The 144,179-nt window shown below is 44.7% G+C and overlaps 5 protein-coding genes and 1 pseudogene across 9 annotated transcripts in view; all 6 read right to left on the reverse strand.

The window, feature by feature from the left end:
* Nucleotides 1-952: 952 nt before the first annotated feature.
* On the reverse strand, nucleotides 953-56,458 carry zswim8 (zinc finger, SWIM-type containing 8). The gene is made up of 27 exons (XM_083650820.1): nucleotides 56,151-56,458; nucleotides 54,402-54,652; nucleotides 46,808-46,961; nucleotides 45,514-45,608; nucleotides 40,174-40,346; nucleotides 34,018-34,125; nucleotides 29,110-29,191; nucleotides 27,462-27,582; nucleotides 25,711-25,912; nucleotides 25,075-25,250; nucleotides 23,066-24,455; nucleotides 22,284-22,415; nucleotides 21,804-21,983; nucleotides 20,846-21,029; nucleotides 19,098-19,205; nucleotides 18,827-18,951; nucleotides 17,252-17,579; nucleotides 14,482-14,631; nucleotides 14,009-14,231; nucleotides 12,986-13,275; nucleotides 12,248-12,471; nucleotides 8,539-9,033; nucleotides 7,119-7,296; nucleotides 6,389-6,562; nucleotides 5,144-5,263; nucleotides 2,560-2,738; nucleotides 953-1,282 (listed from the first exon to the last, which is right to left on the reverse strand). Exons 2-27 carry the CDS (start codon nucleotides 54,577-54,579, stop codon nucleotides 1,079-1,081), a joined length of 5,973 nt encoding a protein of 1,990 aa, XP_083506946.1. The 5' UTR covers nucleotides 54,580-54,652; nucleotides 56,151-56,458; the 3' UTR covers nucleotides 953-1,078.
* Nucleotides 48,853-49,677, reverse strand: LOC310789507 (ubiquitin-conjugating enzyme E2 R1 pseudogene; annotated as a pseudogene). Its single transcript has 2 exons — nucleotides 49,181-49,677; nucleotides 48,853-48,860 (listed from the first exon to the last, which is right to left on the reverse strand). The product of its transcript is annotated as a ubiquitin-conjugating enzyme E2 R1 pseudogene (transcript).
* A 4,105-nt stretch (nucleotides 56,459-60,563) lies between the features above and the next one.
* On the reverse strand, nucleotides 60,564-85,396 carry LOC310788751 (neurotrypsin). 3 transcript variants are annotated; one of them, XM_083650314.1, is made up of 14 exons: nucleotides 85,179-85,396; nucleotides 82,900-82,939; nucleotides 77,762-77,942; nucleotides 77,115-77,253; nucleotides 74,148-74,326; nucleotides 72,875-73,022; nucleotides 70,596-70,774; nucleotides 69,753-69,894; nucleotides 67,037-67,251; nucleotides 66,357-66,498; nucleotides 65,883-66,161; nucleotides 64,953-65,075; nucleotides 63,258-63,538; nucleotides 60,564-62,311 (listed from the first exon to the last, which is right to left on the reverse strand). In XM_083650314.1, exons 3-14 carry the CDS (start codon nucleotides 77,892-77,894, stop codon nucleotides 61,992-61,994), a joined length of 2,280 nt encoding a protein of 759 aa, XP_083506440.1. In that variant the 5' UTR covers nucleotides 77,895-77,942; nucleotides 82,900-82,939; nucleotides 85,179-85,396; the 3' UTR covers nucleotides 60,564-61,991. The 3 variants fall into 3 exon arrangements, with proteins under 3 accessions (XP_083506440.1, XP_083506439.1, XP_083506438.1); XM_083650313.1 differs by having other exon boundaries at nucleotides 77,115-77,267; XM_083650312.1 differs by having other exon boundaries at nucleotides 77,762-78,004.
* A 3,742-nt stretch (nucleotides 85,397-89,138) lies between these two features.
* chchd1 (coiled-coil-helix-coiled-coil-helix domain containing 1) lies at nucleotides 89,139-96,731 on the reverse strand. The gene is made up of 3 exons (XM_083650915.1): nucleotides 96,431-96,731; nucleotides 91,618-91,736; nucleotides 89,139-89,761 (listed from the first exon to the last, which is right to left on the reverse strand). The coding sequence occupies exons 1-3, from the start codon at nucleotides 96,570-96,572 to the stop codon at nucleotides 89,651-89,653; spliced, it is 372 nt and encodes a 123-aa protein (XP_083507041.1). The 5' UTR covers nucleotides 96,573-96,731; the 3' UTR covers nucleotides 89,139-89,650.
* A 17,093-nt stretch (nucleotides 96,732-113,824) lies between these two features.
* degs1 (delta(4)-desaturase, sphingolipid 1) lies at nucleotides 113,825-119,149 on the reverse strand. The gene is made up of 3 exons (XM_083650859.1): nucleotides 118,957-119,149; nucleotides 115,606-116,348; nucleotides 113,825-113,993 (listed from the first exon to the last, which is right to left on the reverse strand). The coding sequence occupies exons 1-3, from the start codon at nucleotides 119,036-119,038 to the stop codon at nucleotides 113,847-113,849; spliced, it is 972 nt and encodes a 323-aa protein (XP_083506985.1). The 5' UTR covers nucleotides 119,039-119,149; the 3' UTR covers nucleotides 113,825-113,846.
* A 22,422-nt stretch (nucleotides 119,150-141,571) lies between these two features.
* gtpbp2a (GTP binding protein 2a) overlaps nucleotides 141,572-144,179 on the reverse strand; it is a 17,708-nt gene continuing 15,100 nt past the window's right edge. Inside the window, exons 11-13 of one of the 2 annotated variants that reach the window (XR_014553310.1) lie at nucleotides 144,078-144,179; nucleotides 143,049-143,940; nucleotides 141,572-142,922 (exon numbers count right to left, since the gene is read on the reverse strand). The exon at nucleotides 144,078-144,179 is cut by the window's right edge and continues 63 nt beyond it. Coding sequence is in view for 1 of the 2 variants with exons in the window: in XM_083650396.1 (XP_083506522.1) it covers nucleotides 143,758-143,940; nucleotides 144,078-144,179 (285 nt within the window). In the remaining variant the exon portion in view is untranslated. Of the gene's footprint in view, nucleotides 143,941-144,077 lie in introns of both variants that reach the window. The other variant, XM_083650396.1, reaches the window with a different exon arrangement.

Genomic DNA, 144,179 nt, shown 5'->3' on the forward strand with positions numbered 1-144,179 from the left:
TACAGCCAATTAGGCATTTTTACAAGTCAGTGATTTTGGAACTAGTCCAGCTGACAAGTGGCCTGGATACAAAAGAACAATATAAATGTGATATTTGGAAAGTCGGTGACAGTAATGCCTTGGCCAGCCCCGGCTTGGCCCCGCAGTGGAAAGCCGGCCTCTGGGTTTGGTCCAGCCTGATCCGCTGTGTTCCCCCTCTGGCCTTGTGCCTCAGTCGGGCTGAAATGGAAAAAAGGAACCAACGCAACACTCAACAGCTTTAATAACCTCTGATTCTCTTCCCATTCTTCCTTGCTGCATACATGTCATATTCTATACAAAATATATATATAAAAAAGAAAAACACTGACAAATCCTCACCCGTACTTGGGATTTGATTTTTTCCCCTCCATATTTTTTTTCTAATTTTTTCTTTTCTTTTAAACACTGCTAAAATTCTGATCCGTAGTGACAAGTTTTTGGTGAGCAAGGCCTCAAAGCCCCTACCACCGCGGACAGGAATGTTGCAGTATTAAACTGACTCACTCATTGATATCGTTAAAATCAAAGAGCCAACTAAACAAAACTACAAAACACCTGAAATAAAATGACGAGCGTTAGAGAGACACCCCCCTCACAATGTCTTCAGGGGAAATGGAAGAGACGAGTGGATGGAGGAAGGAAGGAATACACTTTAATTACACAGGCTTACACCAACATGAACGATGATCAAATGAGGGAATAAGGGGAAGTGACAGTCAGTCAAGGAGCAGAGAGTGGAGGAAGCTGATCTGCTTTCTCCTCCGCGCTCTGGGTGGACAAACACACCGATGACATTTAAAAAGTAAGTCTTTGGGGAATCGGGGAGTACGGGGGCTGATTGTGCTGCCTGTGTGCTGTGTTTGGTTAGTCCACATTCAGAACTAGGAAGGACCGGGGTAGGCGATGATGTCCTATAAGCCTGACAGAACCAGACTAAGTTGGAACGTGACTGGCTGGTGACTGAGCAGGCTAACAGCTCCACTATAGCAGTTAGCGGGGAGCTCGGTTGCGACTCGGTACTCCGCGGCCCGTCTCCGTGCCCGCTCCCCGGGGCCGGTCAGGGGGAGAAGGTGGCCATCTCCAGAGAGATGCGCTGCCACAGCTCCTTGGTCTGTTTGCCTCGCTTGAGGTTTTGCAAGACGTCGTTGAACTGCATCAAGCCCACCGGCGTCAGACAGAATGCGCCGCGGGCGCTGCGGATGATGTTGACAAAGTCATCGTAGTCGGCGGGCGTCAGGTGGATCAGACGGTGGTGGATGTACTGCAGAGAGTGAGAAAGACGCAGAGGAGAGGGGACATATGGGTCAACAGGTGGCCTAGGAGGACATGGACAGAGAGTTGGTGATTAAAGCCCTTGCCAAACGAGTTCCCACAATGCTGATTAAGCCAGCGGCACATAACTCTCTTTGTATTTCTCAGTATAGCCTACCAGAGCTTTCCCTTTCTGTGGCGATCAGTGGTGTAGTGGTGCCTGGAGAAGTGGCTATACTCTTCATTTAGTGGTGTAGTGGTGCCTGGAGAAGTGGCTATACTCTTCATTTAGTGGTGTAGTGGTGCCTGGAGAAGTGGCTATACATCAGTGGTGTCATGGTGCCTGGAGAAGTGGCTATACTCTTCATTTAGTGGTGTAGTGGTGCCTGGAGAAGTGGCTATACTCTTCATTTAGTGGTGTAGTGGTGCCTGGAGAAGTGGCTATACTCTTCATTTAGTGGTGTAGTGGTGCCTGGAGAAGTGGCTATACATCAGTGGTGTCATGGTGCCTGGAGAAGTGGCTATACTCTTCATTTAGTGGTGTAGTGGTGCCTGGAGAAGTGGCTATACTCTTCATTTAGTGGTGTAGTGGTGCCTGGAGAAGTGGCTATACTCTTCATTTAGTGGTGTCGTGGTGCCTGGAGAAGTGGCTATACATCAGTGGTGTCATGGTGCCTGGAGAAGTGGCTATACTCTTCATTTAGTGGTGTAGTGGTGCCTGGAGAAGTGGCTATACTCTTCATTTAGTGGTGTCGTGGTGCCTGGAGAAGTGGCTATACATCAGTGGTGTCATGGTGCCTGGAGAAGTGGCTATACATCAGTGGTGTAGTGGTGCCTGGAGAAGTGGCTATACATCAGTGGTGTAGTGGTGCCTGGAGAAGTGGCTATAGATCAGTAGTGTCAATATATACAGTACAGTATATATAAATATATATCAAATAGTCTGTCATTCTGTCATTGTGTTACTATGGATGGAATTATAGTGAACATAAATGATACCCCTTTTGCTGGGGACCCCCTGCAATCCCCTCAAGGACCCCTCGGGGTCCCCGGACCCCACTTTGAGAACCACTGCTTTAGGCAATGTTTGGGGTACCTCAATAACATGGCTAATCGTTTTCAATATGGAAAATGGTCCTACCCCTAAGCCACTTCCCCTACCCACCCTTCAAAGGGTGGGTAGGGGCAGCTTCCTGTCCATAGCTGCTGAACCCTGACATATATAATGTATATAATGTATATATTATGTAGCTGACATACAGTACCTGGGTTTGACTGAGGGCTTACCTGTAAGTAGGCCTGCTGGCAGCGCTGCACCAGTTGGTGGAAAGCAGGTGTCCGGAGGTGGGCGTGGATGTGGGCGGGGTTTAGCCTCTGCAGGGCGTCCATGATGATCTCCTGCAGGACAAATGGACTGAGGACGCCCTTCGCTGCTCCTACACAGAACTGATAGACAAAGTTCACTCCTGGGAGAGGAGAGGAGAGGAGAGGAGAGGAGAGGAGAGGAGAGGAGAGGAGAGGAGAGGAGAGGAGAGGAGAGGAGATTGTATTTTGATGTTAAAGTTTGTTTGTTTTTTGGCTGATTTAGATTTGACTTTAGGTTGTAGGCAACTTTGGCTCTCACTAGCCTATTAATGAAAATAATAAACAAAATTAATTAACAATATTGCCTATTGACACCTCTGATGGAAAATACTAATATTGCAAATATGAGGCAATCTGAGACAAAAGCCAACATGGTACTAATCTAGTAAACACATACGATGCAGCCAACGTCCAATGAATGTACCCAACACACACACACACACACACACACACTCTTATCATTTCAGCAGTCAAAAAATCTCTGGGAATTAATTAATTAATTAATGTTTTCCACCCCGAGAGGCTAATTACCATAATACTGTAGTCTCCTGGCCAATCTGTGAGGCTTGGCATCCCTATCTGGACTGGATTATATTTTTGGCAGTGTGAAAGCGAACCGCAACAGCCAGAAAATGAAAAATGTATCATTCTCACATTAGGTGCGAACCCAGGAAGCGGACTATCAGGTGTGAAAGCGCCCTTAAAGACGAGCTGAACCCAAAGGAACCCAAGTAGCACGAGGGTCGGAGACGATTCAGAGTCTGAAAACAAATCTTGTCTGAGATGAGAGGCGGGCCATAATAGCGTGTCGATGATTTGATTTGACAATTCTGGGGACTGGATTTGTCGTTGGCCAATCCTGGCGTGTCCGCCCCCAAATCGAGTGGGATTCAGCGGGTTGTGGCAATGTACAGCAGATGCGTTACGGCTGCGTTGCGGATCCGGCAAAACTACCGGAGCGACTCTCGCCCATGTTAATTGATGGCCGATACATGCGGTATGGAAAAATTACGCATCTGTTCTCTATTTTTGTCGGATCTCGCATACGTCTGACAGATGACCTGAGTGTGGGTCTGTTCACAGTACGTCTGACAGATGACAGAGTGTGGGTCTGTTCATACGTCTGACAGATGACATGAGTGTGGGTCTGTTCACAGTACGTCTGACAGATGACAGAGTGTGGGTCTGTTCATACATCTGACAGATGACAGAGTGTGGGTCTGTTCACAGTACGTCTGACAGATGACTGAGTGTGGGTCTGTTCATACGTCTGACAGATGACATGAGTGTGGGTCTGTTCATACGTCTGACAGATGACAGAGTGTGGGTCTGTCCATACGTCTGACAGATGACAGAGTGTGGGTCTGTTCATACGTCTGACAGATGACATGAGTGTGGGTCTGTTCATACGTCTGACAGATGACAAAGTGTGGGTCTGTTCACAGTACGTCTGACAGATGACAAAGTGTGGGTCTGTTCACAGTACGTCTGACAGATGACAGAGTGTGGGTCTGTTCATACGTCTGACAGATGACAGAGTGTGGGTCTGTTCATACGTCTGACAGATGACAGAGTGTGGGTCTGTTCATACGTCTGACAGATGACATGAGTGTGGGTCTGTTCACAGTACGTCTGACAGATGACAGAGTGTGGGTCTGTTCACAGTACGTCTGACAGATGACTGAGTGTGGGTCTGTTCACAGTACGTCTGACAGATGACAGAGTGTGGGTCTGTTCATACGTCTGACAGATGACAGAGTGTGGGTCTGTTCATACGTCTGACAGATGACATGAGTGTGGGTCTGTCCATATGTCTGACAGATGACATGAGTGTGGGTCTGTTCGCAGCCGTACCGCATCTGTTCCGGAGGCGGTGTCCCTTAATCTGTGATGTGATGCAGTAGGGTATTGTATGTTTGAATTTGGTTCTAAAAATTATCTATAAACCAGACCAATCGATAAATCCCAATCAATCATATCCTCCACCCATCCGTTAATGCAGGGGTGGGCAATTATTTTTCCTGGGGGCCAAATGAGAAACCCAGATAGTTGCCGGGGGCCATTATTAAAAAAAATTGGTCACGCCGTAACCTCAAATTTTATCACTAGATTAAATTATAGAAAACATACTGTGCACTTATTCTTCAGCATTTTATTATATTGAAAATCACTCCAAACAGCCAATTTAGGGTGATCTAATTAGATTTGTTTTAGCTTCATAAGTTAAATGGTGTGGTTTGTCTTAGACCTCCCAGGCCAGGCAGAAGCATCAGGAAGGCCGGTTCTGGCCCTCGGGGCTGTGTTAACGTGTCCATTCATTTCTCCTCCAGACATCCGTTCATGTGTCTCTTCATTTGTCCCTCGGCTCACCTAGCCCTGCGGCCAGTCCTAGAAGCCACTTGACATCCTCAGTGTAGGGCGGGCTACGGGAGACTCACCTAGCCGTGCGGCCAGTCCTAGAAGCCACTTGACATCCTCAGTGTAGGGCGGGCTACGGGAGACTCACCTAGCCGTGAGGCCAGTCCTAGAAGCCACTTGACGTCCTCAGTGTAGGGCGGGCTACGGGAGAAGTTGTTGGGGTGGTCGTTGTGGGCCCTCCTTCCCAGCATCTCCAACGCCAGCATGCCTTCACACACGGGAGAGATGAGATGGTTACTGAAAACCAGGGTTCATACGCTTAACTCCTTTCTAATTCCAGGACTTTTTATGAATATACAGTAGCTGTGTGAACAATAACCTACTCATTAACATTAGATTTAATTGTATTGTCCTACCTTCACCTTCTCAATTCTCAATCATTCACTCCGTTTCCTTGGCAGTCTATTTTTTACAGCCATATCCATCTAAGGGACATTTCTTTTTCTTAGCTTTCTCAATTTCATTCAAGACAATTTTCCTCATCTCGGAAACATGCTGCTTACAAAAGAGCACCTAGCTAACTGCACGCACTAAACACACGCTACATGTAAAAATCATGTGAAATACAATGAACGCTCACAGCACAAATAAAGTGATTACAATACAATACAATTGGACGGACAATTTCTTTATTAGTCACAGACACACAGCAGCAATGCAGAGGCGCTGTGAAATGTGTCTTCCGCGTTTTACCCATCCTGGCTCGTCCTCCTCCATGCTCAGGCCAGGAGTGGTGGGCAGCTGCAATGGAGTGCCATCTTCTGCATGTTTTCGGTGGGGAGCACGGGGAGAACATGCAAACTCCACGCAGAAAGGCCCTTTCTCACAAGAGAACCCACCTGGGCACCGAAGGCATAGGGAGACATACCCCCAGTGTCAACAGCACCACAGGCGGGAATCGAACCCTATGACTGTGCCACAGTGACGTAGAGATTGAGGTAGCCTAGAAACTAGAACTTTTCACATTCTTAGAATTGATACCTGATTTATGGAAATTGAAGGGAATTCACATACACCTTGAATGTTTCTTTAGATTCATTACATCATTGAATTGTGGTGTGATTACTGTTTATTGCAGATTATTACTTTCTTTTTTGTTGTTTGCTTTTTGCCACTAATTCAAAGCCCCAGTGTAAAAGGAGCACACTGAATTTAGCCATTTTGTGATGATGTCATTCATGCACAAATGACTTCACTGGTGCACAACTCAAAACTACTCTCAATAACTGTCAAACTCAATGAATGTCTGCAAAACTGATTACAATTTTCAGATAGGTGTGAGATCATGTGCAAAATAAGTGTCCCTTTAAACAAATCAGAAACAGATCCTCACCAACTCTGTAGGCAGAATGCAGGTAGTGCAGGCCCTGTTGGCTGATTGGCTGGCTGTGTTGCTCATCCTCAGCTGGGAAAGGAGTGCTGACCAATGAGACGGGCTGGGAGGAGAGGGTGGGCAGAGAGGCTGCCTGTATGGCCTGGATGGTGGAGCCTGTATGAATACCACCCACTCCAAACACAGATGTACCACTCAGTAAGCATTTACGAGTAGTTAGCAGTTATTAGTCTAACATTTACCAATACTGGCTGACATGCCTCTCCCTCCTAAAAGTGGAAGAATACATTTTGAATTCAGAAATTTAGGAGCGTGCCACATGAGATGCACAAGCTCTAATCTACTGATCCTAACTCAATGAAGTCTAGGGTCAGGGGTCACTCACTATCTTGCTACACTGGCAGTCAGTTTTGTCCGTTTTGGACTGTATGCTTGTGGTGTTCTGTATTTTTGGATTTAGCAAATAAATTCATTCATTTATTCATACATCACTATGTTGCTATGCTGGCGCAGGGACAACTAGCATTATGGATCACAATCTTGCGACTTAAAACGGACTCTCCTGAATCACTATCTTGCAACCATTTCATATTTCCGGTGCCTGATCAGCCAAAAGCATGTGTTTTAAGTTTTAACCATTAGAGGGCAGTCTCTACATTCTCTCAATTGAAGGATGTTTTGGGGTTTCTCTTTCAAACTAAATTGCTTGCAGAGTGCCTGTTGTCCTGACCTGCTACAGTGGTGCCGAGGGGCAGGCCGGTCTCTGGGTGGTAGGGGTGGACGGCTATCTGAGTCATGGACGGCACAGGGACACCAGGGAACGCCACAGCAGTGGCTGTCATGGGCGGATGAGGGACGGTGGCCACCGAGAATGGGTACTGGGCACCGATAAAGGCCGGGTGCATTCCCTGAGAACACACGAACACACAGACAGACAGCCAGACACACACACACACAGACAGACAGACAGACAGACGGAGAGACAGAGAGACAAAATTAGTATGAGTGACCTGCATTATCATACCCCAACCAAGCAAAGCAAAAGAGTGTTAAGAGTGTTTGTGTTGATAGCATCATTTATTCCAAAATGGCGAAAGCGGTAGATATAAAGATTAAGTTCAGATTTGCCTATAATATCTATAGGATGCTGCTATAAAAAGTGTGCCCAACTGTGTGGGCGTCTCCGCCAGCAATCAAGCCACTGTCAATCAATGTTCCCCTGACATTTACTCCTCAACCTTTTGACAGGCACACAGGCTAGACTGAATTTTTGATTTTCTGAAGTCAAAACATGTCAGGTTATGCATACTGATATATGTTATGTCATGCATACTGCTATGCATGGCAGCTATTCAGGTAGTTCGCCTCGTTTTCGGCACCTTCAAAGTCCTTGAAAGTGTAGTTTCAATGTCGTCGTCACAGACAGTCCCCTCACACATGCCAAATTATTTCACCTTTGCAAATAATGATCAATGCCAGTTGTTTTAAACATTTAGAAGTAATTAATTGGGAGAAAGAGAAAACCCATTTGCTAAATGACACTGAGTTCCAGAATTGGAATTGGACCATTGGAACTGGAATTGGCTCTGAGAGAAATATGTTACTGTTGTCTCCGATATATCCACCATCTTCCTCCAGGAATCAAACGCGGAGAATGAATACAGTCTGAGAGGGTGAAACAAAGTAAGCAAGTTTTCATAATACAGTAATCCCGGAATTTTCAAAACCGGATAAGGAAGTGCTCCAAGAAACTGTCATGAAAGAACAGCGTTGGATCAGTGTTGTGTTAGCGCAGCGGCGTGGATGTCTTCTGTATCAGTCCAGCAGCTAACATGAAGGCCCACGCACTTCTTCTCCAGCTTTCTATTCCACTGGCTGGAACTGAAAGTGAGGAAGATCCAAAACTGACCCAATTTCTGTGTGCAGAAAAACACTTTTGACTGACGCACCTCTCCAACCCCATTCTCACCTGTAGCTTTTGACTGACGCACCTCTCCAACCCCATTCTCACCTGTAGCTTTTGACTGACGCACCTCCCCTCCCATTTTCACCTGTAGCTAGGCATCACTCCTCTTCCATCTTGAAGTTTTCATCATTACATAAAAAGGGGAATAAAACATTATTGAAACTCATAAGAAAAGCATTGGCACCTGTGGGTAGGCAGCGCCGGACACAGGGAAGACCACGGGTCGAGGGACATGCTGCAGAGGATGTCCCAGGTACTGGGGGGCGCAGACTGTGGGTAAGTGGGCCTGGATGGTGGTGTAGGGGTGCAGGCCCTGGCCGTGAATGGGAGCCATGGCCTGCCCGGGCAGGGCATGGGCCTGGTAGATGGTGGAGCCCACAGAGATGACGGGCACGACGGCCGCTGCTGTAACCGAGGCTGTAACCGTGGCGACCCCGGGAGACTCCATGTTGATGTTGGCCACGCTCTCCAGGACGCCACAGCCGGGCTCCGGCGGCCTCCTGCCCGTAGCCCCGCAGCGGCCAGAGGGCTCGCGCTGCTGGCCCGAGGACCCGCCCATTGACTGCTCATACAGCCAGTACCACTGGTGAGCCACCTCAAACAGCACCTCAGGGTACACGCCCCCACCCTTAGCTGCTTCCTCCACCGCCATGCAGGCCTTCTCCAGCATCACATTGTCCTGGAGACGGTGTCACACATGAGAGGGCAGACAGGGGGCGAGACAGAGAGAGAGAGAGAGAGAGGGGGGGGGGGAGAGAGAGAGAGAGAGAGGGGGGATAGAGAGAGAGAGGAGATAGAGATAGAGAGAGAGAAAGGAGATAGAGATAGAGATAGAGAGGGGGGGGTAGAGATAGAGAGAGAGAGGGGGGGAGAGAGAGAGAGAGAGGGGGGATAGAGAGAGAGAGGAGATAGAGATAGAGAGAGAGAAAGGAGATAGAGATAGAGATAGAGAGGGGGGGGTAGAGATAGAGAGAGAGAGGGGGGGAGATAGAGAGAGAGAGAGGGGGGATAGAGAGAGAGGAGATAGAGATAGAGAGAGATAGAGATAGAGAGAGAGAGGGGGGGGAGATAGAGATAGAGAGAGAGAGAGGGGGGGGGATAGAGATAGAGAGAGAGGAGAGAGAGAAAGAGAGAGAGAGGGAATGGATTGTGTGAGAAGAGAAGACAACAGAGAGGAAATTCACTCAATATAATGAATCCTCATTTGTTCTTATACCAGCAGTGTACCTGCAGGTTTCATACCAGCAGTGTATCTATATATATATATATCTATTAGGGATGGGCATCGAATTTCGAATTTTCGAATAATCGTTGTTATTATCAAGGTCGACTTTTATTATTGAAATTCGAAATTCGAAAAAAAAAAAAAAAAATTTTTTTTTTTTTTTTTTGAGTGAAATGTTGCATTGTCTCCCCTGATTCTAAGTATAGTCAAATCGCTTGGTTTGAGCAAGTAAAACAATTTTTATAAACATTTTAAGCAAGGTTTATGGAAAAATGAATGGCGGATGAAATCCCATGAAGAGGGAGAGGGGGTGACTTTGGCACCCCTTTGGCACTCAGACCTGAGCCTACTAAATATTTAATGAACCACTCATGATTGTCAAAACTGTTTTTTATTTTCGAAAATGTCAATGTCATGTAACATGTTCTTTACTTCAGTGGTGCAATGCTTGTTTGAGCTAAAAATCCACAACAGAAGCTTTTTATATTAATTAATAAAGCCGTAGACTTAGAATCAGGGGAGACAATGCAACATTTCACTCACAAAAAAAAAAAAAAAAAAAAAAAAATTGCATTTTTTTTTTTTCGAATTTCGAATTAAATTCGAATTTGGCCAGCGAATTTCGAATAGTGTTTTTGCTAGAAATGCCCATCCCTAATATCTATATCTCTATCTATCTATCTATCTATCTATCTATCTATCTATCTATCTATCTATCTATCTATATATATATATATATATTGATTGATTGATTGATGACTTTATTACAGACTCAAGTGTTCCATAAAAATACATAAATACAGTACAGATACAAGGACACAACATATATTAAAAAGATACATAAAGGCATCGTCTCCAGTGTTTCCATAGACCAGAGGAATACCTTGTATCACTCTGTTTAGTGTCAGTGAGTGCAATTATCAACTTGTTTTTTGACTCTAGGAGTCGACACATAAATTTATACATAAAATTCCTTAACACAGCATGGAAGGTGGGTACATTACTGATCACAAACATAGTACTTGCACTTGTCCATCTTGGGAGCTTAAGCAGAATCCTGAACGCATCATTATATGCAACCTGAGGTTTTTTCAGTTTTGTGGTGCTATAATTACACCAGAGGTGAGCTGTGTACAGTGGAGTACAGTACGCTCTGAACAAGCAGATTTTTACATTGTCTGTACACATAAAACTTTCGGGCCAACATGTTGGCCTGTGCATAGAGCTTTCGACACTGGCGCTGCACATCATCATCATCACATAACTCATCTGAAATGATGTGACCCAGGTACCGTACTTTCTTCACCACATCAAGAGTGCGATCAGACAAAAGAAAGGGAGGAAACTTTTGCTTCTGATCCTCCTTGGTTTTTGCAATCAGAATAACACTCTTTTTAGGATTGAACAAGATATCATATTGAGCTCCATAGTTAGAGCAAACTTTAAGCAGTTCCTGTAGACCAGCACTACATGGAGATATGGTGACCAGATCATCCGCGTAAATCAGGTGATTGATAAGGTATATATATATACCAGCAGTGTATCTGCAGGTTTAAGAAAGCCAAAGACCATTCCTAATCCTGGAACAAAATTTAAGGCCAATTTTACAAACACAACAAATAGAGAGGCAAAGTGAAACGTCACTTCCTGCTTTCTCGCTGTACCAGCGCTGGGAAAAATATGAATGGCAGTGAACGGAGAATAACATAACTTTTTTGATCCCGTTTGAATTGTGCCACGGGATGCCAACGCAAATTTTGTCAATTTAAAACATAACTTTGCATGTAAAGAAAGTCGCAGTTTGTCGTCAAACTGAAACGTAGGGGTTAGTTTCGTATAAAAACTACATAGCTCGTGGAAGCTCATGGCATATCGCCAGTCTTTCTCTCTATAAACAAACAAGATCAGATCAGGGCAGACAGGAAGTCCGAAACCGGACATTCGTCAAATAAAACACATTTCAAAGTAAAAGCCCATCTTGATGAAAGGGTGCAAGGAGTCGTGTATGCAGCCATTGGGACACACATGCTCCCATAGGCCAGTGCAAGCACTGGCCTAAAAAGTCTATTTGTGAGTGAACATAGTTCTAACTAAGACTATAAATGACAAATACAAGAGAGAAAGACACCAGGAAATGAATGTTTAAGGACATGATTTCCAACAAGTAATTGGAATCTTTTGTACACTCAAGATTTTTTCATAAACTGTAAAGCTATTGTATTTAACTATCAATTTTTGCATTGTTCAAATTTCACAAGAATAACGGTAGCATCTTGATACATAAGCTAATCATTTTTCTGTAAGGTTTTAAATTTCATTAAAAAAAGGCCTACAGCACAGGAAAATGTCTGAAATGGTACTGTACACATGCCCCACGAGATCTCGCTTCATAAATGCCCAACCCTCTTGAAAATATGACACAAGCAGTAGGTGAAGGATGTCAAATTTCAGAAATCACGTACATGCACACAATACGGACGGATCAGTGTGCAGCTTCAAGGTCATAAAGAATCTGTCAATGCCAATGTCTTTAGAGTTGAAACCTAACATCTAAAAGTAACGCTGCATCATATGGTGAAAAAGTATTGACTTCTTATGCCTGTATTTAAAAGATTTGAACACCTTAAATCTAGGTCATTTGAGAAACCAATTGTGAAAGCACTCCTACCTGTTCCTTGCACTGCACCAGGGCTCTCTGGATCTCGTTGGGGTTGAGTGCGTGAGCATGGGGCAGGCAGCTCAGGGCCAGCTCCGCTGCCGCACGAACCATGTTGGGGTCCCTCGCCCGCGATGCCCGGTCCGCCAGGGACGCCACCTCCGGAGGGGTGAGGTGACCGTCCCAACACTCCACCAGGATGTTGAGGGCAGCGCTGCCAATCTCCATGGCCTGGCCTGGAGGACAAAAGACACGTGGGCAGGCGGGGGCAGAAAGGAGGAGAAACAAAGATGGAGATGGTGGAGGTTAAAGTGAGCAATGAGCATGGTGTGTTAATCCAGAGATGTGGTCAGGACTACACACAGAAAGCACAGATTCATGGGAGATCAAACAGAAAACAGGAAGCTCTAACAGAGATTAATAGGAGTATTGGACCCCCAAAACCCTGAAACCAGGGTTCAGATCTCTTGAATTATTTGGTGACTTGAGAACAGACAGTGGGATATAATCAGCTGGGCATATTCACTGAGCTTTTCAGTGTAATGCTTCCCTAATTATGTACTTGGGAATGTTGTATGTGCTTTTTGAAACTCCAGTTTTCTTCCAGAGTTCTTTGTATTTCTCTCCCCTCCCATACCAGGCTATAGGGGATTTGGTTGGACATAATTCAGTCAGGAGTTCTATCTCTCAACCACCTCTCTCGCCATTTCTCTTCTCCTCCATCTTTCTCTCTCTCTCACGTTCACTCACCAGTGATCCAGGACACATGGGAGGAGTAGGTCCTGGACAGCCAGTTGGGTGAGACAAAGTTGTGGAGGCCCAGAGCATACAGGCCGATCTCGAAGGCACAGAGGTGCAGGTTGCGGTGGGGGCCCTGGTGGCCCCCGCTGGCTGAAGGCTGGGTGAAGATGGAGGTTGAAGAGTTCCCTCCGGCCTTGATCAGCACCGTCTTGGCCAGCTCAAAGTAGAAATGGGCTGCCGCTTCTGATGGCTGGTTGGGCACGTGGGGCGCGTGACACTCAGGACGACGCCCTTTGTACCTGGATCAAAGGGAATTTACAACGTGTTGATTATGATCAACTGGTACCAAGGTTATTATAGTTAAAAACTATAAAAACTAAAACTAAACCTAAAGTAAACCTAAAACTATACTGAAATGATATTGTGTACGTACAAAACTACTACAATAAAATATACAGAAAATGTCTTTAGTTTTAGTCTTTGTTAATTCGGTCAAATTTGTCAACACAAGCATTTATTGAGACTGGGATGTCTACGTGAAACAAAGTGTTACGTTTGTATGTATAATAGCTATTCTGAACTTCTTAAATCTTGCCCGACAAATATACCCCCATATTATTATAATAATAAAAAACTAAAACTAATACTCAAACTAATAAAAACTAAACTAAAACTAAACATGTTTAAACAATAAAAACTCAACTGAAACGAGCAAACCCATCCTGGAAACCAACTGAAACTAAACTGGATTGAAAACAAAAATGACTGTAAAAACAAAAAGTAAATAAAAACAAATGAAAAATACAAAACTAGAATAACTCCGCTCCCTACCCAGTGGCAGTGTGAGTATTCCAACTAGTGCCCCTTCAGTCACAAGCCCACTTCTGCAACCTTTAGGCTCAGTATGATTTTTGTTGGTCATCTCAATAACCAAAGAAAATACCTTCTCCCAGTTCTCATCACAATAATCTAATCAAGAGGAAGTGCGTTAACTCATCCCAACGAGCCGACCATGAGGACGTGTGCTTTCACCTGCTGGTGTCGGTGCTCTTGGCCCTGGCCCCGCCTCCGGCCCTTCGAGAGCCGCTGGACGAGGAGGAGCCCAGCGAATCAGAAGAGGAGCTGCTGATGCTGTCACTGTCCTGGCCCCGCCCCCAGGACGCTGCTGCCCAGCCGCCGCGGACGGGCCGCCGGCTGAGGGTGGGGGAGCTGTCCGAGGTCGTCTCTGGAGCGCTGCTGTCAATACTCGCCATGCCTGTCCAAACAAAACACTCACAGATTGTACAAGTTTGATGTGTGTTCTCCTAAGTTGTTTGGACTACAGTTTGTGATGTTCCAATACTCAACATTATAGTAGCAGTTAAATAAACAGGGGTTAATAATGTTCTTATTTGAAGGCGCTAAAACAGTACAAGACCGACGTTTTTAGGAGGAGCATCCATATTGCATTTTGTATTTGTCTTGCCCTTATACTTATCTGAATTTGATCTAGATCAGGTGTTTACCAGTGTGTTTTTTCTTCTGGCGGACAGGTGAGCCCCAGCAGCGCCCGCTGTACGCGCCCCGCCCCCCCAATGCCAGTCGGCTGGGCACCGTAGCCTCGGCCTTGAAGGGAGCTGCTTCCTTCTGCTGGTCACATGGTAAAGGCTGCCCATCTGACACCACAAAGGAAGAGAGAGGGCAAGTTTAGATCAGGACAATCACAGAGGCAATGGCTATCTGTTTAGATGCATCATGGCCTGCTAGTACAGGGTATTCTGTTTAGATGTCTCATGGCCTGCTAGTACAGGGTGTCACAGGGTATGGTACAGGGTGTCACAGGGTATGGTACAGGGTGTCACAGGGTATGGTACAGGGCGTCACAGGGTATGGTACAGGGCGTCACAGGGTATGGTACAGGGCGTCACAGGGTATGGTACAGGGCGTCACAGGGTATGGTACAGGGCGTCACAGGGTATGGTACAGGGTACCATGTGGGTGTGCAGGTTTCAGGAAGCCACATTTAAGAGCCTTTGAAAATTGTAGGTAAAATTGGATTTAAGACCAATTCTAAAACCAAAATAAAGAAACAAAGCTGGCAAAACCAGCCTATTTCTCACTGAACAATTATGAAGGGACATTAATCAGACTGTGTTAAGTAAAGCAGACAGCATGCATATTGTACTGTAGTACTACTGTGTTAAGTAAAGCAGACAGCATGCATAGTGTACTGTAGTACTACTGTGTTAAGTAAAGCAGACAGCATGCATATTGTACTGTAGTACTACTGTGTTAAGTAAAGCAGACCGCATGCATAGTGTACTGTAGTACTACTGTGTTAAGTAAAGCAGACAGCATGCATAGTGTACTGTAAGTCAAGTCAAGTCAAGTCAAGTCAAATTTTATTTATATAGCACCTTTCATACACAAAGGCAATTCAAGGTGCTTTACAAAAAAATAATCGAAAAAACAAGCAGCAAAGCAATGCACATATAAAAAACACATAAAAAACACAGCCGACAGTTTTAGTTAAAATATATACTCAAATTAACAAACATGAAACATTATTTCTGTTTTAAATAAGTTACAAGGCACTCTTCAGTATTATTATTACATGTACAGTCCATTTGTTGGAAATGTACAGGAAAAATCTTTTTAAAATTACAGGCCGAGAGAGGCAGTAGTTTAGTAGCAGTTAAAAGCAAGAGTAAACATAAAGGTCTTTAGCTTGGATTTAAAAATAGGCAGAGTAGGGGCAGATCTAATGTGTTCAGGGAGTTTGTTCCAGTTATGAGAGGCATAGTGGGAGAACGCGGCTTCACCATGTTTAGATTTGGTCCTTGGGACAATTAGTAGACCAGTGCCTGAAGATCTCAGGGATCTGGATGGTTCATAGTGTAGAAGCATTTCAGAGATGTAGTGTGGGCCTGACCCGTTGAGAGATTTGTAAACTATTAGCAGAATTTTAAAGTCTATTCTAAGATTTACTGGCAGCCAATGCAGGGATTTGAGAACTGGTGTAATGTGTTCAGCTTTCTTGGTTCTTGTTAGAACTCTAGCAGCCGCATTCTGAATGAGCTGAAGTTGTTTAACAGCTTTTTTGGGAAGACCATTGAAAAGACTGTTGCAGTAGTCTAGCCTGCTAGAAATGAAAGCATGAATTAGTTTTTCAAGATCTTGTTTGGACATATAGCCTCTAATCCTTGCTATATTTTTTAGATGATAGAAGGCAGATTTTCTTATAAGCTTGATGTGGGAGTTGAAATTTAGATCAGAGTCAATAATAATGCCAAGATTTTTTACCTGGTCCTTTGGCTTCAGAGATAGGGATTCGAGGTGAGCAGTAACTTTGAGCCTATCTTCTTTTTTGCCGAAGACAATTATCTCTGTTTTGTCTTTATTAAGTTGGAGAAAATTCTGGCACATCCAATCATTAATTTGCGCAAGGCACTGACACAGTGACTCTATGGGGGCATAGTCATCCGATGAGAGGGCTATGTAGAGTTGGGTGTCATCTGCATAGCTATGATAAGCTATTTTGTTTTTTTGCATACTGTAGTACTACTGTGTTAAGTAAAGCAGACAGCATGCATAGTGTACTGTAGTACTACTGTGTTAAGTAAAGCAGACAGCATGCATATTGTACTGTCGTACTACTGTGTTAAGTAAAGCAGACAGCATGCATATTGTACTGTAGTACTACTGTGTTAAGTAAAGCAGACAGCATGCATATTGTACTGTAGTACTACTGTGTTAAGTAAAGCAGACAGCATGCATATTGTACTGTAGTACTACTGTGTTACAGTAAGTAAAGCAGACAGCATGCATATTGTACTGTAGTACTACTGTGTTACAGTAAGTAAAGCAGACAGCATGCATATTGTACTGTAGTACTACTGTGTTAAGTAAAGCAGACAGCATGCATATTGTACTGTAGTAATACTGTGTTACAGTAAGTAAAGCAGACAGCATGCATATTGTACTGTAGTACTACTGTGTTAAGTAAAGCAGACAGCATGCATATTGTACTGTAGTACTACTGTGTTACAGTAAGTAAAGCAGACAGCATGCATATTGTACTGTAGTACTAACCCTGTTCAGAATCATTCTGGACATGCAGTGCAAAGAAACATTCATTGAATGGTGCAAAAACACAAGCTGTCTAAATAACTATTTCTTTGATTTAAGACGTTTTCATATTTTTTTTAAGACTATTTCAAGACTTTCTTTTTAAGGCCCTGTGGATACCCTCTTGTATGGTGAGACATGCTGCTGTGAGAGGAGGGAGTTCCTCACCCTGCTCTCTAGGCTCAGTAGCGCCCTCCCCTGCTGTAGTGTTGTTCTGCACCGGGTTTAGCCCGGCCTGCTGTGCTGCCCCTCCACCGGCAAGTGCCACTGCAGAAGATGAGCTGGAGGACGACGAGGCTACAGCACTTGCGGAGGAAGAAGGGGGCGGGTGTTTGGAGACGCCCCCGGTGGCCCCGCCCACCCCGCCGTGGTTGGAGGTCGTGGTGTGTTTGGATGGGCTGCGCTGGCTGCCGGCCGCTGGCTTACTAGAGTAGAAGGAGCTGAGAGTCTGAGGCTTGTGCGTCTGACTCTCCCTGTCCAACAACTTATCCAAGATCTAGGGATGGGAGGAGGGAGAGAAAGAGAGAGACAGGGACAGATCAAGACAAAGGGGGGCAGAAGACAACCAACTACAGGTAAGAAGTTACAGGTAAGATTCCTGGGTCAAGCACACTCACAAGAGATTCTGTGGATCCATATTTCATTCTGTAACTTGCTCACAGCAAGCATTTGTTTGGATCAGGGGCAGCAGAAAATTTGAAAATCTTTGAATTTCCTGTTTGCCGTTTTTCTAAGGCAAGCGAAGTCCCATACCTGAAACACAACTTCCAGCTTTGTGGAGAATTCATTGAGACATAATGATATTAACCAATATGGCGGTATTAAGGTATTATTATGGTATACCGGGGTATTTCAAACTCCCAATGGTATGATTTTCAATACCGTCAAAACCGTTTTCTATCTTTTTTGTTCAGCCAAAATAGTTGCAAGTTTCCTTGCCTGTGCTGGGCTTCGTGTAAATAATTTTTATTCATTTATTTTTATTTGCTACTTTTTTTAACCTTATTAATAAGCAAACATATACGTGTCATATACGTGTTACAAGCAACACTATATTGTTTCAGACCACTTTAACTGAACATGTTACAGGCTTGCCCATAATGGTGTTGATTTAATTGTCATTCTCTATTGAGGACATTTTGTGAACAACATTGTGCATGTAAATAAAGATTTCTGAAAAATAGAAGTTGCTTTTTGTTTATTGATGGACATGAATGTATAGAAACAACTTAGACAACGGAAGACTTATTTGGAGGTAGAAAAGAAACAACACAATTGGCCGGTTACTCGTGCAGCCCGCAAGCAGAAACAGGTGGCAATGTCTGTTTGATTGTTTTGTACGGCTTTCTGAAAAATAATTAAAAGTTTTAGATGGCCGGTGTTCCCCTTCAAGACTACATCTCCCACAAACCTTTCTTCCTGCCCTCCCTCCCTTCCTGGTGTCTTTGCCTAGATAAATGCATTACAAGTGCATTTTGTGATCAGACTTTAACTCTTTCCACCATCTACCATTGTCGGAAACCATGAAAGTTTGAACTCTGTTTGCACTGGAAGAAGAGCACCCTCTTCTCCTATTGTGCCATAAATATATCTTTGTGCTGTCAACCAATCCAGTGCGTTTCCCTCCGAATCCAACCCAGTGGGATACAATGTAAAATGTAGAGGCTGCCACTACTAACGAATATGGTTATGATTTATTGATGTTAAAATGATACAGATAGCACCTTTAATAAGGCCAGTTACCTTCTTGAGCTTGCTCTGGTCGTCCTTATATGTGATCATTAGAGCCAGAGCTAGGTCGCCCTTCTCCCTCCTGGTTCCTTCACATAGCAGAGGATGCTCTGCCTCGCTGACCGTTGTCTTCATACCTACAGACAACATAGAGGGATGTGGATGGAGAGAAACAGGTAGAAAAAGATACGGGGAAAGGTGAGGAAAAGCAGCATCTTCACCACTAATTGACACACATGACTGTTGACAGTCTAAGGTAGAGAAAGAGCATTCATGTTGCTACCGAGCGCGGCGACAGCAGCTTCAAAGCCCAGCTCCTCATCGCCCGGCATCTCATTGTTGCGGTTGCGGCTCGGTGGACGGGAACCCGTTGGAGACACAACTGCACAAACAGTATGGAGACAAGTGGGAGGGAGAAATGTCAATACCTATAGGTATGATATGATATATGATATGATATTATATAGGTATGTTATGATATATTATAATATGATATAGGTATGATATTATAGGTACCTCGAGGTGCCATTCACATGTTCTTAGTTTAGGGATTAAGAGGCAGAGAAATGTAAGAGCATGCACACTGATGCACGCTGCAGTAATTGCTCACTTTTCCCGTTGCCTGACTGTTGTCTCACTGTTGCCTGACTGTTGTCTCACTGTTGCCTGACTGTTGTCTCACTGTTCCCTGACTGTTGTCTCACCAAGAGAAAGCTTCTTCAAATGCAACCGCCCATTGACGGATGACTGTGAACTATATGCTTATCAGAAACTGAAATAATAAAATAGTTTAATGTTTTATGTATATTTCGGCACAATAAAGGTTTGTGGGGTTGGTCAATTTTTACATTTTAAAAACTTAAAACTGAAATTAATTTCAATAACCTTAACCCTGACAATAGTTGAATGTAATTTAGAAACAGTAACCACCATGTTAGTCGTGGATGTGATTGAATTTTTCAACCATCTGATATTGAGGCAGTGAGATAAGTGAGTGAGGCAATCATTCCCCTAGTGACTAGGGCCTAGTCAATGCATTATTAACTGTTCTTTCAGTCTGTCTGTATAATCCTTGTGATAATCCTGGTCGTCGGGACGTGGAACCCTACTGATTTTCATTCTATTTTACACCTGGGATGCAAGATGAACACGATCAATTGCCTCATATGACAGAAAAGCAGCGCGGACCAGGACTGAAAATGTGAAGACACTGTTGGCCAGAGGAAATGTAGACTCAACAAAGTAGCAGTCTGTTTGTTGTATGTAAAATATCAAGGCGGGTCAAAGATCAGCCAAAATGTCTCAGATTAATTTGTATCCTCACCTCTCTGTTGTATGGCTCAATCCTACAACAACAGACACCTACTGACCGATAGTCCGTAAATCAACAGGAGAATACCACAAAAAGGCACTCAACATGCCTTTGGCATCCCGGTGGCTCAGTGGTCTAAGAATGAAAGGCACCAGGTGCACCTACCCATTGATTCCACAGGAAACATTTTGCACCTACTGTCCAGACAAGGCAACAGGCAACTGGGATTAGTGCTGGTGGAGCACTTTCAGAGCCTGCAGCGGGCTGGGATTGAAAACCAGAGTGGAGTGTCTGGTATCATATGAAACTAGATGACCTAAAGCATCCATTGATACCAACCATGTCATGCTTGCGCTTGTCAAGAAGGCTAAATGACACTCGAACTTTAGGCCAATTTTAGTCAGGGCAAAACCATTTTCAAAGGGGTCCCTTCTCACCTCAAGATATCTGAATGAAAATGGGTTCTACTGTATGGGTACCCGCAAGTCAGCGTCTCTCTCTCTCTCTCTCTCTCTCTCTCTCTCTCTCTGTTAAAAGTGGTGACATTTTGCTGCACTGTTCAATGTAAAATGTTGAAGTGAATTTTATTTTAAATGTGTATGTAATGTAATGTTATGTATGTACAGTATGTATGGGGGGAGGGAACCACTGGACTGGGTTATGTCGTCACCTTTCAACACTTACAAAAGCAACTCCAACCATCACATGTAGGTGCTTACCTGGTGCACACAACACGTCAAAGATGAAGCTGGCCAACATGAGAGGCAGGACCGGTCGGTAATCACAGAAGTTGCCATCTCGGAGCTGCTCGGCTCGCTCTCTGATGGCCGTCATCTCCACCAGGCCCAAAGGAATCTTCTTCAGCAGAGCCACCACCTCCGACTCCTGGTAGGCCAGCTTCACCTGATGGACCAACACACGGACTCAGTATGTACAGTACACATCAATATAGCTCACATAGCACTCTATATACTCACAGAAATACAGTATATACTGTATGTTATGGTCAATGTTGAAAAACGGTAAATCTGTACATTTCCCAGGAAATCTAAAGAGTTAGGGATATATATACTATCACTAACACTAACACTGACACTGAGGGCCAGTATATACTACCTGTAGGTTTGACCTATTTTCCAGTCTGCTGGCAAATGTACAGATTTACCGGTCTGTTGGGAAATGTATAGATTTCCCGGGAAATGTACAGATTTACCCATTTTCAACATTTGCCATAACATATTCATAAAACACATAAAAGAGTTAAAGTTAGTGGAGAAAGACACGCACAAAAACTGATGTGAAGATCAAACATGCAGTAATTAGTTAGAGCTTAACATTGGCTTTTGTGTTGGCCTGTGACTTCTGTTATCTCTTATTATCTTAACTACCCAACTTTTATTGTTGTTTATTCAACTTTTTCTGTGTGTGCATTAGTCTCTAAATAATGTTTTTTAGCAAAGAAAAGTTTTGTCAATCGCTTGTAAAGCACTTTGAATTGCATTTGAGTAGTTTGAAAGATGCTATAAATAATGATTGATTGATTGATTGATTGATGACAGGCTTTGTGTGTGTGTGTGTGTGTGTGTGTGTGCATGTGTGTGTGTGTGTGTGTGTGTGTGTGTGTGTGTGTGTGCGTGTGTGTGTGTGTGTTTGTGCGTGTGCGTGCGCGAGTGTAACCTCGAGGGCCTTGGTGGATGCCGGTGGTCTCTGGAGTTCCAGGGAGAACATGCCAGTGCTGAAGGCCAGGTTATGGAGCTCCAGTCGTTCAGTGAGGACGGTGAGGAGGAAGGCAGCCTTAGACAGCGTGTTGGTGGCTACCTGGGTCTGACGGCTGGTCGACACCTTGCTCTTCTTACCCTGAACACAACAACACAGAAACAATCAGAACAGGAAACAAAACTTTAGACTGTCACCTGCAAAATGCCTTTCTCATCGGTCAAGAAAGGAAGATTTGATTTCATGCAGGTTGCTGAGACGATCCAACAGAAGGAGAAGAAAGAGGAATGTGTTCACAGCTGCTGTGGCCTCCTCCTACACTATCTACTGTACCTGCTGTGACCTCCTCCTACACCATCTACTGTACCTTGGTCTGCTGTGACCTCCTCCTACACCATCTACTGTACCTGCTGTGACCTCCTCCTACACTATCTACTGTACCTTGGTCTGTGGCTGCTCCACTTTGAGGTCCGGGGGGTTGGCCATCAGGTCCCCAGCCAACTCCACCGCCAGCCGGCACGCCTCATTGCCATAGCCATGCGCGTGAAGGGCCTCTGCACATGCAAACAGCACCTACACACACGCACACGCACGCACACGCACACGCACGCACACGGACACATGCATGCACACACACACACACGCACACACACACACACACGGACGCACGCACACAGTTTGTTTCAGTCCAATCTCAGAGCATAAACACTGTCATTTTAACAGACGAGACACAGCACGCTGCACTAGTGGACCTAAGATGAACAAGACCAGAAGATAGTCTATCCACCTTATTTCTAGCTGCCATGATGCCTGATGGGTGCTTCTTCCGCTTCCGGTGTAATAGACTGTTTTACAGTCTATGGTTTTGACGTGACAAAAAAAACGTCTATGAGGATTTTACAGCAGAGCCATTCTGCTCTACAGCCGTGTCATTCGGGTGCTGGGATAACGTAATGCATTGTGGGTAGTCGGCTACTGTGGCTAATGCTAGCGGCTAGCTAGCTATGTTACATGGCAGTAAAACGCCACTGAATGACCAAATTGATTTAACTTTTAATCATTTCGAGTAACACACATTTCAAGTTTCCATACGGACCCCCAGCGTTGGTTAGTTGTTTATAACGTGACTATATTTATAACTTTTATAACGTACTCCAGTTTCCGGTTTGTAATTCGGGTCACAGCAAAGCACCAAAGCACTTTTAAAAAGCTCCCTTCCTTACCTCCATGCGTCCCTCCTGCTCCAGAGGTTTGATCCCTGCAAAAATGTCTGGTTCCTCCTCATGGTGGTTGTCGGCCGGCTGTCTGTCTGCACCATCCTCTGAGGCAGCACTAAGGTAGTAGGCCTGGTAGTCATCCTCCCCGAGAGCCTCTACTCCTGCAGCCCCAGCTGCTGCTTCTGGGCCTTGCTTAGCTTGACCAGCCAAAGCAGCTGCCTCACTTCCTGTTGCTGCCTCTCCCACAGCTGCCTCACCTCCTGGTGCTGCCTCTCCCACACCCTGTGGTGGCTTGCCGGAGGTCAGAGGGGCGGCTACTCCAGTAGAAGCTTTAGAGGTGGAGGGCCGACCATTTTCAGCAAGACCTACCTCCTCATCTCCATTCTGTTCCATCTCCGCCTCCAGCTCTGCGTCCTTCTCTGCGGCACTGGGCATGTCCATAACAACCAGTACCGTCTCTTTGGAAGGGAAGCAAGGTGGCGGAGGTTCAGGAGCAGGGATGGCAGCTGAGGTGTGGGTGACCCTCTTCATCTCAAACATCTTTGAGGTGCTCCCTCCGCCACCACTGTACTTGCGCGAGTCTCGGAGCAGTGGGCTCGGGGAGGGCAGCATCTCTGGCGGCGGGGGCAGGAAGTCAAACGTGTTGCTGGCCTCGGCGCCCAGCGCCAGACTGGAGCCGTCGTCCAGGCTGAGCTCAGCCAGATCTGGCTCCAGGGAGCTGTCCTCGCTGCTGGTTCGCCGCTTTGCGCTGGCATGCTTACCACTTCCCAAGCCACCTCCACCTCCCCCTGAAGCACCTATGGATGTGCCCTTACCTCCTCCCTGTGTCAGTTTAGTCTTCCCTCCTGAAGAGGGGCAGGACCCTTTGTACATGCACTTCCCTCCCCCATCCTCCAAGGACAGAGAGACACTCCCTCCCAGACGAACCAGAACCCCCCCACCTCCGCCCGCTGTCAGACCCAGAACCCCCCCACCTCCGCCCGCCGTCAGACCCTTCCTCTTGCTCACAATGGTCTCCTTGGGTCGCACGGCCACCTCCTGCTGCGGTGAGTGACCACTCACTCTTCCTTTATAATCCATACCTCCGCCACTTTCAGCTCTCCCCAGCCCTACTCCCCCTGGTTCAGGAGGCTCACCGCCTCCTCCCAAAGCGGCTTTGGCTCCCCTCTGCTGCTGTACTGCCCTGGCCCAGCAGAAGGTGGCGCTCTTCTTATCAGCACTGCAGTAGGTGATACCAGGCAGCGGGTAGGCCACCTCCCAGTTGAAGTAGCAGGACTCCACGGCAGGCTTGAACCCCTGGAAGAGCTTGTCCAAGGACTTACGGTGCTGACCACGCTTGACTATCTCAATAACCTTAAGGTGCCATTGCTTCAGCTGGGCTGCCAGTTCCAGACGCCTGAGAGACACACAGAACACGTCTCACTTTGAATGCTTGAGTCATTATTTCATAATTATGATCTTAAAGAGGAACTAAACACCAAACCCAAATCTGTATTAAGCCTGACATCTAATGGTCAAAATCATACCACTGACATGACCATCTGTTATTGGTAGATCTTTGGTGCCAGCTGATGTCACCACTTATTGTACTCTATAGAAGGTGCTTTTTACCTTTAGAGGTCAGGATTTATACAGATTTGAGTTTGGTTTTAAATTACTCTTTAAAGACATAAGAGCAGTGAGTATAAGATCAACAATTAAGTTAATTTGTATATGATTCTATTCTGATCATAAAATATCTAGTCTACACCCTTTTTTCCAAGTTACCAGAAAAGACACTCTCCCTCCATTATCCTGATCTCTATATCAGGCTGAATAACGCAATGGCCATTTAACTGAATACAGGCTACTGAAATACATTCTGATTCTATATATATCTACAGATATATATTCTATATATCTACAAGAAGAGTGACCAATATGTAAAATTCCCTGACATATTCTGACTTCCCCAGAAAATGGACCAAATCTCCCTGACAATTGAGGAGTTCCATGAGCAGTGTGCAGCCAGGTACCTTTGAGGACTCATGGTGGGATCCAGCACTGCCAGTCTCCACAGCACCACCATCTCATCACACATGCTGGCACAGGCGTGAGCCGCCACTTCTGATTGGCCGTTGCTCCTCCCGGTGTGGCCACTGGCGCTGCTGTGGGACGCTGATGTCCGAACGCTGTACCACCAGCCGATGATCTGAACAAACACAACCAACAATCACCAAGTTAGACCACTGAAGTGAGTGAGTGAGTGAGTGAGTGAGTGAGTGTGTGTGTGTGTGTGTGTGTGTGTGTGTGTGTGTGTGTGTGTGTGTGTGTGTGTGTGTGTGTGTGTGTGTGTGTGTGTGTGCGTGCGTGCGTGCGTGCGTGCGTGCGTGCATCTTGCCCAACTGTAAACTCTGTTCCAGCAAATACAAAGATGGTAAAAGGTGAAATTCCAGTAAATAAAAAGTAAACATGTGGTTTAGGTGGGTTTACCCTAAACACCATCCCCGCTGAAATGCTGTCTCACTGACAATTTTGACAATTTTCCGATTGTAAATAAATACCCATATCTACTTTCAATATTCAGTTGGTCATATCCTCCTTTAGATCTTTGTAACAGCTTGAATTCATTTCCAGCAGCTTAAAGTGCTGCGATATTGGTGGTGACGTACCTGTTCGTAGGTGAGGCACTGCTCCGTGAGGATCTCTAGCAGTGGGGCAGCGTTGCTGTCTCGTCTCTTGAACATCTCCCTGACGATGGACAGAAGGTTCCAGATGCCCTCCGGCTCCCGACCCCTCAGTGGCCGCAGCAGACATGCCCATTCGGCGGCAGCCGGCGGCTCCGTGGATGACAGGTACATTGAATTAACATCACTACGGGTGGAAAACAAACACACGTACACACTTCTGCTGTTAGTGGCTATATGCACTGATCACTGGTACTGCCTACAATATACACTTAAGAACATACACGACACCAGTGAGATCTCAGGGTTGGCAGGTTTTCATTTCAAATAAACACTACAGCTGCCAATTTCACTGATTAAGGTAACCTTAGTATGCCATCTTAATAAGCCATGCATTGACACACATGGCTTTTCCCATCTGCCAGCGCCTTTTTTTGTATTAAAGCAACGGGAAGCTCCCGAAAAAGCATTTCTTTCTGGCAGAACGGAGCTCTTTCAAAAGTTTAAACATTTTAAAGTTTTTCAGAAAAGCGCCAGGTGACATGAAACGCTTTTTTCTCAGCCAAGCAATGACGGCTCACCATTTCCCATAACAAGAAGACAGATGGAGAAAGTAAAGGCTCATTTATGCTCCATTTTCATCCGAAAATAAATATGTACGTTTCACAATTACGCACGAATTGAAAGCAGAGTATAGACAGTAGGCTCCGTCCGTGTCCGTTTTAACATTTAAAGTGCCGGTGGAGAAATTGGTTGTTGTACAAGTGAATTTCCGATAACATGACACTGTTCAGGAAGGCAGTATGGGATTATACTGGACATGTATGGGGAATATCTGCTAAGCCATTGCTTGTTGCTCAACACTGTCTTGTCTGCTAGACGTGCTACCCAGCTGGATAGTAAGGTAGCCGGCTACACAGCTAACATCAGATCTACCCAGCTGGATAGTAAGGTAGCCAGCTACACAGCTAACATCAGATCTATCCAGCTGGATAGTAGGGTAGCCAGCTACACAGCTAACATCAGATCTACCCAGCTGGATAGTAAGGTAGCCAGCTACACAGCTAACATCAGATCTACCCAGCTGGATAGTAAGGTAGCCAGCTACACAGCTAACATCAGATCTACCCAGCTGGATAGTAAGGTAGCCAGCTACACAGCTAACATCAGATCTATCCAGCTGGATAGTAGGGTAGCCAGCTACACAGCTAACATCAGATCTACCCAGCTGGATAGTAAGGTAGCCAGCTACACAGCTAACATCAGATCTACCCAGCTGGATAGTAAGGTAGCCAGCTACACAGCTAACATCAGATCTACCCAGCTGGATAGTAAGGTAGCCAGCTACACAGCTAACATCAGATCTACCCAGCTGGATAGTAAGGTAGCCAGCTACACAGCTAACATCAGATCTACCCAGCTGGATAGTAGGGTAGCCAGCTACACAGCTAATGAAATGATACAAAATAAAATGCTCATAAACAACTTAAATGTGGGGGAAACTGGCTTTTGTCAGTCCCTGTCTATGCCAATACTCAATGCCCCCATGTGCAGTTTCAGACTGATTGGCCAACTTGTTTGGGAGATAAATGGATTGGTACGGACGCAGGACAGACCTTCCCTCATTCTATAGGAGGACCACTGAACTCATTCTATAGGAGGACCACTGAACTAATTCTATAGGAGGACCACTGAACTAGAACTCTTTCCACTCCATTTAGTGGCTTGTACGTTACCTGAAGACGACAGGTGAGGGCCCACAAAACTTATGCAGGGTCTTTTTTATGTTGTCGCTGAGGGTAGACTCATCCAGGTACCAGGTACTCTGGTCAGAAGCTGAGGGACCTGCTGTGGGGTCTACACACACACACACACACAGACGTTTACATTTTAGTATTTTAGTATTGTTCCAATGGACATTTTATATGACTATTAGAAGTCAGTATACCATCAAAATTAGGGATGGGGATTTTTTTTTATTCCCCTGACCGACAAACGAGCCTCGTTAACCCATCATTAACCGTTAACTGATGAGTTTCGAGTTTCAACATACTACCGGACGGACACCTTGTTACCTCCTACACATAGGAAGCTAAGACGGTGCCATTTTGTTTCGTTAGCAAAAGTCGGTAAACAGCCTTACCGCTATCACAAGATCTCTTGCACGATCTTTTGAGGCGCTGTGCCGTATTACTACATTGAGTGATTTTCCACCCAATTGGGCTGTTTTGGCTTGCATTGTGCAGGCGGAAATGGGCTTGAGCGGGTTTTGAGAGTCATTTGTTTCATTTTGGGGCTGGAAACATCCGCTGTAACTGGCAACACTCTGTACTTCTGTCAACACTTCCTCAGCAACCGCTTCGTCAAACAGAGGAGGCAAAGAGGGATTTTCTTTTTAATCAATTAACTGATAGTATTAATCCGTCAAGATGATTAATGTCGATTAACGGTTAACTGTTGACATCCCTAATCAAAATGATTTAAAAGCTGTTATTTTAAGGTAAAAAGCTACAATTTGGGGCTTTAAATTGAGAGAGAGAGAGAGAGAGAGAGAGAGAGAGCGAGCGAGAAAGGCAGGCATCTGCTATCTTCCTGAGCAGTCTGACCCTACTGAGGTACATAGAGTGTGACCGCCACCTCCAGGCCATGGGGCAGCAATACATGTTTACAAGTCTCCACTGTTTTTGCTGCACTAATGGTTTAAGCTTCGGTGTCATTGTTGATTTGGTCCAAGTTGTGGATCTAGTTTACGTTGCCTAATCAAACTGGTTTCCCCATCATTTTCATTAGCAGGAGTGGCTAACAGAAGTTGCTACATAAATGAAGGGTTAACACTCCTCTGTGTTCATGACATCAATACACCACATTCTGATGAAGATTTATTTTAAGGAATATTTAGGAATTTAAAGCACTCGCCACTTTACAGATTAATTAGTCATTTATTACTCTCCACGTAGCCTAGGTAAACCCAGCCCCCACGTGACCTGCTCTCTCAGTTCCCAGTCACTAGTCACCTTGTAACTGTAAGCAGGGTAAGCAGGGTGAGCCTGAGAGCAGGTCACTGGGGGCTGGGTTTACCCAGGCTACTCTCCACGTGGCTCTGAGCCGCTGTACTTACTAGCCTACACGAACTATACTGTTACCACCTGCCTGTGGTGACAGTCCCCTTTGGATTCAAGGACAGGTGCTACAATTACCACTGTCAACATTCCACGGCTTGCAGTGCAAAAAGACATGCAGTGGAGTGAACAGGTCTCTGCAACGACAAACAACGTTTTCCTGCGTCGCCTCAAGAGCCAATATCCCGAAACAACCAGCCTGTATGATTGAGTATTGAACCACGCTGTTATTAGACTGTACTATAACATGATGTTGTGAGAGTACCTGGAGCTCCACACACGGTGTTGATGGCAGTGGACTGAGAGGACAGCAGCTCGTCCAGCAGCCGCTGAGCTGTAGGCAGGATCTGGAAAAACACAGGAATCATCATGTTTCCAAGTCGCGCACCAAAGCAAGCAGAGCAACCAGATGCCACAAGTCTATTTCTGTATGACTGGAAACCAGTTGACTATTGCAGCACACATTGCACATTAGGGCTGCCCTCGACCAAAGATTATCCTGGTCGACCAGAAATCGACCACAGCTCCGACCAATCGATTGGTCGAAAGGGGGTCTAAAAAAGAAAAGGAAAAAAATATATATATTTTGCAGTGTACTTTTTTTCTTATTTTGTGCAGTGTACTGACTACTAGGGGTGGGAATCACCAGATGCCCACGATACGATACTAAAACGATACTTGAGTCACGATACAATAGTATTGCGATATTGCGATGTCGCCAATATTGCGATATATTGAATATTGCGATATATTGAATATTGCGACATTTCGATATATTGCGATTTCTTACTTTTTCAACTGCAAATGATGTCCCCAAAGGAAAACTTTGTCAACAATTTTCCAGTCTGTACATGTGACTTCAACCATTTTATTGCAGCAACATTGTGTTTGTTACAGTCTACTTACAGTCCACCTTAACTGGATGTGTGTGTGGACTACTGTACTTAGGTAGTTTTTGAACAATGCAACTTCACTTCACTTGCACAAAACATCTTGTGCAGCCCATTCAGTAACTGGGGAATTTGTAAATGACAAAACTGTTACTGTTAAAACAAAATGAAAATATGCTACCGTTTATTTACTGCTGGCCTTGGAACTAGTTTATAGTTTTTTTTTTTTTTTTTTTATTACTAAATTATTAACTCATTGAATGCCATGGACGTCCTTCGACGTCCAATTAAATAGTGACGTAGAATGCCACGGACGTCCTTCGACGTCCAATGCGTTTTTTGACGGTGGGACGTCGATCAAAGCCTTCCGCAGCTCCTGTACAACTATAGTAGCTATTGGAGGTGTATAACCTATTTTACGGACTCATTAGGTGGCGACAGTGCTTGCTCGGTGCAGTCCAGATTAGAGACAGGTCCGAGAAACAGCCTAAAAGCCGTGGATCAAAGACAACCCGATGCATGCTCCCAGAGCCATTTGCTCTGTCGCGGGAGCTGACATTGGCTCCGAACAGGAGTCAATCCGCGCTCACAACTGAGCCCCTCTGTCCCTGTCTGTCTGTCTGTCTGTCTGTATAGTTTCTCCAACCGATTAGCAGCCAGGAAAGCAGCCCCTGACGCCAAACCATTCAGCAATCCGGGTTGGCTCTTCCCTGCTGTGGCGCTGAGAGCCGACAGCAGCACACAAACGCAGCACTCCGAAAATATAATGGTTGCGTGAGGCTGTGTGCAGTGTGGGGAGGAGTTTACGGGGGGAGGGGGGGAGGGGGGTGGTGCACGCAGGGCATCACACAACAACTACGTCACTACATCAGAAAATATTATCTTCAGACTCAGTGAATGTGCTTGAAATGCTGCATTTCACAAAAGGCGGATTATCTCAGCTAATAATTTGAAAAGCCTGAAAACGCTGAAAACAACCTATCTTCTCCGGCTCATAACTAAAGAACGGAAAATGGTATCAATAAACTTTTTTTTGCTGATGATACAATAGAGCCAGCTCGTTCTTGTGCGTGTTCGGTGTTTACATAGTAATATCACACAATATTCTGTGGGCCTCGAGAAATCACTGAAAACGCTCTGAAAACTCTGGCACTGGGAGCATCCGTTCTCCAAAAGTGGCTGGCACTGAATGAGTTAACAACAGCGATTGCTCGACCAACGTGAATCTCGTCGACCAAACAATCGACCAATCGACCTGGAGGGGGCAGCCCTATTGCACATACTGCAGTCTGTCAGTATTAGGATAGTTATATGTCCTATTATATACGCACTTGCGTTTGTGAGAAATATATCTGAGTACAATCATATGTATATGTATATATATATATATTTATTTATTTATTTTTATTTATTTATTTACCACTGGCTTAGAGCAATGACCACAAATGTATACTGTATCTCAATTATGAGTGTCCACACTCAAAATCATGTTGACCATGCAAACACTACTATGACTTCATAGTAACTGTATGAACTGTATAAACAGCGGTGCCTCAGGAGGTCCCTGAAGATCATCAAAGACACAAACCATCCCCACAACAGCCTGTTCTCCCTGCTACCCTCAGGGAGAAGATACAGGGTTCCGAAAGCACGCACAAATCGCTTGAGGAACAGTTTCTTCCCGCAGGCCACGAGACTCCTTAACACATTGAGTGCCACAGCGCTTCAGTAAAATTGTCTGGAGCCTGTGCCAGATTCACTTCCATTCAGTTGAAAACAGCTATAGAATTTTTTCTATTATGGCTATATTAACGGGGCTGGACTTTAATGAAACATTGAACACTCCTGCTTCTTCCAAAGAAGAAATTTTGTTTCTAGACAGTTCCATTATGAAATTACAGCCTCTCAAAAAAGTGCACTTTCAAGGGTTTTCTGTCGTTTTTTTTTACTTTCCAAGATATAGGCCCTTTTATGAATACCTTTTGCACTCTAATTTCGAGCACATTCACTGACTCTGGCTGGTGTTTTCTGATGTGGTGGCGTGTGGTGTGGTTTCTGTGCAGCCTGTGTGTCACACACCCCTCTCCCCCCCCCCCCCCCCCTCCCCCCTCTCCCCCCTCTCCCCTCTCCACCTCTGAGCTGCGGGCTCCTCCCACACGCACAGAGTTTGTTTTCTCGTTTTTGCCCCGGACAGATCCCAGCGCCCATCAAGGAAATGATGCGCGCTGGCAAACGCGACTGAACGAAAAGGCATGGCCGTTCGGCTTCGGATGCTGGCTTTCTAGGAAATCGTGTGGAGATAGATAGAAGCATAAGAGCTCAGTTGTGAGCGCGGATGCAGCCGAGCCCACTCTCCGCTGTAGACAGAGCAATATATACGGCTCTGGCAGAAAGCATGCATCGGTTTCCACTTTCTCCGCTGTCTCCTGTACAAAGTAAAGGATCTGAGGTGGGTGGAGCAGCTCCTGTGACGATGTTTAAGGTGGCGCCGTGTGATCCCTTGAAGGGATTCATGCTCACTGGCTAGGTACGACCTTAAACAGCAGAATTATGGAATAATATGAATTATGATTTTAGGACGTCCACAGACGTCCTTGGCACTCCTCGTTACTTTTTTTTAGGACGTCCACAGACGTCCTTGGCACTGAATGTGTTAACATACACAAATAGTGTAGTAGCCGCACTGTACCGTACTGTAGCTGCTACCATTACGTATGTCTAACGTTTAATTGTATGTTTAACTCATTGAATGCCAATGACGACAGCTGTCGTCAATTCAAATACTGACGTAGAGTGCCAATGACGACGGTTGTCGTCAATTGCGTTTTTTGACGGTGGGACGTGGATCAATCCCTGATACATCTCTGGTACAACTATTGTAGCTATTGGAGGTCTATAACCTATTTTACAGAACCCTTAGGTGGCGACAGTGCTCTCCACATAACAGAAAGGCAAGGAAAAAACAAAGAAGAAGTCGTTATGGAAACGGAAATCGCATCGCATCCGTATGCATCGATATGCTGAAGCACGTTACTGCAGCTGTGCCTGCAGCAGCCAATCTGCTCCCACAATTGAGCCGCTCCGTGTCGGTTGCGACAGCACATCTGCACATCCACACCGTGGAGTTGTTATTATTCTCAACTGGAAGCATCGTTGCCGGTGACAAACACAGCGGAACGCTGTAAAAAAGCCTGGCTGTTCCGCACCCTTCACTGTGCGCACAGCAAACTCAGCAGAGAGCCACCACAGACAGGAGGAGGAGTGTGCAGTTGAGGCGAGGCGGGGCGGGGCGGGGCGGGGGGGGGGGGGGGGGGCACGCAGAGCAGCACGCAACACCCAGACAGACCCAGGCAGCAGGACAGGATTGACAAACGCAAGCCAGAATATCCGATACCCACCAGCAGCAAATCAAAACCAGCAAGAAGCTGCAACCAGCAGCGCACGCAGGGGCCAGCGCTGCTGGTTGTAGCTAAAAATATTATTCTGCCAAACAAAATTCCCTGGCCTAAACTGTTTTATTGAAGGAAATTATTTTTGAGGTGTGACTACATTAGAAAAGATTAGCTTCAGAGTCAGTGATGTGCTTGAAATGATTAATTTCACAAAAGGCCAATTATCTCAGCTTCTAGAAAAAAATTGCTGTTTTTGGATGAATCAAGCTATCTTCTCCGGCTCATAACTAAAGAACGGAAAATGGGATCAATAAACTTTTTTTTGCAGATGATAGAATAGAGTCTCATCGTTCTTTGTGCGTGTTCAGTGTTTACATAGTAATATCACACAATATTCTGTGGGCCTCGAGAAATCACTGAAAACGCTCTGAAACTCTGGCACTGGGAGCGTCCGTTCTCCAAAAGTGGCTGGCACTCAATGAGTTAATAAGGAATATGCTATTTGCACCTGTATGTCAAATACGCCGAATTTAAAATGCAGAGTTTAATTGTATGTTTAATAAGGAATATGTTATTTTGCACCTGTATGTCAAATACGCAGAATTTAAAATGTTTAAGCACGTCTAAAGTATGCACCCGACGCGTGCACCTATGTGCAGTGAATATGCCACTGTCTCTGACTTGTCCTATCACTATACTGCCTTATGCTTGTTGTGTCTCTTGTTGTTTTTGCACCCATATGCCCTGTTATATTTGTACTATTTGCACTATGTTGTAAACGGAGTCCACAGCACAAGAATTTCACACGTGATACTTGTACCATGGAGTGACAATAAAAATCTTGAATCTTGAATCTTGAAGTAAAGAATGAATCCTGTGTTAAGGTCTTACCTGCTGAGGCAGCTCGCTGATGAGGTACTGGGCAAACTTCTGGAGCTGGTCCCTCTGCAGCCTGGACAAAGACTCAGAGACTGGAGCCCTCAGACACACTGCTGACGCCTGGACACAGACACATTGCAGTCAGTACCAACAGATAGCACCACTAATATGGAGGAGAACGACCACAACAAATAATGACAAGCCAACTAGAACTGCCATCATTAGATGTAATTTCCCAAGTCAGTCTCAAGTCTTGAGGCACAAGTCTCAAGCCTATGGTCTCAAGCCAAGTCCTAAGTCTAAACCAGTGGTTCCCCTAAACGGAGATGATCAAGTCAAGTCCAAGTCAGATCCATGGCATTAATGTCAAGTCCAATATCAATTCAATATCTTAAAGAAAACTAAATATTCAACACAATATTGTTTTAATAGTGCAAAAACCTATAAGTGCATCAGTTTCGGTTTGATTTCTATAATCAGTATCAGCTTCAATAAATGAAATCAGTACATACAAATTCAGAACACAGAATTTAAATTCAGTTGTCTGGTGGAACAAATCTCATCACTTTCAATCCAAGTAATTGTCGCAGACACAAGTAGTGGCACAAGCTCACTTGGGCAACAGGAAGCAAACCAATGGCCCAGTTAATTATTAGTGGTTCAACCCTAGTGTACTGATGGGTTCATAAAGGTCCAGAATCACAATCAGCTTTAATGGCCAAGTACAGTACGTACACATACAAGTACGTACACATACAAGTACGTACACATACAAGTACGTACACATACAAGTACGTACACAAACAAGTATGTACACATACTTGACACCCCAACACCACTGATCATAGAATGATAAGAGGGGAAGACAAGACACACATGGAGGAAGAAGAGCATGGGGACGGGTGGAGGGAGAGACAGACAGACAGGAAGATAGACAGAGGAAATGAGACAAGAGAGAGCGAAAGACAGACAGGAAGATAGACAGAGGAAAGAGAGAGAGAGAGACTCGAGAGGGGGAGAGAATCGGTTATCTGTTGAAAACAGAAGAGATTCCCCAGAGAGAACTAATAACATGGTGTTACTAGTGACAGAGGACATGGAGAGGCCTTCATGCGTATTGTATAATAGCCTCCTCAGCTCAGAGAACATGGATAACATGGTGTTACTAGTGACAGAGGACATGGAGAGGCCTTCATGCGTATTGTACAATAGCCTCCTCAGCTCAGAGAACATGGATAACATGGTGTTACTAGTGACAGAGGACATGGAGAGGCCTTCATGCGTATTGTATAATAGCCTCCTCAGCTCAGAGAACATGGATAACATGGTGTTACTAGTGACAGAGGACATGGAGAGGCCTTCATGCGTATTGTACAATAGCCTCCTCAGCTCAGAGAACATGGATAACATGGTGTTACTAGTGACAGAGGACATGGAGAGGCCTTCATGCATATTGTACAATAGCCTCCTCAGCTCAGAGAACATGGATAACATGGTGTTACTAGTGACAGAGGACATGGAGAGGCCTTCATGTGTATTGTACAATAGCCTCCTCAGCTCAGAGAACATGGATAACATGGTGTTACTAGTGACAGAGGACATGGAGAGGCCTTCATGCGTATTGTATAATAGCCTCCTCAGCTCAGAGAACATGGATAACATGGTGTTACTAGTGACAGAGGACATGGAGAGGCCTTCATGCGTATTGTACAATAGCCTCCTCAGCTCAGAGAACATGGATAACATGGTGTTACTAGTGACAGAGGACATGGAGAGGCCTTCATGCATATTGTACAATAGCCTCCTCAGCTCAGAGAACATGGATAACATGGTGTTACTAGTGACAGAGGACATGGAGAGGCCTTCATGTGTATTGTACAATAGCCTCCTCAGCTCAGAGAACATGGATAACATGGTGTTACTAGTGACAGAGGACATGGAGAGGCCTTCATGCGTATTGTGCATGGTTTTTAGGATTTTTAAACGGGAGGCTCCTCGTTACCTCACTGACTATTTTTGTAAAGTCAGTGAGGTACATGGCTACTCCAAAAGAGGAAGCACCTCCAACATTGTTCCCCCCAAATTTAAAACCCTAAAGGGTAAATGCACCTTTTCCTACTCAGCAGCTATTTTATGGAACAAACTCCCTGACAGTATTAAGACACTTAACTCCAGGTTCTCTTTTAAGCTTGCCTTGAAAAAATGGCTGGTTGGCTCACAAATGTGGTCATAAACCTTTTACTTTCCTTTTTATTTTCCCTTTCTTAAACCTTTTATTTTCCTTTTCTAATGTCCCCTGAATAGGCGGGGTTTTTAAATCCCTAGGTAGGTTCCTGTTTTTAGTATATGAGCTGGTCTCTATCTTATTATTTATTGATTGACGCATTTTTACTAGGTATCTAATTAACCATTCACTTAAGGTTTTAGAATTTTGATTTGAGTGGTAAATGTTATCATCTGTTTGTGTATGTTTTTGTCCTGCGCACACACGCGCTCATACCTGCATACAGATTCACTAGTCTTGTCCCACACACAAGGACCACAATGGAAACAAGCCCTCAGGCTTTATTGTGTTTTATTCCTTTTGAGCAATAAGTTGATGTTGTGTTTGTCCTGTACTTACCTGCTATTATATTGTTTCAATAAAGTTATCAATCAATCAATCAATCAATATTGTATAATAGCCTCCTCAGCTCAGAGAACATGGATAACATGGTGTTACTAGTGACAGAGGACATGGAGAGGCCTTCATGTGTATTGTAGAATAGCCTCCTCAGCTCAGAGAACATGGGTAACATGGTGTTACTAGTGACAGAGGACATGGAGAGGCCTTCATGCGTATTGTATAATAGCCTCCTCAGCTCAGAGAACATGGATAACATGGTGTTACTAGTGACAGAGGACATGGAGAGGCCTCCTCAGCTCAGAGAACATGGATAACATGGTGTTACTAGTGACAGAGGACATGGAGAGGCCTTCATGCGTATTGTAGAATAGCCTCCTCAGCTCAGAGAACATGGATAACATGGTGTTACTAGTGACAGAGGACATGGAGAGGCCTTCATGCTATATTGCTTAAATAGCCTCCTCAGCTCAGAGAACATGGATAACATGGTGTTACTAGTGACAGAGGACATGGAGAGGCCTTCATGCGTATTGTAGAATAGCCTCCTCAGCTCAGAGAACATGGATAACATGGGTTACTAGTGACAGAGGACATGGAGAGGCCTTCATGTGTATTGTATAATAGCCTCCTCAGCTCAGAGAACATGGATAACATGGTGTTACTAGTGACAGAGGACATGGAGAGGCCTTCATGCGTATTGTAGAATAGCCTCCTCAGCTCACAGAACATGGATAACATGGTGTTACTAGTGACAGAGGACATGGAGAGGCCTGCATGCGTATTGTAGAATAGCCTCCTCAGCTCAGAGAACATGGATAACATGGTGTTACTAGTGACAGAGGACATGGAGAGGCCTGCATGCGTATTGTATAATAGCCTCCTCAGCTCAGAGAACATGGATAACATGGTGTTACTAGTGACAGAGGACATGGAGAGGCCTTCATGCGTATTGTATAATAGCCTCCTCAGCTCAGAGGACATAGGAAGCTTTGTAATAGGATTATATCAATAGCAGCAGGAGAGGCCCCGCCCCCTTTATATCATGTAGTCTCTCCTCCCTGGCTACATCTACTGATAATGCCAGTTCATTATTTCACTAGCTGGGTTTACAACCATTGTTTTTATGCAAACTATAACTAGCTGTTGAATTAGAACAGCTGAAATGAGAGCCGCAAATTTCGATAAACTGTTCTCAATCTTAAATGATCAGTTCTTGTTCTTGATAAAGAAATTACCGTAAATTCCGGACTATAAGCCGCGGCTTTTTCCCCGTTTTTTGGCCCTGCGGCTTATATAACGGTGCGGCTTATCTATGGATTTTTTCAGAAAAAAAAAAAAAAATACAAATAAAATCTCTCTTTTTTAGCACTCTTTCTAACTATAAATCCACTTCTGTTTTAATTTCCTCTCTTGCCCTCTTTTCACCACACCGCGGACACTGTGTGCACTGTAAAAATAAACAAAGGTGGTGTTGTGTTATGTTGTTTTGTTGAAATGTTACGGTAATACGGTAAATGGGAGCTTCCTCAAACAGCCATCTCTTTCCCGACAATCCCCTCTGTGCGTGACCCCTTACATATGGTAATTACGGTAAGCAAACGGCCACTCGGCCAACAACTCCCTCCCCCGACTACCAGGAGAAAATCATTGCCTTTGACGTTCGACCTGCCACTCACTCGGACTGTTAACAAGAAAGGTGAATCGTCGATCACATTGAGAACCACTGGGCACGAGAGAACGAATTTCACTTGTGTTCTCGGCTGCTCTGCATCTGGAGTAAAGCTGCCGCCAATGGTGATTTTTAAGCGGATTACGATGCCGAAAGAGAAAATTCCCAGTGGGATATGCCTCAGAGTGGCTGGCTGAGTGCTACGTCAAGCGCCCTGGAGGATTCTTTCACCAAAAAAAAGCTTTGCTCGTTCTCGACAGCATGAGGGCTCATATAACAGATTCCGTGAAAGCAGCCATCAAGACCACAAACTCCATTCGGGTTCCGAAAGGCTGGACTGCTGCGTGATGATGACGCCGGCACAGCTGGGCGCCTTCAGAGGCTGTTCGATTCCGACACCGACAGTGACGAAGAGGAGTTCCTTGGTTTTGAGAGTGACAACGAAGGAGAGAGGAGAGTGGTTGACGAAGCCACCCTGAACCTGTTCGTTTCCGACACTGAAGTTGAGGACTTTGCTGGTTTCAGTACGGAGGAAGAAGAGGAAGACGAGGATTAGTGACTTGACTTTGACTCTCACTCTGTTTTTGACGCTGCACCTTCACCTAAAAGATGAAGACAAGGATTACGGTACCTGGTTTGATTGTTGACAGCACCTTTTGTTGAAATGTTAATAAATGGGAGCTTCCCCAAACAGCCATCTCTTTCCCGACATTCCTCTCTGTGCACGAACCCTTACATATGGTAATTAAACATCAAAACACCCGCGGCTTATAGTCCGGTGCGGCTTATATATGTAAAAAACAGTCAATTTTGCTGCTGCGGCTTATATACCGGTGCGCCTTATAGTCCGGAATTTACGGTATCAGATTAGTAGCAATGGAAAAACATTTGTTGAATAAATGATGATGTAGGCTTGGCATGATCGGTATCATGAGATAGATAAATGGTTCAACTACAACCGTTCAAAAGTGGATTTGGACTTTCTGAAATGCTATCTGTATCTGTAAAATATGACCTCCATGACCTCCAGAGATGTCATGCATGTTGCATCTAAAATGTATGTCTCCATCGTGGTTGTATCACCATTAGTTGCTAGGACATTGATTAGAATATTACCAAGTGCATTTATTTGTTTTCATCTTCAGGTGTGCATGCATGGAATATGACCAAGATTAGCTTATACCAAAGAACAGCCTCCCGAATACTAATCAATTCTCGAAAGTGACTTTCCATTTCTCTTTTTCTTCCGGATGTTCGTTGTCATTTAGGACGTGTATTGTATTCACTGGAAATGCACCTAATGACGGGTTCGAACCGTATAGGCAAAGGGCAAAAAGGGACCGACGTCCCAATGAAGTTATAAAGTGGCAATGTGCCAGTAACATTTCATATCAGGAGACAGCAGACCCCGCACTCCACCCAAAGACATTATCAGAAACCCCCCCCCCCCCCCCCCCCAAACTCACACACACAGTACTCTGTTGGCCCATGACTGTGTTGCCATGTATGATTCTACCACCGTTATTAAAGTAGTAATTTTATTTTATTTTATTTACTTAAAATCTCCATCTTTTGCACTGTGAAAGCCAATCAGCTTCAGGCACGACTCTGTCCAGGTGCCTGTCAATTTCTTTCCAAAATGGACGCCAAGCTCATCTTGGGCAGTGTGTGATTTTCCCATACCTCTATGATCCAATGTGATTGAATTACACAGACACAAATGGGAACACACCTGCTTGTATATCCTCAGATAAATGTCATTTTCTTACTTTTCAAGTCAAGCCATCAAACTGACGCAAGAAGCAGGTGACATTCTGTTTGAATGTAAGGTGAGAAGAAGTGATGGTCATTCCTAGTTTAGAGGGTCACTCACATTGTGGATCCTGAAGAGGCAAAGCGCAACCACATGGGCGCACCATTTGGCCCCGGCGCCGCAGGTGCAGCTGCAGGAAGTGATGCGGCAGCGGTCGAACATCACCGCCACATTGTACGCTCCCTTAGACTGACCGGACTGGCTGGACACAACCGTCGCACTGAGATGGAATCCTAGTACAGAGAGAGGAGAAGAGGAAGGACAGAAAGACAAAGACAGAAGACGAAAGAGAAAGGGGGGGGGGGAAGGTTTGTTATTGGTAGATATTTTGGTTTCCTTCTCAGGTTTCCAGGTCATGAAAGAGTTGTACTATAAGACACTTCACAAATGGGTTCCTACAGGATATAGTATAATATAGTATAATATAGTATAGTATAATATAGTATAATTGCTTGTTGCCTATTTGTACTATGTCGTAAACGGAGTCCACAGCACAAGAATTTCACACGTGATACTTGTACCATGGAGTGACAATAAAAATCTTGAATCTTGAATCTTGAATATATCTATATATTCACCTTATTCTTTGCCCATACAAGGACGCTTCTGCATGACGTCATTTCGTAATCGTCTTTCCGGTTTTAAACACGGAAGTATAGTACGCCTACTGCAGTCATTTAGACTTGCCAAAAAGCTGTTTTCAAGCTAAAAAAACCCAAACTGTTTTAAAGTTTTAATATTTGTCGGGTGAGAACGCAACATATATGTGACCAGTTTATCAGAATAACGCCTATTGGAAATCCTTAACGAGCAGCGAGGACCGGGAGCGCTGACTGTGCTGACACCGGTCGGACTAGCTATCTCTCAAACCCTACTGGCAGTGAGAAAACACTGTCGACGTGCTTTTGTAACTAACGTTAAATGCCGACCGGGTACAGCCATCGGCTCCTCGCAGCAGTAACGTTCTGAACATGTAACTGAAGTTGGCCGCAGTGTAGCTTAATTCTGAATGTTGCCAAACTTAATTCATACTGACGTTTTATTTTGAAAATGGCCGCCAACTAGCGCTGAACCGGAAGAACAAATATGTTGCGTCGAACGCGGAAGAGAGAAAAAGTGTAGTATAGTAGAATTTATTTTCCAACTTGCTTCACACATTCACTGCATTAGATGGTGCTTTCAGACCAAAGAAGAGTGGAAGCACAACTGTTAACCCTTTAAAGCAGCTACGAGCAACTTTTTCGATTGTTATTAAACAGTATAATTACAATATTGATGCATCACATCTTACCTATAATAGTAGCTGAGATCAAAGCCGTGTGAATTGGAGATTGCTCCCTTGGATGATTATTAAGTCTGTGTCTGTCTAAACTCGCGTCAACAGGGGGCTCTCTCTCTCTCTCTCCTTACCGCCGGCCCGGCTACCCGGAAGTGAAACGCGGAAGTGAAACCCGGAAGTGAAACGCAGCTGCCTGCCTCGCCGTTTGCGCTGCCTAGCAACGCCACGCATATTCTCGCGAACATCTCTAGTTATATTCTAACAGGTTTTTTGGAAGTTATTTTGTGGTTATGGCCGAAGTGGCTGCTGCAAACCGTTTCATTTCACTTCCTGATCTTCCCTGGCCACAGACAGCCTACACTGGCCGATTCACTCGGGGCTCAAGCGAGACTACTCTGCTGGTCTCGTCGACTATTAGAGGTAAGATGTGATGCATTGATATTTAAATTTATACTGTTTAATAACAATCGAAAAAGTTGCTCGTAGCTGCTTTAAGAAAAACAACAAACCAGGAAAGAGGAACATTTCAGGTCATGGAGGAGCTCCAACTTAGTCCACGTTACGTTAGGAAACTCCATGGCTGCCTTCCAATCTGCTAGTAGTTCCACTTCGAAGTGGACTGCACAGGGTCTTCAGCCATGTGAAGTACGTAATATGGCTGAATACCCTGTGCAGTCCACTTCACAGGGAACTACTAGCAGATCGGAAGGCAGCCATGGAGTTTTACATCAGGGCTACGGTTGTACACCAGATGCGGTACGGCTCCGTGCTGATCCGCGAAAACTGCCAGAACAGACTCTCATCCGTGTTAATAGATGGGCAATACATGTAGTACAGAACAAATATGCACCTGTTCTATATTTGTGGGATAACTTTTTGAATGACTGAGATAGCTCTCTTGGATGGAAAGTTAAGAGTTGTTTAATCCGTCATTTACCCAAAGATAAAAAGTGAGAAAAATGTCTTTAAACAGTCCACAAAATTCCATTTTCTCCAGCTGTATTCTAAAAGCTTAGTCTACAGAGGAGTGTAAGACAACATACTTGTTCACTTCTGTACAGCAATCTGCAATCATAGGATTGGCTACTCTACGCTTCTAGCATTCTACAAAAATGTATTTTTATTTTACACTTGCTTTGGCAATGTAAACATATGTTTCCCATGCCAATAAAGCCCCATTGAACTGAATTGAATGTAAATAGATTTGAGTGAGAGAGAAGAGATGCGAGCGAGCGAGGATAACAAAGAACAGAGAGCAAGAAAGGAAGCTAAAGATAGCAGTGAGGTTAAGTGAAGAAAGTCCATGGAAGAGCCAGGGAGCAGAGACAGGGAGGAGAGAGAGGAAGAGCCAGGGAGGAGACACAGGAAGAGCCAGGGAGGAGAGACAGGGAGGAGAGCCAGGGAGGAGAGACAGGAAGAGCCAGGGAGGAGAGACAGGAAGAACCAGGGAGGAGAGCCAGGGAGGAGCGCCAGGGAGGAGAGACAGGAAGAAGAGCCAGGGAGGAGAGCCAGGGAGGAGAGACAGGAAGAGCCAGGGAGGAGAGCCAGGGAGGAGAGACAGGAAGGAGAGACAGGAAGAAGAGCCAGGGAGAAGAGACAGGGAGGAGAGACAGGAAGAGCCAGGGAGGAGAGACAGGAAGAAGAGCCAGGGAGGAGAGACAGGAAGAAGAGCCAGGGAGAAGAGCCAGGGAGGAGAGACAGGAAGGAGAGACAGGAAGAAGAGCCAGGAAGGAGAGACAGGAAGAAGAGCCAGGGAGGAGACACAGGGAGGAGAGACGGAGGAGACAGGAAGAAGAGCCAGGGAGAAGAGCCAGGGAGGAGAGACAGGAAGAGCCAGGGAGGAGAGCCAGGGAGGAGAGACAGGAAGAAGAGCCAGGGAGGAGAGACAGGAAGAAGAGCCAGGGAGGAGAGCCAGGAAGAGCCATGGAGGAGAGACAGGGAGGAGAGCCAGCGAGGAGAGACAGGTCGGAGAGCCAGGGAGGAGAGACAAGAAGAGCCAGGGAGGAGAGACAGGAAGAAGAGCCAGGGAGGAGAGCCAGGGAGAGACAGGGAGAGACAGGGAGGAGAGACAGGAAGAAGAGCCAGGGAGAGCCAGGGAGGAGAGCCAGGGAGGAGAGACAGGAAGAAGAGCCAGGGAGGAGAGCCAGGAAGAGCCAGGGAGGAGAGACAGGTCGGAGAGCCAGGGAGGAGAGACAGGAAGAAGAGCCAGGGAGGAGAGACAGGGAGGAGAGACAGGAAGAAGAGCCAGGGAGGAGAGCCAGGGAGGAGAGACAGGAAGAGCCAGGGAGGAGAGACAGGAAGAAGAGCCAGGGAGGAGAGACAGGAAGAAGAGCCAGGGAGGAGACACAGGGAGGAGAGACGGAGGAGACAGGAAGAAGAGCCAGGGAGAAGAGCCAGGGAGAGACAGGGAGGAGAGACAGGAAGAGCCAGGGAGGAGAGCCAGGGAGGAGAGACAGGAAGAAGAGCCAGGGAGGAGAGACAGGAAGAAGAGCCAGGGAGGAGAGCCAGGAAGAGCCATGGAGGAGAGACAGGGAGGAGAGCCAGCGAGGAGAGACAGGTCGGAGAGCCAGGGAGGAGAGACAAGAAGAGCCAGGGAGGAGAGACAGGAAGAAGAGCCAGGGAGGAGAGCCAGGGAGAGACAGGGAGGAGAGACAGGAAGAAGAGCCAGGGAGAGCCAGGGAGGAGAGCCAGGGAGGAGAGACAGGAAGAAGAGCCAGGGAGGAGAGCCAGGAAGAGCCAGGGAGGAGAGACAGGTCGGAGAGACAGGGAGGAGAGACAGGAAGAAGAGCCAGGGAGGAGAGACAGGGAGGAGAGACAGGAAGAAGAGCCAGGGAGGAGAGCCAGGGAGGAGAGACAGGAAGAGCCAGGGAGGAGAGACAGGAAGAAGAGCCAGGGAGGAGAGCCAGGGAGGAGAGACAGGGAGGAGAGACAGGAAGAGCCAGGGAGGAGAGACAGGGAGGAGAGCCAGGAAGAGCCAGGGAGGAGAGACAGGAAGAAGAGCCAGGGAGGAGAGACAGGAAGAAGAGACAGGGAGGAGAGCCAGGGAGGAGAGACAGGGAGAAGAGCCAGGGAGGAGAGACAGGAAGAAGAGCCAGGGAGGAGAGACAGGGAGGAGAGACAGGAAGAATGACAATGTTAAACCAAAGACAGGGTCTCCCAGCCACAAGTACATGGTCTCCCAGCCACATGTACAGGGTCTCCCAGCCACATGTACAGGGTCTCCCAGCCACATGTACAGGGTTTCCCAGCCACATGTACAGGGTCTCCCAGCCACATGTACAGGGTCTCCCAGCCACATGTACAGGGGGAACTGGGTTTCCATTAGCTCATAGTGAACTCTACAGTTGAAAACCTAATAATACTGCAACACTAGGCTTTCCCTGGGGTTCATTGTGTCATTAGTCTTCCTGCTAAGACATCATCTGCATGCCTGATGTACATCTTATCCTCCCTGGTGCCAGCAGAGGCAGTCAGCTCGGCTCTCCATGAAGACTCTTTCCAACTAGCCCTGACCCTGATATCCTGAGATAACCCTGACCCTGCTAGATATCCTGAGATCATAGCAATCAGATAGCTTTCATCGGACTTTGTCAGAGTGAGAGAGCTGGTGAGTGCGTCTCCTTTAGCACCATTAAGACAGTTCTAATCCTCTCCATATCCTGCCTCGGTCACAAATAATCCACTCATCTGCAATGAGGAGAAATCAAAAAGTAGCAGTTAGATGGCCAGACCCAAGAAACAGTACCATGCCGAGGCGATTGCCTCATACAGTGTTCGCCCATACAGAAGATCGCTTAGCATTCATCTACTAACCCATACTAACCCTAACCCTATCACTTAGCATTCATCTACTAACCCATACTAACCCTAACCCTATCACTTAGCATTCATCGAGCTCCCAGTGGAATTTAAGGATTTCCTAAATAATTCCTGGTTAGTTTGAGAAACACAAAAACAAAAGTATCCAATTATGTTAAAAAGAAAAAAGTTGTACTGTGGTGCAGGGCGTTGCTGCTTGGTTGGTGGCCGGCTGTTTGTACTGTTACATCATGTAACACACACACACACACACACACACGTAACATGTGATGGTAGATAATCTACAGTTAATGTCAACCCACCAATCTGCAGAGGATCTTTGACAGCTCTGATCCGGTAGAGTTGCTCTCCACGCTGGAACTCATCTGGACTGCCATTGGCCAGGCACGAATACAACCTGCAGCGGGAGGAGGGAAAGAAGGAATGAGAGAATGAGAGAGAGAGAGAGAGAGAGAGAGAGAGAGAGAGAGGAGGAGAAGACGAAGAGAAAACAATGAGTGAGTGAAACACAATCTTCCTATTCAGAGCTTTTGCCTAGTAAGCCATTGGTCTGTAGGGACCAGGAGGAATACAGTTAGGGCCAAATTAAAGCCATTTGATTTTTTTATTTCAAGTTCCGTTAGCCAGGTGTGTTGGTCTTAAAAGGAGGTGTGGTCAAGTGCATTGCTGACACAAAGGAGGTGTGGTCGAGTGCATTGCTGACACATAAAGGAGGTGTGGTCGAGTGCATTGCAGTTACAGTCAGGGGTGTAATGGTTGGTAAATGAGGTGGGTAAACTGATTGATAGATGATCTGAGAACAAGTGAGTAAACTATCAACCTCATTTAAAAAATGTGGCTTACCTCCACTACAGTATATTTTAGTATTCTGTTCACTAGTCTCTAATCTAGTAACGTTAAATTTGTATTAATAACACATGTATAATTGGTCGGTGTGCCATGCTTTCAAACAATCTCCAACATCTGCCAACATTCACTGACAATTGTCTGTTCATGTTTGTTGGAGAATGTTTGTTGGAGAATGTTTGATTGGTGTGCCATGGGCTTAAGGAGGACTAACTTGATACTTTTCAATGGAAAAATTATAACGCTGCTCAACACTCAGAGAGTTAGTATGACACAATTAAGATACACAATGACACAGCACATGTCGCCCCCATGAGTTGTATTTAAGAAATAGGTTGAAGGTTATAGTCTATTTTTCTTTTACCATGCAACAGTTGCAACTTTTTTTTATTACTTTTTTCAATAATATTTTTCTAACAGTTTATTAATCGGTCAAAACTCTTATTGTCGGTGGAATTCTACAATAAATATGTAATCAAACTGCATCATGCCCACCATATCAGACGTGGTGGACCAATATAAAACAGACATCATCAGTGAAGCAGCACGTGTGTGTGTGTGTGTGTGTGTGTGTGTGTGTGTGTGTGTGTGTGTGTGTGTGTGTGTGTGTGTGTGTGTGTGTGTGTGTGTGTGTGTGTGTGTGTGTGTGTGTGTGTGTGTGTGTGTGTGTGTGTGTGTGTGTGTGTGTGTGTGTGTGTGTGTGTGTGTGTGTGTGTGTGTGTGTGTGTGTGTGTGTGTGTGTGTGCTCACCTGATGTCCTCCTCGTTTTCAGGGAAGCTCCAGTAGGCGATGCGGAGCTGCAGCTGCTCGGGGACTGGAGGGTAGACCTTCTCCACCACCTCAAACGGGATGTGGAACGCTACCTGCTTGGCTGACAGCTCCACCAGAGGAATCACCTGACCATCTGACGAGCAACACAGAGGGCAGGGAGGGACATCAACTCATTCAGCTGGGCTCAAAAAACCTACTCTGTGTGTGTGTGTGTGTGTGTGTGTGTGTGTGTGTGTGTGTGTGTGTGTGTGTGTGTGGTCTTTTCCTCTCATGTTATGTTGAACTATATCCTGTGTGTGTACTACTCAGTCCTCTTACTCTGCCGTTGAACTAAGCCTCGACACACACACCCACAAGTAGAGCCATATGAAATCCATTTTATTTTCTTCCCAAATTCTGTTTTTCCCATTTTAATTTAGGGGTTAGGAGCGATATTTTTTCTTCGACATGTTTTTCAAGGTGAAAACTAAGTTGTGAGGTGCAGTCAGGGTCCCACGCAAGACCGCCCCCCCTCTCAAAACACCCCAATCGAAAACGGAATCATTTCTCTAGGCCTATTTTACAATTATGAAATCATTTAGGTACCATAATTAGATCTACACTTCTTATTTTTATCATTATGCCTACTTTTATCCATTTCAGCCAAATTATGGAAAATTCTGCAATATTCCATGTTTTACAGTTGATTCCATTTTTATTACCAAATTCCATGATTCCGTCCGTTTTTTCCGTTTTGCGGAAATCATAATTATGTCCCTACCCACACACACACACACACACACACACACACACACTGACCGTAGCAACATTCATCAATCAATTACCCTTATTATTACTTACTAACTGATCACATCTTTCCATCCCATCAGTATCCTCCATTGCTACGTATACTATTATTATTCCAAATATTACTTTCCTCTCTCAAAAAAATAAAATAAAAAAGACATCTTGGTGGGGGTTTGAGCAGCTTCACTTGCATGGTGTAAAGAAGAAAAGAACGAAACAGCAGTTTAAAGGTCCCAATTCGTGCAGCTGTAACCTCTTAAAAACGTGTGTCTCTGGTCCATAAAACATGATTCTGGATTAATTTGTCGAAAATATAGCAACCCCGTTTGTTGTGACGGAGTTGTCCCTTCCTCATCTCGTTGCGTCCCAAGAATGGTCTGTTTCTATAATATATTCAGAACTAACAGTTCCCATTGGCCGCTGAGGGAGAGCCCGCCCCAGGCTCCCAGCGGCCAATCAGATTAGCGTCTGTGGACCAGCACGCTAGGTTGTGTCCACAACTAACGTTAGCAACGAGCTATCGCTAACTTAACGGTTGCTACGCTAAAGAGGACATCTCAAAATGCCTAGACTTAACGAATGCACCTCCGCAGTTGCTGGATCACGTACAGTTGGCGTCGCTCCAGCTAGAAGTGTTAATTTTGTGGCTATAGACAAAATGGTGCAGGTAGCTTGTGTGAGAGAGACGCGCGCAGTATGATTGAGGACCATCGTGACGTCCCAATACCCCGTCTGGGGAACAGAGCGTTAGGGGGCGTGGCTTGAAGGAGACTGCAGGGGGAAGCTGGATAGGGACAAATCCAACTGTGGCAGTTCTGAGCTTGTGACCACTCATTAAAAGGGAGGGATGACAGCAGTATATATGCATTTACAAGTAAAAACAGCTTTTGCACGGAATGGGACCTTTAAATGTATTGTTTTGAGATGAATATCACTCCCACCAGCTGAGCTGTGAGATACTACAGTAGCTAGACCTGTACAGTAAGCTCCTGCAGTCTGCTTGTTTAGACAGCATTCAACCTCAGCTTATTGGATTAAGAAGACAATCTGATGATCATTTTATTATACAATGAGTTAGTTAGGTGTTGGTGTCCTGCTGGCTTCCAGGATTCCTGGGCAACCCAAAGCACATTGCAGGGTGGGACTAACTGGTGCTGCAGGTGGGAATGGGTGGTCTGAGTCTGATGGTTACAGCTTTACTCGATAAAAACAAGCACACTGGATGTTTTGTTTAACATCTAGGAGTCTAACAGCCCCACAACATTAGGAGTCTAACAGCCCCACAACATTGTATTTTCCTTCATCGAACTTGGGTCTCCGATACGATAGATTTTCTGTGGCACACTCAGCCACGTGACCCGTAATGAACAGCGCAAGCGACCGCCTGACCGACAGACGCATCCAGCGCTGTCGCCCCGCACAGACCTCGACTATGATGCTGACGTCCATATAATAGTGATCAATGTTCACAGACTATACTGTCAAACTTGTGAAAGATGAAGAACAGCAAATAAATCAATGTGTGTGGGTGATATGTTGTACAAAGTGCAGCGTCAGCAATATGACAGAAGTCAGTCATGACAGAGGCCACATTGGCAGGAGAGAAGGTGTTGGGCTGGTTCAGCAGCGAGATCACACTCAGCAAGATGGTCCTGACATTCTGGTTGGGATTCCATCTGTCTGAAGGCAGCTCTCCACTCTGGGGGTCGTTCCATCTCTCTGAAGGCAGCTCTCCACTCTGGGGGTCGCCCCCTGGAGGGTGGAGTATGGAAATGCACACATCTCCATTTTCATAGATGTTGGGGTGCCACATTTGAGTGAGGAAACAGAAGGCCAGTGGGGAGAACGGAGAGTCAATAGGGAACTTGATCCGAGCTTTGAAATATCCCCCTTCATAATGAGTGTTGGGGGGTCCGAAAATAGCCACTTCCCAGGTGTACAAATGTGCCTCATCCACGAGTCTTATTTTGAATCCCTCGACGGACTCGTCTTGAAGACTTCATTTCAAGCATAAGTGTTTTCTGTGAACCTGCTACATGAGAAGGACCGTGTTCCTCCGCCATAGCCAGGTTAAGTAAGATTATCTCGAGTGAACTCGACACCTGACGAATGCGTTTACACAAAAACAGCTAGCCTCGCTAACGCAGCCTGACAAGACTAAAAAGGAAAGAAAAATGTTTTCAACGCTGGGAGACAAAGAACAGGCCCAACCAGCCGAGCTGCTCACAAGTCAAAGAAAGGTTTTGTTGAATTGCTCGTCAGATATTCACTTGATATCTGCCTAAAAGAGAGGGCTGAGAATGTTGCTGAAAGGAGTCCCCCCTGACATCACTGATGACATCATCAAGTGCTCGAGTGACATCACCGGTGACCTCACCAATTCTATGTGATTATGTAACAATGGGATGATGTCATAGACATTGTGACATCATCAGTGATTTCATAAATCCTTCCGTGCAGAGGCTATAAGTAGTAGTATTTCAAGGATTTGGAGATGAAGAGAAGACATTGTGGAACTCTGCAAGAACAAAAGTGATTGTGGAGTTCAGTGGATACAGGATGTCCGTGAGGTCTCTTTCTCGAAAGTAACTAAGTTAACTAATAAAGTCGGCTAAGGGAATCCCTGCCTTCCCATATCTCTTCCTGGTTCGAATCTTGGTGCACGCACACGCATTCACTTTAAGCTTCAAATAGATTACATTGAATCATTGGTATGGGAGATTTAATCATCATGGGATCATCCTTTATTTTCTTTTTTTTTTTTTACAACCACCCCCCCCCCCACACAAAAAAAATCCCATGTTGAGAACCACTACTTTAAGGTAGCTACAGCATCATCTTTCCTTCTAAGGCAGACTGAGAGAGGCCAATAGAACCAGACATACCAATACCCAGTAGAAAGAAAGAAAGAAAGAAAGAAAGAAAGAAAGAAAGAAAGAAAGAAAGAAAGAAAGAAAGAAAGAAAGAAAGAAAGAAAGAAAGACTGAGATAGTAAAGGAGGGGGGGGTAGCTGGCTGCTGGGTAGTAACAGAGTTCATGTTGCCAGCCTCTGACTGGCCGTCACCCGGTGACTGACGGCGGGCTGTCCACCAATCAGCAGCCAGCACACAGGGGACTGGGACCCGCTATAACAGCTGTTCCTTTGTAGCTGGTGAGAAGGTGAAGAATCACTCACTCTCTCACTAGATCACTCACTCACTCTCTCACTAGATCACTGGCTCACTCTCTCACTTCCTCACCCCCCCACCATGCCTTGCAGTAGCATTGTGCCTGTCTGTGCTTCCACCAGTCTTTTAAATGGAATAAAGACAACCACCTATCTTTTCTTGGCAAAACATGCCAACGTTGAAACAGTTGAATGACACAGTGGTGTTTGAAAATATACTTGCATGACTATTTACTGATATCAATTTAAGTGAATAGGGGATTTTGGTGTTTCAGAAAGTGGGCTGGGCAATATACTGATATTATATGGATATTGTGATATGAGACTACAGTAGATAATACTAGGGGTGTCACGATACACTCAGTTCACGATACGATACGATACGATACGATATTGGGTTCACAATAACGATACGGTACTTTAACATTTTTTTGCGATCGATTTGTAAGTTGAGGGGGCATCCTCCACCAGTAATTTCACCATTTTCATCCTCCGTGTCTGTAACGTCCCTCGTCTGTTCAAACAAAGCAATGAAAAGGAGAGCGAGCATGCAATCAGATGCAGATCAGTGCCACCATGTTCAGCTTCTTTTTCTCGCGATATGAGATTTCATCTCAACGATACATATTGTCACGTTTTGATATCACGATATATTGTGGGACGATATATTGTGACATCCCTAGTAGATACTGTCTTACATTTTGGATACCGTAATATTGTGAAGTGGCGTAAGTGCGGTCTTTTTTGGTTTAAAAGGCTGCAGTACGGTAAAGTGATGTAATTTTCTGACTTTACCAGATTATTTTAACTGTTGTAGGGATGCACCGATACCACTTTTTTCAGACCAAGTAAATGGTAAATGGTAAATTGACTGCATTTATATAGCAGTTTTATCCAAAGCGCTTTACAATGTACCTACCTTCACCCATTCACACACCGAAGGCGGCCAGCTGCACGCAGGGTGCTGGCACAGCCATCGGGAGCAATTTGGGGTTCAGTGTCTTGCCCAAGGACACTTCGACATGCGGACTGGAGGAGCCGGGGATCGAGCCACCGACCTTCTGGTTGGTGGACGACACGCTCTACCTCCTGAGCCACAGCTGCCCTAAGTACAAGCACTTACATTTCGGTACTTGCCTATAGCAATAACTACAGTTAATTAACTATTAACTATAGTTAATCGCAAGATTAATCACGATTAAGAAAATGTATCGTTTGACAGCCCTAATATATACATATACATAATATTATTTTTATTTTTATTTTTTTATGGCCGGTAGATATTCTGGAATGGTAAGTACCACTGAGTGATGTCACTCGAGCACTCCATGATGTGATTAGTGATGGTCAATCAAGCAATTGTGATGTCATCAGTGAGTGATGTCATCAGTGATGCGAAGTTGTGCAAATGTGCACTGCGAAAGCCAATAGGGCGGGCGAGCTGCAGGGCGGGCGAGGCCGCGCAGGGCCAAGCTAGCGAGCCCACACAGCTTGTTTGCTTTTTTGTATATTTTTTAGTTCTTTTACTTCTAGTTTTTGTCTTTTTTTTGTCTTTTTAAATTGTACACACACATATATTATATAGTATACACACACACACACAGATTATGGGTCTTCCCTGACTTTTTGGGGATTGGGTGAGTATGGATTTTGATGAGGAGGAGGACGTGATGGCAAAACTAAGGCCACTGGAACTACTGATAGGATCTTGTAGTGGTTTGAATTTCATTCCGGTTTTCACTCAGTCAAAAATAGTTTTTGAACTCAGGAAAGGATTGGATAAAATAGTGCTGCGCTTACAACGGCACAGAAGCACTGGGGCCTCGCTAGTGACCTGTGTAAGACAAAGCCTTCTTTACAGCTCACAGCTGACTCAACAGCTCCCTCCCCCATCATGACTTCAACCCAAACACTGTGGGCTAACAACACACATACACACTGTGGGCTAGCACATACACACTGTGGGCTAACAACACACATACACACTGTGGGCTAACAACACACATACACACTGTGGGCTAACAACACACATACACACTGTGGGCTAACAACACACATACACACTGTGGGCTAACAACACACATACACACTGTGGGCTAACACATACACACTGTGGGCTAACATACACATTGTGGGCTAAAACATACACACTGTGGGCCAACACACATACACACACTGTGGGCTAACACACACACACACACACACACACACACAAACTGTGGGCTAACACGTACACACTGTGTAAGAATTTGCAAATTGTGAGAGTCAACCTGTCTTGAGAGACTTCTCAACATAAGGATTTATCGGGAGGACGGGCCAGGCAAGTGGTCTGACGAGCAAAGACAGAGAAAGTATATGGACCATTCAAGTATGCAAATCTTAGATATTCAAGATCATTCTATTATCTATTTAAACCCAAAATAATACTCGACTTTGAAGTACCAATTCAGTAGAATGGCCCATATACGTTGTGCAGGCTCGTGTGTTCAGTAGACCTGTGTGAAAGTGTGTTTGTGGACTTGTCAGGGATTCTCCTGGTGAAATCTCTTGTAATGTATATGATCCCCTGTCCCCACTCACTCATCAAACCAAACCACAAACGATTTCAAGACTCCCAATTACAAGACAGCAAGTTGTGCAGTGTGAACAGAACAGCGATTTGAAGACTGATGACCATCGGGGTAGTGTGTCCGTGCCATTAACTGTTCTCTCTCACCTCTGCCAATAAACTAATGGACACATCAAGAATGCACTGTCTGAACCAATGAATCAAACTGGGTGTTGTCTATCAGTGGCATTCACCAGCACTTAGTGCTGTTCATCCTGAGCCCTGTAGAGCCATTTCTGCTTGTGGATGAGTTTAGTAAAAGACATCATGGAAGGCTAGTTGTGCACTGCACACAGGCCGGGAAAGACTTTCATCCACCAGTAGCCGGTGCCGGTGGGTTCCACTTGCAGACTTTTGTCATTTTGCAAGCCATATCAAAATTACAGAAGTAGTATCCTTGGAGCAGGTGACTATAGAGGTAGTATGATGACAAACTCTTTTCCTTATATCCATAAGTTAACTGACTGATATCTCAGTCCTGTTGTTGGACCCTTTGCCGTACTCAGACACTCTGACCAAGAGCTGGCCTTTCTTAATATCAGCCACAGAATAAAGTACAACCTGCAAGCTAATGCATCTACCACAATGTTAGTTGAATTGCAAAATGTACTCGCATTTTTTCCTATTGTATAATAAGCCAAATTGATTTGTTGTACACTAACATAAATAACTCCAAAAGGGCGTTAACGATTTTAGTGTAGTAGACACGCATAAATAAACAGATCAAATGGCTAATCACAGATCAAACTGCCAATGTCCTAGCGGTCCTACCCCTGGCCGTAATGCTGTTCTAGCGACCCAAAAAAGCATGCTAATGTTACATCAACAACATACTCAACAGATGGGTTGTAGTCGAGACTGTTTCATATTTCCTATATGAGTAACAAAACCATGCAAGTGTGGAAAAGGCAAAAAAGCATGGGATGAATGGGATTTTTGTATCCAAAAATAATAAGAAGAAGAAGAAGAAGAAGAAGAAGAAGAATGCATGTTTGCTTTGGGGGTACTCGTACCTTTTATCTTGACAGTAGGGGAGTTGGGTCCGGCGGACTGCTTTCTCCAGCCTCTCCAGTTCTGACACAGGCTCTCAGCCTCGGAGATGAAGGAGCACAGGGAGTCTTCCTCAAACCGGTCTGAGTCTTCGAAGGAGAACCTCTCTCCATCCTCCCATTCGGCGAACATCAGCTCCATTACATCCACTTTGATCTGCACTGGAGTCCGGAGGACAGCGACGAAGGCCACGGCCTTTCTTCTAGGGCTGCAACTAACGATTATTTTCGTTATCGATTATTAATCTGTTGATTATTTTCTCGACTAATCGATTAGTCGTTTGGTCTATAAAATGTCACAAAGGGTGAAAAATGTCAATCACTTTTTCCCCAAAGCCCAAGATGACCTCAAATTTCTTCCTTTGTTCTGACCAACAGTCCACAGTGACCCAAAGATAATCAGTGTACTGTCATACAGTAGAAGACTAAATAAACCAGAAAATATTCACATTTAAGTAGCTGGAATGAGGATGTATTTTATTTGTCTTAAAAATCAGTCTAAACGATTAATCGATGATAAAAAATATTTGGCGAATAATTTTCTGTCGATCGACTAATGGATTAATGGACTAATCGTTGCAGCTGGACTTGAAGTTTCTTCAGACTAAAAACAAGAGGAAACAGGCAAAGACTGTCCACAACTGACATGCAGAATCTAAAGTCTCCAGACTGGGGGAGGGGAACACAGCTGAGAGGCTTAGCGCTGGGCCTCCTACATAGTAGAAACTAACAAGGCAGCGATTTTCTTTCGTCAGTCTATAGGAAAAAAGACAATACAGCACAATAACAAAGTGTCGTTAATCAACTTTAAGTTTTAAATGGGGCCGCCGCCTTTTATCTTTTCAACCGAGCCCCATGTCATTTAGGACGATATACTTGTCTGATACTGAATCCACTCCATGCTGCCTAGTTGTGGATCCCTTTACAGCCCGACTCCAGGTTGAACATAGGTTCCTCTGGTCTATTTCACTAAACCTACTGCTGCCTACTGCTCATGTCATGATAGACGAGGCAAACTCACCAGCTGAGTATGGCCAGTGTCAACAGATTGAAGAGTCTGCTGATGCAAAACTAAAATTACATTCCGTATTTAGCAATGTAATTACACAATATAGATAGTTTAGCAACAGCTAGAGGTAACAACTGGTTGGGTATCAATACAATTAAATTCATGAGAAGTCATAAAGTTGTTTTCCTTCATTCCGACGCCCTACTCGTTCCATCCAGTGAACTGGGCTAACGTACACACGTCTCCAGACAGCTAGACAATTTGTTATGCCCGTTATACAAAGCCTAAAATGTAATAATAAAACAATCTATTTGACAGCAAGATGATTTCGTCGATTTAATTCAAATAAATCCCTTGGTATCGGAAGTTACTATCTTGTCGGTTCGGCATTCAGCTTGCTAACGTTACTTTTACATGCTAGGGTATCGACATGCTAATGCAAATAGCAGACGTTAGCTGAAAAGCTAACAACGCTAATAACGGGTTACTATGCTGACACAAACAATGCAGCAACTGACACCCGTTGCTAACGTCGATGTCGATTGTCAAATCTAGTTTGAACCCACCGACAAGCTTATTCAATTCGGTCTGCCGTTGTCTTACGTTACCTCGGTCTACCTACTAGGTTAGCTAGCGAGCTAACCTCCAGCCGCTAGCTTGGCTTTGACTGCTGTTTGTTTACATTGACCGGTGATGCTACACACCTTTCAGGCTGGAAGGACTACATGCTTCTTTGCGTAAACTGTCTTCAAATTATGCACACTCTTTCTCGTCCAAATGATGAACGCCCGGTATGGTGATATCTCCACTCCAAAAAATGTCCCTTTCTTTATTTATCGAAGAGCCTCCTCTCAAAGCTGGCAGGTTCCTGATCAGCTCTGCAGCGGAAGTCCTGAATAGTCCGAGCGTTCTGTCTCGTCCTGGTGTGATGACACGGTAGGGTTGTCCTGTCGTCCTGTAGACTGAGCCTCTCCCCGACACACCGGGAGGGTTCCCCAAATAATATCCCCAATTCCTCTCCTTCGATCGTTCTCTATCGGTCAGTCTACCGGGGGAAAGATGGCTCTCCTCTCCACTCCTGCTGCTCCTCCTCCATCAGCTGATCGCAGCTTCCGGCTGCCTAATGTTGTAGAGGTAATCTGCATTCCAGACAACTCGGAGGTGAGAGTTTACCAGTTTAAAAGTCCCACCTCCGATCCTCAAAACATTCCAGCTGCACAACACTTTTGGGTGACGTCAGACAACCGATTCTCTGTGAAGTCGGGGTATAAGCCTTACAAGTAGTTTACAAGAATCCCGACTTTGAGTGGCGCTCCAGTGTACTTTTTCTAGTAGGAGGTCAGAAAATCCCAAGGTCCGAGTTGTCTGGACTGCAGCAGTGGTGGAAGAAGTAGCCTGCCTCTTTTACTGAAAGTACTGTAGAAATACTGAAGAATACTGTAGTGTAGAAATATTTTGTTACAAATAAAAGTCCTGCATCCAAGATTCACTTTAATACCCACTGTAAGTAATCAGATTACAAACAAGGATTTAGTACAAGTGCAGCATAGCAGTCACATCAAAGGAGAGAAGCAAAACATTCACACATCATATATATCAGATATAACCTATATAATAGGCTATATATCATATAATATTGTACCGATCCTGTGCCATTTTGGATAAATTGATAGTCAAAGTCTCAATTCTGACATTGAAAATGTTGTTTTTTCGATTTTCTAAGTAGGCTACTGTAAAATCACATAGCTTCATAGGCCCAGACCATGACTGACATATTTGTGTACACTACACCCCTGGGTATATACACTGTCATGAAATGGGCCATTTCCACTGTGCCATTTTGGATAAATTGATAGTCAAAGTCTCAATTCTGACATTGAAAATGTTGTTTTTTCGATTTTCTAAGTAGGCTACTGTAAAATCACATAGCTTCATAGGCCCAGACCATGACTGACATATTTGTGTACACTACACCCCTTGGTATACACTGTCATGAAATGGGCCATTTTCACTGTGCCATTTTGGATAAATTGATAGTCAAAGTCTCAATTCTGACATTGAAAATGTTGTTTTTTCTGGGTGGATAAAGCGAGTATGTTGGTCCTAGGGGATGGTTAACCAGCCTCGCCTGTGCCATTACAATATATAGGCCTACACTTGTGCACCAGAGGGGTTTTAGCTAAAACAATTAGAGGACAGAAAGTGTCCTCTAAAAAATCCAGAGTATGCACGATTCAAAGGTAAAAAAAAATCTTCATTCTCCTCCTCATCATAATAAGGACCAACATTTCATTCCTACTCAGAATTGTGACTTTTCTTTGCAATAACATTGCATTTGTCAACATTGTTCTTACCACTGATAATGGGTTTTGGAAAGGAGACTTCTTTCGTTTGGGACACACCATTTAGTGATGTAACTCTGATCATGCACATGCTATATTTACACGTGATATTGCTGGATTCAGCAAAACTACACCTTTCCAACAAGCCCACACTGTTGTTTCTAACAATCCATAGCAGTGTTACTACAAAGTAGATGGGTACATTCATCTTTTTTTTTTTTTACATTTCTGCTTATTTTAGGTATTAGATTAGATTAGATTATTTAATGACCACACAGCCAGGCTGGTGGAATTTGTTTTCAGTACAGTTCATACATAAGCCATGGTCCAACATTGAACATCATTAAGCAACAGATAAATACAGAAAAAAACACAATTACACTACATATTACAGTCATAGCAGCAGAGATATGGGGGAGTGTTATAGACTAGAGAGTTCAGTGTCCTTATGGCAGTGGGGAAGAAACTGTTTTTAAAGCAGGTTGTCTTGGTGGGCAGAGACCTGTAGCACCTCCCAGAAGACAACAGCTGGAAGATGTGGTGTGCTGGGTGAGTGAGGTCAGAAAATATTTTTTAGCTCTATTTATTGTCCTTTGGCGGTGGAGTGATTCAAGTGACGGAAGGGGGGGGTGGATTATTTTAGAGGATTTATTGATTATGATATGTAGGTCTATATTTCCTACATGCATAGGTGGATTATGACATGACCCCTGGGCCTGCATGCATAAAGGGCCCGCCTCACAGCGCACATACACACAATTAAGGCCAGAATAACATACACTCACCTCAGAGCCGTAGCCTATAATAGAAGAGTTCTGACATCTCCATTCAATGGACCAGTTTTTTTCCAGGAAGTAGAAAAAAGGCAGCACTGTCGAGTTGCAGCAAAATAGACAGTTTGTGTTGTACTCTGAAAGGGTTTTTCATCCCTTGAATCAAATTTTACAATATCAGCTTTATTTTAGGATGCAAAAGTAGCGCAAGGCCCATTCCTGGCTGTTCATTGGCTAATGAGTCTTGCATTTTGGCCGCTGACGCCACTCTCTTACTAGAGGACACTAACTCACCTGCATCTCAACAGGACTTACAGCACAGACACCTGAACACTCAAAGCCAACAGCACAATAACAAGAAATAAACTTGTACCTAACACAGGATTTACAGTGCAGGTACACTCAATTAAAGCCAAAAGCACAATAACCAGAGGGTTATTAGTAGTACAATTATTAGATTATTAGAAAGTGTTAATTTTTTTAAATCAGTAGTAAGGCACTAGTGAGAAATACACCAATGAGTGAAAAGTGTGTGACCACATGCATTGCTCTCCCCAGGAGGTAGTCTCCCCTACATAAAGCAATCTTATTTAACCATTCGACTTTCTGTGTAATGCCTTGTCACTACTGTATAGACAAGTTTCCCAGCGCTGCCCTAGGGCGGCGCCATAGCAGCCTTTCGTGTCCCCGGCTTCCGTTTAAGTCCACATTGCGTCCACAGCAGCGAGCACATCAGAAGGCAGCAGCCGAAATATCCAAACTTTTTTACAACGATCGATAAAATCAGCTACACTAAGGTTAGCAGACGTTATTAACAATGGGTTATTCTGGAACACATTGTGCAGTGCGTGGTTGTCACAATACACAGAAACAAGGTGACCATTAAGACACAGTCAGACACAGTTTCTGGCTTGATTTGTCTTACTGCCTGCTTGTATGCCAGAGTGAGGCCTAGCCAACTGAAAATACGATATGGAGACTCCTGAGACTGAGTGTGTGTGTCCATCTGCTATCTATGCGCACAGGCAGGCAGTGTGTGTCATATCGTGACGATGATGAGAAGCAGATAGAGGAAGGAGAAGAGACCCCAAAGTGTCACAGCTCATTTAACAAACAATCTCCTTTCTTTGTTACTTCTTCTCATCCACCCTTCCTCTTTTTAAATTCAACTCTTCTGCTTGAAACTCTCCCCCGTCCGTTCAGACTTGCCTTTGCTACGTCCTCTCCTTCCTTCCTCCTCTCACCTTTTCTTTTGCACCACAGGTTTCAAACATGTATTAAACATGGGTAATTTACAACAGGGCGATGTGGGAATTTAGGACTTTAATCATGAGAGATAACGAGGAAAAGAGTGGAAGAGAGATACAAAGTATGGAGACAAGATCGGTGGCTTTTTATCCTTATCTAGACTTGGACAACTATTTTGAATACGATATCATGGTGTCAGGGATCGGTTCGTCCCAGGCCTGGGCAAGTGACGCGGTGGCCCTGTGAAGTGGGTGTTATGGGCCCCCGTTCTTGGGCCGCTGGGCCTGGTAGACCCGTTCGATAATACATCCCTGCCTACATTCACACATATTCACACCCAGTTTTTTTCTATAGGTTAAGCAACTTTCTGACTGCTAGCATGTCAAGTTTGAAAGCTCTCAGAGCTTGTATTATTACTCTACATGTGTTTATAATGTCTCAACTCCCATACGGACAGGCTATATTAGCTTCTTCTGTTAGGGATGGAAGTGTAAATTAAATTAATTTAATGAAAATACAAATATTGAAATCTTGGGGGGAATTTTTGCCCCTCAATCACAGATTTTAGGGGCATTCGGAGATTTCTTGGGGCACATTTGCCCTTGCACTCCTCCCCTGAATTTCCTACACTGCCCCTAGTTTAAACACACCACAAAGGTCCAGCCATATAAGTTTTGACATAGTCTTGGGTCATGGGTTGCTTTTCCTCCTGTCCTCCGACTCCTCCCCAATTTTTTGAGTCACCAGCCACCACTGAAGTGGATCCATATTTTATTGTCAGGTACATATGTTATATGACACCTACAACAGTATCCATAAAACTCCAACAACTCCCGACCAATCACATGATCATAACAGTGCTTGCGCTGTTATGTGGTGTCCCGCCCCTGAAGCTGCAGCACACTGGATTATCTCTGTAGCATGTCTGGTTTCAGCATTGTTTGTATTTCAAGTCTCATAGTGGAATATGACCATGTTATAATGAATACTACCTACATAGATAGATACAGCCAACATTGATAGTCAATATGGATGGTTGTGTTTTTCTTTCAAATAGGAATAATATGAAGATTACATTGACCAGTGACAATTACAATTGCAAATTTGGGCACAGAACCCCCTCCCCATAAAAAAAGAGGAAAAAGTAAACTGTGGGTACTGTATGAAAAATGATAGCATACTTGCACACAGAGTTTTGCATCCAATACAGATACTGATAAAACAAGCGCAAATTAGCAATAGCTGTGACCAGATATGCAAATTTGTGTGACATCATCTACTCCATTGTTAAATTTGCTGGCCACAGGGAAAGAAAAAAAACGGTTACAAGTGGAGTTTGGGAGAAGTCCATGATCATCTGAAATCAAACTGACAGACATCATTTCCTGCAAGCCTCTTTGAGACATGTGTACATGTATTATTAGCCTTAACCTCATGCTCTTAGGTTGCATAGCATACATAGCATAGCATAGCATAGCATAGCATAGCATAGCATAGCATACCCCACACAATGAGCTTTTCACTGCTGTTTGAACTGAAACAACTCAAACATGGCATTTCTATTTCGACAGCAATGGGAAGATCAGATGCTGCAAAGACTTACAGACATTTAGCGCCAATGTAAATCTGGGTATGGTCATCTTTCATCTATTCTTACGCTCATTACATGAACAGATTATTACATTGATATGAACATTACATAACAGTTTGACCTGTGAGGTTAATTAGGCTCGTGAAGACATGTAAAGATGCATGCACACTTGGAATGTTGATGAAACATGATCATAACAAGTAAAGCGAAGTAAATCTGTATGTACAAACAACACTGTGCAATAAGACACATCATTCTGTATGTACAAACACAACACTGTGCAATAAGACACATCATTCTTCAATACGTTACCTGATCCCCCCCCCCCCATTACTGCCATACATTGTTCTACCGTTTTTCACATTCTTTGGCAACTTGCATGAAGCTATTATTTACAGGTGACCCAGTGTGATTGTATGGCATGCATTTAAGTGCAACATCATTCACATTGGCAGTCTCTGTAATGAGACTCTTGTTTGGAACATGGAGGCAGGACAAGCAAACAACAGCTAGCAGGCTATATCTTCCCCCCACATACAACCCCAGCAGGCCTGAAGTCTTAATGACACTGCTTCTTCAGTGGTGGGATTATTAGTTCTTGTAGGGTTTGTTGATGATCTGGTCAATCCATCGCAGGAATCTGCTAACTCGTGTGTACACCCCAGGGAATGAGGGGTCGCCGCAGCCATGACCCCAGGAGATGACCCCCGTCAGTACCCAGGATCCCCCCTCCCCCTGGCACACCAGTGGGCCCCCGCTGTCACCCTGGCAACTGTCCACACGCCGATGTTCTGACAGGCTTCCAGCACACAGCATGCGGCTGGTGAAGCGCTCACCATAGCGCTTTTTACACTTCCAAGATGGCAAGAGGGGAACCCAGGCCTGCAGCAGCGTCCGGGAGTACTCTGAGTCTGATAGTCAAACAGGAAATCAAGCCATTAACATGAAAGCAGTGGGAAATACACAAGTAGAATGCATATCATAGAAATGCAAGTATGAGTACCTCAGGGATGATGTATTTTTGTAGGCTTACCCAGAAATCGCCACCATGTTGGTTCGTAAGGGTAAAATGCTATTGGATTTTAGAATGGGGATTTCAGTTAAATTAATGAAATAAGGTCTGTGGTTAACAAACGTTTATGGGAGCGGAAATGTGTGTTCAGCAGGATAATCTTCACAAATGAGGACCACGTTTATGACTTTTGAAGCGTTTTGTGAAAATTGTGGTAAAAAAATGCATTTACACTTCAAAAGCCATAAGAGTGGTCCCGTTTGTCAAGATTATCCTGCTGAACACACATTTCCACTCCCATAAACTTTTGTTAACCACAGACCTTATTTCATTAATTTAACTGAAATCCCCATTCTAAAATCCCATAGAATTTTCCCCTTACGAACCAACATGGTGGCATTTTGCTGCAGTACTTGAATTGAATTCTGAAATAAAAGCTATTGCAAAATATTGGAGGGAAGTAGTGCAAAATAAGTAGTATTACTTAGTATAGTACTTGGACCTGTGGAGAATATTTACTCCTGAGTCAGCTAGGGGTAGGTAGGCTACGTCAAAATATAAAAAAGCCATGTATAGGCTCCACAGCAGACCCACTCATTCTCAAAATTCATTAACTAATTCACAAGTTAAAATAAATTTGTTTTGGGTGAACTGTTCCTTTAACTTGTTGACTGGTTGCCTTTAACAAGCCTTCATGGTTGACTGAAATACCAATGCAAAACCTTTACACCGCTCTGTGACAAGAGCCTCATGTCATAAGAATAGAAGGAAAAGGAGACTGATGTTTCCAAAGTCATGATGTCCCTTTGAGGCTCATATTGAACATGCAAAGGCCAGGCCAGTACCTGTGATTCCCCAGCCAGTGATGACACAGGCAGCAGGCCTCTTGCCCCACTTGTTGCCTGGTGCTGGCAGACAGACTGTGCTGGTGTGTGGGTTGAATGCCACACAGTTGCCTTCTGTGCCCTTGAGTTGTAGCAGAGCGATGTCGTACTCCCAGCCGTGAACGTGGTACTTCCTGTGGATGACGATGCGTTTAGGGGACAGGCTACGTTCAAAGTCGTCCTGTTCCTCTGTATGGTAGTCACCCAGTCGCAACACATAGCGGGACGCGTCCCGGCCAAACCTAAGGTAGTATGGAAGAGATAGGACATGATGGTCAGAGCCTCTGAGCAGAGGAAATCCTGAATGTGTTGGAGCATAACTACAGTACTAGCTGCTAAAACACTGACACATACACAAATACACACACACAGTAACATACACACATGCCATTTAAAGCCCCAATGTAAGTATATCAAATTCATGAAGAGTAGGTTTTCCTGATTCAAAATAAAATCCCAGGGTTAATTCTGGTTCATCTTTCCCCATAAATGTCATTATACTCCCTCTGTTGGGAGGATATGACTCCTCCCAACAAAGTTTCATTTTCTTTGTTGAGAGGAGTCTTTAATCTTATTGAATCAAGAAAGGGGAACAACAAGTACAGAGTACCTTCAATTAAGCTCTGTTCTTCATTTCAAATACAGTCAGAAGTCATCAAGGAAAGTTGGCCTTTTGAATTTTCAATCAAGACCTATTTTTCTGCTAATGTTCATAATTTAAATCCATATCAGATTGCATGTAGAAACAGCAAAACAGAATAACTGCAACTGGGTTAGGGTTTTATTGTACATTCCCTTATATACTCATATTTAAAATGCAATCCCTGTATAAGCCTTGTTTACAAACCTACGTAGCGTTGTTGCACTACTGTCTTATCAGGAATAAAATGTCTGAAGAGGGATGCTGTGATCAACTGAAAGACTATAGGCCCTTTTCAAATTCTCCTGTTGCCAGCTATGGCCTTCACTAAACCGCTTCACAACCTGCCCAAAATCAAAAGGTTCCTTTATGCATCTAGTGCTAGTGACCAAATCAATCAAAAGGTTTCATTATGTATTTATGAGGCCATTTACACCTGGCGTTAACATGCGTTTTCTGCCATCAGATTGCAATCAGATTGTATTTTATCACTTCAGCCTGATTCCATTTACACCTGGCGTTAACATGCATTTTCTGCAATCTGATTGCAATCAGATTGCAGACATGGTTGTCCTCTATCTCAATCCACATAAAGTTGTTGTATCCAGATTGAGAGGACACATTGCATTTACACTTGTGTTCAATGTGTATGTGACATCTATGGACCAAGCGTCTGCCAATAAAGGTTTGATTGATGGTTTGGCCGATCAGATTGCAATCCTTCTTCAATGCATTTTGGGGGTGTTTACACCTGTACTTTCAAGTGATAAAACACAATCTGATTGCAATCTGATAACAGAAAATGCATGTTAACGCCAGGTGTAAATGGCCTCTATGTTGTATATATGTATATTATGATACTATGTATCTAGTGCTAGTGACCATGACACTTTTTTGTTGGATTGGTTTGTCAATAAGTTCACAAGAATTCACCTGTTAGCATGATTATGTGAAAAGGGCGTATTGTCTGTATGTGTAATGCTAACAGGTAACCAGTAGAGGGTGCTGTCCCCTACCTTTTGAAGCAGTGGGCAGCGGTAAGGACCCAGCAGGAGTTGATAAGCGAGGCTCCACACAGAGGATGATTCCCTCTAGACTGAGATCTCAACCATAGAGAAACCTGCCAGGGCCAGTCACCCCTGAAACACATACAGTTCACACTGCAGTAACACACCGTTTCTTCTACTCTCCTGATCTTTCGTTGGGCTTTGCCTTGTTTTACAGGACAAACTCAGTAAGTGTTCATTGAAGGTGTATGAATCATATGGTAAGTAGCATACAGCAAGAGAAAGTGAACAAAATAACAATAGTGACAACATAGAATACAGACACACACAACTTCAACTTCCTTGAGTCCATTCCCTAAATGGTAAATGGCCTGCATTTATATAGCGCTTTTATCCAAAGCGCTTTACAGTCAGTAGGTACATTCACCCATTCACACACAGATGGCAGCAGGTTACCACGCAGGGTGCTGGCACACCAACGGGAGCAATTTGGGGTTCAGTGTCTTGCCCAAGGACACTTCGACATGCAGACTGGAGGAGCCGGGAATCGAACCACGACCTCTTTTATCCAAAGCAATTAGTGGACGACCCGCTCTACCTCCTGAGCTACAGCCGCCCCTAACATTAATCCTAAACCTAACCCTAATTCTAATATATATGTGACCCTCATGTTGGTAGGCAGGGAAACTACTGCTTCACTACCCGCGTGGCCAACATTGGTCGTTTTAACCACGTTGAAAATCGACCATCTTTTTCCTTGTGAGTACGGGCTGGAGAATAGACATATATTAGAGTGGAACCAGAGTGCAGTGTGTGTTTGCATGTGCCAGGGTTAGGGTTAGGGTTAGGGTGTGTTTGCAGTGTGTGTTTGGGTTAGGGTTAGGGTGTGTTTGGGTTAGGGTTAGGGTGTGTTTGCAGTGTGTGTTTGCATGTGCCAACCTCAGTGACTTATCTCCGCCTATGATCCTGCGGCGGCGGCGCTGGTTGTTCGGCCGCAGGCCACAGGTCTGCAGTGCCATGGCACCATCTCCCACAGGTTCTGGGGTGTAGTCACAGATGAGCCCCGCATCCTCGCTGTGGCGACAGTCATGGGCATCCTGACCCTCAGCGGAACACTCTCCAAGAGACGATTCGCTACCTGAGCATCGAACGTTGTCGAGATGGATCGGGCCCCGGCCCTCACCAAAGTATGCCATGGAGCGAGCTTTAGCCACACCGCTGAGAGAGAAGACACAAGACTTTGAACTTTCTTTCCATGTATTGTTTTTCACTCAAATTTTAATATTCCTATTATCCGTTATATCTAATGCATGCAAAGATATGTCTATAATATTTCACTTTTTCACACAATTCTCCATGCATGGAAGCATAGAAAATGAGGGACAGAGACAGTGAGAAGCTCTCCATACGAACATGAATCCGAGCTGTCTGCACACAACGGCTGCATTGATGTCATTCCAGCCATCATCACACACACTTCCCCATTGGCCGTTGATGAAGACTTCCACTCGACCCTCCTTCCTGCTCTCTCCAGCAACCAACCGCACCAGAGGGCCTGTCAAGTACAAACATCCATGTTACAATATCAAAAACATGGACTCACACCAGTCTTTGGTTTTCAACCTGGAACCAATTTTCATTTTTTTAAATGTATATAACTAAGTCATGTGAACAGGAGTCTTTGAAATCGATGCAGTATTGACCAGGATTGCTTCCGTTGGCAGCCGCTTTTCTCACCAAAAAATAAAATAAAAAAATGTTTAGTGCAGTAGGGGGCGACTGCACTAAACTTTTTTTTTCTTTTTTTTTACCACTGACAGGATCAGATTATTCCAAAGGGATCATTTCCATACTGCTCTGGCGTAATCCAAGTCTCCACAAGCCCTGAGATGCCAAGTTGACTTGAAAAGACGTAATTTACACCCTGTTTTTAGCTGAAATCTGCACTGTAGCCAGGTGGTGCAGCACCGCGCATTATTACTTCCAGCCGCTTCAAAAACGTTCTAACGTAGCTTCAGCTCAGCTGTGAAATGGAGCTGTGTGGTGTCCAGCAGCTTTTCTTCTCTCTCAGCAGGTGTAGTACCTGTACGTACCAGTGGGAGGCGGCAGGCCTGCTGTTTTGTTGGTGTCACCTGCCCTCTCACAGCGAACCCCTACGTCCTCACTGTGGGAGCAGTCGTGGCGCCCCCACTCAGTGTGGCTGCAGGCCCACAGAGTTCCCTCTGTGCCCTGACACTGCACCTCGTCCAGCAGGATCAAGCCCATACCCTCCCCATACAGCCCATCTGGGGCCACCTCTGCTCGCCCCCTGTAGCCAAGACATAAGCGCAGCACATTTCATTTTTAACATTTATCTGTCTGTGTCTGTTTGCATTCATCCTTAAGGAATCTATAGTAAGGAATCACAACATCACCAAAAACTGGAAATCATGAGGTAAAGTAGGATCTCTGGGAACACTTTAGCAGTAGCCTACTTTCTGTATCAAAATGGGAGAAACACTTTATTTTCCACGTCCACAATTTCCTAGAAAGGAACTAAGGAGTTTCCTAGAGGAAGTAGTCAATGCCGGTAGTTTCTATGAAAATGCGCCTCCCTTACCTTTTCACCTGACCCTATATCCCCCAGAATGAAGGCATTCTAATAAGTTATGTTCACTTACCTGTGCACAGTCTTACCTGTGCACAGTCTCACCTGTTCCTTGGGTTGGTTAGAGTCAAAGGGAAGGTGGAAGTTAATTGCCCACATAGAGTGGTGACTATATGTCAAGTGTTGTTCTTTATAGTCAACTTCTGTTAGAAATCTTATTTTTCATTTATGTTTACAGTTCCTCCTTTTATATAGTCTCTACCCTGTGCTTACCTGAGTTGATAGTTCAATCCAATCACGGTAGGGCCGAGGAAAGGTATATAAGCTGGTCATTCTGACCTTAATAGAGAGAGAGAGAGTAACAGCTTCATAGTTTTGCAGTTGCTTCTTAGCTAAATCTGACTAAAAATCTTGCTCTTTACAGTATCTTATTAATTGCTTCCAATATAGCTACTACATAATTTCATGGTTATTTCTTGGAAACTCCAAAAGAAATTGCTAAGAACTAACAGTTCCTTTGTAGCAAATTCCCATTTTGATACAGAAAGTTGCTTTTCTGGGATTGATCGATCGGTAACAACAGAAACAAAGCAATGACACAGCTTGAAGGGATTTCATCTTAATCCTCGAGAGCTCTGGAAACAAACTAACAACAAACATTACATTATATTTCTATTTTCTATTTATCTGCACAATATGTCAATTTCAAACATAGGATTTCTCAACTTTTTGTGATTGTGATTGTGAACATTTTTGTCTTATATCAATTTTATTTAGAGATGGGCAACCATGTTCCATGGAGGGTCAAGTGTCAGCAGTTCCCCCCCCCCAACCCCAAGCACTAGAGCAGAAATAATACATCTGCAGTCTCTTGGACCCCCGGGTATGCCTGGGATTTCATAAGGTACACAAGTGTTAAGGCCAAAAGACACCGCAGGCACGTAACAGGATGTGAGTTGCCAGAACTGCATGAACTGTATAAACAGCGGTGCCTCAGGAGGTCCCTGAAGATCATCAAAGACACAAACCATCCCCACCATCCCCACTGTTCTCCCTGTTACCCTCAGGGAGAAGATACAGGGTTCCAAAAGCACGCACAAATCGCTTGAGGGACAGTTTCTTCCCGCAGGCCACGAGACTCCTTAACATACACAAATAGTGTAGTAGCTGTACTGTACCGTACTGTAGCTGCTACCATTATGTATGTCTAATGTTTAATTGTATGTTTAATAAGGAATATGCTATTTGCACCTGTATGTCAAATCCGCCGAATTTAAAATGTTTAAGCACGTCTAAAGTATGCACATGACATGTGCACCTATGTGCAGTGAATATGCCACTGTCTCTGACTTGTCTTATCACTATACTGCCTTATTGCTTGTTGTGTCTCTTGTTGTTTTTGCACTCATATGCCCTGTTACATTTGTACTATGTTGTAAACGGAGTCCACAGCACAAGAATTTCACACGTGATACTTGTACCATGGAGTGACAATAAAAATCTTGAATCTTGAATCTTGAATCTTGAGGCATATGGCGCGTGTCAAAACAGCCACCCCTGTAGCTCAGGAGGTAGAGCGGGTCGTCCAATAATCGCTTTGGATAAAAGAGGTCGGTGGTTCGATTCCCGGCTCCTCCACTCTGCATGTCGAAGTGTCCTTGGGCAAGACACTGAACCCCAAATTGCTCCCGTTTGCCGCCATCGGTGTGTGAATGGGTGAATGTACCTACTGACTGTAAAGCGCTTTGGATAAAAGCGCTATATAAATGCAGGCCATTTACCATTTACCATTTTCTATGTACAACCACAGGAGAGACCACACAACATTTCACTCGGACCAAAACGTAGAAAACGGTGGATTTAAAGAAAAGAAAAATTCAATGTTGTTTTGTTAAGCTGAACCGTTTGGTTTGACCAAGTAAAACTATTTTTATAAGCATTTTACGAAATGTCTATGGGAAAATAAATGGCGGATGAAAATCTCTGGTACAGTGCTGAAGCAGGAAGTAGGCGGTCACTTTGCCTCTCTATACGACCCACAATCCCGTCATTAAATGGACAATGGCCAAAAAGATATTGCCTGGCGAGCCATCCATCGCTTTGAATTCTTCCTCTTAACGCGTTGCAGTGTACGAGACACTTCCTAGGGGCGCCACATGGCGGCGCTGCGGTGCCGCTGTGTTTTGGGCGTTACACAGTAATCAAGGTAGTGAGGCACTGACCTGAAACCCAGCTGTCTACACACAACCTGGGCATTGAGTTGAGTCCAGCTGTCATCACACACTGTGCCCCAGTCTCCCTGGTGGTAAACCTCTAAACGTCCCTCCCAGGGACTGTCTGCCCCAACCAGGCGAACTACACCATCTATAACCACACACAGGGAAACACACATATGGTAACATAGGGTGATTAATTCATTCAAATTGCATTTTAAATACTTTTCAGTATGGTTTCAGATCTGGTTACAGTACTGTATCAGCAGCATCCCTCATTGTAAATGTTCTTGACAAGACCTGTCCAAAGCCTTTGATACAGTTGATCATTCACTTTAAGTAGATAGACTAGCCTCTGTTGACCTAGATCAGAATCCCTGCCAGTGGTGTATCTCACAAATAGAACCCAATGTATTGTTTCTGACTCTCCTGGAGGTCACTAAAGGTGTACCACAGGGCTCGATTTTAGGACATTTAGTTTTTACTTTGTATATTAATACCATTATCTACTTTGAAAAAAGGATTTAACTTAGCACTTTAACTTAATACATTTGAACATCAATACCCCAAAATCCTACGAGTTGATGACAGTAAACTGCTCTGTGATACTTTCATACAAAAGGATGAGGAAACACTACGCTAATCAATTTTTATTAGGCATGGAACGCTCCACTTTGTGATAAGATGGCTGGATTGTTACATGTTGTTGCATTGTTACCATTTTAAAGATGCGCTGTGCAGATGCATTGTGGGTTCAGTGTGCTTATATAACCAGCTCTCGGGTTCATTCGACCACTCAAGTTTCTTCTGATATTCATGTGTGTTAGGATGTGTTTCCTTCCTGGCTCTGACCTGTGTATGGGTTACAGGAGACGCCAGCATCTTCCATGTGGTCACAGTTGTGTTGCTGCCAGTCGTTATGAGGACATTCCTCCAGAGAGAGCTCATTGCCTGAACACTGAACCCCGTCCAGGAAGATGGGACCAGAGCCCTGCCCGAAGTGGGCCCACGTCCAGGCCTTGGCCACACCCCTAATGGTCAGGACAGACACGGTCAATGGAGGTTGGCCCATTCTGGTCTCAAGTCATTAAATTGGTTGAATAATAATAATAAATAAAAATACTGGAAGCCAGTATTTTTGCAGTAATTCCCAAGCACAAGCTAAGCAGTCTGTCATTTTGCATTTTATACATCTTTTGGAGTACGTCAGTATAGAGCAGGAAGTATTAATACGGTATTAGCCTACTCCATTATACACATACTATTAGTTCATTTAAATTCACTAACAAATACCAACTTCCACAAATAAATTGAATGTTTCCAAATTAATCATATATATATAATGTGAGCAATGTTTCTCTGTTTGTTTCAATTTTTGTCGCACCACACACACACACACACACACACACACAAGGAGGCATTGTAACATTACTGATAATGTCATCAGTGATGTCATAAAGTCCCGACATTGTGATATCACTGATGATGTCATCAGTACCGCGCAAGATGCCTAGTTTTATCAAAACACAACTGAAACTGGTTTGCTAATGACAAAGCAGTTCTACATGATTTCATTTCATTAGAGATGAGAAATGAGAAAGATGGAAATACATTCATTCTTCAGATTTTGTTCAAATCAAAGTTTCTGAAATGAGCGGAAGTAAGGATGGACTTTGAGTCTGTTCCTAGTGCACTATTCCCTTTAATTGCAAAACATGTATGCCATGTATTATTACTGCAACACAAATTCAAACACAACTTTACCATGCAAATTGACCTGACAATGTCTACTATTAAAATTAATAACGTGTGGATTAGCATTCTGTCTTGGGGGATATATGCATTTATCCTATACAATTTACATGAGTTGAATTAATAATATATATTTTTTGCATCTGCTGTGTGTACTCAGTTACAGTACTGTGGTGTATATTTTCAAAAAACACACCAATATAAAATATACACACAATAACATGCACTTCTGCAATATAGAAACATATCGTCCATCTGCCTGAATGCAACTGTGTTAGAGCAGCAAATATAGCTTTTAGAATGGAGGGACAATGTTTGTGTGTGTGTGTGTGTGTGTGTGTGTGTGTGTGTGTGTGTGTGTGTGTGTGCGCTCACTCAGCCTGGCAACCTCCAACCATGCCAATAACTGATGACGTCAGAATAATCTGAATCTCTCTCTCTCTCTCTCTGACCCATCAAAACTGCTAATCAAATATTCATGTCTTGTCTTCATCTATTTGTACAGTATGTCTGCTCTCAGTGTGCACATTGTACAGTATGCTTGCTATTGGAGTCCACTCACCTCACTGTAAAGTCGGCTCTCATTGGCTATTGGGCTCCATTTTCCTCATTGTAAACTTAAAGGATGGCTTTGCCGATTATCTTCGTATCATTATAATGTCATTAATATAAGCAGATGGGCAGTGTTTCATTATAATGTCATTAATATAAGCAGAGGGGCAGTGTTTCGCTATATGTTTTCCACACGGAGAGCTCCCATGTATCCTCTGGCAAAACACTCTGCGTCAGAACGGAACTGCAGAAGCTCTGCTTGAGATGCGGAATCTGCTCAGAGGGCTGTGGATTCAGCTTCCAGGGTGGCTGTTATTGTTTATTTTTATTTTGAAGTATGTGCACATCCATTGAGAGCTTAATGAGCCTTAATGACTTGCAGCTGGCGGGGGCGGAGTTTCTGCAAGCGAGACAAGGATGGATATTTCTCCGTGTGCAAAACATGTAGCGAAGGTAAACACTGCCCATCTGCTTATATTAACGACATTATAATGATCCTCTAACTCAGATGTCATTAGCTGTGTGGTGATTGAATCGGTGTCTCCTCACACTACCAGGTAATCGGTGCTGCTGACCAATGTTCCCAACCAAGCCTCCCATCAGAACGTCTCCTCTGATTGTCAGGATGGAGAAATCTGGTGGAAATTGGCCTGTGATGAGTGGATTTTCTGCCATCGTTTTAGATTTTCTCTTTATTTAGACATACAAGCAGAGAGTTTTAGATATAGAGATCATAATAAAGTGCCACAGCTCTAGTAATTACATCCTGACTTCCACAGATTTGCATAATCTTAAGCATAGCAGTAGGTGAGGTTACCCTGTCTTACCCCAGGCCCAGCTGTCTGCAGACCACCTCAGCATCAATGTCATCCCACTGGTCATCACAAATAGTCCCCCACTTGCCATCATGGTAGACTTCTACACGGCCCTCAAAGTCCTCCTGACCTCCCACCAGCCTCAAGGGGGCAGCATTGCCTGGGAAAAACAGGTCAAATACTGTCATGTATGATATGATGCCTTACGGCGGGGACACGCCAGAAAGCTCTCTGACGCAACGGCTCACGTCAGCGTCGAGCAGGAGGCGGAGCCTGACTCTGTTTTGCTCCGTAGGCATTTAGGCTGCAGTGAGAGGAAACTTACAAGGGAACGCATTTACTGTGTAATTAGGCTACTCATGTTTCCACGGTGTCGCTATCATAATCACCAAATGAAAGGGCTGTTTGACGGCAAAGCAAAGCGATGAAAATGGTCAAAGATATAGCGTACATGTACACGGACATTGATTTGTTTAGGTGAGCCTTCTTTTATTAGGCTAAATTACATTTTTGCTCATGACCCCCATTCACAGAAGCAGAGAGCTCTGTTTCCCTGTCCGCTGCTCCTAACTGGAATCCTCTCCTGTGGGCAGCCCACTGACTATCCATAAGTACCCCACTCACCTCAAAAAATCCAAACTATCCCTTTAAAAGTTTGGACACAAGTTTTCCAGAGGCGGCGAGTCATGCTGCATGCACCTCATTTGCCTAAAAACGTAGCCTAGACCTCAACTTTACGCAAATGTTGAGCGGTGACCACAACGCTCCGTCTCTCGAAACACCCCGCCTCGCTACCAGAATGCATTGCACGGCTGCCTAGACCAGAGGTTCTCAAATGTTTTTCAGCCAAGGACCCCTTACAAGATATAAGATATACCGGGGACCCCCTCATTCTGATTTGTGATTTTGGGCTAAGCTTAATTGTTTCCATGTAACATACTTGACTTTTAAATTGATAGGTTTGTTAGATTAGAATGTAATACATGAACCATTTTAGATAAGCATACAATATTTCCGTTGAACTATGAAGCTTTTGCACACACAAAAAAGTGTTTATTTTTATTTTCCTGAAAACTTTTCGCGGACCCCCTGGCAAAGTGCCACGGACCCCTGGGGGTCCCCGGACCCCCATTTGAGAACCGCTGGCCTAGACAATGAATGGGAAGTGTGTTAATGACGGCTCATGTAGACACGTACCATAAAAGTAATTGTTCTGTTGTTACTGCATCATACTCAAAAAGATTGGCTTCTCTTTATCTTGTCTGAAGTGACACAATGGTCTCACCTTCGGGTACAGCACACACCAGCCCTGCCTCGTTGCCATGGTTACAGTCGCTGGTGACAAACTTCCTGCTCCGGCACTCCAGCAGGGAGTTCTCGTTGCCACGGCAACCCAGTCGCTCGTAGTGGAAGAGTCCGGAGCCTGGGCCGAAGTAGGAATGCTGCAGGGCTGTACCAATCTCACTGTGGAGCGGACAGCACATACAGAGATGAAAGGAGTCAAGTCAAGTCAAGTCAACTTCATTTATATAGCACATTTACATACAGCGGCAGCCGAACCAAAGTGCTTCACAGGCGGGGGAGCAAAGTGCACAAATATAAATAGGTAAAGTGCAAAAATACTAATTGAAGGCAACATAATACAAAGTGCATATATGATGGCAATTAAAATCAGAAAGATAAGAGACTAAAACAATAAGACAATAAAAGCAATAAAACGATAAATGCCAGGGACCTAACGATGGCTAAGTAGGGGGGAAAGCCAGGGAAAACAGGTGGGTTTTTAAGGGTGATTTAAAAACCTCCAGGGTCTGGGCGGCACGAACGTGTAGGGGAAGACTGTTCCAAAGTTTTGGAGCAGCTGCCGCAAAGGCTCTGTCCCCCCTAGTTTTCAGTTTGGTTCTGGGCACCACCAGCAACGATAGATCAGCCGATCTAAGGGCTCTGGAGGGGGTGTAGCGGTGCAGAAAGCGCACAGGCAGCCAGTGGAGCAGGACTGCGTTGCAGTAGTCGATTCGTGTGGTGACGACGGCGTGAATCACCCTCTCCAGGTTTGCCTGGGAGAGGTAGGCCTTTGTCTTGGCCAGCAGCCCTTAAGGTGGTAAAAGCTGTTTTTTACTACTGAGTTGATCTGCTTGTCGAATTTAAAAGCGCTATCAAATATAACCCCAAGGTTCCTAACCGAGGTGGAGAGGTTAGAACCCAGGGGGCCGAGAGCATCGACGAGGGGGGCCGGGGTGGCACTGTTAAAAATGATGACCTCTGTCTTTTTTTCGTTAAGGGTGAGAAAATTGTCAGACATCCAAAGTTTGATTTCAGCCAGGCAGTCCAGCAGAGGCTGTAGTGCAGTTCTCCCTTGGGTGGGTTTTAGGGGAAGGTACACCTGCACATCATCAGCGAAGCAGTGGAAGGAGACGTTAAATTTCGCCAGGATCTGACCTAGGGGCAGCAGGTACAACAGGAAGAGGGCGGGGCCCAAGATTGATCCTTGTGGCACCCCACATGTAAGGGGGGCCACAGCGGTGGACAGGTCACCTAGCTGAACAGAAAAAGTCTGGTTACTTAAGTAGGACCGGAACCAGTCCAGGGCAACGCCCCTGATGCCCACATGGTGCTCAAGTCCAGCTAATAGGATCGTGTGATCCACCGTATCAAAAGCGGCCGTGAGGTCAAGGAGCAGCAGGACAGACGGGCTACCTGCATCGGCGGCTAGGATGAGGTCATTAAAAACACGGAGGAGGGCCGGTTCTGTGCTATGCCGTGGTTTAAAACCTGATTGAAATTTCTCGTGGATGTTGTGGAGTCCACTCTCTTCTTCTCTGAAACACATTCACACACTCAGACACTCCAAATGGAACACTCCCCACAGAAATAAAGGCAGACATAAAACAACAGAAGAAGAAAAGGGACTTGAAGTGATTTAATTGAAGGCGAGCAGGCTAGAAAATAACAACATAATACCCTTTTTTTTTGGAAAACAGAAAAAAATATTTTTTTCCCCGCCTTCTTTTCCGTTTTCCTTCCCGTTCCTTTCCTCTTTTTTGTTTGTTGTTGTTGTTGTTGTTGTTGCTCTGATTCAAATGATTTATGATTGTGATTCATCTCGTAGCTTGTTGGCTTGGTTCCAGGCTTTGCAGCTTTTTAACCTGCTTTGTATCATTATAATCTGAGAGCCTTAACGAGCGTTAATGACCCATGCGAGTTTCTGCAGGCAGACGAATGGGGATTTCTCAATGGAGAAAACATAGAGAAGGTAAACACTGCCCATCTGCATATATTACCAACATTGTAATGATACAAAGCGGGATGAAAATCGGCAAAGCCTCCCTTTAAAACTCTTTATTCACCTTATTCTTTGCCCATACAAGGACGCTTCTGCATGACGTCATTTTGTAATCGTCTTTCCAGTTTTAGACACGGAAGTAGATTACGCCTACCGTAGTCATTTAGACTTGCCAAAAAGCTGTTTTCAAGCAAAAAAACCCAGAGCTGTTTTAAAGTTTTAATATTTTTCGGGTGAGAACGTAATGTGACCAGTTTATCAGAATAAGCCTATTTGGACATCTTTAACGAGCAGCGAGGACCGGGAGCGCTGAGTGTGCTGACACCGGTCGGACTAGCTGTCTGTCAAACCCTACTGTAGGCTACTGGCAGTGAGAAAACACTGTCGACGTGCTTTTGTAAGTAACGTTAAATGCCGACCGGGTACAGCCATCGGCTCCTCGCAGCAGTAACGCTATGAACATTTAGCTGAAGTTGGCCGCAGTGTAGCTTAATTCTGAATGTTGCCAAACTTCATTCATTATTATAGTGACGTTTTGTTTTGAAATTGGCCGCCAACTAGCGCTGAACCGGAAGAACAAATACAATTGCGTGTAACGCGGAAGAGAGGAAAAGTGGGCTTGGTGAATAAAGTGAATACAGTATAAGGATTTTCTGAGATGTCAATTGAGAAATGAAGAGGAAATTCACTTCACCAGAGCCACAAAAAAGTGGCCAATCACTGTTGATCTCTATTTGAGTAGTGCAATTAGTAGATCACTAGTGCGAAATGAACAATTAGTTACTAAGAACTAACACACACACGCACGCACGCACGCACACACACACACACACACACACACACACACACACACACACACACACACACACACACACACACACACACACACACACACACACACACACACACACACACACTCAAGCACACATATCAAGAAGAGTGTTATGAAGCTTATAAAGCCAGTCTAACCCCAGTCCAAGCTGTCTGCATATGACGCTGGCATCACGGTCATTCCAGTGTGTGTCACATACTGCCCCCCACTGACTGTTCAGGTAGACCTCCAGACGCCCACTCTGGCCTGACGATCCCCCCACCAGCCTGGCTGCACCTGCAGAGGGCGCACTGCAGAGTTTAGCAGAGCATCAAAGGCATCTAAGGACAGAAGCATTGCAGCAACCATTGTAAAAACTGGCATACTTACATTGTATATTTATGACTACGCAGTTTGGTGAAGCCTTTGACCACAGGATGTATGATCTAAGGCAGCGATTCCCAACCTGTGGGCACTGGCCCACAGGTTGGGACAAACCGTATGACGCTACACACACTCATGCACACACACACACAAACACAAACGGAGCCAGACCTGCTAAATGTCAGGCACAGATTTTTGGGTGCAAAATGGTGGCACTCTGGAGCCCTCCTGACCCTGCAGAAATACGGCAGCCATGTTTGTGAAAAGGGGCTCTTGTAAAACAGGTTGAAGCCCTAACGATTTATAATCCAGGTTGAAGCCCTAACGATTTATAATCCAGGTTGAAGCCCTAACGATTTATAATCCAGGTTGAAGCCCTAACGATTTATAAGCCCAATATACTGTAAATCCCTCCACTCACCCTGGTGACAGTCGCAGTAGGCCCAGCCGATGGCACCAGAGCTCTGCTTGAAGAAGCACCAGGGGTTTGCCTCTCGGTCGGGGTTTCGGCAGAAGCTGTGGTCCCCCAGGCCTCGGCCCGGGTACTGTCGCATGTAGTCCGGGAAGGCGGTCCAGTTCAGGCAGAGAGAGCCGGAGTCCGTCTGGGAAACGGAGCCGTTATAGTAGCCCAGCTCTGTAAAGCCCTCTGAACAGGACAGTGGGGCTGGCAATATAGACCACCAATCAGTTATACAGTCCTTCACTCCATCTATTTATATGACTACACAATACATGATATGAGCAACAGCTAAATGAATAGCTTTTGATTATAGCAGAAAAACATAGGCCTATTTAACAGAAAAGACCAAATATATAAATAAGACAGAAAAGAAAACACAGAACTTTTCCTGTTGTTTGAGTGGCTTACAGTACATAAAACAAAAATCAAAATAATACACTCCCCAACACGCAAGTGAAAAAGACAGAGCTGGACGCATATGGATGCAAAGCTGGTGTTATTCAGTGTCACTGAGGAGTGTGTGTGTGTGTGTACACACACACACACACACACACACACACACACACACACGCACGCACGCTAGGGGTGGGAATGACCAGATGCCCACGATACGATACTAAACCGATACTTGAGTCACGATACGATAGTATTGCGATATTGCGATATCACTGATATTGCGATATATTGAATATTGCGATATTTCGATATATTGTCTAACTCCTTTTCCTACCTTTTCCTTGACCTCACCGGAAGTAAAACATGCAGTGTTTTTTTGTTTTGTTTTGTTTTTGCCCCACACGTAGGCTACATTATTAAAGTCGAGCTGAACCCAAAAATGACTTTTCTTTTCTTTTAGTTCAAATACTTGGGTATGCAGTGCACCTATTTAATAATGTATGAAAACAAAATCACAACAATCTAATTTCTTTAGTTTTTCACACTTTTTCACATCAAAAGTTCATTTTTCAAGATTTCATTGATAACAGTAATGTACAGTTTGCTGACGTCACCTAGTACTATCAAATTTCTACCCCATTTCAACCAATCATATCACGACATGCAGCTGTCAATCAAATCTTCATTTCAGGATAATTTTCTCTTCCAAATGAAGTCAAAAATGGCGCCTAGTGCCTGTCATCTGGCAGAATTCCTATCCCATAAACTAACTACTAACTTGGCCAATTGTTAGAAACATGAACAAAAAACAAAAACTATAATCTCTAAGAATGCAAAGAAATGTAACTGGCTCGTTAAAACGCACATTCCAGGGATATCGTATTGTTTCAGCAGCGATAATGGCGCGCTCATCCGAGAGCTTGGTTGTCAGGGGTCGCACTTCGGAGATTCCAGGCCGACGTGCTGCAGTCTCCGCTCGGCAACACGAAGGCAGCTGGCTGCCTGCGGCTCGCTGAGCTCCACTCCTCCCGTCAAAAGGCTCTTCCCAAGGGGAGCGCCACAACACACTGAATCCCACTCGATTTGGAGGCGGAACACGCCAGGATTGGCCAAAGCCCAATCCAGTCCCCAGAATTTTCAAATAAAATCATCGACATGATACTATGACCCGCCTCTCAACCTGTCATCTTAGACAAACTATGTTTTCAGTTTGAAACGGACTCATTATGCACGTGACGAACAGGTTCAGTTCGACTTTAAGCTTCTCTGGACTCAATACGCCACTGCAGGCGCGGACTGCAACATCGGGCGCTTCGGGCAGATGTCCGGTGGCCTGCCATGGCATGGCCTGCAATTTTTTTTTTTTTATATCAATACTTGGCGTCCAAATATCGATACAATATCGTCAGGCAAAATATCGCGATACTATGGTGTATCGATCCCCCCCCCCACCCCTAACGCACCCACGCACGCGCACACACACACACCTACACACACATCCACTGAGTCAGATATATATACAGCTACAAAAAAACAAGAAAACAAGCTATCTGGCACAATATATTGACTGAGCATCGTCCCTGTCAAGTAAACAAATAAATAACAGCCTGGTCACCAGAATAAAATGCCAGCATTGTACGTTTCAACCGTGAGTCACATTTAACGTTTTTCTTATTTAAGCCTACCCAAGAGGCTAGCTTGTAGCTCAGTTTGTGAAGCCAATGCTTAACCTTGCATTCTTTCGAATGACCTGCAGGGGGCGACTCCACTGGCTGCAAAACTAAGTCCGCTACATGGAAGCGAATAGGTAAATTACTGTAGGCTACTTCTCACTTGATTTATGACCTCAGTAAACACTTTTCTAATGAGTTTATGTCTCAATCATTAGTTTAAAGTCTTCTTCAATACAGCATCATGTTCATTTAGTCAATGATGCTCCCATTCAGATGAACATAGTTGATAAGAAAGACGATCAGATCACAGATCAGATCACAGGACCCCTGCAGCTCTTCTCATCCAAAGTAAGGTCACTTCTGGCTCCAAATAACCAAGATGGTGACGGTGAAAATGTCAACCTCCAGGCTTCAAAACCAATGGGTGACGTCAGGGTGTCTAGGTCTATATATTTTATACGGTCTATGAGCCTAATCCAAACCATAATCTTAACCTTAACCAAGTTGTTTTACTTGCATAAACATAACCAAAGTTGTTAAAGTTGTTTTATTTGCGTTTAATGTTGTAAAGGCAGCAAGGTTTTCAAATGAACCGCCTTTTGTTTCAAATTTACGTTGAGATTGTAGGTTTGCAGAAACATAAAATGGATTGTTTTACAAAGGTAAAAGGCTGACAGCAATCAATCAATCAATCAATCAATCAATCAATCAATCAATCAAGGCATGGTGTTGGTAGGGGTTTAACAGTGTGGTTTACACTACAGTAAAATGGCTGGAGGGGAGAAAGCAGGGAGTTGAATGAGGAGATGGATGGATAGAAACTTAAGGAAGGAGAGAAGCAGAGTGCAGTAGAGGGGAGACGCATGCAGAGGGGAGACGCATGCAGGGAATATGGCTTCGTTTAAGCATAATGTGCCATTACTGGAGGGGGGGGGGGGGCGTTGGACTTGCATTCTACCCAGGAGATTGTGAAGGGATATTGTAATGTGGACATGGTGAATACCTGAGACATCTGTGTCTCATAAAACGTCTCAACCCTCTGACCCTACATTCAGAAAGAATGCTGTGTCACACTACTCCACTGCAACCATTCACACCAAACAGAATACATGGAGGCAGGTAGGTGGTGGGGGCTCACATTACGTTCAGTTTAAATACACCAAGCAGTTAACAATGCTGGATTCGCGAGACCGCGATCACGAGAACTCGACTTTGGCAAGATTAATTTCTCATCAGCGTCCGAGTAAGGAGGAGGCGGTCCTACTGTAAGTGGTTGAAGTTAGCCTGTGATCGACGGTGATAGACAGATCATTGATCCAATCACCTGCCAGGTATTTTAAGTATACCTGCCCTTTTTTCCAAACAGTATCCACTTTCCAAGGACGAGTTCCCAGATGGTTCTATGTAAGAAACCATCTGGTGCCTCAGGTTACAAGCAGTTTCCTGTGCCATAAAGCAGTCTCCTGTGTCATAAAATCACTCTTAACTGTTGTCAACTGGTGAAAGTATGAGCTGTTATTGTCTGTGCCGGTTCATTTAGAAACATACATTAAACCCTTTTTATAAACTACTAGGAATCTGGCGCGTAGGGTGGAGAATCTAGAGATGATGCGCCATGGCTGCAGTTATGGAAATCGCCCACTCCGTGGACTCCCAAAATCTTGACCGACAGACAGACAGACACTGCCCACCCACCTAGCCATCGTGCAACTGTGCGCCATCGGCTCATACTACATCACAGTTGCTCAAGTGATCACTGATGACATCACAACTGCCTGAGTGAGATCACAGTTGTGCAAACACAGTTGCTCGAGTGACATCACTGATGACATCACAATTGCTCGAGTGACATCACTGATGATATCCCAATTGCTCAAGTGACATCACTGATGACATCACTGTGACATCACTTCCGTCACAAATCGTGACGGACACACACCGAGCCCACAGACACCACCCACTTACCCAAATTTTAACGTTGGCTCTGTTTGTTTGTTTCAAGTTCCACAGATATGCCGTTTTACGTGTGATCGGGCTGAAACCTTCAAGGTGTGTGTGTAAAGGGCACCCGTGCGGGTGACCTGACAGAGCCGGATTTTTTGATTACGCTAATTAGCTAATGAGGTGATGTCATCAGTGATGATGTCATCAGTGATGATGTCAAAAGTGATGTCATAAGGGAGCACACTCTCACACACACACACACACACACACAAGGAGGCATTGTGACAAAACTGATCAGTGATGTCACACACACACAAGGAGGCATTGTGACGACAAGACTGATCAGTGATGTCATAGGGGGGCACACACACTGATGTCATCAGTGATATCATAATGGGGCACAGACACACACACACACACACACACAGTGGCATTGTGACATCACTGATGCAATAACATTTAGTGAGCAACACACACACCTGCGCGCGCCAATAGGGCAGGTGAGGCCACGCAGCAGCCGAGCTACGGGCGAGTATGTGGGCTCTGTCCACTGTTTCTTTCAAGTTCTGTGTTCGGCCACAGCTATGCCGTTTTACGTGCGATCGTGCTGAAACCTTCAGGGTGTGTAAAGGGCACCCGTGCGGGTAAACTGGCGGAGCCGGATTTTTTAATTAGGGCAGATGAAGTGCCCTAATTGCCCTAAGGCTGAGGCTACAGTTCAGGATGTCATCAGTGATGTCATCAGTGATGACATCATCAGTGATGATGGATTTCGGATTTTCTTATTAGGTGATTGCCCTAATTACCTAATGATGTGATGTTATCAGTGATGTCATCGCACAGTATGACAAAATGTCAAATTTCACGTGCAAGCCAAGAAACATGAAAACCAACATCTGTCCCAAAAGCACATGTCCTTTGAATCCATATGGATTTTCATGATCACATTTTTTGTGTGATGTGTCCTTTGCACCAGGAACTAGCCTAGATACTTCAGGAGTTAATGTAACTGCCCGCACGCACTCCCTGATAAATACTCAAACAAATTAATCAAATAGATGTCAAGGAAAAGCCAGCCATGCATACCTGCACTCTGCAGAGTATTCAAGTATCCATCTTGAGAGACCTGTGGAAGTAATATAACGTCAGAAAACCAAAATACAGTTGAAGTACTGTAAAGCCATTGTCATTTCAAAAGCTGTAAATGCTGATTATAAGTTTCATGTAACATAGTGATCTTTCTCTATTGTGATTCTGATTGTGAACATCACTTCACATTAAGTGCATCGCTGTTCACTTGGGCAGCACAGTCGGTACTTTGATTGGCTGAACAAATGAATGAATGAATGAATGAATGAATTTATTTGGTGATAAGATAAAAAAGAACAAGGAGATGTGGACAAGTACCAAATATCAAACATATAAGTTAATAGCAAACATCACAGGAAATCACAGAGGATAAAAACACAATAAAGCCCTAGGGCTTATTTCCATTGTGGTCCCCACATGTAATAAAAAACAAATTGTTAATAACAAAACATAGAACACTGATTAAAACAGAAATACAATGCAGCAGCAGTGGGTAAGGCGAGTGCAGTTCCAATAACTTGCATTGAAAGAAATTAATACAAGATTAAAAGAAACATAGCAGCAGGGGGGTGAACAAATCAGTTAAAAAAAAACTATAAAACTAATAAAATAATAAAATGAATCAACAGTCTGGAGCAACTATGTTTAAAATATAGATGTAATAGATCCAAATACAAATAGCATATCCACACCCCTAACACAAAGGTTTGTCAACATACTGTAGGTGCGTGTTGTTGCAGTCTATTCTCACATTTAACTTTTTGCTTTCATGCAAAGGCATACATCAACTTTGGCTAATAATAATAATAATAATAATAATAATAATAATGATTGATATCAACGACCCCTAATTTAGTGCACATTAGGGCCACGGACCCCATTTGATGAGGTTTTTCTCAGACCCAAATCTGAATATATTTGTTATTGTTGGAGATTAATTTTTGTCCAGAATTCCCACAGGTCAGAGAGATAACAGTATAATGATGGTCAACATTTGACATTCTCTAATAGCAGTGACTTATTGTATGGATTTTTTTTCATATTATTTCTAATCAAAAGTACTTGAATGTGTGAGAAATAGCATTTAGCCTACAACCATGGAACGTGGAAGTAGGAGCTCATGAGGAGCACTTGAGGGCAGTATGACATAATCTGTTTTACCCCAGCAGACTCTTAAAATGATGAGATACTCCGTATCATATCATATCATATCATATCATGTCTATCATATCATTCAGAATAATTCATTCAGTTGTTGAATTTCTTATGTGGCTGGATATATATATATATATAGCCTCTACATACATACAGTATACACACATTCATCTATGTATATTAATGTTGTAAAAAGATTGTTAGGCTCCCCAGCCGCTTTTCTATTGACTATGTGATTACTAATTAGCCTACTTTATTCTGTTTCGTGCCCCCCCCCCCCCCCACACACACACACACTTTGCATGCTTGTATTTTTTCTTGTTTGCCTACTGCTTTTGCTGCAATGTTTTTACCTGAATGATCAGACAGCTTGCAGGCTATATCCTATGGCCTTTTTCAGAGGAGCCATTATGTGTCTAAAAGGCAGGGTAAACACAGGTGCAATCAAAACATTAATGAGGGCGCCAGCACTAGAACACCTATGGATTGGAAGTTGGAAAGCATCATTAATGTTTTGGTTGCACTTGTGTTTAGCCTACTCTTCATTCCTTAGTCTACACAAAATGGCTGCTGTGAAAAAGGTCAATTCAGTAGCCCCCCCCCCCCCCCCACACACACACACACACACACACATATGCAGGCGTTGTGTCAAAAAGTGATTGTCCGCCAAAAAAGAAGAAGTCTAATTGTCGTCAGATTGCAAATAAAAGACTGGATTGGTTGTCGTTTTTGTCGCTGGCAGAGAGCAGGTCAAATAATTCCGTGATGCAAAAGAGATCATTTATTTATAGTAGCCTAATTAATAGCTAATCGTAGCTAAATCAAGTTTCCAAATATAGGCCAAGGATTTTTAAGTTAACATAGCCAAAAAAATAATGCCATGATTATGCTAAACTGCAGACGTGAAAGTTTCACAAAGAGAGACCTGCTACACTGCAGCATTAGCACGAACATTAAGTTCTGTGTCTGCATGTTATGACTGTCTCTGTCTGCTTCCTCCAGATAAAAGGCGTAGACATAAACTGGCTGATTCAGCGGTACTGACTTTCCGGCATAAAAGGCTACGATACTGTTTGTTCGTCCAGGCTAAATGGCAAAGCATTGGCAGCATTGAACGTTACCTCTGCAGAGACAGAGAGGGCGAGCAGCAGACAGACGCGCACAGCTTTCCTCCAGTCCATGCTGCTGGCCGGGGAATCATCTCCTCCGCGCCCCAGACACCTCCACCTTCACCCCGGCCGTCTGCAGCGGGATAACACGCTCCTTCCTCTGGCTGGGGCCCGGGCGGGGGAAATCACAACGAAACACACCGGCTGATCCAGGTCCGATGTGCACTGTCACTGGCCCCGAAATACGCACAACACGAACACGCTCCAGGGCTAAAAAAAAAAAATGACGCGCTCACGCTTGTGAGGAAAGGAGATACACTGGTCTGGGACACTCAAACGCGCGCACGCGCACGGACACGCACACCCACGCACGGTGTCTTGTGAACGGGGCGTTGCTCTGACTGTTTTATTCTATTCATAGTAAGGGAGAGGATTTATCGGTGCAAAGACTTGATCTGAAATAACTGAAATAACTAAAGGTCCCACATCTAATATTACAGTGCGGTGTCTCATGTAAAGCCAGAGTAATGGAAAAACTGGAGATCCGCGAACATTGTAGAACAGAGTTGTTGTCGACAGCAAAGGGGAATGGTTTCAGTCATGACTATTAGAAAACTTAGAAGATAAACATGTCTTGTGCTGCTGTGTGCAGAGCCTACTGAACCCTAACCCAGAGCCTACAGGGCTGCTAACCATACATAAAATCTGTCCCATGATGCTCTCTAATGCTGTTTCATAGTCCTGTCCACCCTGATGATGAGTGTACAATTCTGCGAGAAACACTGAATAGTGAACATTTATTTTATTTTATTGCAAGAAAATTGTGATATAAAGATATGGAATATCAGCTCTCAATGACTTAAAACTAGTATAACTAAATGTCAGTACCAGCTTTCGAAAACGCATATTGGTGGAACCCTACTTACATCATGTTATCAGGTAAGGTGCGGCCCTCATGTTATCTGGATGTGGATGTGAGACTACACCTGCTGATAATGACAATGTGAAACTTGGTAAACAATAGAGGTGTTGAAAACAGAACCAATGGAGGTCAACATCCTGCCACCGTGAGATCCCAGATGATCTGGCTGAGATATGCAGGGCAAAGCCTCCATTTCTTCCCCATTGGCTGGATTTCAATGGCCAACATAAGAGGCACTGATTGTTTTTCCTGGCAGCCTTTCACAAATACGCAGACGGTTAGAACGCTTGAGCTTGATAAAATCATCAAAACTCTTGAAGTTTGACTCTAAGTGTGCCTCTCAGGGGCGGACGGTCTCAGATGCTCGCCTGGCTTTCAGGAGATGTTCAAAGATAGCAACATTTTCACAGATCTCATGGAAACAGCTGAGTATTTTCTGCTGCTATTCTAATCCCAACAAGGCATCAACAAAAACAGAAAGGCCCTCCAGGCCCTGATATGGCCTTCAGAGGAGGCTGTTGACTTGCTTTGTGTCTTGGGCAACTAATTATTTTTGGAGTGTCGGTGTCGAGTAAATATAGTCACATTTTTGCTCAGCTGGAGTACTGGATACTGGACGTGACCAGGCAACAGCAAGTTTACGAGCAGGTGAAGAGGTCAGTCTGGGTAGATGGTGAGGAATATTTTCCCAGTCAGGCTTCCTGACATGGGGAGGGTTTGTATTTATGGATGCACCCTATAGAGAAATGATGGTACACTTCACATTACAGCTCGGTAACAACATGGGAATAGAGCTCAACAGTCATGTGACGTTTCTTGCCCCAGAAGTGAATTCCCCATTCATTTTCTCCATAGACATTTTGAAAAATCCGTATAGAACGAGTTTTAAGGCCTGAACCAAGCCAACCAGTCTTCCAGAGAATCGTGAGTGACCATAAAACAGTTCACTTTCAGCAAAAACAAAAAATAACAGCGGAAAAATTATCGATCTTTTTCCCCCCTGCATTTATTTTTTGAGCTCTATGGGGTGTGGGGGGTAATAGTGTAATAAATAATTAGGTAATATCATGTATGTTGATTTCTCCTGCATCATGTTGATATTCGTTGTAACTGTGTATATGATGTACAGTACACTGACCGTCAAGTTCGGGAACACCACATTTGTCTTTTTTTTACTACTTTCCAGTGTTTCCACATTTTAAAATACATCAAAACTATGAAATCACACAGATGATGCAGTGACTAAAATAGTGTGAAGCAAGTAAATCAAAACGTATACTGTACTTCCATTCTTTGCCTTGATTGAAAGGCAAAGGCTATGGAAAAAACTCATACATACGATCAACTTCACTATTTATATCTGAAATATGTTTCAAGCATTTAAGCAGACGCCTTTAGATCAAAATGGCTTTTAGAGAAAGAAAAACATAGAACATTCAATCAGGTGTCTATTGACAGGCAACATATTTTAGGCATTACACTATATTATTTACCTATTAATATTATATATTATGTACTAATATATATATATATATATATATATATATATATATATATATATATATATATATATATATATATATATATATATATTAGACTGTCCTTGAATCAGCAATTTATTTGCATGTTCCTGATGAAAACGTTGTTTGCCACTTTTTTGCAATTGAATCCTCTGAGAGGTGAACATGGCTTTTACTGGAGGTCTGCTCCTTTCACTAGTTTACTGGAGCCAAATGAGTAGAACGCTGAATGTGTTTTCTTTCAGATAACATGCACCGATGTGAAAGATGTGATATGGAATTTTGCACTTGATGATGCATTTCATTGTGAACTAATGAAAGAATATAAAAGAATAAAAAAGCCTGGAATTACTTGTAAAGGAGGAAAAGTCCCATGACTGACTGACACTGTCAGTCACACTAACCCTACCACTAACCCCAACACTGACTGAGCCTGTGTGCGAACAGGTCATGTGCTGAAGCTGACATTACACATGATGTCTATCTATGAATGTCGATGGCTGTGGCGGAGTTTCTTCTCCGGTCTAGACGCTTCAGAGGAAGTGATAAGCGGGGTGGGGAAATGTTTGGTTGTTGGCAGTGTGGGCTGACAGATAAAAATGGACGCAACAAAAATATCACATTCTGACAATAATGTGCGGGAAACAGCACAAAACTCCTTCCTGCTCCGCAGACATAACATGTCACCGAACTTTAAACATCATTACCTGAATGTAAATCAAGTCTATTTCTACTAGAACCCAAACCGTTTAGAAAATGATTGAATTTGAAGGCAAAATAGGGAGCAAAGGGAGCTGAAATGGGAGAGGAAGGCTATGAAGAATGGAAAAAGGACAATGTTATTTGTGAAGTTTAATGAAGCAGGACGTTCCCACATCACCAAAGGTTAAAAAGAACTTAAGATGTTATTGGCCTGGTGGGTTAGGGTAGAATAAAGGCCACAAGTTCATCAGATGGTGAAGAGCAGACACTTTGCTCCGGAAAGCGTGGGAAGCCAGGGAATAGTTGTATACCACAGATACCTCAGTAATGATCTTATTCTCCATCCATATTGGATAAAGATGAACCACAACTGGCTCTAGCTTACTTAATTTATGTAATGCGAGCTGCCCAATAGGCTGATAATATCTGAACTATGCCATTAAGCAGCAATCTCAAATTACACGGGAATGATGATCTACTGGAAACTGAAGTGGTCACTGATGGTAAGCTCGCATCAAGGGGTCATGAAATACAAGAAGAAGAATTTCATCCCACTGTCCTAACACCATCTCTGCACCGTTCATCTGACTGTCCTAACACCATCTCTGCACCGTTCATCTTACTGTCCTAACACCATCTCTGCACCGTTCATCTTACTGTCCTAACACCATCTCTGCACCGTTCATCTTACTGTCCTAACACCATCTCTGCACTGTTCATCTTACTGTCCTAACACCATCTCTGCACGGTTCATCTTACTGTCCTAACACCATCTCTGCACCGTTCATCTTACTGTCCTAACACCATCTCTGCACCGTTCATCTTACTGTCCTAACACCATCTCTGCACTGTTCATCTTACTGTCCTAACACCATCTCTGCAATACTGTAATTCTTGTGAACTGAACAAAGGCCAGGACTCACCAATGATGGGCAACATAGAACTATTTAATAACCAGTGGAAGTCTGACATTGTTTACTGAAAACAAACGATAAACAGAGGCTGTATTTGTGTTGGAATCACCCTTGATACTTACTGAATGGTATTTCTTATGATATTCAATAATAGAAGATACTAATTGTACTTTCAATTACCAATCTCCTGCCAATTTCCTCCTGCTGCCACGGGCGCTGCTCCACCCTCTGCCGATCTGGGGAAGAATATAGTCAGTTGAACAGTAAAAGACAGCTGGGAATGCCTGTCTGTATCCTCTGTCCACTCTGGACAAGTCCTTACTGGATCAGATCCCGTCGCTGGTCCAAGATCCCATCCACTGTCCACTATTGAAGAGTCTTTAGCCCACGTGACATTACAAGTTCATCTAACCTTCAGAACATTTCCTAGATTTCAGTGCGCACGTTGGGAAATCTCTTCAGCAGGGTGTTGGCTTGTTTGGGGTGCAAGTGTCCTCCCTGGATGCCTGTATGTTCTGGTTTCGCCTTCCTTTCAGCCTGTGAAGAATGGAAATAGATTTGTTTGTTACCAGTATTTTGTGTGTTTGCATGACTTCAACCCTCTAAAGACCTTTCCGTTTTTCCATACCTTTAGGTTTTGCCTTATGAAAGGTGTGATTTTTTTTTACACTATTATCCAGTTTTCACAAGTCCCAGAATCAGCACAACCTCAGATGATATGTCAATCAATAAAGACTTCTATACACAATAATAATACAGCGGATGTACACTGCAAACCATAATAACAAAACAAAAACTCAACATAGAACTGTGCACACATGCAGGGTTCCCACACATTTTCATGGATGAAATTTAAAAACTTTTCCATGACTTTTCTAGGATTCAGAATATAATTTCCATGTAATGTGAGGCGGTGACTGAATCAACACTGACTTGACAATAACAATAAAACAACAATGCCTCTTAGTTGGATTTCAGTGCTTGAGAGTCACAGCGTCACATGACATGGGTCACATGACATGGAAGCTATTGAAATAAAACATGAATTTTCAGTAAAAATACTATACAAGAAGCACTAAGATCGACTCGATTAGAGCTAATCTCCGCCAACATCCACACCGGCAGCCATGAAGGCCACATGTTTTGCCTCTAGGCTGCAACTGCAGGTGCTGTTTGAGCGCGACAACAAAAACTGCGCTGCGAAGGCAAAGCAAAGCAAAGTTGGCTTCGTATTATCGGCTCTATTTATCGGCTAAAATGTAATTATCGGAATAATAAATAACCTAAAATGGCCCATATCAGCCGATAATTTCTCATTTGAATATCGTGCATCCCTAATTTTACTAATTCCATTAGTTTTCCAGGCCTGGAAAATGAGATTTTGAAATTCCATGTCTTTTCCAGGTTTTCCATGACTGTGGGAGCCCTGCACATGTCTTTGAATTGTGCTAGAAGTGATTTGAAGCTTTTGGGCAGTGTTCGTTTTGCTAGGAATTGTGTTTTTCCTGCCAAAGCAGAAAGCAGGCTAAGCCTAAACCCGCCCAACTCATGAAAACTGTCCCAAATTCTGTCCACCCACCCAAGCCCATTTTTCCCATAATGCCCAATCTGCCCCATCTAGCAACACTGCTCCATCTCAGAGCCAAGCCTCTGAATCAGACACTCCAATTGGCTTTCACCCATCACTGGAGCCAATAGGAGTTTAGAATGTAGAGTTACGTCACCAACAAAGATGGTGGCTGACAATAGATAGATATACATACAGAGCAAGCAAGCAATGCACCAGGCAAAAGGCACATGCTTCTTTACAACTTTTTTTATTCGGGAGGATCACGCTATTCCCACCCGTTCCCTGCTCCGACCCTCGTGTTGGTGGGCAGGGAATCTACCGCTACACTACCCGGACGCCCCACGTTTTACAACCTTTCATATTACGTGGCACTAGGCGATTTTACACGTTGGCAGCGTTAAATAGCAGTAAAACTGGCGTTTCTCTGCTGCAACCCCAATTATTAGCTCATTCCCATGGCAGAGTATTAAAGCCCCTGGAAACCCAAATCCACAATAACCTTCTAACTACGGTATGTAATTTATATGTCTTATGTGCATAATAGTAAGCATCTAAAAGTTTTAGACATTAGTTTCAATCCAAATCTTAAATATTGCCATTTAAGTGTTTTGACTGTTTTCTGATGTTGGGTTTGAAGTAAGCGTGGTTATTGCTCAAGACTTATTATTACACAATAAGCTGTGTAGAGCCCGACCGGTATATCACTCCACGGATATTATCAACCGATATCGGCCGATAACCGATATATCGTTATCGGCCGCTGGTGTGTACATAGGAAAAGAGCTGATGTCGGTGGGGTGTATTGGTGTGGATGGTAACATACCTGGGCCTTCTCTACACATGTGTAGAAGTCTTTCATTTGTTTGGAGCACAGCTCGTCAACAAAGTTGTTCTGCTTCCAACAGGCCATCATGAGCGATATCTCTGTGATGCAAGTGGCCTCTGTGGGGGGAAAAAACGTTCATGTTCACCCTCATCATCAACTCTGCCGCCAAATACAGGAAAGCTAAAGGAAGCACTGCTAATTAGTGCGTCCAAAAGCTCTAGATTGACGTCATTATGTAGCATTATTCTTGGTAGAGGAGATGATAACTTCTTCTTGTACAGTGTGTCAACTGAAACAAGGAAATGGGTTAATCCCGTTTACAACTGGCCAGCCCGAGGAGGATGTACTCAATGAGAAGAATGTTCGGGTACTTATCGGTGTGAGAGTACGGTAGCCAGGCAGAAATTGTGTGACCCAACTGATCGGTGAACACCACCTGTTTTGCCAATAGGCCGACTGCAGTCAACAAGGCCAATATTGGACGATACCGATACCGATATACGGCAGATATCTGGGTGCCTCCCTAGAACACGAGTCATAATTGCCTGGCTTGCTGCCTGTGTGCCTGAGGAAGTAACCCCAGTGCACTGGAATGCCTAAATGGAATGGAACCATCATTAATGGTATTGGGTTACTGCTTTACTTCCAGCTTTACCACCCTCAAAACGGTTGGTGTGAAAAGGGTCTATCCACCTTATTTCTAGCTGCCATGATGTGACGTGGGTGCTTCTTCCGGTGCCCGCCCCCCGTTATGTTGCTGACAGCCTGACACGAGTCTCGCTGGCCAGCCTCCCCTCCCGACACAGACACAACATAGCAAGTGTGCCCCTCTGTAAACGACAGCTGCAGGCGAACGGAGCAACACTTCCAGCTTGCAGAAAATCTCGTCGATAAATATCCCGAGTTGTTGAAAGAGCAACAGAAATAGCGGATGTGATAGATAAAATTATTACATTCCCTCAAATAAGTCGTCAAACGAGTGACAAGCAACTTTTTTTACTAGGGATGCACCGATATGAAAATTTTGGCCGATGCCGATAACCGATATTAACATTGCTGTTATGGCCGATAATCGATATTTACCGATGTCGATATGATCTGTATAAAACCACATTTTTATGATCATCACATTTTGTACATACTGAAAAACACATGTTAACACTGAATTTGAAAAAGTTATGCATTTCTTTTTGGCAAAGCCTTTGGAAAAGCCCATAAATCATAGATTTACTGCATTATTTCATATCAATGTGAAGAATTTGGCTGATAATGATAACCGATATTAACATTGCAACATCTGACCGATACCGATATGACCGATATGTTAAAAAAATTACTAACATCGACCGATACCGATATGATTGCCGATATATCGTGCATCCCTATTTTTTACCCCAGCGTCGGAGTTTTGAGGAGGAAATGGCAAGCTGCGACAATCAGTCACGTTCAGACTGGACCTTGCACCCATAATTATTTTACAGCAGGGCACTCAAAAATAAGGTGGATAGTAGCTGTGACCCTTAACTATCTTACCGTTAGTTGTTTGTAATGTTGTAAAACAATTTGTGCTTGTTCTACTGTCAGGGTTCAGTAGTGAGAAAAATGCCAGCACTCCTTCCTCAGCGTCACAACACTGAGGAAGACCTGGTTAGGGTTAAGCACTCCTTCCTCAGCGTCACAACACTGAGGAAGACCTGGTTAGGGTTAAGCAGCTTTTGGCTGAAACGTCTGTTTCTGCCCTGATTGAGGAACTATTAAAACCTGTGAAAGGACATTTGGAGTTCTGGCATTTTTATCACTACTGAACTCTTTGCTTGCCCTGCACCCGAGTGAGTTTTTTATCTATTTTGAGTGTGCTCGCTACCGGTGAGTTTCTATTCTACTGTCAGGGTTCCCACACTTTCTTAAACATCAAATTCAATTACTTTTTAAGAAGTTTCCAGGGCCAAGGAAAAACCCAAAAAGGACTTCAAAGGACTTCAAATTCAAGGACTCAACATTCGAGGGGTGGGTAGGGGGAGTGGCTGGGGAGGACGTGGGGTCAGGGTTCTGATCTAGGGATGTTCATCAATAATCGATAATCGAGAATTGATTGTTGAGGAATGAATTCGATCACGTGGAATTTTTATCGATTATTATTATTTTATTTTTTTGCGGACTAGGTTTGGGTGGAATTCGTTCCTCCTCACCCCACTCCATTGCACAGCCGACTAACATGAGGTGGAGCTTCATATAGTCTCTAGTTTTCTGGCTGGGCACGGGCCTTTGTGCCAACAAAACTGTTTTAAACATGGGGAATTCACACCGGCATGCGCTGGGGACACAAACAAATGCACCCAGCGGTCTGCGGACCTCAGTGAGGCTGTTATAACTATGACACTTCGTACACTTCTTTCCTAATTTTCAACAAAGTGTGAGTAACGGTACACGTGTTTAAGTGAATTCAAGTCGTTTTAACGTTATGAACTATGAAGTAGTAGCAGCAGTCAGCATGGACTCAGCTAGCCTTTAGCTGTAAACGCCCACCTGAATCAATTCACACACATCTCGTGGGTAATAATATCCACGCGTCGGACTGAGAGCAGCTGGATGCAACTCGACCATCAGGACAGATGAGTTCTTTGTCACGAGTTTATAAGCCTGGAAGGCGCAGCCGGTGAGCTGAGTACTACTTTCAAAATGTGAGTACAGTAGCCTAGCTAGCTAGTGTAAGGCTGTGTGACTATGGACTGTGGTTGTCAACGTTACCGCGGGCGCGCTCATGACGTTATAAGGACGCGCCGAGCTCAGGCCTGTTGATTTGACACTTGTGCTGTCAGCTAAGCTGGAAGATGCCGACTGCCTTACATCATGTAACCTGACATGTAACATGTTTGTTTACCTGGCCACAGCGCTAGTGTCTGATATTCTTACTACCCAGCGGCATCGCCATTATAGCTGGCCGAGAACGCGCAACGTTCTTACCAGACCAGAGTAAAAATATATATATATAATTATAATTATTATTATTACGCTATCGATAATCGATAATTGATCGTTAATTTTCCCGAATTTCGATTATGGAAATTGATTCAAAATGAACATCCCTATTCTGATCCGATTCACAAATTTTGCATAATAGCAGACTGGAGTGTTGGCCTTGAGGAGGTCTGCACTCTCTGAGTGCACTTCTAGTTACCGTTATAACCAGTGGCGGCCGGCCACTAGAGGGCGCCAGGGCGCCGCCCCACCTATAGCCACATGAAGCAGGGGAAAATAAAACGTATATATAGGCCTATATAGGCCTATATAGCCTTTTTTTTTTTTTTTTGAGTGAGGTGAATATTAGATAGTGAGTATATAATCTGCAATAAATATGTAGATTCATAATGGTACATGTGTACTGTTTTGGGTCAACTACTTTCTGCCACGGACGCCGTCCGGGGACTTCCTGCTTCCAGCAGTGCTAATCGTGCGTTCCTTTATCGCAAAATAACTGGGATGTGGAGGCTATATGACATCACATCCGTTTTGTTATCGTTCCATTTGCAGAAAACTTGAGCTGGGAAGTTCACTGTTCATTGGTCAGATCCAGTCGCTAGCCAGGCTAGCCATTGTTAGCAATAACAATTGACAACATGGCATTTCGCGGCATTTTGCGCATACAAACACTGCAGCCCCATGTCCTTGTCCACACAGATGGAAGTTAGGCAGTGCTGTGTGTACAGCTGATTTAATGACACACAAACAAAACAGAAGTGCTAAACAATATTACTACGATTACTACTACTGTTGTTGCGCGGCGCAGCCATCTTGGATTTGTGAGGTTGGGGCTGCTGAGGCTCCTACTTGTTTGGAATGGGAAATACCAGCTCTGATGACGTCACCGCCCAGCTCATGACCTTTGAAGTCGTAAGATTACCAGTTCCCAGTTATAAAGGAATGCACGATAAGCCAGGATCTGTGTAAATTGCACATGCGCTGTTCGCTCTCAAAACAAAGGGATTCAGGGCGCTGGTATCTAGCGCCCAGGTGGAGGTGGGGCCAGGTAGAGCGACAGCAATGCATTCTTGACGGACTCTCTATTTGCATGCACAAACTTGCTTTCCTCATAGGTAATGTAGCCCAATGTAACTCATTCACATGCTGTGGGAAGTCCTTCTTCCAAAGTGTTTATGCCATGTGCTTTTCAAGTAAATATGGATGCTAAAGGGAAGTTTGATGTAGAGATCAGAGGGCTGCTGACCAGGTTACTGTGTATATTTCTGTAATCTGCTCCGTGATTGATATGCCTACTAATCTGTTTGCCCATATGATTCAGAAGGTACTAGTAGGCTAATGTCCGTTACTACTTGCTTGATTTAGGGCTGGAGTGGATGATAATTCAATAGCATATTATTGTTTGTTGTCTTTCAGTATCATCGTGATGATATGAAGTTATTTTAATAGTGACATTTCTGCTGTCTAAATTGATGATGACAAGCAAATGTTACTTAAAAACTGATCAAATGAGGTATGTCAGGAATATTATTTGAAAATGTAAGGTTTGTTTGACATCACCATTCAGTTCAATCAGATGAACACTGATTTTGCATACGTGAAACATATGATATTGATATTGAGAATAATCCTTATGATTATAATATTAATTTCAAACCCATAATTCACATATAGGATTTCAAGGACGAATGGGAACCCCGAGTAAAACAAATGCAATGTTGTTCTACTGTTGTTGACCCCATTGAAAGTCACTCTGAGTCTGGGTGTCACGGTTAGCAGCTAGCTACAAAAAATAGGTGGACTGTCAATGGAAAAGGGGTTATTAGGTTACCTCCTTTCTTCATTCTGCGGTTCGCCACAGCATCTTTTAGAGCCAGAGCCTTGTTGGGTTTGAGGACGGGTTTCCCGTGCTGTCTACTGAGCAGTCTGGCGACCTTCTCCTGGAAGGCGATGCCTCCCTGCGATGCAGCCATTTCACCGCCAACAAGCACACTAACGTGACTCACTGTAACACTTACTAACGCTAAATAGGCCTACTAGAGACAGTAACGTTAGCTGGTAAACTGCGACGACATGGATTTACAGAAAATAGATTGGAGAAGGTCTGCATATCACTTCACATCGTTTCCTCAGCCGAGTGTGGGCGGCGCCATTAGCCGTAAAGTGCGTTGAGTATTGTCGTAAAGCCCAGCCCAGAAAGCCTCTGTTGCGTTCAATGGTGTCGGAATTCCCAAGATTACCCTACTAGTTGTGCGCACGTATTCCATTGACTGGAGGGACGCATTCCAACAATGATTCCAACCTGATTCCAACATTACAGGCTACCAAGGATGGACGGGATGTGATATTTCTTCCCCATGATGGCGAAGGCTAGGCGAAGGCATGACCCGCCCCTGTCTGCCTCTAATTGACTGACTGCACTCGGCTGCTTTCGCCTGATTCCCAGGCGAACCAGAAGGCTACTTCCCGAAAATAGTGTCCGCTGTTTATCTCCCTTTCTGCTGCAGCATGTTGAATAAATACATGTCCAGTTTAGTTTGGGGTTCCTCTGCCTTTCCGACATGCTGCCACTCCGAACGTTAACTTCCATTATTCGGACTGGCGGTCGTTCACCTTAGAAGCCGCAATGCCGACCTTAGGTTTAGGCGTGGGGGTGGGAGAGGTTAGGGTCTGGGGGAGGTTAGGTTTAGGCATGGGGGGAGGTTAGGTTTGGCGTGGGGGCTGGGAGAGGTTAGTGAAAAACGGGGAATATAGACCCCCTTTCTGAGTGCCGATATTTCGGAGTGGCAGAACGTCGGAGTGGCAGCACGTCGGAGTGGCAGCATGTAACCGTTCAGTTTGAACAACACCCGTTCTGATCATTATAGAGCAAGATGATCGCTTCCACTCCACAACACTGCATTTATGTAGGCTACGTTGCATATTTGCGGACCAGATGGCCACTATCTATGGCCACTATCCTGAAAGTCACATTCGTTAGTTACTCTGGACTGGAGTTACTTCCGGTGTTGTTGCTACGCAACGCGGGGGATACGAAGCTAATCTCTGCTCTCATGAGTTACGCCCATTGACGCCAAACTCAATCCAAACACCTGTCCGTTTTACTGTTGTCTTGCTTGTCACTTAGTGCACACGACTGCTATAACATGAGTTTAGACCGTATGAATCAGTGGGGGGTTTTCTAAAATTCGGACTAAAAACCCAAGCTCAGACCACGTAGGCCTACGTGTCTTGTTGGTTTACAAAATTGCTCATTGTTTTGAATGGCGAGTGACCCCCAGTTCCGCCCCCTGAGCTGTCCCCCTTGCTTGTGTGACGTCAGAGTAACCTTACAAATCGGCTTGGAGCAAAAACAAAAAATAAAAACGTGGGGGGAAATCGAAAATTAGATCCCCCCCAAACATAACCCCCCCTCCCCCCCCTTGCTTTTTATTTGAACAACACAAATTAATCTGGCACTTTACAGGTTTGATCATGATGGTCAGGAAAGGAAAATAATGAAAAAACATGACTCACCTTATTCAGATGATATAAATGTACAGTAGGTTTATATCGGGATAATATAAATGCAAATAATCAGTGTGCCTTTCTGTGAACTCCATTGGGTATACATGCAATGTTGGCTAGTTTCCTGTGGAAAAGATACACTGTAGGCTACTTATGTACGTGCTTAGCCTATGGCAACATGACATTCAATAAAATGTAGGGCAAGTCTTAACATCAGCCTACTATTTCTCAAGGCGTGGAATCAGGGCTGCAGCGTAGGCAGATTAGTGCTGTGTTTGTACTGTACCATGTCAGGTTTTGTACTCCTCACACCAGGATGCATCTTTGCTTTCTGGATGGCAGCCCTGCCGTAAGCTTGAAGCTCATGAAAGTTTTGATTAAGACTGAGTCACAGAGGTGTTGCTTCAATTCTGTGGTAATTTTGAGTCTTTAGCCAGGGCCGCTGGAAGTCATTTTAAGCAGGGGGTGCTGGGAGGAAGGGACTCTCGGTGGGGCCCGCAAGGGCCCCGCCGAAAAAAATTTGGGTGTTTTTTTTTTACATTTTTTTGCCATATTTAGAGGAATATCTCATTTTAAATCAACATTAGGATACTGTTGTGATGTAATTATTCAGTATTTTCTCCTTTTCTCACTCATTCAGAGCAAAGAGGGAGATATATAGCATGATGATAATGCTCTATATCTCCCTATTTGCTCTGAATACAGCAGTTAACATTACACAGACTTAACATGATAGAAATATTATCAGCAAACTTAATGACTAGACTAATTATTCTGATCTGAATGGCATATATCAAGAAACATTGACTCCTCTCTTTGCTGTATAGTGGGAGGTGCATTTTTGAGTAGGCTATTAAAATAGCATGTCAAGTTCACATTTCTTTATTGCCAGATTAAACAATTCGTATTGGTTGTTGGTTGGTTCAACACAACATGTGCGTGCATGCGCGCTTCTTCTTCTTCTCTAGCCTACAAGCATGTAACTTCCTTGATTGTTATTGTTGATAATTCTATTTAAATAGGCTACATTTTCATTTCCCGAACATTCTTAAACAAGAAAGGAACATAGTGCACTGCAAAATATTTTTAATTACATTTGTAAAAAAAAAAAAAAAAAAAAAAAAAAATTTTTTTTTTTTTTGGAAAAAATCTAGGGGGTGCTGCAGCACCTGCAGCACCCCTACTTCCCGCGGGCCTGTCTTTAGCAACCATCTTATTAATCCCTGGTGTTGAGCTTCCCTTTGCCATCATTGTTCCTCTTTACCAATGCAGTTTGACTGGCATAAGGTTCATGATTTTCAAGACTAAATTGATCATTTTTGTGACCGATGCTCGATGGTGGTCTCTGGTTTTGATGGTCTTTGGTCTCTGGATCTCTGTTAGTTGTCTCATGTTGCTTTGAAAATCTGCATAAAAGTGCTGATTGTCAGAGGTATAGAGAGCCGCAGGGATGACGTATTTTTGTAGGCTGAATGCGGAAGTCCCGAACTTCCTGGTTCCACACTGTTTTTGTCTATGGGATTTTTGAATGGGTTTTTGGCGATATGCTTCAAATAATGTCTGTGGGCAACGCAAGTTTAATCAAACGCGAACCAAGGTTCAGCGGGATAATCTTCACACATGAGGACCACTTTCATGAGTTTTGTAGCGTAAATGCGAGCCCTAGAAGTAAAATGCTCGAGCTAAGCTAATCCTGAACTACACACTGTCGCATAGGCTTCACGTCACGTCAGCAGTCAACCTGGACTGTTGTTGATGTATGCACTGATTACCTCGGGCTGAACGGGGCTGAACCAGGTGAGGGAAAGAGAATTTCCGTGTTCGCCCTTTGAAGTGGTGACGTTATTGACGTATATATCCACATCGACTCAGCAGTGTAGTCTCATTTAGCCGTTTGCTAGCTAGCCGCCCGTTTAACGGCATGTAAAAGCTTCAAAACTCATAAAAGTGGTCTTCATGTGTGAAGATGATGTTACTAAACACTGGTTCGCGTTTGATTAAGCCAGCGTTGCCCAGAGAGATTATTAGAAGCATCGCGCCAAAAACCCATTCAAAACTCCCATAGGCGAAAACTGTATGGAACCAGGGGCGTTAGCATCGATGATTTCCGGACTCGTTACTGCGGCTCTCTATTTTAAAGCTGACATACAGTACTGTTAAGTTGGCATTAAACTGTATATATGACTGGCCTGTGTAGCTGTTGTTAGAATTGTGATTTACCTAAAAGTTCTACTTGTTTTTATGTGGTATTTTTGTTATTTTGTCCACCACAGCCTTATGCCATATGACTAGGCAGCCTTTTTGCTACATTTCTCTTTATATCATGATGTAAGGAGAAGTCTAGATGAACAGAATCATCTATCTTGAAAGACTGTTTCTGCACAAAGGGCATGTGATGCTAATTTGTTCTCTACCTCCCCTCCCCCCATCCGCACGCACGCACGCACGCACGCACGCACGCACGCACGCACGCACACACACACACACACACACACACACACACACACACACACACACACACACACACACACACACACACACACACACACACACACACACACACACACACACACACACACACACACACACACACACACACACACACACACACACACACACACACACACACACACACACACACACACACACCTCTCCCTTCCTTCCTCAGGTTTCCAGTGGTAATACTGTAGCTGGAGACTCACCAGCTCTTCTGGGAGCTCTCTGCTATTCTCTGTCTCTGCATGTTCTTACCTGGAGGAATGATGCATCAGAGCACTTGGCAAAATATGGGCTTGATACTGCCAGGATCAGTTGATCCTTAGTTATTCAGAAACCTTTGTGTCAGTGGTCCCTGGGGCCAACACACAGTCAAATCAACCCAGTCCAAAAGTGTGTGTGTGTGTGTGTGTGTGTGTGTGTGTGTGTGTGTGTGTGTGTGTGTGTGTGTGTGTGTGTGCGCGTGCGCGCGCGTGTGTTGTGTGCACATTTTCTCAATAACAAAAGGGCAAAAGGCACAGTAGAAGCTTTATGAACATTGAACCTTCGACCCTTGAAGACATCTTAGAGCTTGAACACACACGCTAACACACACGCACGCACGCACGCACGCGCACGCACACACACACACACACACACACACACACACACACACACACACACACACACACACACACACACACACACACACACACACACACACACACACACACACACACACACACACACACACACACACACACTTTTGGACTGGGTTGATTTGAGTGTGTGTTGGCCCCAGGGACCACTGACACAAAGGTTTCTAAATAACCAAGGATCAACTGATCCTGGCAGTATCAGTATATATAAGTACAGTATATATAACTGTATTTTGTGAGGAAGTGAACTGATAAATTGCGCTCACACACACACACTCAGTTTTACCCAGTTTATATTTTCAAAAATCTAACTTCAGGCACGTGTTAGGTGCTTGTCTGAAGAGACACATTATATAATAACTTACTTTTGCCAACATATCAGATAGATCATGAAGTGATTGGTCAAACAACAGCAGGGACAAATGACGAATCAGGTTCTGACACATCCAAGATATTTCTGTGTAATTATGAGACAGTTTTGAGAAGATCCACGTCAACAGAGCTGACAGTCTAGCTGCCAAAGTGTCTGCCAGTCACCACAAATATTCTTCTTCTGTACCGCAGAGCATGAAATACAAGAAGAGAGGACTCGAATCCTGTGTTTCGTGTGTTTGGGTATGTTCATCACTGTTGAGGGGAACTGTAAATCCTTCATCTCGTTAGGTAGCCTACTCTGCAAGAGAGAGCCATGATGTTAGGTAGCCTACTCTGCAAGAGAGATCCATGATGTTAGGTAGCCTCTGCAAGAGAGAGAGCCATGGTGTTAGGTAGCCTACTCTGCAAGAGAGAGAGCCATGATGTTAGGTAGTCTACTCTGCAAGAGAGAGAGCCATGATGTTAGGTAGCCTACTCTGCAAGAGAGAGCCATGATGTTAGGTAGTCTACTCTGCAAGAGAGAGCCATGATGTTAGGTAGCCTACTCTGCAAGAGAGAGAGCCATGATGTTAGGTAGTCTACTCTGCAAGAGAGAGCCATGATGTTAGGTAGCCTACTCTGCAAGAGAGAGCCATGGTGTTAGGTAGCCTACTCTGCGAGAGAGAGCCATGATGTTAGGTAGCCTACTCTGCAAGACAGAGCCATGATGTTAGCCTACTCTGCAAGAGAGAGCCATGGTGTTAGGTAGCCTACTCTGCAAGAGAGAGCCTTGATGTTAGGTAGCCTACTCTGCAAGAGAGAGCCTTGATGTTAGGTAGCCTACTCTGTAAGAGAGAGCCATGGTGTTAGGTAGCCTACTCTGCAAGAGAGAGCCTTGATGTTAGGTAGCCTACTCTGTGAGAGAGAGCCATGATGTTAGGTAGCCTACTCTGTAAGAGAGAGCCATGATCCATGTTGCCTATGCGTCTCTAAATGGAAGCAGAACAGGATAGGCAGTGATGTTGATGTAAACATAAAGGAGGGGAAATATCATAGACCCAATAAAATATGGACGTAGGTACCGTGATGTGATGTCACTTGCCATTGCCATTGGTTTGGCATTTTGGCCGTCACCATCTTTTTTCTTGTCTTTTTGAGCCAGAAGCAGCTAACGTGAAGCTGACGTGAAGCAGCTAATATGAAGCAGCTAATGTGAAGCTAACGTGAAGCAGCTAACGTGAAGCAGCTAACGTGAAGCAGCTAACGTGAAGCTAACGTGAAGCAGCTAACGTGAAGCAGCTAACGTGAAGCAGCTAACGTGAAGCAGCTAACGTGAAGCTGCTAACGTGAAGCTAACGTGAAGCAGCTAACGTGAAGCAGCTAACGTGAAGCAGCTAACATGAAGCTAACATGAAGCAGCTAACGTGAAGCAGCTAACGTGAAGCTAACGTGAAGCAGCTAATGAGAAGAAGCTAACGTGAGACTATAGGGCTTTCCCACAGAGCCACCATGCTATTGGTCTGTGATCGGTGAGCTGAGTGATCACTGGACAGGCGACTGCCTGCCTGTAATCATGCTGCAAAGCATAGTCTGCTTTATCATATATTTTGTGATACCGTCGAAATGAGAATGTAACAGGAGGGTTCAGCACCCTGGATAACCATCTGACGGAAAGTATCATGTTGATCCGACCTTCAGAAGAAAAGTTAGAGAAATTTGAACGTTTCTTAACAAGCCTCTATCTAGCCTCCATCATTGCCTCGAACCACTCTCTCACTCATCAACCCACAAGCCAATTGCCCATTCTGTACTAACAGTTCCTATTGAAGAGAGAGCTCCCTATAGTGTGTGTGTGTGTGTGTGTGTGTGTGTGTGTGTGTGTGTGCACGTGCGCGTGTGAGGGTGCAGAGTAGAGTGTGTGTGTGTGTGTGTGTGTGTGTGTGTGTGTGTGTGTGTGTGTGTGTGTGTGTGTGTGTGTGTGTGTGTGTGCAGAGTAGAGGGGTCGCTGTGTTTAGTGTTGAATTATTGACGAGGGCATAGAGGGTCTGGGGAAAGCCACAGCTGGTATATTGTGTGTAGGGGTCCGGGAATGAGGCAAAGAGGAAGTCTGTGTGTGTGTGTGTGTGTGTGTGTGTGTGTGTGTGTGTGTGTGTGTGTGTGTGTGTGTGTGTGTGTGTGTTTGTGTGTGTGTGTGTGTGTGTGTGTGTGCGCGTGTGTGTGCGTGATGAGGGTTGCAGGGGTGCCTCACCCCCCCCCCCCCCATCCCCATCCCCATTGAGTGCTGGTACATAATCACAGCTGTTAGTGATGCAGAAGAGACAGAATGGAACATGTTTGGGAAATTTGCTATTGTCTTTCAAAAATATTTATTACACTATAGAATTTTGCCAAAAGTGGACCACAATAGTTTCCTTAGTGGTGTGCAGCCTATAATACATTTGCTCTAATTGACTGCTAACGTTAGTATTATAGAGATTTGGTGGGACCCGGCTGTTTGGTATCTGGGGGGATCTTGGTTCTGATGACTGAACTGGCCTCTGTTAACGTTTCCGGCACCACGTCGACAGTCTGCTTCTCCTCGTCCTCCAGATCCAGCTTCATTATTGATCCAATAGTGGGTTCCATCGACTGCTGTTATAGTCGCAGCCACGGCAGTGCCCCCACTGGCAGTGCCCCCACTGGCAGCTTCCAGCATCACATGCTGAGTGTCTCCTGCCACCCCATCATCCTGCATCACATGTGGGCTCTCTCCTGTCAGCCCACTGGCAGGTCCATTATCTAGCTCTGCATGTAGACTCGGGACTTGCCTGTCATGACTCGGGACTTGCCTGTCATGACTCGGGACTTGCCTGTCTTGACTCGGGACTTGCCTGTCATGACTCGGGACTTGCCTGTCTTGACTCGGGACTTGCCTGTCTTGACTCGGGACTTGCTGTCATGACTCGGGACTTGCCTGTCTTGACTCGGGACTTGCCTGTCTTGATTCGGGACTTGCTGTCATGACTCGGGACTTGCCTGTCTTGACTCGGGACTTGCCTGTCTTGACTCGGGACTTGCCTGTCTTGACTCGGGACTTGCCTGTCATGACTCGGGACTTGCTGTCATGACTCGGGACTTGCCTGTCTTGACTCGGGACTTGCCTGTCTTGACTTGGGACTTGCCTGTCATGACTTGGGACTTGCCTGTGTCTTGACTCGGGACTTGCCTGTCATGACTTGGGACTTGCCTGTCATGACTTGGGACTTGCCTGTCATGACTCGGGACTTGCCTGTCATGACTTGGGACTTGCCTGTCATGACATGGGACTTGCCTGTCTTGACTCGGGACTTGCCTGTCATGACTTGGGACTTGCCTGTCATGACATGGGACTTGCATGTCTTGACTCGGGACTTGCTGTCATGACTCGGGACTTGCCTGTCATGACTTGGGACTTGCCTGTCATGACTCGGGACTTGCCTGTCTTGACTCGGGACTTGCCTGTCATGACTTGGGACTTGCCTGTCATGACTTGGGACTTGCCTGTCATGACTCGGGACTTGCCTGTCATGACTTGGGACTTGCCTGTCATGACATGGGACTTGCCTGTCTTGACTTGAGCCTTGCCTGTCATGACTCGGGACTTGCCTGTCATGACTTGGGACTTGCCTGTACATATACATAGCTTTTGAATTGGGAGCTGGGCAGAACGAAAGACAGAAATGCAGAAAGAAAGAGAAGCCAGTGTCTGTGTGAGAATGAAGCCAAAGCCAGAGTGAGGTGAAGGGGAGAGCGGTGGGAGAGCATCAGACTGAATTGATTATCTCTAGACCATTAGCTAATGAAGCTCCCACTGCCTCGCACAGACACGCCGCTGAGTCATACTGCTTCTTATGAGTGAGGGAGTGTTGAAGGCAATATTAAACATTATCGTATCAAACATATAATATCAAAGTGCGCATTTGACAGGAAGATATAATTAATAATCCAAACAAGTTCATTTCGTCTATCTATTATTAACTATTAGAGTTTTCTTATTGAAAGACTGTGTGTATTTTGTCATACCTGACAGTTTCGACAGCTGCTTCCTGCAGTCTTCCTCAGAGACGTCACGTGATGTTGTTGTGACGTGCTGTATGGCTGGTTTATGAAGGGTTGGCCATCCCACCTGGATAGGTAGGATGACCATGCCCCCTGCTGGCCGGTAGTTTATGGAGGAGGACTGTGTCCCAGGTGTGGCATAGCATGTAGGCCCCCTCGAAATCAGCCATCTCGGATCACTGTAAAAGAGAGAATCACATCATGGACTGGGAGAAGACCAAGGTCATCAGATCGGAAAGCAACAAATACCACCGTTGGATCAGGGAAGCAATGGAGATACGGAAACGTGCACCCCGGACTTTTGCTGAGACCTTGGGCAGTGCATCGTGTCCAATAACAACTGACAACTCTCTGTCAGACTGAGACGCACACACATTTCCAAGAGATCATCCCATTCCTCTCCCCCCTCTTTCCTCAGCCTCTCTGAGTATAAAGCATATGTCAAACTGTCAGTCATGGACTGAATATTTGGACTCTGTACATTGATCAGATGGTACATTGAGATTCAGTCTCTCCTATAACACAGTCTATAGGAGAATGTTATGGTAATAAATATACTTTCATAAGACATCTTCCTGGACTCCTGGCTTCAATTCATTTGGTTTAGATAGGCTGTTATAATTATCACATTAGCGGATGAAGAGTGGAAATTCCATTCTCTAACAGTAATACATTTATTTTTCATTTATTTTGTATACAGCGAGAGCATATATTTTCCACTCAGTAGTGTTATAATATTCCATGGAATATGAGTCTTGCCCAGAGCCAGCGGAGGACAGATCAAACTAGCTTTATTTTACCTTTATTGACTTACACTCATTAAATTCTTGCATTTCCCAGAAATTTGACTTCATATCTGAATGGAGTGGAATTCAGACAAATAAAGTGAGAATTCCAAAATATAAATTCGGAATGGTGAGGAAAAAACACCATATCACCATAACACCACTCCATATTTTTATTTATCTTCCATAATTTTCTCACATTGAAATAAAAATGTGATTCCGCTTTTAGTACAAGGGCTAACAATATGTGACAGGCAATTTTGAGGTTGCAAAATATTTGTTTACATTGAGGTTTGTTGTTTGTAAAAATTGAAGTAAACCAGATCTGTGAAAGTCTGTGCACATAGAGGAGAAATGCTATCTTGTTTCATAGCAGCAAGTTGGTCAAAGAGCTTATAAAAATAAATTCCTAAAAATGAATGGCATGGACTTGAGCATATGTGGAAAGTGACAAAGGAGAACCAGACCTTAACCTGTTAAGCCCATGGAAAACACTTATCTCAACTGACCACTATTAGATTGTCTGCTCTAGTAATTGAGTTAGTCTCAGGGATACTGCCTTTAGTGAGAGAGGAATGCCTCAGCTCTGTTTCATTAAGTTACCAATATATTATTTGAGACTTGCGTAATAGAATTAGTCATCTACAGTATAGCCATATAAGTTCCGGATTCATTCCTGTGGCTCTCTATTGTGCGCTGAGTGATGGTCACTCGAGTAATTGTGATGTCATCAGTGAGTGATGTCATCAGTGATGCGAAGTTGGGCACTGTGCATGCCAATAGAGCAGGCGAGGCCATGTGGCAGCCAAGCTGCAGGGCGGGCGAGGCCGAGCTAGCGAACCTGCACAGCGGGCGAGCATAGGAATTGTGCGCACATAGCGTGTGAGATTTCTAGGTCGGATTGGGCTTCGCGGCCCGCCCGTCCTGCAGCTCACCTGCTGTGGGGGCTCACATACGTAGTAGCGCGGCCGCAGTGTGGCCTTTGGCATGCACAGCACACAATTGCGCAACTTTGCATCACTGACGACATCACAATTGCTCGAGTGACCATCACTGATCACATCATGGAGTGCTCGAGTGACGTCACTCAGCCCACAATTACTCAACCTTGGCCTCGCCTGCAGCTCGGCTGCTGCGTGGCCTTGCCTGCACTGTCTATTAGCATGCGCATGCAGTGCACAATTTCCAACTTCGCATCACTGATGACATCACTCACTGATGACATCACAATTGATTCAGTGACCATCGAGTGACATCACTGATGATGTCAGACATTGTGACATCATCTGTGACATCACAATGTGGGACAAAAATGGAAACAAACAGACAAAGCCCACTTACTCCCTTTTATATGATGACTAACGCTAGTGCAATACCCGTGCCTATTCCCTCCCTCTCTTTCTCCCCATTCAACCCCTCCGTGGGTATATATCTACCCATTCCCCTTCCCCCATTCATACATCATGCTCTCCCACTCTTCACCCCCCCAATTGGTGCAATACCCATTAAGCTGGTTTTATACTTGCCGCGCCGTGAAGGGTGCAGGGGTCAAATGGCGTCTTATTAGTAAAACCCAGAACGTCTTTGACTGTTTCATTCACTGACACACACAAACATCGGTTACACTGGTATTGTCGAATACTGTCATCTGTTCATATGTTTGGGTAATGTTCTGGAGTCGGCCGCTAGACGGCGCTGCGGAGATAGCAGGAGAGTTGGAGAGAGTGTGTGTGTGTGTGTGTGTGTGTGTGTGTGTGTGCGTGTGCGTGCGTGTGTGTTCAAAGTCTAATTGTTAGGTTTGCTGTTAGGGGGGGGGGGGGGGGGGGGGAGGATGGGGTAGGCTACAGGTAGATCTTGTGCTGCTGAAAGAAAATATAAAAGTAGATCTGAAGTGTACAAACGTTGGGCACCCCTGAGTCTAGGTATCTTATGTACAATCTGCTTTTGTTATCAGGAACTAAGGCGGTGTCAAACTTCCCAAGTTCACCTCACCCTCCACTGTTTGCTTTTACATGCATGTTGATACATGTTACATGCATGTTGATGCATGTTGCTTTTACATGCATGTTGATGCATGTTACATGCATGTTGATACATGTTACATGCATGTTGATGCATGTTGCTTTTACATGCATGTTGATACATGTTACATGCATGTTGATGCATGTTGCTTTTACATGCATGTTGATGCATGTTACATGCATGTTGATACATGTTACATGCATGTTGATGCATGTTGCTTTTACATGCATGTTGATACATGTTACATGCATGTTGATACATGTTACATGCATGTTGATGCATGTTGCTTTTACATGCATGTTGATGCATGTTACATGCATGTTGATACATGTTACATGCATGTTGATGCATGTTGCTTTTACATGCATGTTGATACATGTTACATGCATGTTGATACATGTTACATGCATGTTGATGCATGTTGCTTTTACATGCATGTTGATACATGTTACATGCATGTTGATGCATGTTGCTTTTACATGCATGTTGATACATGTTACATGCATGTTGATACATGTTACATGCATGTTGATGCATGTTGCTTTTACATGCATGTTGATGCATGTTACATGCATGTTGATACATGTTACATGCATGTTGATGCATGTTGCTTTTACATGCATGTTGATACATGTTACATGCATGTTGATGCATGTTGCTTTTACATGCATGTTGATGCATGTTACATGCATGTTGATACATGTTACATGCATGTTGATGCATGTTGCTTTTACATGCATGTTGATGCATGTTACATGCATGTTGATACATGTTACATGCATGTTGATGCATGTTGCTTTTACATGCATGTTGATACATGTTACATGCATGTTGATGCATGTTGCTAGATGTATGTCTGGAATTCAAATATGAATTGCCTAATTATTTTAAAGGAGTAGCTTGATGTTTTAAAATGTAATCTTAAGAGTAGTGCAGCGGTAGATTGCCTGCCTGCAGGTTCGAGCCCCTGTGTTACATCCGGTTTGGTCGGGTGTCCATACAGGCACAATTGGCCATGTCAGCAGGTGGGAAGCCAGATTAAGGGTGCACTAGTGCTGCCACTGGTCAGTCAGAACGCCTGTTCAGGGAGGGGGGACTGGGTGAAACTCTTCGCTGTCAGGTGAAAGTAAGCGGCTGCCGACTGCACATGTATCAGAGGAAGTATGTGCTAGTCTACAACTCTACAACTCTCTCCCCAGGGGGCAGTGGTGGCCCAATGGTTAGAGAAGCGAGCTTGTGACCGGAAGGTCGTCGGTTCAATCCCTGGGACCGGCAGGATAAATCTGGGTGGGGAAAGTGAAAAGGCAGCGCTTGCCCCTCCCTCATTACCACCACTGAGGTGCCCTTGAGCAAGGCCCTTAACCCCAACTGCTCCAGTGGAGCTGATCAGTGGCCAGCAGATCAGACTGTGGTTGTACTGGTCAGCTTCCAGGTATGAATGTGTGTGAATGTGAACAGGGCACTCCTGAAAAAGAGAGCATTGCTCTCAGTGAGACTCCCCCTGTATAAATAAAGGTAAAAAAAAAAAAAAAAAAAAAAAAAAAAAAAAAAAAAAAAAGATTGGCAGAGGGGGTGGAGCAATGGCCGGGACAGCAGGATAATTGGCCAAGTACAATTGGGGAGAAAATGGGAGGAAGATCTGAAAAAGGGTGAGGGGGAATTGGAAAAAAATGTATGCTTTTCTTCATCAGACCCGTCAGATTGTGCGAATAAAAACATTTTTGTCCTTGTTCACATCCCCCATCAATGAAGGGGCACCGGTAGCCAAGTTAATCCATCACAATAACAAACAAGTCATAATTTTTTAATAAAGCCTTATTTGATTGATACAGGAAAAAGAAGCATTACATAAAATTGCCGAAGAGTCTATACAGACAGCAGACCAGACTATCATAAAGTAGAATTATGCATGCACATACAATCTGATTTTGACTATGTGACACAGTGCTGGGGACCCCACGTTGAGGACCAGTGGTCTAAAGTTTGGGGAAGCTTATGCCCAGGTCACCAGTTCACATCTGAGAAAATGTGTGTGGTAAAAGTGAAGGCGCAACTTCCCCCTGCTCATAGTGTGAATATGTGGAACTGTATCTCTGTGAAGCAGTGTTGTTGGAAATAGCTGTGCGGTTCTTCTTTTTTGCAAAACCTTATTTGCATAGTCCGCCTACAGGTAGTCTACTAGTATTTTGTAACATTTCAACAGCTTATTAGTTAATTCAAAAAAGTGGAAAAACGAGCACACTCAGAGAGTCAAAAATAAAGGTCCGGTGCAAGGCACAAGCACAATAGCAAAACGTAGAACAAGCCAGCACACGAGATGTCCTTTCTTTTGTCGTTTTTTATTTACCTGAGTCCGGGGGGGTACAGCACAAACAAGTTTCGGCACTAGGCCTTCATCAGTGTAGGCCTAGTGCCGAAACTTGTTTGTGCTGTACCCCCCCGGACTCAGGTAAATAAAAAACGACAAAAGAAAGGACATCTCGTGTGCTGGCTTGTTCTACGTTTTGCAACAGCTTATTAGTTGACATTTAACTGTTTAACAGATTATCAATACGTGACAATTAACATACTACCCATACACTGGGTGCAGATGTATGGAATGGAAAGCAAACTGAATATGTTGAATCTCAACTAAGCTGTTAATAAATCTACAAGCAAAATAGTTGATTTGTGGAATGTCAGCTGTTGAAATGTTACAAAGACTGTAGGCGGACTATGCAAATAGTTTTTTTTATTATCTTCTACATCTACTCAGATATGGAACTCATGGGTAAGGCATGCTGAATATTTATTCAGCCTAAACGGTCAGTCTACCAGTTCTAATACTGATTAAGAAAACGAATAGCACACCAAACCAGGAGAACAGCCAACGGATTAGAATGATTCAGGTTCTCTCCAAAATGCTTCTCTAGGTCACTGAACATTGGTTTGGAGTCCCTGTATGGAGTCCACTGTCTGCAGTGGGACATGGGCATATTGGATAAAGATACAAGAATCCAAAATAAATATGCATTCATACAAATCTATTTGGAATCTTTTTTTATTAAGTTTTGTTATTGTGGCTCCATCAGACTAATTACATTTTGTCCTACACCAGGCCTGTCATTGATCAAGACATTCTGATTCACTCCATTTCTGTTGGCTTTTCAACATAGGTTCAATAGAGCTGGTTTTCACTTAAACTCAGTAACATACACCCATTAAAGTGCAACAGTTACAGCATTGTAACTTAAATCCAAAAATGCTTATCAAGGTCACTTCTTACTATGGAGTTGGATATAAAATCCATATGTTAAACGCATATGTATGAATGATGCACCACTCACTGCTTAAAACGATCTGTGCTACATGTAGTCAAAAAAATCATCAAAACATCAGATGTCAGAGTTGGGCCTCCAGTGTAAATAAAACCTTTGATCTCTCAGCCTAGCCTAGCGTAGCAGAACAGGGTTTGTAGACAAATGTCCAGCATGATTTTAATACTGATGTAAATGAAACTGCTGGACAGAAGGAGAAAAAAACAGCATGTCCCCTTAGATAAAGTGGCAAAATAACAGTGGGATTTTAAAAACTCGTTAAAAGTCATAACACATTATTAGAGAAGCTACTTTCTACATAGCCTCGCAGTTTGCAAATGTTAAGGACACAATTTGAATGAGAAATTAAGAGAGTCAAAGTAAGCAAATTAGCAAATGATAAACTTACAGTGCCATTGGTTTCATGTTGACATTTGGTTTCTTTGCTTACACTAGATATTGGCAAGAGTACTTAGTTCCAAATTTGGAATTGTTTTCCATGTTCGCCAGTTCAGCTTTTTAATGAAAGGAATCATTTGGTATTATTGGTAGAAAGCAGAACTTCGCTAGCTGCTTGTTCCTCCCCTTCACCAATACCTGGTAGGCCCTAGCCTGGGTAAACCCATCCCCCACGTGACCTGCTCTCAGACCTGTTCTCAGTCACTATGTGCTAGTGACTGGGAACTGAGAGAGCAGGTCACGTGGGGGCTGGGTTTACCTAGGCTAGGTAGGCCCCTCCTTTTTTTCTTTTTAGGATAACATACTGACTATAATGATTGTTTGATAATGTCAGCGACAGCGTTGTGTTTTGCGAAACAACGCTTACCATAGTCTTCAAAGACTTTTTGTGTATACCCTTAGGTTTCTTTTGCAGGAGAGTGGGAGGGGGCTTCCCGGTGTTACTGGACAAGCAGAGCAGAGAAGTTCTGGTTTCTACTAATAGGTCTCATGACCAAAAATGTAATTTGGGCCAGAGTTCAAAATACCAAACTACTCCTTTAAATGGAAAATAGCACTACTATGCTAGAAACAAGTATAAACGCTCAAAATAAAGTAAATGTACACACTGTAAAAGGTAGTTACATGGATGCGTCAATTCCTACTCGTGTATCTTGACAAGATGTGTGCACTGCATTACAATGTGTGCACTGCAATACACACTGCGTTCAGTTCACACTATCTTAATCTAATCAGAGTAACTGTGCGTTCACACTATCTTAATCTACGGTAATCAGATTAACTGTGCGTTCACACTATCTTAATCTAATCAGATTAACTGTGCGTTCACACTATCTTAATCTAATCAGATTAACTGTGCGTTCACACTGGGGCGATTTTCGCGTGACCAGATTACATACAAAGTCGATGCAAACGCACGAGTCGATTTCGCCGCAAACGAGGCAAGAGACGCAAATGTTCGTGGCTGAAATTACACGATTTCCGCCTCATCACCCGTTTGCTCGAGTTGAAATTTCAACTGGAGCGAATAAGTGAAGCGTTCCTTTCGCCTCTGTGTGAACGTACAGGTCAGGACTTTTGAAAAGATGAAACGTATCGGTGGACTGAGAAGCACAATTCATGAAATACACTTCCCTAGTTGAAATGAATCAAATCATAATTTTGATTGAGAACAAAAATTGAATCAGAACATAACTCTTAGGTACTGATAAATGATGGACTGGAATGATGGACTTCTGTTACAAAGAATTTCCAACACAACCTTTGCAATACGCTTTGCAAAAAATAACTTTGCTTTACAACCACAATTGCTATGGAAGCATGTCGGCAGGTTTTGCTTCACTAGTCCTGCTCGTGCAGGATAAATAATTGTGTGCTGCTTTGGGAAATATGAATACAAGCAGCAATATTGGCTTTTGTGACTTGTGCAGGGAAATCACACGTTGAAACTCATTGATACACGATGTCATACACACATTAGTATAACATGATGTCATACACACATTAGTAAGCAGAAGCTGCTGTGTTTATAGGACGTGAAGCTGGTTGGTGGGCTGCTGTCAGGTTGGATGGTGCAGCTTTGGTCCAGAAAAGCCTGACAGAGTTAAAAAGACTTATTCCTGCTTGATGTCTCCCTTTAGCGTCCTCTTGATGCGGGAGTACGGGCTGAGCGTGTCGTCCATAATGAAGTCATAGAGGACCTTCACCCAGGAGGTGTAGTGAGGCAGATCTTCATAGTACTCCGCTGCAATCTTCTTCACCTAAGGAACAAAGAAAAAAACAACAAACACTCACCACTTGATGCCGTTGTTACTTACGTATTATAAATGTGGAAGAGGCGTGGTAAACATGTTAATGAGCCCAGATGAATCCGAAGTCGTAAAGAGATTGGCTGTAAGTATTGGCTGTCCTAACCCTGATTGGCTCGTGGAGCTAAAATAAATAAATACATTATTAAACATACGCTTGGCCTTTGTTATGGTCAAATTAGTTTGACCACAACTGTTGCCCAGATGAGACCCATAATTAAATTCCATGAGAACCACTGAGCCAGAAATGTCAAATGCAGTCAAACGTATGATAGGCAGTACATAGTATACATGTATTACTTACATACATCATTTACATACAGTATATTGTACATGGGGAGAGTGGACAGTGTACTGGATCCAGAGGCCATATGAAGGCTTGTTTGTATGGTATGACTCCTCTTGGTTGAAAGTGCACTTCATATTTTATTTCATCAAACTCTGTAAATATGATTTGGCAATCTATAATCCCGCCTTTCACATTTGAGGTGCCTTCAAATAACAGCAACCATCGCTTCAGTTCAGGCTGATCAGTTAGCCCCCAGCATATCTATGTTCCCATGGTCCTATGTGCCCAAGGTCCTATGTTCCCCAGTTCAATATTCTGTTAACACACACATTAATTAACCCTGCTATTGTGTTCGAGTCAAATTTGACCCATTTCAAGTTCAAATATTTCATATATACAGTAGTTGTTTGGCTTCAGAACACTTGGATTATGATGCATGGGCTGTTTGGCGTAATCTCCCAATCATTTTTGGAGCTCTGAAGACCCAGGACCTGGCTACTCTTTACCTGTGTTTTCAACTGACATGAGGGTTGTGAGAAGATAATGACAAAATATTCCGTTAAGTCCTACTGAGATGTATTTTGGGGACCTGGTTATAAGAACAGAAAATATAAAAAAAAAATCCTTTACTACAACCTAACCTACAACTGTACAAGCCTTCAGTAAGGGCAGATTCACATGCAGCGCCCTGAAATGTTTGGAAAATGCAAGGCGAACTTATTGCATTCTTTTATCAAGGGCGCTGCTCGGACAGCGCTACAGGCGTGCCTGGCATTTGCCGAGCAACCAAAACGAACCAGGACTTCACACAAACTTAGTACGGACTTCAAATAATGTATTATCATTGCCGTAAAAACCTCGTAGTAGCTTTAACTGATCTATGGAGCAGAAAAAGATCTTGCTGTGTCTGGATGCATTCCACTCTCCAATCCTGCAAATATATGGACCTATTTCAGGCTACGTGACGATGATGAGGTGCACTTGTCTTGCAGCATTCCCAAAAAGCGAATATACTTTTATCTAAGGAGGCCATGGTCATGACTGAAAAACACTCAAAAGACGCCAAATGGGCAGTTTGCCAATGACCATACACCTCCACGTTAAATTCTAGAATTTTCTTCTCACTTTTGAGAGGACATAAATTAATTTTGGAGAAAAAAAAATCAATAATTAAAGGAGTTTGCAATTTCAGAGAATAATTGCATATGAACATAATAGTATCTGTGAAACACCATTATCAGACAATAATATGATCACTAGCAGCTGGATACTAACCAAAGGTAGCCTGCGTCCTGGGATGCTGGGGAAGTCATGGTGCTCGTTGTGGTAGCCCACGTTGAAGGTGAGCAGGTTGAGGGAACCATAGTAGGAGTAGGTCTCGTGGCCCTTGAGGAACATGTAGTGCTCCGCAATGAAGTGGCCGGAGATGGGGTGCAGGCCCATCCCCAGCATGGAGCCAGCCAGCATGTAGACCACAGGCTTTGCCCCCCACAGCCAGTACAGGATCACGTCAAAGGAGAGCTGGATGGCTACATTGACCATCTCCAGCTGAGTGATGGGCTTGGGGTTGATGCAGAGGGGCCGGACGGCATAAAACAGTGGCTGCAGGATGATCCAGATGAACTTGCGGAAGCGTGTGCAGAAGAACCACCCCTCGAACTCGGTGGGAATGTCTACATCCACGCCGTCCCCACCCAGGTAGCGGTGATGGTCCAGGTGATAGCGCTTGAAGGAGGCCGAGTAGGGCAGACCAATGGGCAGGTTGGCGAACATGGCAAAGTAGCGGTTCCACATTGCTTTGGTGTTGCCGAAGGCTGTGTTGTGGGAGATCTCATGAATGGCAAGGGTCATTGAGTGGTTGATACAGCTCCCAAAGCCGTAAGTCCAGAACAAAACCCATTTCCAGTCCAAATCTTTGACCAGGTAGAATGCTAAAAACTGGATAGTTACCATCATGCACACAATCCATTTCAGCCTCGGATCAGGACCCATCAGTGACTTGATTTCTGGGTATTTGGCTGTAGGGTCAAAATCACAATATTCAAGTTAAATTAGGTGTACAGTGTATGTATTGACAATGAAACAATGGTAACAAACATACTAGGCTTGTAAATGAAAAAAATAATAACAATAATAATAATATGTGAAGCACTTGAGTATCTAGAAAGGTGCTATATAAATTCAACCTATTATTATTATTATTAATAAATATTATGGTGAAAAATACAAACAAAAAAAGCGCTAAGTATGCATTGTTTTGCCTCAAGAAGTGTGCAACAAAAGAGATACTGGGGTTGACAGGGCAGGTAAACTGCATAAATAACAAGTCCCAGCAAACACCTGTGTGTGTACTGTAGACCAGCAAACACCTGTGTGTACTAGGAACTGTGTGTTGTTCAGCTTCAGTGGGAGAGGCCTGAAGCATGTGATCTGTAGCAAACTCAGAAATTGCTTACAAGCCTAAAGATTTATTTAAGAAATCTATACAGCCTAATAAAGCTCTAGTCTCGGGAAATCGGAGACTATGATACATACAGGGATTCTGACACTTTTTCAACCTAAGAAATTTGGTCTCATTCTGGGAAGAGTTAAAATAGATAATTAATTTAGCATACTCACTGTCAGGTAACATTTCTCACTTCGCCCTACCAGTAATTGAAGAAATACTGATACTGTAAACTAAAGCCTTCATCTAAAGTTAGAAGCAGTCATCCGGTCTTTATATGCAATTTAATGTATCTATGTAATATGTGTAGCTTAACGTTATGTAATATCTGCTAGGAAACAAGGACATGCTAACCTACTGCTATACTTTACATACAAGGTTACTAACCTTGTATGTAAAGAATAGCAGTGCATTTGTGTCTCCTGACACTGCTGTACGAGGGAGTTAACTTACAACCCACTGAGATGAATTATTCAACCCAGGAGACGGCTGTTGTCAATGAGTATCTTTATCTACGGCTATGGTCTCAACACAATGGTAAGACTTTCTTATGACCAATTAACTTAAGTGTCTGTTATGCTAACGGTGAAAAAAGACATTAGGGGAACAAGGGCTGTACAGATAAGCAACTCAAACCCAATCATCCGAGACAAAACCCTGCACATAGACAGAAGGCTATGGAAGACTACTGCTCAGGGGTCTTTGCCATAAAGGAGACATATTTTGTATTTATGATTGATGTGCTATTTGGCCAAATTAAATTGTAGTGACGGGTAAGGGGCGGGCATTTCTTTGCCCACAGGAAATGATGAAACTTAAAGGAACACTCCGCCCATTTTCAACCAGCTTTGTATCATTAGAACATCAGTAGTATATCAGAAAACTGTAAACTGTTTTGAAGTCTGTCATTTAATTTGACAGTTATTGAGTGTTAAAGTGTGGACCAGTGACATCACTGGTCCACACTAACTCAAATTAATAACTCATTAACTCAAATCAACTCTCAATAACTGTCAAACTAGATGAATGATGAATAGTTTGACAGTTATTGAGAGTTGATTTGACTTAATGAGTTATTAATTTGAGTTAGTGTGGACCAGTGATGTCACTGGTCCACACTTTAACACTCAATAACTGTCAAATTAAATGACAGACTTCAAAACAGTTTACAGTTTTCTGATATACTACTGATGTTCTAATGATACAAAGCTGGTTGAAAATGGGCGGAGTGTTCCTTTAAGAGTGAAACAGGAAATTATCAAACTTAAAGAGTGTCTCCTAAACTCCATCCAGAGAAAGCTGGACTCATCAAAATTAGATCTTTAGCATGTCTCATCCCTTTGGTATAAGTCATCACAGGCATGCCTGCCTGGTTGATCAACTTGAGTGCAGTCAGTGTGTAGTTCACTGAAGTTGAGTCACATGATTTGTTGGTTTTGAAGTGGAATTTGTAAAAAAAAAGAACTATTTACAAAACTTTGGTATAAAGATTGGTTGCAGGGGTAACGGGTTTCTTAGATATTACCTGCCAGTCAAAATGTAAGTTATTCACTTGACTAGAATATGTAACCTAACTAAATGCCTATGAACATGACAAACATCTACATGTACTGCATCAATGTCAGAGCATTGAGCAATACATTATGGTGTTTATCTGTGGAAGAACAGGGATGTTTGCTAATGTTTGCTTTCATAATGTAAAAGTTTAGCTAACTACTGCAGAGCTGTGCTGAGATAAGAGATCTCGATGCCACAGTGAAACGTTATGACATGTAAAGTCATTCCAGGGAGTGGCACAATGATTTAACGTTAGTGGCTGCAAAGTAATTTTGCTCATTTGTATCCTAACTATGTGTCCCGTACATCTAAACAACTAGACATGTAAGCACGTTAATGGTTCTAAGTTCATGTTAATCGTCAGTAGCGTTAGGTGACTTATTTTTTTGTTGCTGAAGTTGTTATGCTAGCACTGAAAGGCAAATACAACACCGGATATGGAACCGTTAGCTAACGTTAGCGAGCAGAGTCAGCGTTACGTTAACGCTATCTTGATGAAGACAGACAATACAAATGAATCAACCATGTTTATGCCCATAGAATAAGGTTAGTTAGCTAACGTTAAGATAACAGTATATCATAATAACCAAAACTTAATAACGGGTAAAGTAACGTTAGCTCACCCAGGATTTCTTTCCTCCTGTCGGCATGCGGCTGATCCGTATAAACCCATTCATAGTCCTCACGGGCGACCCGGTTCCCCATCTCTCTTAATTTACAGACACGAGTATCTCGACTTTATTGTTTTACAGAGGCGTTGTAAAAAGAGTCTCTCTTCTGCTTCTATCAGCCTGGGAACTGCGACCTTTCACTTTACGTTAGGCCCGCCCGAGTCCAACAAACTGCCGCCAGGGTTGCCAGATCTACTGAGAGAAACAAGCAACCCAGACTGTCAAAGGAAACCCAAAACAAGAGATAGTTCAGAGACAGAGATGCAGTAGTTTTGTGGAATTTTACTGTTTTTCTCACTTTCCCAGAGTCGGAAACAAATAAATTCCCCCAGATGACCTTTTTGTATGTAGTTGGTTTATACTGAATGTCAAACAGGCTATTGGGTCAATGGGGGTGGGGGGGTTGCATCACACACAAGAAACTGTAGATATTTTCTCTAATTGCAAACAGAATACTACAACTTTAGAACATGAGAGTTGTGCATCACACACTACAGATTAGAAGATTATCCAAGTAGGCTAGGCAAGTATGTGCAGCCTGGAGCAATTTTAAAAGGGCGTGGCCTCCAAGGGGACAGATCCGCGGCACGGTTGCCACGTTCGTAGTTCTCCCCCAGTTTAGCCAGAAGATGTATTTTCCTGAAGGGAAATTGAGTGCAAGCAGGGCTCGATTGCCATGGGGTGGGTGACGACGAGGGAATCCCTGTCAATTTATTTCTACCCTTCCCCTTCATCCGAAAGCCCCTCCCTCCACAGCTGCGAATGTAACTTGATTTGGAGTGACACATAGTGAAGTGGTAGTGGGCAGGGGCTGGTACTGGTTTGAGATTGGACCATAGTTCTCTGTTGGTTCAGCATCAGAAACAGCTGCTGGACAGCAGAACAGGCAGGACAACAGTGGAGGAGGTTGTTGTTCCTTATAATAAACAGCCGACAGCAGCAGATGAGCAGCATAAAGTGGCCAAGGAGTGTGAATTTATTATTATCATCATCATCGGGTTTAGAGGAGAGTTTTAATGTCTTATGATAAATGTTTAAGAGCTTTTCCAGGGGCGGACTGGGATTATAATTCAGGCCGGGCATTAGATACCAAGCAGGCCAGGCTGATATGGGCCGACGCGCGTGCCGGCGTCTGAAGGGGGCCTGCAAAAAATGTGGACCGTTTGAAGCCCAATTTGGGCCGTTTGAAGCCAGATTTGGGCCGTTTGAAGCCCAATTTGGGCCGAGTCCAATTTTACAATGAGATGCACCCACTTTAACCCTGAATAAAGTAATAAAACCACTAGTAAACCAGTAGGCGGCGCCTGGCCTGCTGTTCAGTGAGTGGCCTGACTGGGGGCACACAAAAAAATATTATCTTTTTTTTTTTTGCAGGCCAGACCAGGCCGGAACAGTCCAACAACTAAAGGATTTGCACATTTCCCATTTCAAAATTCCAAACTTTTGCCCAGACCTAAAGCTCCAGAATTTACAGCCAATTTATGAATTCATTATTATCATCATCATCGGGTTTAGAGGAGAGTTTTAATGTCTTATGATAGTCTAAATGTTTAAGAGGATTTTCCACCCTGATGGAACAGTCCAACAAGTAAAGGATTTGCACATTTCCCATTTCAAAATTCCAAACTTTTCCCCAGACCTAAAGCTCCAGAATTTACAGCCAATCCCAGGGCCGTACCATGGGCCCCAGGGCTATTCATTTTCTAAGCCCCCCCCCCCCCCCCCCCCCCCCCCCCCCCTGCTGGCTGCTGCAAGGAAGGGACTGCAAAAAAAGGGGGCGGCTTTAGCTCAGGAGGTAGAGCGGGTCGGCCAATGACGCAAGGGCTGGCGGTTCGATCCCCGCTCCCTCCCAGCTGCTGTCGCTGTGTCCCTGGGCAAGACACCCAACCCTCCTTGCTCCCGATGGTGTGTAGGCGCTTTGGATAAAAGCGCTATATAAATGCAGGCCATTTACCATTTACCATTTATTGTAGGGATGACCAGTCCTTTCACAAAATAGAAACACTGACATTTTTATGAATAATAATCATCAGTAATGTGGAAATAATAACTAAGTGGGTAAAGGCAAATAATAGAACAGCTAGAACAGTCTGATAAGAAATTACATCACTTTACTGTAATGCAGCCTTTAAAACCAGGAATACTAGACACTTATCACCATATCCAACATCTAAGACCATTAGTCTCATATCATCATTATGCATCCAGTCCTACTTCAGCATTCAGTATGCCAGGGGTCCGTCCCCAATTACTTTTCACCAAGGGCCACATTTTTGCTGAGGGCCGAGGGCTGGCGGCGACGCAAAAACATTTGGGGCATTTTAAACCATTAGAGGAATAACTCATTTTAAATGAACAGTTGTGATGTCATTATTCCGTCTTAACCACCAATATTTGATCCTTTTCTCACTGGGTGGGTTAATTTAAGCATAAGTATTTAAGCATATACTGTATCAGTAAGTGGCCCGGGATTCTCAAAGCCTGTGTTAAGGGTCACACAAGAACAGAAATGCACTCTTGAAGCTAAATAAATCCAAAACCAAACGAGTTAATTATTTACATTTTTACTTCAAACTTCCTCAATGTAGAACAGTCATGTCTTACACATGAGATTTTAGCCTTTTAGTCATAAAGATTATTTAAAGATATTCCATATTCCAGACTGAAATGTTAACAGAAGTGGATATTGGCCAGAATGACATGAACATTTGGACACTTATTCAGCGGGTATTTTGCATGTTGCGTTCAGGTGCACTGTAATTTTTTTTAGGGGCCCCCAGGGCCCCCTATAGAAGGAATTTGAAGAATTAATGGTAATGTTATCATAAAACATTTACTGTCCGTTGGTACCAATTTACATTAACTGTTCATTAACAAATGTTAACTATTGCATTTACTAATAAACAACATGAATAACATTTACAAATATTAGTTAATGTTAAATGCACATGAAGGACTGCAATGTTGTTATACATGTTTGTTAATAATGTTAAAGTGATCATCTCAAAGATTTTCATGTAAATAAATGTCTGTTATGTCACTATCTGATGTATTTTCAGTATTGCAGCATTTATGAACTTGATGGGTAGGCGGAGCTAACACGATAGACTTAATCTTTAGGTTACTGTGGGTTCCTGCAAAGTCTGTGAAAGAGCTGTTGCACACCTAAAAAAACTTTAAATCAGGTGCGTAGGATGGAAAATGAACTAAAAGTAGAGAAAATCCCGCATGACACTGACCTTACCGGTAAACTCTTTATTAGAAGATAAATAGGGAAACAACGTTTCGGTAGTAGACCTTCATCAGGTTTTAAAAGACTGACTCATGTCAGTGAGGTATATATACAGGCTGGCCACACCCTGAAAATTGTTCAGGTGAGCTTGATTAGGGAACAGTGGGTGTGGCTAGATGATAACATTATAGCCTACATACAGCCAACAACAATAATTAACAGTAAATAAGATAACATTTTTAGAGTATACATGTAGAAAAAATTCATCAATACATATCACATGGATAAAATTCCAAATTGGATATAACATTATAGCCTATATATCCAACAACAACAATAGTTCACAATAAGAGTACATATCACTCAAGGAAAGTTGTAAAGTCAATCCACAGATTACAACATCACATTAAGTAACATCTCATCATTAAGACTCTTAGGAGCTAAAGTCTGTGGGTTCCTGACAACTTTTGTGTGAAGTAGGATAACAAGTTACTTCCAGTCTCTGGCTCTCTGCTAACATTACATGGTTATATGGCCGGACAAACTGTCTAATGTCACATAGATTTTGTCATTCTTTATTCAAAATGAAATCAATCAATCAATACATTTTTGTCCAACTGATGATGTCACATTGCCTATGACATCATCAGTGATGTCATAAGATAATTTTGGTCAATAATGATGTCACTGATAACATCACTGATGATGTCACAATTACATTACATTACGTCATTTGGCAGACGCTTTTATCCAAAGCGACTTACAATATCACATTTTTGTCAGCAATAGAGCAATCAACTATGCAACACAGTCTATGACAACTACAACATCTGAAGGAAAAGTGGTAAAGTTAATTTAAGTTAGTATTTTTTTTTAATAAAGAGAGAGAAGTTAGTTCAAGAAGGGCCCAGATGGACAATGTATATCACATCATCAGCGATGTCATCAGTAACATCATTATTGACCCATTTATGACATCACTGATGATGTCATAGGCACTGATGATGTCTTCGGCATTGTGACATCATCAGTGACAGTGATGTCATCAGTGATGCGAAGTTGGGCAAATGGGCGCTGCGCATGCCAATAGTGCAGGCGAAGCCACGCAGCAGCTGAGCTGCGTGCGGCTTGCCCACTATAGATAATGAGTGAATTTTCATTTTTGGATGAATTTATTGTTAGGTGGTTTCTCACGTTCAGATTCTCCATCCATTGGAATAGATAGAAAAAATAAGCACTAAACGTAAGCACTAAAAATAAATGTTTTATATATATTTTTAAGGGGTGGTAATGATTACAGTAAAAATCCACCATTACGATATTTTTGTGTGTGTTTGAAACATAATTGGGTTCTGAATGGGTTAATTAGCCTACATGCACAGACTTAAACAGTAGTAGCCCTTTTAGACCAATCAATCACTCTAATTTGTAAAATACTGTGACAGAGCAATGAGATGCAAAGTCAAATAAGGGTTGTATCACCCGAAGGAAAAGGCCCAAGGAAAATCTATGTATTTTTGAAAATTGAACAGAGCAATGAAACAATTCAATGTTTTGTCAAAACAGTTTTGTTCAATTCATTCTGTGGAGATGTTTGAAATCAACATGGCCATCTCAAAGGTAGGCACTAAAAATAATTTATATTGGTAGCACACAGCTGGTTTTTGTGTCAGCAGATGATGTCATGACCTGTTGTTTGTAGATTACATCACCTGGCAAAAAGACCAGCCAATAGCAGATGGCCAGTGTAACACCCTATACTGTACTTTTCAACTTAAGCACAATTGGGATTGGTTTAGTTCCTATTTAATACACTACATGATTTTCTGTTTATGCTTTTTAAGCAATTTATATATAGGTATTTTTGGGCAAAACATCTGAGATAATCATTTATTTGACCCAGCCTGACGTGATCACTACAGTATAAGTGGATTCCACTGTATTACTCAATCATTTTCTTGTGATAAGTATAAGTCACGTATAAGTCCACCTTAAAACAGTGGCTACAGAGCGGCCCCTAAGGTTGGCCCTTTCTGCAGTAATTGATTCGAAATGATTATTGTAAAATGTTGTATTGTTTTTACATGTATATTTGTATGTGTATTTAGGTACGTGTACATGGGTGGAAGTGTGTACGCGTGTATTTATATACATATAGATGTTTTTTTTTTGTATTTATTTATATGTGTAACGCATGTAATGTCTAGTGTGTTCAATGTTCCTCGCGCACACACGCGCTCATACATGCACACATACATTCACTCCATTTGCTTCACTTCAAGGACCACAATGGAAATAAGCCCTCGGGCTTTGTTGTGTTTTATTCCTTTTGTTTCAATGAATCTGGTCTTACGCTGTATTTCTTGTGCCATTGTTTCAATAAAGTATTCAATCAATCAATCAAATGGCAATTACTCTTTCTCTGTGGTTTTGGTTTGGGCTCAGGGGCGTCTTCTGGCTCAGATGCTGCCTTAAGGGCTTGGTTGGAGTCTTGCTCTGGGATGTCTTCTGGCTGAGCCGCTGCCTCAGGGGCTTGGTCTGAGTCTTGTTCGGGGATGTGTTCAGGTTGAGCCTCTGCCTCAGGGGCTTGGTTGGAATCTGGCTCAGGGGCGTATTCTGGCTCAGCCGTTTTTTCAGGGGCTTGGTCGGAGTCTTGTTCAGCCTCCGGGGCTTGGTCAGAGTTTGGCTTGAGGGCGTCTTCTGGCTGAGCCTCTGCCTCAGGGGCTTGGCCGGAGTCTTGCTCTGGGATGTCTTCTGGCTCAGCCGGTGCATCCGGTGCTTGGTTGGAGTCTGGCCCGGGGGTGTCCTCTTGCTCAGGCGGTGCATCAGGGGCTTGGTCGGAGTCTTGCTTGGCCTCTGGGGCTTGGTCAGAGCCAGAGTCTGACTCGGGTGCATCTTCTGGCTCTGCCGGTTCCTCAAGGGCTTGGTCGGAAGTTGGCTCGGGGACGTATTCTGGCTCAGCTGGTTTCTCAGGGGCTTGGTCAGAGTCTTGCTCAGGGGCTTGGTTGGAGTCTGGCTCGGGGGAGTCTTCTGGTTCAGCCTGTGCCTCTGTGGCTTTGTCAGAATCTGGTTCGGGGGTGTCTTCTCGCTCAGCCGGTGCCTCCGGGGCTTGGTTAAAATCTGGTTCATGGGCTTGATCCCAGTCTGGCTCTGGGGCATCATCTGGATCAGCCTGTGACTCCGGGGCCTGGTCGGAGTCTGGCTCAGGGATGTCTTCGGGCTCAGAGTCTGCCTCAGAGGCTTGGTCGGAGTCTTGATTGGGGATGTCTTCTGGCTCAGGCGGTGCATCAGGATCTTGGTCAGAGTCTTGATTGGGAATGTCTCCTGGCTCAGCCGGTGCCTCAGAGGCTTGATGAGAGTCTTGCTCGAGCTCCGGGGCTTGGTCGGAGTCTGGCTCGGGGGCTTGGTTGGAGTTTGGCTCGGGAGCTTGTTCGGAGACTGACTCAGGGGCATCTTCTGGCTCAACCGGTGCCTCAGGGGCTTGGTCAGAGTTTGGCTCAGGGGTGTCTTCTGGCTGAGCATCTGCCTCAGGGGCTTGGTGCTCAGGCGGTGCATCAGGGGCTTGGGCGGAGTGTTGCTCGGCCTCCGGAGCTTCGTCAGAGTCTGGCTCAGGGGCATGTTCTGGCTCAGCCAGTGCCTCTGAGGCTTGGTCAGAGTCTGGCTGGGACACTTGGTCAGAGTCTGTCTCGCGGGCATCTTCTGGCTGAGCCTCTGCCTCAGGGGCTTGGTCGGAGTCTTGTTCGGGGATGTCCTCTTGCTCAGGCGATGCATCAGGGGCTTGGTCAGAGTCTGGCCCGGGGGTGTCCTCTTGCTCAGGCGGTGCATCAGGGGCTTGGTCGGAGTCTTGCTCGGGTTCCGGAGCTTCATCAGAGTCTGGCTCAGGGGCATGTTCTGGCTCAGCCAGTGCCTCGGGGTCTTGATCGGAGTCTTGATCGGAGTCTTGCTCGGGCTCCGTGGTTTGGTCAGAGTCTGGTTCGGGGGTGTTTTCAGCCTCAGCCATTGCCTTAGGGGCTTGGTTGGAAGCTGGCTCGGGGGAGATTTCTGGCTCCTCCGGTGCCTCCGTGGATTGGTGGCAGTCTGGCTCAGGGGCTTGGACGGAGTCTGGCCCAGGGGCTTGGTCGGAGTCTGGCTCCAGGGCATCTTCTGGCTCAGACTGTGCCTCTGAGGCTTGGTCGGAGTCTGGCTGGGGCACTAGGTCAGAGTCTGTCTCGCGGGCATCTTCTGGCTGAGCCTCTGCCTCAGGGGCTTGGTTGGAGTCTTGCTCGGGGATGTCTTCTGGCTCAGCCGGTGCCTCAGAGGCTTGATGAGAGTCTTGCTCAAGCTCCGTGGCTTGGTCAGAGTCTGGCTCAGGGGCTTGGTCGGAGTCTGGCTTGGGGGTTGGGTTGGAGTCTGGCTCAGGGGCTTGTTTGGAGACTGGCTCAGGGGCATCTTCTGGCTCAACCTCTGCCTCAGGGGCTTGGTCAGAGTCTTGTTCGGGGATGTCCTCTTGCTCAGGCGATGCATCAGGGGCTTGGTCAGAGTCTGGCCCGGGGGTGTCCTCTTGCTCAGGCGGTGCATCAGGGGCTTGGTCAGAGTCTTGCTCGGGTTCCGGAGCTTCATCAGAGTCTGGCTCAGGGGCATGTTCTGGCTCAGCCAGTGCCTCGGGGTCTTGATCGGAGTCTTGCTCGGGCTCCGTGGCTTGGTCAGAGTCTGGTTTGGGGGTGTTTTCGGCCTCAGCCATTGCCTTAGGGGCTTGGTCAGAGGCTGGCTCGGGGGAGATTTCTGGCTCCTCCGGTGCCTCTGTGGATTGGTGGCAGTCTGGCTCAGGGACTTGGTCAAAGTCTGGCTCAGGGGCTTGGTCGTAGTCTGGCTCCAGGGCATCTTCTGGCTCAGACAGTGCATCTGAGGCTTGGTCGGAATCTTGCCCGGCCTCTGGGGCTTGGTCAGAGTCTGGCTCATGGGCATCTTCTGGCTCAGGCGATGACTCTGAGGCTTGGTCAGAGTCTGACTGGGGCACTTGTTCAGAGTCTGTCTCGAGGGCGTCTTCTGGTTGAGCCTCTGCCTCAGGGGCTCGGTCAGGGTCTTGCTCAGGGATGTCTTCTGGCTCAGCCGGTGCATCCGGGGCTTGTTCGGAGTCTGGCTCGGTGGTGTCTTCTGGCTCAGACGGTGCCTCTGGGTGTTGGTCGGAGTCTGGCTCACGGGCACCTTCTGGCTCAACCGGTGCCTCAGGGGCTTGGTCAGAATCTGACTCGGGGGCATCTTCTGGCTGAGCCTCTGCCTCAGGGGCTTGGTTGGAGTCTTGTTCGGGAATGTCCTCTTGCTCAGGTGGTGCATCAGGGGCTTGGTCTGAGTCTTGCTCGGCCTCCGGAGCTTCGTCAGAGTCTGGCTCAGGGGCATCTTCTGGCTCAGACGGTGCCTCTGAGGCTTGGTCAGAATCTGGCTCGGGGATGTCTTCTGGCTCAGCCGATGGATCCGGGGCTTGGTCAGAGTCTGGCTCCAGGGCATCTTCTGGCTCAGACGGTGCCTCTGAGGCTTTGTCAGAATCTGGTTCGGGGATGTCTTCTGGCTCCGCTGGTGCATCTTGGGCTTGGTTAGTGTCTGGCCCGGGGGTGTCCTCTTGCTCAGGCGGTGCCTCAGAGGCTTGGTTGGAGTCTTGCCCGGCCTCAGTGGGTTGGTCAGGGTCTGGCTCAGGGGCATCTTCTAGCTCAGCCGGTGCCTCAGGGGCTTGGTCGGAGTCTGGCTGGGGCACTTGTTCAGACTCCGTCTCGCGGGCGTCTCCTGGCTGAGCCTCTGCCTCAGGGGCTTGGTCGGAGTCTTGCTCAGGGATGTCTTCTGGCTCAGCCGGTGCATCCAGGGCTAGGTCCGGGTCTGGCCCAGGGGCGTCTTCAGGCTCAGCCAGTGCCTCAGGGGCTTGGTCAGATTCTTGCTTGGGGGAGTTTTCTGGCTCATCCCATGCCTCTGTGGCCTTGTAGCAGTCTGGTGTGGGGGTGTTTTCTGACTCAGCCGCTGTCTCCGGGGTTTGGTTGGTGTCTGGCTCAGGTGCTTGGTCAGAGTCTAGCTCAGCTGCATCTTCTACATCAGCTTCCGTGACTTGTTCAGTGTCTGGTTCGGTGGCCTCTTCTGGCTCAGCCAGGGGTTCCGGGGCTTGGTTGGTGTCTGGCACAGGGTTGTCTTCTAGCTCATCCGGGGCCTCCGAGGCTTGGTCGGAGTCTGGCCCGGGGGTGTCCTCTTGCTCAGAGGCTTGCCTGGAGTCTTGCCCGTCCTCTGAGGCTTGGTCAGAGTCTGGCTCAGGGGCGTCTTCATGCTCAGCCAGTGCCTCAGGGGCTTGGTCAGATTCTTGCTCAGGGGAGTTTTCTGGCTCATCCCGTGCCTCCGTGGCCTTGTGGCAGTCTGGTGTGGGGGTGTTTTCTGACTCAGCCGGTGCCTCCGGGGTTTGGTTGGTGTCTGGCTCAGATGCTTGGTCAGAGTCTAGCTCAGCTGCATCTTTTAGATCAGCCTCCGTGGCTTGTTCGGTGTCTGGTTTGGTGGCCTCTTCTGGCTCAGCCAGGGGTTCCGGAGCTTGGTCGGTGTCTGGCACGGGGTTGTCTTCCAGCTCATCCGGTGGCTCCGGGGCTTGGTTGGAATCTGGCCCGGGGGTGTCCTCTTGCTCAGGCGGTGCCTCAGAGGCTTGGTTGGAGTCTTGCCCGGCATCTGGGGCTTGGTCAGGGTCTGGCTCAGGGGCAGCTTCTGGCTCAGATGGTGCCTCTGAGGCTTGGTGAGAGTCTGGCTCGGACACTTGTTCAGAGTCTGTCTCGCGGGCGTCTTCTGGCTGAACCTCTGCCTCAGGGGCTTGGTCAGAGTCTTGCTCAGGGATGTCTTCTGGCTCAGCCGGTGCATCCAGGGCTTGGTCGGAGTCTGGCCTGGGGGTGGCCTCTTTCTCAGCCAGTGCCTCGGGGGCTTGGTTGGGGTCTGGCCCGGGGGTGTCCTCTTGCTCAGGCGGTGCCTCAGAGGCTTGGTTGGAGTCTTGCCCGGCCTCTGGGGCTTGGTCAGAGTCTGGCTCAGGGGCAGCTTCTGGCTCAGATGGTGCCTCTGACGCTTGGTCAGAGTCTGGCTCGGACACTTGTTCAGAGTCTGTCTCGCGGGCGTCTTCTGGCTGAACCTCTGCCTCAGGGGCTTGGTCAGAGTCTTGCTCAGGGATGTCTTCTGGCTCAGCCGGTGCATCCAGGGCTTGGTCGGAGTCTGGCCTGGGGGTGGCCTCTTTCTCAGCCAGTGCCTCAGGGGCTTGGTCGGGGTCTGGCCCGGGGGTGTCCTCTTGCTCAGGCGGTGCCTCGGGGGCTTGATCTGTGTCTTGGTTGGCCTCCGGGGCTTGGTCAGAGTCTGGCTCAGGGGCGTCTTCATGCTCAGCCAGTGCCTCAGGGGCTTGGTCAGATTCTTGCTCGGGGGAGTTTTCTGGCTCATCCCGTGCCTCCGTGGCCTTGTGGCAGTCTGGTGTGGGGGTGTTTTCTGACTCAGCCGGTGCCTCCGGGGTTTGGTTGGTGTCTGGCTCAGGTGCTTGGTCAGAGTCTAGCTCAGCTGCATCTTTTAGATCAGCCTCCGTGGCTTGTTCGGTGTCTGGTTTGGTGGCCTCTTCTGGCTCAGCCAGGGGTTCCGGAGCTTGGTCGGTGTCTGGCACGGGGTTGTCTTCCAGCTCATCCGGTGGCTCCGGGGCTTGGTTGGAGTCTGGCCCGGGGTTGTCCTCTTGCTCAGGTGGTGTCTCAGAGGCTTGGTTGGAGTCTTGCCCGGCCTCTGGGGCTTGGTCAGAGTCTGGCTCAGGGGCATCTTCTGGCTCAGATGGTGCCTCTGAGGCTTGGTCAGAGTCTGGCTCAGGCACTTGTTCAGAGTCTGTCTCGCGGGCGCCTTCTGGCTGAGCCTCTGCCTGAGGGGCTTGGTCGGAGTCTTGCTTGGCGATGTCTTCTGGCTCAGCTGGGGCATCCGGGGCTTGGTCAGAGTCTGGCCTGGGGGTGTCCTCTTGCTCAGGCAGTGCCTCAGTGGCTTGGTTGGAGTCTTGCCCGGCCTCAGGGGATTGGTCAGAGTCTGGCTCAGGGCCATCTTCTGGCTCAGCCAGTGCCTCATGTGCTTGGTCAGGATCTGCCCCGGGGGTGTCGGTGTCTCGTTCGGTGGCCTCTTCTGGGTCAGCCAGGGGTTCCGGGGCTTGGTGGCTGTCTGGCAGGGGGTTGTCTTCTTGCTCATCCAGTGCCTCCGGCGGTGGGTCAGAGTATGGCTCGCGGGAAGTTCCTGGCTCAGCCGGTGCCTCAGGTGCTTGGTCGGAGTCTTGCTCGGAGGCATCACCTGCCTCAGCTGGTGCCTCTGTGGCTTGGTGGTAGTCTGGCTCGGGGGTGTTTTCTGACTCAGCTGGTGCCGCTGTGGCTTGGTGGTAGTCTGGCTCAGGGGTGTTTTCTGACTCAGCCAGTGCCTCTGTGGCTTGGTGGCAGTCTGATATGAGGGTGTTTTCTGGCTCAGTCGGTGCCTCCGGGGCTTGGTCAAAGTCTGGCTCTGAAGCATCCTCTGGCCCAGCCGGTGCTTCCGTGGCTTGGTTAGAGTCTGACACGGGTGCATTTCCTTGCTCAGCTGGTGCCTTCAGGCATTGGTCAGAGTCTGGCTCAGGGCCATCTTCTGGCTCAACCGGTGCATCTGGGGCTTGGTCGGAGTCTGGCTTGGCCAGTGCCTCTGGGCCTTTATCATTATCTGGTTCGGGGGTGTCTTCTGTCTTAGCTGGGGGTTCCGGGGCTTGGTCTGAGTCTGGCTCTGTGGCTTGGTTGGAGTTTGGCTCGGACGCTTGTTTGGAGTTTGGCTCGGCCGGTGCATCTGGGGCTTGGTCGCAGTCTGGCTTGGGGCCGTTGACTGATTCAGCCGTTGTAGTTCCATGAACATTGTGTGGCTGAACTGTCGACTCTAATCCTTCTTTGAAGGTTGTTGACATGGGTGCTACTTCAGGCTTGGGTGTCATTGCTGAATCAGGCTTTATCTGTGGCTCAATGGTCATTTGAGGCTCCTCTCCATCATGCACATCTCCTTTTCCTGCATCATTGCCACAAAGGCATGGTTTGATTTGAATGATGTTCTTAATAAGATCAGAACTGGGGAAGTTCATAGTTAATACACCTAAGCAACCTGGACTTACAGAACTTTTTTTATGTTCCACCATAAGGTCACTGAGCTGCTCATTAACTCTTCGAGCCACCTTTTTAGGGCTCTCTAAAAACGATGTTGCTGTTGTGTCCGTCAGTACAAAATGATGGGCACAATTCTTCTCAGCCACCTTAAGATGTTTCTTGACTTTCTTCATCTTGTTTTCAATGTCCTTAAACTTGTTATCATCAGGGAAAAATGTGTCAAGGGAAAGGGTTCCAGTATTGAAAGTTTTACTCTGCACAAATACAATCTTCCCCCTTGCCTGTTGCATGTTTGGGACTGAAAGCTCAGTCCACACTCTACCCGAGAAGTTTTTAATCAATTTCAGTATCAGTTTTGCAACTGCTTTCTTGTAAAATCCATGTAGTGTCACTCTCAGAAGCACAGTCTCACTACCATGGACTTGTAAATAGTCTAAAATGATCTTAAGGACTTCATCAAATTGCGTATGTTGCCAAAACACAAAACTGCTATCCCGGATATCAACACTTTTTTGGAAAATAAACCAGTTCCCAGCATGCAAATCAAAATATCGCACCCCCACTTTTAGTTGCTTGTCCAAGGTCCAAGCTTGACATCGTACAAGTGGTCCTCCATAAAGGGTTAAGCTTTCGTGTGTTCCAGGAATGGAAATAGCTGAGATACGAGTGTCATCGGGTATAGACTCCATCCAGTTCAGGTTATAAAAGCTTTCATGTAGGGCTGAGTCATCATTAAAACCTATCCCTGAACCTGAAGAGGAGATTGGAATAACGTCTACTTGCTCAGCTGGTGCTTCCTGGGCTTGGTCGGAGTCTGGCACTGCATTGTGTTCTGGCTCAGCTGGTGCTTCTGAGGCTTGGTTGGAGTCTGGCTCGGCGGCTTGGTTGGAGTCTGGTTCAGCTGGTGCCTCCGGGGCTTGGTTGGAGTCTGGCTCGGGGGCTTGGTCGGAGTCTGGCCCAGAGGTGTTCTTTGGTTCAGTCAATGCCTCCGGGGCTTGGTTGGTGACTGGTTCAGTCAGTGCCTCCGGGGCCTGGTCGGTGTCTGGCTCGGTCGGTGTCTCCAGGGCTTTGTCAGAGTCTGGCCTGGAGGTGTTTTCTGACTCAGCCAGCACCTCTGGGGATTGGTTGGAGTCTGGCTCAGGGGCTTGGTTGAAGTCTGGCTTGGCTGGTGCCTCCGGGGCTTGGTCGGTGACTGGCTCTGCCGGTGCCTGCGGAGTTTGGTCAGACTCTGGCCCAGGGGTGTCTTCTGGCTCAGCTGGTGCAGCCGGGGCTTGGTTGGAGTCTGGTACGGGGGTGTCTTCTGGTTCAGCCGGTGCCTCTGGGGCTTGTTCGCTGCTTGGCTCGGGGGCTTGACTGGAGTCTAACTCAGCCGGTGCCTCCGGGGCTTGATCGGTGTCTGGCTTGGCCAGTGCCTCTGGGGTTTGGTCGGACTCTGGCCCAGGGGTATTGTCTGGCTCAGCCGGTGCCTCCGGGGCTTGGTCTGAGTCTGGCTCTGTGGCTTGGTTAGAGTTTGGCTCGGACGCTTGTTTGGAGTTTGGCTCGGCCGGTGCATCTGGGGCTTGGTCGCAGTCTGGCTTGGGGCCGTTGACTGATTCAGCCGTTGTAGTTCCATGAACATTGTGTGGCTGAACTGTCGACTCTAATCCTTCTTTGAAGGTTGTTGACATGGGTGCTACTTCAGGCTTGGGTGTCATTGCTGAATCAGGCTTTATCTGTGGCTCAATGGTCATTTGAGGCTCCTCTCCATCATGCACATCTCCTTTTCCTGCATCATTGCCACAAAGGCATGGTTTGATTTGAATGATGTTCTTAATAAGATCAGAACTGGGGAAGTTCATAGTTAATACACCTAAGCAACCTGGACTTACAGAACTTTTTTTATGTTCCACCATAAGGTCACTGAGCTGCTCATTAACTCTTCTAGCCACCTTTTTAGGGTTATCTAAAAATGATGTTGCTGTAGTGTCTGTCAGTACAAAATGATGGGCACAATTCTTCTCAGCCACCTTAAGATGTTTCTTGACTTTCTTCATCTTGTTTTCAATGTCCTTAAACTTGTTATCATCAGGGAAAAATGTGTCAAGGGAAAGGGTTCCAGTATTGAAAGTTTTACTCTGCACAAATACAATCTTCCCCCTTGCCTGTTGCATGTTTGGGACTGAAAGCTCAGTCCACACTCTACCCGAGAAGTTTTTAATCAATTTCAGTATCAGTTTTGCAACTGCTTTCTTGTAAAATCCATGTAGTGTCACTCTCAGAAGCACAGTCTCACTACCATGGACTTGTAAATAGTCTAAAATGATCTTAAGGACTTCATCAAATTGCGTATGTTGCCAAAACACAAAACTGCTATCCCGGATATCAACACTTTTTTGGAAAATAAACCAGTTCCCAGCATGCAAATCAAAATATCGCACCCCCACTTTTAGTTGCTTGTCCAAGGTCCAAGCTTGACATCGTACAAGTGGTCCTCCATACAGTGTTAAGCTTTCGTGTGTTCCAGGAATGGAAATAGCTGAGATACGAGTGTCATCGGGTATAGACTCCATCCAGTTCAGGTTATAAAAGCTTTCATGTAGGGCTGAGTCATCATTAAAACCTATCCCTGAACCTGAAGAGGAGATTGGAATAACGTCTACTTGCTCAGCTGGTGCTTCCTGGGCTTGGTCGGAGTCTGGCACTGCATTGTGTTCTGGCTCAGCTGGTGCTTCTGAGGCTTGGTTGGAGTCTGGCTCGGCGGCTTGGTTGGAGTCTGGTTCAGCTGGTGCCTCCGGGGCTTGGTTGGAGTCTGGCTCGGGGGCTTGGTCGGAGTCTGGCCCAGAGGTGTTCTTTGGTTCAGTCAATGCCTCCGGGGCTTGGTTGGTGACTGGTTCAGTCAGTGCCTCCGGGGCCTGGTCGGTGTCTGGCTCGGTCGGTGTCTCCAGGGCTTTGTCAGAGTCTGGCCTGGAGGTGTTTTCTGACTCAGCCAGCACCTCTGGGGATTGGTTGGAGTCTGGCTCAGGGGCTTGGTTGAAGTCTGGCTTGGCTGGTGCCTCCGGGGCTTGGTCGGTGACTGGCTCTGCCGGTGCCTGCGGAGTTTGGTCAGACTCTGGCCCAGGGGTGTCTTCTGGCTCAGCTGGTGCTGCCGGGGCTTGGTTGGAGTCTGGTACGGGGGTGTCTTCTGGTTCAGCCGGTGCCTCTGGGGCTTGTTCGCTGCTTGGCTCGGGGGCTTGACTGGAGTCTAACTCAGCCGGTGCCTCCGGGGCTTGATCGGTGTCTGGCTTGGCCAGTGCCTCTGGGGTTTGGTCGGACTCTGGCCCAGGGGTATTGTCTGGCTCAGCCGGTGCCTTCGGGGCTTGGTTGGAGTCTGGCTCGGGGGCATCTTCTGGCTCAGCTTGTGCCTCCGGGGCTTTGTCGGAGTCTGGCTTGGGGCCATTGTCTGGCTCAGCTGATGTAGGTTCACAAATATTATGTGGCGTCAACCCTAATCCTTCTTTGGGGGTTGTTGGGTTGTTGACTACTTCAGGCTTGGGTGTCATTGCTGAATCAGGCTGAATATGTGGCTCAAGGGTCATTTGAGGCTCCTTTCCATCATGTACATCTCCATTTCCTGCATCATTGCCACAAAGGCATGGCTTAATTTGAATGATGTTCTTAATAAGATCAGAACTGGGGAAGTTCATAGTTAATACACCTAAGCAACCTGGGTTTACAGAACTGTTCTTATGTTCCACCATAAGGTCACTGAGCTGCTCATTAACTCTTCTAGCCACCTTTTTAGGGTTCTTTAAAAATGATGTTGCTGTAGTGTCTGTCAGTACAAAATGATGGGCACAATTTTCCTCAGCCACTTTAAGATGTTTCTTGACTTTCTTCATCTTGTTGTCAATGTCCTTAAACTTGTTATCATCAGGGAAAAATGTGTCATGGGAAAGTGTTCCAGTATTGAAAGTTTTACTCTGCACAAATACAATCTTCCCCCTTGCCTGTTGCATGTTTGGGACTGAAAGCTCAGTCCACACTCTACCCGAGAAGTTTTTAATCAATTTCAGTATCAGTTTTGCAACTGCTTTCTTGTAAAATCCATGTAGTGTCACTCTCAGAAGCACAGTCTCACTACCATGGACTTGTAAGAAGTCCAAAATGACCTTAAGGACTTCATCAAATTGTGTATGTTGCCAAAACACAAAACTGCTATCCCGGATATCAACACTTTGTTGGAAAACAAACCAGTTCCCAGCATGCACATCAAAATATCGCACCCCCACTTTTAGTTGCTTGTCCAAGGTCCAAGCTTGACATCGTACAAGTGGTCCTCCATACAGTGTTAAGCTTTCGTGTGTTCCAGGAATGGAAATAGCTGAGATACGAGTGTCATCAGGTATAGACTCCATCCAGTTCAGGTTATAAAAGCTTTCATGTAGGGCTGAGTCATCATTAAAACCTATCCCTGAACTTGAAGAGGAAATTCCAATAATTCTGTGGGGGAAAAGGATAGAGATATCATATCATCATTGTTTGTTCAACTTTTCTTTAGACTGGCAAACCAATTGACCAAATTGTGAAATTGTACTGTAAAAATAAATAAATGAAATAAGTTCCATAAAACAAGAAAAAAATCTCCATAACTTTGGAAATGTCTATATCTTTTGTTGCTGAAAATGTCAACACACTACACCAAGGAATGCAATAGTCCACATTCCTTTACACAGAATGTGTTGAGGGGAAAAAACAGTAAAAAGATGATCACAAATGAATAAGTATGAATAATTGGTTTAACTTACATAGAGAGAAGGCAGAGGTACTGATGGATCCCCATAATTGTTTCCCCCCTGTTGCTAATCTGTGGTCCAATGAAATCAGTCAAGATTGATGCATCTCCTTTTCCCGGATGTATTGGTGCTCTTTGTTTATCTCATTGTCTCACTTGGAACATTTGTCACTCGCTCTGAGAAACTTTAACTGTGAATCTGTAAGCTGTGCAGTCAGTAGCAATTGGACAGCTGTCTCCCTTGAACTGCCCTGCTGTGTAACATCACCAATGTGCATGAAGATAGACACTCATTTGCATATTTTCTCCCCTCTAATCTTTCATTCTGAGAGAGCTAGAGAGAGAGAGCGAGCGAGAGAGAGAGAGAGTAATGTCGACATAATAAAAGTGGTGATGATATCATATTGGAAGCGTTGAGATAGTGAGTAAAATGTGCCTTCAGGGACAATCATGGAAATCCTACTACTATAAGTGGAGGGCCGCATGTGCGTGTTCATATGTCCGTCCAGAGTTGCAAGGCACACTGTTGCACTGATCTCCTCCAAACTTTGCCAAAACGCTTTTCAGGGGTCTGGCAGGAAACCGGCAAGGAAAAAAACTGAGAAAAATTCACCCATAGGTGGCGCTATGTCAATATTTTAGATTTTAAATTGTCATAACTCACTCACCACTGCTCTGATTGCCTCCACACTTTGCTAAAACACTGTTCAGGGGTCTGGCATGAGTTTTCTTGCACCAAAACCACCAAAATTGCACCAATAGGGGGGCTATGCCAATCTTATTTATCAATATTAAATGGACATAACTCGCACACCATTGCTCCGATCGCCATCAAACTTAGGGAGTGTACTTAGGGAGACCTGATGAGTGCAAATTCTAGTAGTCAATTCAGCAGCTATCTTCGTATATGAGAGGATTCATCGATTAGGCTACATGAATTGCTATTACAATGTATAAGTTCAAGACAGTTTCAGCTAATGGCTCAATCATACTGCAGCAAATTTCAGTCTAAGCAATGAGTTCATGTTTAATAGTTGTAATAATACTGTATGTCTCTTAGGTCTACATCTACTCTACCACATGTGTACAGCTCATGTTTATATCATGCAGTGAAGCGCTGCCATTGTGATATGGATTTTGTTTTGGCTCATTTCTTTCTTTTTGCAAACATTGCCACAGCTTTTGCACCAGTATAGAACCTGTCTGATAGAACCTGTCTGATAGCAGTTCATCCCTTCTTCGCTTTGCAAGATGCAAATCTATATGAGAAGTCTCGCCCTGGTTTTCATTCATCTCGGTGGAGAGATGCTTTACATATAATACTGCTTTACAGTAGCCTACTGCTTTACAGTACTGCTTTACATACAGTACTGGACCAACGCCTTCAAGCTCACAGTATCAGAGGTCAATTGAGAGGGGAGGGTACCTATGTTCCCCGGGTCCTATATTCCCCGGGTCCTATGTTCCCCGTTTTTGTGGGACCGGGGAACATAGAACCCTTTCTATGAAAAAGGGTCCTATGTTCCCCGCTTTTCCCAAATAGGGTGCTATGTTCCCCTAGCCTAGGTAAACCCAGCCCCCACGTGACCTGCTCTCACAGTTCCCAGTCACTTGTGACTGTAAGCAGGGTGAGCCTGAGAGCAGGTCACTGGGGGCTGGGTTTACCCAGGCTAATGTTCCCCGCTATGTTCCCTGGTCCGATGTTTCTCCCGAAATGCCAAAAACAGCCTACCTCATATGATCGCTTAATGTTAAGAAGCCACTTCTTAACATGCAGTGGAATCCGTATTATAACCAGCTCCTAGCCGGTTGGCCTGCATGTTAAACAACAATTAGCCGGCCTACGCGCACTCCCGCGAGTCCGTATCATATTCATCTCGGTCGCCGGTATAGGAACCGCATAATAGGAAAAGCGGCTGCTGTTAAACACTGGCAGCTCATAATCCCGATCATGTCTGAGTGGGCGGGTGGTGGCACTTCACGTTCACTAGTTTATTAATTAACTAATCGTTCGGGCAATCGCTTATATCAACGAATTAAACGAGCAAACTCGCGGTTTCCTCAAGTGCTGCAAACGGCTTTGAATTGTTTGGTAGAGCTAGGGATCCCAACGCGCTTCAGCTATGCAGGCAGGCAGGTCCGGTGCATCACACTGAGAGGAGAGCTTACTGCTGCGCTGCTGATCCATGTCAGAAAAAGTGAGACATAGGCCTAGCCTAACTTTTGTGGGGAGAAATACATCGAAAACTAGTCAGATATGACTTGAATGCCACTTGTAAAATAAATCACCCACAGTGATTGACGACGGTCCGATTGACGACGGTCCGACCACTATTTTGACTGGGCGGCTTTATGTAACAAAGGCGGAAGCGCTCATTTTTGGCATACTGCCACCCCTCGCAGTCGGAATGGACCCTCGAGTTAAAACGGCATGTTTTTGAATGGAGTTTGGTCGCTAAAGCTGTTTCAATTTAGCACAGCTCCGACGACGACTCACACGACAACTATTTGCCTTGTAGGGAATAACGTGCATGCTCCCCCCGCCCACTGGCAGAGAGAATACTGACCATTTCCAGCTGTTTCTAAACAAGGACCACTCATGTTTAAAAATGTAAAACCGGAAAATATCCTGCTAGCCGCTAGCCAGACATGATCCAGACTTCATGTTTAAAAGCCACTAAAGACAATGACATAATAGAGATCACACTCTCATTCAAACGCTTTCTTTCTTTTTTTTATTGGAAAACCTGCTGCAGGTGTGTGGTCAGAGAATGACTGAAAAAGAGGTATCCATGTGCCCAACTTTAGCATAATGTTGGCTCCAGTCAGCTCATCTTCCCCTGTAGTGTCCCCAATAGCTGTCATTTCTCTAACCTGATGTAGGTCAAATGTGAGATGCAGTCAACTGAAATGTGCATGGAGGTGTGGGTGGTGAAGAGTGGCAGAATGACTTTATTGAATGGATAAGACATACAGCAGTAGTCAGGATTGATTTGACTGATGATTAAGAAGGATAGTAGTAGTAGTATAATAATAATAATAATTATTATTATTATTATTAATAATAATAATAATGAGTAATAATTAATACTAATAATAATAATAATAATAATAATAATAATAATAATAATAATAATAAATATAGCCGCAAGCGGCGATTGACGGGGTCCAAGCATCCGGTGACCTGGGGGTTAAATGTGACATATAGACACCAAATAGTGCACATTTAGTCAGAGTTGATATGTGCAAAGGGGCACCAAGTTTGGCATTGATCGGGACAAATGGTTGTCAAGATTTTTTTTGTGTGTGTTTGCCAGTAGGTAGCGCTATGCCAAATTGCACCAAATTTGGCACTGCACTGCACTCCATCAGTTCCCCCTAAGCGCACTCCCCAAGTTTGAAGTCGATCGGACAAACAGTTCTCGAGATAAACCGCTTTTTGTGTTTGCCAGTAGATGGCGCTATGGTAAGTCTGTGTGTGTGTGTGTGTGGAGGGGGTCTGTCTGTATTCGTGCATTCCTTTATAACTGGGGACTGGTAATCTTACGACTTCAAAGGTCATGAGCTGGGCGGTGACGTCATCAGAGCTGGTATGTCCCATTCCAAACTCGTAGGAGTCTCAGCAGCCCCAACCTCAAAAATCCAAGATGGCTGCGCCGCGCAACAACAGTAGTAGTATAATCGTAGTAATGTTGTTTAGCACTTCTGTTTTGTTTGTGTCTCATTAAATCAGCTGTACACACAGCACTGCCTAACATCTATCTGTGTGGACATGAGGCTGCAGTGTTTGTATGCGCAAATTGCCGCGAAATGCCATGTTGTCAAATTTATTGCTAACAATGGCTAACAATGGCTAGCCTGGCTAGCGACTGGATCTGACCAATGAACAGTGAACTTCCCAGCTCAAGTTTTCTGCAAATGGAACGCTAACAAAACGGATGTGATGTCATTTAGCCTCCACATCCCAGTTATTTTTGCGATAAAGGAACGCACCATATGTGTGGGGGGTGGCGTGGTATCGGTCTGCCTTCGACAGACAGACAGGCAGACACCGTCCCACGCACGCCCGTCCACTTACGCAATTTTATTCGACCCTTCGATGTCACAATGCACAATTGCTCAAGTGACATCCCTGACTTATGACATTCTTATGACATTGATGACATCATTAGTGATGTCACAATGGCTCCAATGACATAATCAGTGGGACAAAAATTTCTATGGTCTCTCCCGATTCTAAATATAGCTGAACCGTCTGGTTTGACGAAGTAAAACTATTTTTACAAGCATTTTACGAAATATCTATGGGAAAATAAATTGCAGAAGAAAATCTCTGGTACAGTGCTGAAGCAGGAAGTGACGTTTACTTTGCCGCCCTCCTTCTTCTTCTCTCCTCACAACACCACACTCCAACTATCCTGCTATCTCCGCAGCGCCGTCTAGCGGCCGACTCCAGAACATTACCCAAACATATGAACAGATGAGTATTCGACAATACCAGTGTAACCGACGTGTGTGTGTCAGTGAATGAAACAGTCCAAGACGTTCTGGGTTTTAAAATAACTTTTAGTGAGGTAATTAGGGTGCAGCAGCTAATCTTTTTCACCAAGCTCCACCAAAGAACTTTTATGGAAAGAAATGACAGCTCCATATTGCCCCATTGCAACATCAGCGCCCAGCAGCCTCCGCCATTTTTTATTTTTTGAAGCGTGACAGCGCCAAAAGAACCTCGCACAGGCTCGCAGTGGTCAGCTGCGGTAGCGCTGGCCCCTATAATCAGCCTCTCTAAACAGTAACTCAACGGGAGAACACTCTAAACTTTGGGGATTCACATCTTTTCCGGGCATACTGCAAATCTTGATTGAAGTGGTGTAGTGCAGGGATGTAAAACAACAACCATATTGTGGAAACTAAGCAAAATTTTTCGTTTTCTTTGTTTATTTTTTTCAAGATAAATACCTAATGAAAAGGACCCGAGGTTCAACTCCCGTTGAGTTACTGTTTAGAGAGGCTGATTATAGGGGCCAGCGCTACCGCAGCTGACCACTGCGAGGCGCATTCTGTTTCCAAAAATGGCCGGAGTGTCGTCTCTTTCCTTCCATGCTCTTTGCTACTATCCTGCTATCTCCGCAGCGCCGTCTAGCGGCCCTGACGCGATAATGAAAGAGCAATTGCACCATCTAGGGGCGAGTCGCATGCTTTTGTTTACATTGTCGTTTCTAGTGTGTTGTCATGCATGAGTGTTTTTGTACAGCTGAATGAGTGAAGCTGTTTCTTGGGTCTTGCATCAGCCAGGGAGCAGATTAGGAGGACCTCTAGCCTAACAGGATAATGCAATAGAAGGAGAAGCCTTGTAAACTCAGTTTATTGTACTGAGTCATGCTTTGTGCCATAGGAACCAGTAGACAAACCAGTCAGTGGCTGATGAGACAGTTACAGCAAAAAATACATAAAAACCAATTGCAACAGCCAAGGTAGATAATAAAACTTTATTTATGTACACCATGATATACAAACTGGATCTGTACATAAATATATATAATAGTACTTCACCCAAACAATGATCAAAATATTACACTTTCAGTTACAAGTAAAAACAGTCCTTACATTTGTGGTTGCAAAAAAGTGAAAGTGTTGGTGTCGCTAAAAGGACTGAAACGGTCTGGAAAATGTTTTGAAAGAAATTGTAAAATTTTAAACCACTGCAAATCTATAAAATAAAAGACTCCTCAGATGTATTAAATCAAACAAACATCTGAAATCCTCTTTTTTTCTTCCATAAAGACTATAAAATATTTTGGTTGAAATACACCCCCCCCTCTCTCTTTGAGTGCACACAACAAAACAGGACATATTTCATTTGTCCCCCATATATGTCAGCGAGACACCAATCTCTGCATCAACTAACATGCAATAATATATAAGACATTATAATATATATTATATAATATATATAATATATAAGACATTATAAGGCCAACAACAGCCTTGAACAAAGGGAAGCAAATAACATGTATTCCATAAGTCATCTTCTCCATATCAAAAGCTTTATATCAAGCAGTAGCACCAACTTATGTCGATGTTCTTTAATAAGTTGTAAAACTTCGGGGTGTGATGGAAGGTTACTCTAAAGGTAGTTCCATTAGGCACTTCATAGTTAGTGACATCAGTAACTTGAGACGACAAAGTACCTCACACGCGATTGCTTTAAACAGGGCAGTTTGAACATGGCTGCACCGAGAGGCAGCTTCACACACATAATGCATCATCGAACACATCTCTTTGGGAGAAACATCTTTGTCTTTTTTCCTCAAAACTCCCCCCCAAGCCTACAACAGAAACCTCCTCCGGAGTGGAATGCTGTCTAATAGAAGATCCTACACTGACCACCTGAGTAACTAAAGCACTTTAAAGACCGGCAGGAAGACCATCCTGAGATCATAACCATAACTACAAAATAAGAAGACACTGCGAGTTATCTTGACAGGTTGACACACAAAACAGGGTCATGTTCTTACTGTGCATAGCTTACGCCGCTCTCCTTCACCTTCATAAAGTGCCCTTGTCAGCATTATAGCTTTGAGCAAGATGACCTTTGTCACGTCGCTTCTGAAAAGACTGACAAGCTGTGAGAAGCTCACATGCTTTCTGTGAGGTTCTTTCTGTCATCAGCTCACATGAAATAGCAGAGTTGAAACAAAAAAGATGCTTCAGGCGTATTTAAACACAATGATACTAGAAAGGCTTTTCCTTTTCAGTCAGGCACTATGCTGGTAACAGACACTTGTACTGTGGGGTGATGAGAATGACAATGATGAGGTTCTACCTTGATGTCCAAACATCTCACATGTAACTGCTGAGGTTCTACCTTGATGTCCAAACATCTCACATGTAACTGCTGGGGTTCTACCTTGATGTCCAAACATCTCACATGTAACTGCTGGGGTTCTACCTTGATGTCCAAACATCTCACATGTAACTGCTGAGTTGTAAACAATTGTCTGCCAAACGTATAATATTAAGAGAATATTTCAGTGTGCGCATGTGTAAACTGTGTCACCGTGGCTCAGTCGTGTGCTTCTTGATGACTGCTTTTATAGACTTGTTGCCATTCATTGATCTCTGTGTGCTGTACTAGTGTTCATGACACTATTTCACTTTGGTACATTTAGCACTTTGGTGTTAAATCAGTGGTCCCCAAACTGGGGGGACCACTGTTTTCTAAGCAACATGTTGTATTCAGGTAAAGGGGGTACTTGGATTCAGAAATCAGGGAAAGGGGGTACTGAAGTTTGGGACCCACTGTGCTAAATGTTCAAGAGGTGACTGAGGGGGTTTCTTTTATCAGTGTCATGAAGCGCAACAACCTCCAAAGCTCCGCACCAGAAAGCAGACTAAAATATCCGCAGTTCTTAAATAAACTCAAGAGAGAGAAAGACAGACTTGGCATAAGGCTTTGGAAAAGCTATACGACGAGAACAAGTGTGAGAAAACAAACGGGAAAACCAGTCAAAGGGATCTTCTGTGCATCGGGACAGAGTGGCCTTTGGAGAAAGCAGGATGTTGTTGATGACGAGGAGGAAGACTTCCCTAAAGAAGCTGGCTTTGAAAGGGACGGTGTGTTGTTGTGGTTCTCCTGGACCCCAAACCTGTTGTGGCCTCTAGGCCTCCTCGTCCTCGTTGTGGGAAGGCTGGTACTGGGCGACAGGCTGCAGCTTGGTGACATGGCCGATACCTTTGGTCGCACCCTCTCTGAAGAGCAGCTTGGCCCCCACCTTAAGGTATTCTGGGTGTTTGATGAACTTGAAGCGAACCACCGCCTTCTCTCCTGTTCTCAGCTCCTCCTGTGGTAAAGAAGAATGGAAATCCAACCTGCTCTCAATCACTGATGGAAGGTTGGACAACATTTGCATTGGGTTTGCATTCAGAACTTAGAAGATGTAACAGACAGGAAGGAGTGCGGCCCGGTGGAGGAACTAACCTTGCCGTGCACAGCCTCCACGATGGCGGTCTGTCTCACGTTGCCAACATGCACGGTCACCTGGAAGCCCTTGTGGAAGGTCTTGGCATGGAACAGGAGCAC

The sequence above is a fragment of the Poromitra crassiceps genome (assembly GCF_964638095.1).
Source record: "Poromitra crassiceps genome assembly, chromosome: 14".
Classification (NCBI taxonomy): domain Eukaryota; kingdom Metazoa; phylum Chordata; class Actinopteri; order Beryciformes; family Melamphaidae; genus Poromitra; species Poromitra crassiceps.

What these genes read in the sequence shown, in the direction of transcription:
- zswim8 (XM_083650820.1), bottom strand. Translation starts at nt 54,579, where the DNA reads ATGGAGCTGATGTTCGCCGAATGGGAGGATGGAGAGAGGTTCTCCTTC. An exon ending in GAAAACGAGGAGGACATCAG is followed by an intron (nt 45,609 to 46,807) that starts GTGAGCACACAC and finishes CTCCCGCTGCAG; the next exon opens with GTTGTATTCGTGCCTGGCCA. An exon ending in TGGAGCAGCCACAGACCAAG is followed by an intron (nt 21,984 to 22,283) that starts GTACAGTAGATA and finishes TGTTGTGTTCAG; the next exon opens with GGTAAGAAGAGCAAGGTGTC.
- LOC310788751 (XM_083650312.1), bottom strand. Translation starts at nt 85,238, where the DNA reads ATGGACTGGAGGAAAGCTGTGCGCGTCTGTCTGCTGCTCGCCCTCTCT. An exon ending in CTACTGCGACTGTCACCAGG is followed by an intron (nt 77,254 to 77,761) that starts GTGAGTGGAGGG and finishes CGCCCTCTGCAG; the next exon opens with GTGCAGCCAGGCTGGTGGGG. An exon ending in TGCAGACAGCTGGGCCTGGG is followed by an intron (nt 70,775 to 72,874) that starts GTAAGACAGGGT and finishes CCTGACCATTAG; the next exon opens with GGGTGTGGCCAAGGCCTGGA.
- chchd1 (XM_083650915.1), bottom strand. Translation starts at nt 96,572, where the DNA reads ATGGCTGCATCGCAGGGAGGCATCGCCTTCCAGGAGAAGGTCGCCAGA. An exon ending in CCGCAGAATGAAGAAAGGAG is followed by an intron (nt 91,737 to 96,430) that starts GTAACCTAATAA and finishes TTCCCCCCACAG; the next exon opens with AGGCCACTTGCATCACAGAG. An exon ending in CATGTGTAGAGAAGGCCCAG is followed by an intron (nt 89,762 to 91,617) that starts GTATGTTACCAT and finishes CATTCTTCACAG; the next exon opens with GCTGAAAGGAAGGCGAAACC.
- degs1 (XM_083650859.1), bottom strand. Translation starts at nt 119,038, where the DNA reads ATGGGGAACCGGGTCGCCCGTGAGGACTATGAATGGGTTTATACGGAT. An exon ending in CAGGAGGAAAGAAATCCTGG is followed by an intron (nt 116,349 to 118,956) that starts GTGAGCTAACGT and finishes TTGACCCTACAG; the next exon opens with CCAAATACCCAGAAATCAAG. An exon ending in CAGGACGCAGGCTACCTTTG is followed by an intron (nt 113,994 to 115,605) that starts GTTAGTATCCAG and finishes TTTGTTCCTTAG; the next exon opens with GTGAAGAAGATTGCAGCGGA.